The 120602-nt window shown below is 47.8% G+C and overlaps 1 protein-coding gene across 1 annotated transcript; it reads left to right on the top strand.

Annotated features, from left to right (window-relative positions):
* The first annotated feature begins 12109 nt into the window (after positions 1-12109).
* On the top strand, positions 12110-86728 carry MERTK (MER proto-oncogene, tyrosine kinase). Its single transcript, XM_006258087.4, has 19 exons — positions 12110-12255; positions 18089-18515; positions 21480-21580; positions 21923-22096; positions 35379-35465; positions 37900-38015; positions 52066-52249; positions 54136-54287; positions 65941-66094; positions 67093-67246; positions 70228-70313; positions 70924-71019; positions 72087-72167; positions 73870-73962; positions 75509-75627; positions 78063-78172; positions 79354-79513; positions 80009-80145; positions 85865-86728. The coding sequence occupies exons 1-19, from the start codon at positions 12192-12194 to the stop codon at positions 86361-86363; spliced, it is 2994 nt and encodes a 997-aa protein (XP_006258149.2). The 5' UTR covers positions 12110-12191; the 3' UTR covers positions 86364-86728.
* Positions 86729-120602: the final 33874 nt, after the last annotated feature.

Genomic DNA, 120602 nt, shown 5'->3' with positions numbered 1-120602 from the left:
GTTTCCAGGAGGGATGGGCATTGTGTTGCTGCATTGGACGTTCTGATGTTCTTTTAACTTGTTCCTCTTTTCTTCTTCTGCATGTCAACAAGCTGTTTCTAAGTGTTGAGGTCCCTCCCAAAGAGCCTTCCTCCATTTTGGTTGGTTCTGAGCAAGGGTCTCCCAAGTGTTGATGTTGATGTTACACCTCTTCATGTTTGTCTTCAGAGTGTCTTTGAAGCGCTTTCTTTGTCCTCTGCTACTTTGCTGACTTTCTTTCAGCTGTGAGAAAAAGATTTTCTTTGGAAGGCAGGAGCCAGGCATGTGAATAACATGACCTGTCCAGCGAAGTTGGTTTTGGATGATCATGGCCTCAATGCTTTTGGAATTTGCTTCAGCCAAGAGGCTGATGTTTGTGCATCTATCCTCGCAGCTAATGCAAAGGATCTTGTGAAGGCACCGTTGGTGATACTTTTCCAAGCTCTTGACATGTCTTCTGCATGTGGTCCAAGTTTCCAAGCCATACAGCAGAGCTGGAATGACAATGGCTCAATAAACCAAGAGCTTTGTTTCAGCAAGGATGTCATGATTTAAGAAGACTCTTACTCAAACGTCCAAAGGCTGCACTTGCACATTTCTAGCAGTGTTGTATTTCTGCATCCATGTCTGCCTTTGATGAAAGATGGCTTCCAAGATAGGCAAAGCAATCCACATTCTCCAGCAATTATCCGTTGATTTGAATGGAGGGGGAGTTTGTTTCTCCATTTGGAGCAGGTTGGTAAAGGACTTGCTTTTTCCTAATGTTTAGAGTTAGGCCAATACTCTTGTAGATTTCCAAGAATACATTAAGAATGGTTTGGAGGTCCATTTCAGATTGAGCAAGGACAGCATTGTCATCTGCATACTGGAGCTCCATTATGGATGTTGTTGTGGTCTTTGTGTTGGACTTGAGTCTGTGGAGGTTGAAGAGTCTTCCATCCATCCTATACACAATTTCAATTCCAGGTGGGAGCTTTCTGTTGACGAGGTGCATTATGGTGGAGATGAAGATGGAGAACAAAATTGGAGTGATGACATGACCTTGCTTTACTCCAATTTTCACCTTAAATGGGTCTGTTTGATTCCCATTGCTGAGAACCCTTGCTGACATGTTGTGGAGAAGTCTCAGAACACTGATGAACTTGTTTAGGCAGCCAATTTTGGACAAGATTTTCCATAGGGCTTCACGGTTTACAGAATCAAGGGCTTTAGAGAGGTTGATAAAGGCCAGATAGAGAGGTTGATTTTGCTCACAACACTTCTCCTGGATTTGATGTGCTGTAAAGATCATGTCCACAGTTCCTTGAGATGGTCTGAAGCTGCTTTGAGATTCTGGAAGAATTTCTTCTGCAAGTGGGAGAAGGCAGTTCGCAAGGATACAGGCAATGACTTTCCCAGCAGTGGCCAACAATGAGATGCCTTGGTAGTTTCTGCAATCATCTCTGTCCCCCTTCTTGAAGATGGTAACAATCAAGGCATCCCTTAGGGTGGCTGGGATTTCTTCCTTGTTCCAGATATTAAGGATGAGGACAAGAAGCTAACATGTAAATTGTTCTCCTCCTCCTTTGAAAATCTCTGCAGGTATTCCATCAACACCGGCTACCTTGCTATTCTTCATTTTCCCAATGGCACTCCTGACCTCTGCCAGGGTAGGCAGTCTTCTCTGATGGATTTTTGTGGAAAATTGTTGATCTTATCTTCATTGACAGTTGAGGCATGATTCAGAAAGTCCTGGAAATGTTCTTTCCAGCAAGCATTGATGGATTCACTGTCTTTCAAGAGTGTTGTTCCATCCTTTGATTTTACAGGATTAAAGCCTTGAGTGTTAGGGCCGTATACTTGGGGGGGGGGGGGGGGGCGGAGGATCCACATGTGTGGATATGTGGGGTGTGGGGGGGAGGGTGGCTGAGGTGTGTGAGGGGGTGTGAGTGCATGTGTATGATGGGGTGTGCTTGTGGGACTCACCTTATAAACACACACACACACACACACACACACACACACACACACACACACTCTGTGCCTCCCTCATTACACACACACACTTTCCTTGCCTCATTGCTCTCTCTGTTTCATTCTCCCCACTCCTCATTGCTCACACACACACACACACACACACGCACACACCCTTCTGCTCCTGGCCCCAGGGTACTGTACTGGTGCAGCCGTGTGTTCCCACGGTTCAGCCATGCAGCTCGGAGCCATGTGCTGCTACAGCAGGCATGCAGGGAAGCAGTTACAGCCGGGTCAGGAAGAGGCTTCTGGTTGCCATTGCAGGGGTGGGGGTGGGGCAGTGCTGGCCTTGCTCCTGAGTCCTTCCGGCTCCCCTGAATCCTACTGCCCCTGGCTCCTGTCACCTTTGACAGGCAGCCAGGAGCAGATAAATATTAATTTTCCAAACTTTTTAGATGCCCCACAGGCTGGATAGAATGGCCTGGTGGGCCATATTTTGCCCACCCCTGTTCTATCCCATCTACTAGTCATTTATATGGATTTAGGTGCTTAGTGTGATTCTGTTTTGCCCTGTTCAAGTCCTGGAAACACCATTCATGTATTTTTACTTCTGTAACACCTTATCATCTAACTTTTAAGTCTGAGTCACAAAAAAGCAACAGAGAGGAGGACCAACCCACTTTTTGAGGGACTCAAGCAAGATAGAATAGAATCACACATAAGTGCCTAAATCCATTTATACACCTAATAAGGGGAGATTATATTCCACCTAAGTTTAGGATCCTATACTAGGACCTCCACAGCTTTAGCTTCAACATAGCTGCAGGCATTGGCAACATGTGGGGGGAGGGGGGCACATGCCCTACCTCAGATATCTGTGCTAACGTGGCTGCAGCTTGGCTGGAGCCAGCACCTGGCAACAGCAGGGGCAGCAGCATGGAGTTGTACCCCCCACTGCCAGAACTTACCTATGGCTGTGGGGAAGAATCAGCACTTAGGCAGCTTTGGGCATGTCCGCTTCAACACTTATGAAGGTAAGCAGCAGCTGAACAGTGGCTTTGAACATGGCCTTGGTGCCTAAATTATGTATTTAGACACCTTAGTATTTTTGGCGATCTGGACCCAAATCCAATTTCATATCCAAGGCATGCAAGTGCAGTCCTATTCTTTCTTGCTTAGTCCCTGAAAAAATGGTAGCGCAAAAGGTGATGAATCCACCCTGCTCCTCATAGCCTTGATATCAAAGTCAAAAAAGCAAAGGCGAAGTCATGTTACAAAAATTTACATATTAATTTTTTTTTCAGGGACTTGGGAAAACAGGAATAGGATTGTATGTAGGCACCTTTGAGGTAGAATAAGATTTGGACCCTATCCCTCAGTGACATTTTTGTAGTCTGTGCTCAAGCATAATTTAACTGCCATATTCTCCCTGCTGCCTTCTGCCATCTTTCTGTAGTACACCTGCAGCTTGCTCAGTCCCATTCTGACACAATCCTCAACTAGGAGGTTCATCTGTACTTAAAGAGGTTCCTAGCCTTTGACAGTGTGTTCATGAAGCAGGAGGTAAACTGGCTGAAGCAGGCTGTTAGGGTCCCTTCCTGCGTGATCAGGTGGCCAAACAGTACCACCTCTCTGGACAGGGTCTTGATCCCTGTCACCATCATTAGGAGTATGATTACTCTTCTCCATACATTCCTGGCATACAGAGAGGTGGTCAATTGTTTCTTCCTTCCATTGGCAGGTTTGCCTGGGGCAGTTTGATGGGCTCTCTGCCCCTCTCTGTGTCTCGGTGCCTACATGGGAAGTGCCCAGTGTGCTACCTGCCAGTTTAAGTCCCTGTGCTCCTTCTACAGGTCCCTATGGAAGATTCTCTCCCACACAGCTTGACAACTGTTGCCAGATAGTAGGTCCACAGGCAACAGTCTGTCTCTTGTCCTTGCCATCTCCTGCATCTTATGGTGGTTTATCAGGGTCACTGGAACATCACTGTGCAGTTCATATTTGCTCCGGAAGCATTCCAAGATCTTGTAGAACCATGGTGGTGCCAAGGTCCATGAGCATGAGTTGAGTGGTATGTACACCCACCAGTATTGCAGCAGGTGCCTTCTAAAGTATCTTACAAAGCAGGCCTTTTTGGATTCTGATCTGGTTGCTAGTTTGCAGATCTGGCCTGTGTACTTGGCTCAGAGTAATAGCTGGTCTTCTGACATTCCTCAGCCCATGTCCATTTTGTCTTATACAGTGTCAGCCTTGCAACCTTCTCCCATTTGGAGCCCCAGCAGAAAATGCACATGGCTCTTTGGATTCTTTGAATGACCAGGTGCATTGGTCTGAGGTGGTGTGTACAGGAGCATTGGTAGCAACATCATCCTCATGAGTGCCATGCACCGCCTCCATTGACAGACAGCGCGTATTCCGCAGTCCAATCTCTGCTTGATTATGGTCTTGGTCTTGGTCTTTTACCACACCTTCTGTCCATTCAGCTCTGGGTCAAAGTCTTCCCAAAGCATCTTTATCCCCTTGCGAGTGACAGATACCCCCAAGGCTGACAGGCCCCCGAGTTCACCCAGTACCAAGCAGCTCACATTGAGATTGGCCCCTGCTACCACTCTGTATACCTGGGTGTATTGTAAAACTCTTTCCACCAACCACTTGTCACTGCACAGGATGTTGAGGTCATCCATGTAGGCCATGAACCTCATCTCTGCTTCCCTTCCCTTAGGGCTGTTTACTCCGTTGATACTGGGATCTTGTCTGAGTTGCTGGGCTAGCAGTTTCATCATGCAGATGAACAATTTATCATGCAGATGAACAGAGAGATTCGGCAGCCCTGCCAGACACCTGACTCCACTGTGATTGGGGTGGTCAGTATATAGCATCTTTATCCAGGCGATGACAATCAGGGTGTCCCCCATTTTTTTCAGTGTCTTGAACAGAAAGTGGTGGGACACTCAGCCATAGGCCTTGTCCAGGTCAGGGTTCAGCATGGCAATGTACTGCTCTCTCTCACATTGAAAGCACAGTGAGTCTTACAGCTGCAGCAGGGCTCTGAGGATCTGTTGCCCTGGCATCACGCACAATTGATCCTCATGGATCAAGGCACTTGACTTAAAGTGCTCAGCCAAGACTTTGGCCATCAGTTTATAGTCGAAATTCAGGAGCATTATGGCTGTCCAGTTCTTCAACTCCTCCCTTGGCCCCTTCTTCTAAAGAAGGGTTGAGGCCCTGAGCCATTCCGGCCCCCAGGTGGTCCTCTTGCAGCTACTCTATATACATCTCCAGCAGGTATTATTACCAGGTATTAAGCCTTCAGGCTTAATACCAGGAAAAATAATACCAGGAAAAACTCCTTCACAGTCAGGGTGTCCAGGCTGTGGAATAAAATCCCTCCAGAGGTGGTGCAGTCACCTACCCTGGAGGTTTTCAAGAGGAGACTACACGGTCACCTTGCTGGGGTCACCTAACCCCAGCTGTCTTCCTGCCTAGAGCGGGGAGTGGGGCTGGACCCAATGATCTGCAAGGTCCCTTCCAGCCCCTAATAATCTATGAATAAGAGAACACATCGCACCAAAACCAGAAGGGAAAAAGTCAGAGTGGCTGCAGCGGGCCGCAGGAGAACTGGCACGTGCACTCACACTAGGGGACTTGCCTCTGTTCCCAGGTCCGCGTAGTTGTTTAGACAAATCCAGGTTCCTTTAGGAGCTCCTCACTTCATAGCTGCCAGGGAGAGGCTGCCTGACCAGTTCAGGCTCTGGGCTTATACAGCTCTAGCCTGAGCCCTCTTCCCATCAGGTGAGTCCCTCATTAGCCCTCTTCACCACCTGAAAGCAGGCTGTTTGCTCCCTTAAAGGAGCATGCACACCCCAGTGCCCTGCTACAACTAGTTATAACATCCAAAGATAATTCACTTGCAACTCTACCAATGTCATATACAGGTTTCCCTTGCTTTATGCTGTACATGCGTTCCTGGAAAAGGGTGCATAATTCTAATTTGCATAAAGGGAACCCACTTTACAATGTAACAAATAGGAATATGTTCCAAGACCTCGACTGTACTGACCCCCAGACCCATTTCTACCACTTTTACAACACAATTTTTGTACTCACCAACAGTAGACGGTACACACAAGCACAGGGCACTATCATAATGGGGGTGGCAACTACAGAAACTCGTGTCGCAGACAACAAACGAGGAGCACAGATCTATACAGGAGACTATATTTTGGTGCACATCACTCCCACAATGCACTGCACAAAACAGCTGACTGCGGGCTTCCACCACACCGATCGCCTAAAAGTAAATTGACCTCGCATATAACAAATTTTTGGTATAAAAATGGTCATCGCATAGGAGTGAAGTTGCACATACAGAACCCGCATAAAGCGAGGGAAACCTGTACACCATCACTTGCTCACAATAGCCATCTGCTGTCTACTGTGGATGGACAGGGCAATCCCTACATAAAAGAATGAATGAACACCAACCTGACATTAGATGTGGAAAGACTCACAGACCCTGCCCCCCTCCTCCCCTCCCCTCTCCCCCCATGGTATCTCCAAAAATATGTTGCTTTGAATTTACCTTCTACTACTAAGGTGCAACAAAAACTCACATATCGTGTGAAGATAAACAAAAATATACCTGGAAAACCCTATCCCACACACCCCTGTGTCCTATATAATACTCTTTTGCCAAGCATTCCTGCCAAAATGACCAAAAGAAAATACACAACTGCCACTGGATCTTGCATACATACCACCCTTCACTGAAGCAGGAAAACACCCCCCAGTAGAGCAGTCATGACAAAATCAGTGTCTTATTACCCTCACCTTCCTCTCCAAAGATAGTTTTTGTGAACTCCAGAGTCCCAGTAATTATTTCACTTCACTGATCACTTTCTTTCACGCAGTTTGTCCCTCCAGTCCTGGGTGAAAAAACAAATAATCAACGAAAAAAAGTTTCCAGCATCCATTCCCCCTCTTTCATAATCTTGACCTCCAGTATATTTAAATCCCCTACATCTTCATACACTATGTGCATACTCTTTCCTACATTTAACTTAGCTCTAACAACCTGTCCATATTTATCAATATGTCTCAGCGCCCTTTCTAAGCACAGGTGATCTCGACAGGGGACATTAACATTGCCCATATGCCACACACTTGGCTTAGTACCCATCTCCCCCTAGTACAGACACTCCATTTATCACCCTATCAGTCCTTATCTTCTCCAACAGTGGTTCCATTACACATATAAATACAAAAAATGGGAAAAGGGCATCCTCATCACACTCCTAACTGCACCTGTTTGTTCAGTCAGGCAAGCATTGACCAGTACTCAACACTTTATGTCCAAATACAGCATCTGAATCCATCCTATGGATGTGCAGGAGGAAACCCATCCTTTTTAGAGTGGCCAGAATAGATGTGTGTCATGCAATCATGTTTCTTTTCTAAATTCAGCTTAAGTATGACTACATTCAGTTTCTGACATCTGAAAAGCCAAACCACATCTGTCAGCTGCACTAAGGCTTCATGGATTTGTCTTCCCAGTATCCCACAGACCTGATCCGCCATCCTCCTCCTGATCACTAGGGATTCAGGTTTTCTGTTCACCGCAGAAAAACATGGTGAAATGCAGATTTTCTCATTTTAAGGAGAAAAATGTGGGAAACAGCAAGTTTCCCCTTGCAGACTGGAAAAGTTCTAGCTTGCAAGGGGCTGGGGGGAGCAGGAGAAGGGCAATCAGGGAGGGGGCACCATGTGCATGTGCACACACGTACATGGCAGCCAGACAGCATCGAGAGCACATACCCCCCAGATTTGTGTATAGCGTGGGGATGGATGCAGGTTGGCAGCTGTGAGCTCAAGGCTCCCTGCCCTGCTGCCCTCTTCCCAGGGCCTCTATGGCTCAGCAGATGGGACTTGGCGTGGCAGGACAGAGTGGGTTGGGACGGGGAGGCTTGATGGGTGGGGAGTGAGTGGCACTGGCAGGGCTGGGGGGCTGTGGCTTGGGATTGAGGGGCAATGGCATGGGCAGAGCACTGCCATATCAGAGCTGCTCAGTGCCACAAAGTAGGGGGGAGGGGACAGCTGCAGCTGGATCCATGTCTTGGTGAGTGAAGGGGCAGGGGGAGCTCTGATTTTCCATGATAAAAAACCCCAAAATCAAACATCAAAATGTATATGTATATGTATCTAGAATTTATTTATTATAATGATTGAGGCACTGGTAGGCTTCCAAATTGCTTTAAAATTGTAAATATATCAATAAAACTTTGTGTTCAACTTATACCTAGATATATATAGTGCTGTTTCATTTTAATAGCAAAAAAATGTGGATTTGCGGTTTTATCAGAGAATTTACGTTCTTTCTTTCTTAACAGATCAGAGATTTTGTCATTTTTAAACAGAGAAAACCAGGATCCCTGTACATCAGGGCCATGGATGAGGCAGTGGGGGGACCACTGCTCAACAGTTATTATCAATGCAGCCATGCCTCCAGCTGACATCATGAGCACACCTTTGGAGAGGAGCTGAGAAAGCCTTTACATTTGTGACCTATCAGTGGTACTATCTGACGCCTCAGGAAGATAAGCGTGATAAACATGGTACTTGTAGTGCTGTCCATGAAAGGAGTTATATCAAAATTAACTGTGAACTCCTCAAGAGTACTGCAAAAGGACTGGATGATCCAACTTACTAAAAAAGTTGGGATCCTGTGTACAGCCAGATTTATAATTTTCTGTGAGCAAGCTAGGATGGCTTAATTGTTCATGGCCTACTATATTCTATATAGACATCAGTACATGCTACAAACTCAGTCCATAGTAAAAATGATGATAATAATAATAATTATCATTGTTATTTTAAGAACTTTCTTCTAAACTTGGGAAAAACTATATGTAGGTTTCCTTATAAAAGGGAAATTCATGGTACAGTTCAAATAATTTTTCTGCATAAGAAGGAAAATGATCTAAACATAATATTCCAGGCAATGTTCATGTCCTTGGACATTTTGTTAATTGCAAACATTTTGCAAATGTAAGCTCCTTTCCATTAAGCGATTTTTGAAAAGCTAACTATCTCAAGACAACTTTTTTCTAAATCAAGCTAAAATGAGAAGTCCTCTAGATCCACAAAATCAAATGCCCAAGTAACCAAACCCACAATGCATGTCAGTCTCTCATTGAAATAGAACATCTCTGTCCCATTGTGGCCTCCTTTTGTGGAGTGTTTTCCCATCTGATTTGCTTGGGTAAACCACACAAAAGAGAGTCAGATATGACTCATACTTTTTCAGACACACTACTACATCAATGGTTAGGGTGCTTACCTAGGATGTGGGAGACCCAGGTTCAAATCTCTCGCCCAAGTCAGAGTTTGTTGGGGTTTATGCTTGTGAAAAGTTTGCAACAAATAAGGTGCTGGGTACCTGCTCCCCTATGGTCTTCAGATTCCAGACTATTCAAGGCCCAGATGAGCTACCACCAATACAACAACAGCTATTTCATCTGATGCACCAGGAATCTCCAGAGCTACAGGCAGTGATAACATGTGCTGAGGCTCTGCATTTGTGGGGCCTGCAGACCACAGCCTGCTCCAGATTGACTAACTCTATTCTAGCACTAACACAGATTGCCTCCTGGCTTTTTTAAGACATGCAGGGGTAGACAACGCTGGCAAAAATGTTGATGGCTGGCACACACCTGCCCATCTACCTATGACAGAACAAATCATTGCACATTTTATTCCAACCAAGGGTGGTGGGGTTGGCAGGCTCCTCAACCTACCTACAGAGGTAGCTTCAGGAGCCTCACACAGGCTTGATGAACAAAGATGGGTCTTAGGCAGAGAAGCTTATGTTGCAAGATCCAGAAGACCTAGGTTTGATTCCTACTGATCCCAGAGGAATGTTTGCTCTGGTGCTAGCATAGTTGTAAAAGACTTTCCTACACTCCCACTGTGGATTTAACTGTAGTAACAAATGCAGCCTCTGTGCTCAGTGGTATAATTTACATTCATCTCCACCAACCCCAAAGGAACCTATTATCAGTTCAGAGAATACTGAATTCTCCATTACAGATAACAAAATGAAATAGATGTAGAAATAAGTAGAATAATGTCACAAGAAAGTGACATCACCTACTGTTGAATTACAGAAATGACAATGCTTCAGAAATAATGATATATCAGTTATGTATTGTTATGACTTTAAGTTATGCTTTTGTGGGGGTGGGCCTAATACCTTATGCTGCCAGAATCCCAGCTAAGGGACCCACCATGAGAGAAATGAATAGGATTTGGTATCTCACTCAGGACCACCAAACCAATTATCATTGGATGATTTTACTCCTAGAAATGACAGGGAGACATTTTCAATGTGCATGAAAATGTTGAAATGAAAACAGAGATAAGTCCTTAAAAATATGTGCAAAGAGAGCATTAAAGGAAAAGAAAGGTGTTTATAAATCTACATAGTGGACCTCCTTAATGTTTTCTTACCTTCGGTGGGAAGCTAGAGGATTTGGGATCAGACTCGTATCCCCTGACCACTGCCCCCTAAATGGTATAGAAATACAGTAAATTCAGGAAAAATCCTAAAATATAAAAGAACAAGATACGATATGCAGGGGGTCAAGTGTTTCAGTGGGTAAAGGTATAAATAACACAGTTCAAGAGCTGGGAAGTATCACTGATGACTGCTGTTGTCTGTCCCTGCTCTTGAGCACCGAAAGCTTGGCTTTTCTGTTTGAGACTATAACCTGGCATTCTGATTGCTGTGTGAGGATGACAGAGTAGGCAGTGAGTGCCAACTGCGTAATACAGCCATCAGGTTCTGCAGTTACAGGAGGTGGCAAAACTGGGTCTGTTTTCCATTGATCGCCAAGTCATTCATCCTGCTGACTGATGCATTCACCGGGTGCCTAAAGAACATGGGAGCCTTCATGAGAGTGATGAGGTTTAGCTAATAATGTAGATCAGTGGTTCTCAACCTTTTTTGTAACCCGGACCCATCTGTAAAGTTCAATGACCAGTCCTGACCCAGTGCCCCTCACTCCTGACCTGCTGCCCCCAAGTGTGTGGGACAGGAGGGGTGTGTGTGGGGCATGGAGCCCCCAAACAGCTCCCCATAGGCTGGAGCTCTGCCAGCCCTCAAGGGAAAAGCAACGGTTTCTCACGTTTTTCTCCTTTAAAGGAGAATCCATTTTTCAAGTTTGTTTGTGACCTATTGTTGCGACCCACTTTTGGGTCCTGACCCACAGGTTGAGAAATACTCCTGTAGATAATGTTGTGCCAGAAGCTTCAGGAGTGCGGACGGTTGGATGCACCCCAACAAAAACAACAAACACTGGTCCTTTTCCATGGACTCCTTGAAAACTAGGGAGCCGCTCTAGAAGAGAATGAAGATGTGGACACAAGCCCCAGGAAGAGCAGGAGTGGCAGGGCTTGACAAAGGCACACTGATGGAAGGCAGGGTAGATTTGCACCTCACGGGTTAACTAAATCGGAGATGCATAAACTTTCATGAGCTGTGGCTTATTTAATCGGATGCCGGTGAAGGGGCTTCTAACTAAAAAGCAGTAAGTAGAATAGGAGATTAGAATAGGAAGGGCAGTGAAAGGGGAGGAAGAAAGGAGGGGGCCCTGAAGGGGTAGGCACAATCTTCTCTCCCATGGGAACAGGACTGAAGGTTTTGGCAGAGTTCTCGGCTCTTCAGCGGCGCCGAGCTAGCCCCGTTTTCCGAAGCCGCGCCGAGCCTCATAGGAGACGAAAGCCTGTAGTTGAACAGGAACAGTTTTCCCAGGCACGTTTTGCAGCCAGCATTTTTTTCCAGAACCTGCAGCCCCCTCCCAATTCCGGAGCTACTCCCCATTTCTTTCGAGAACAAAACAGGGGCAGAAAGACTCGGGGCAGGGGGCTCCCCCCTGGAGGCGGTTCTGTGGGCAGCCTCCCGCAGGGGCTGAGTTGCGGGTCCCCCCACCTGCCCGGCTGCGGGGCGAGGGAGTGCCGGGCGAGCTCGGCCGCCACGCAGCAGCCCGGCGCCCCCGGGCACTGCCCTCCCGCCTCCACGGCGCCCGCGGGCGGAGCGCGGGGCGGGCCCGGGCCTGGGCAGGACACTGCGGCTCCGCCCCGCCCCGCCCCGTCCCGTCCCGTCCCGCTCGGGGCAGCAGTTTGCTGGGCGCACGGCTGCCCGAGGCGCTCCCCGGGCTCCCGCCATGGGTCGGTGCTGGGCAGAGCGCCCGCTGCTGCTGCTGCTGCTGCTGCCGGGCTGCGGAGCGGGTGAGTCCGGCTGCGCCCGTGGGCTGTGCTGCTTGGGCAGGGACCTGTGCCCGCGGGCGGGCGCGAGACCATCCCGGCCCCGGAGCTGCCCGCAGGCAGGGGCGGGAGATGTCCCGGGGGGCGAGCAGGAGCCTGCGCGCTCATCCAAGCCCCGGGCTTAGGGAGGGGTGGGGGGGAGTCCGGAGAAGGGGAAGTGTAACCCTTGCTGGCACTCTGGGACTGAGTCTGTCTCTCTCGCTGCCCTCACAGCAAGCTGTACCCCCCCATCCCCTTGCCTCTTCAGAGTGTAGGGCAGGGGCCGGACTGGCAAAGACATCCCAAGCTCACCCGCGCCTCGACGTGGGGTGTCCGGGCAGAGGGCGGGGGAGCCACAAGGGGCCCAGTCCTTGTTGCTGGGCTCGCATCCCCACAAACAGCCAGGGATGGGATGGGGTTGAGGTGCTCCAGCTTCTTCCCGACAGTGCATCCCAGAGGCATGTGCGAAGCCACGGAGCCCCAACCAGGGCTTGCAGCCTCCCTGCCACCTGCTGCAAGCAGCCTGGCCTCCGTGGTCCGTGCCAGCTGCCCAGAGCCCAGGCTGGCTGTGGCGTGGCGAGCAAAATGGCACGCCACAAAATAGCACGCGATATGCTCTGCTGGCACACGTGCCATTTTGTGGCGTGTGACCTCTGGGGTAGGTTCTTTGGGGCAGCGATGCTGCTGTGCTGGGCTTGAACCAGGTGTAGCAAAATGGGACCCCTTTTCTGTTGGCCCCTAGATATGCTGATGTGATCTAAGTGAAGATGATGGGAACACATCAGTCATTGGGTTCAGTCCCCTGCAACTGTAGATGACTGTAACACATTACAACACTGCAAGAGTCCATGGGAGTCCATTAGTGGTCCCTCCCACACACCACAGCTGACAGAAGAAAACCCACAAATATAAAAGCTCCAGTTCCTCCAAAACAACACTCTGCTATGGAGAGAGAGCAAGAGAAACCAAGGGTGTCACTGATCCCTTGGGCCCTTTCAGTGATCAGGAATTTGTTGGGTAAGGTGTGCCTGGGTGATCCTGGGAAGTGCCTTGCTTTACAGAGGAAAGCATAACAACCCCAGTGGTCCCTGCCAGTGTGACCTGGAGTAAAATTCCTTTGTGGTCCTGATTCTGGTGGCTGGATTAACCTTGAATAGCTGAACAACCCCCATCAGTCAGACCAATTTGGTATACATATGGGACTGTGCCACTCTTCCTGCCCCCCCCATCAGTCAGGTGCCTGAGTGTTTCCTAGTTCATTTCTCCCTTCTCAGCTATGGCCAATCTCTGATGCTCTGGAGGAAGGCAGGGGAGCAGACTTGTGCACTAAAACAGGTGGGATAAAAAAGCGTGGGATTAAAAACAGTAGGATGGTATATCAGTACACGTATTACAGTGCAGCAAATATAGTGAGCATGTGAAAAACTCTGGAGGAAGAAGGATGATCCTGAAAGGGCATCGTAACTGCCTAGCCTGCCCTGGCCTTCCTTATTAGCACACCCAAACCATAAAGTTCTTCACATTTTGAGCAAAAGCATCCCTTTGAAAAGAGCCCCATAAAACGGCAGGGGAACCCCAGTGCAAAACCACTAGTACTCAACCCAGACACCCGTGGGAAGCTGTCTCTCACTTTGAAACTACTTCCTCTCTCTTCAGCCATTCCCTCGACTCCGTCTGCACCATCAGCAAAGTCAGGAGCCCCCATGACCCCAACAACTTGCTGCACAGTGAGAAAGTGTCCTTTCTGCCCTCTCTTAGGGACAATTACAAAATGAACACCCAAAGCTCTGTATCACATGTCCCTGTTGCTCACTCTGAAATCACCCTATCTTAGCCTACTGTCCCTTCAAAGTTCTGCAATGGTCATTTCAGAGGCCCACGATGTGGGTGGGATTAGAAGGAAATGAATTCTGTCCCACGGTGGGCATGTAAGAGCTTTGTTTCTATGTGAGGGGAGCATGTCCAAATAGTCTTTTTATCAGGGTAAATATGTAAGTATTTGTTGTGACCACTTGAATATGCATGTTGGATACAGTCAGAGAAATCCTGAATTTATAATACTACAGAGAATGTGTGGAAATCTTCCTGGATTTACATAGTAATCCAGTAATATCTCATTAAAAAAATAATTGGACTCTGTAAGGTTTTCTGATGTAGGGCTCTCAGTTTAGATTCTTTCTTCCGTTCTCTGCACATTCCAAAAGTCATTAAGGGAATCTGTTGAGAAAGCAAGACTGCAGCTAGAGATAAGAACCCTTTGAGTGGGTGGGTGTGTGATGGGGGGGAGGAGAGAGTTTTTTTTCTTTTTTGCTTCAGTAGCTGGGTCTTTGTTACTAGATGGCTAGTTGGTCCCTTCAACTGCAGACTGGGTGAGGTGACTGTATTGCTGTCTTTAGAAAGTCTGAAATAATAATAAAACTAAAGTTCTAAATCAGGGGTCGGCAGAGTGCCAAAAACACCCACAACCTCAACTTGGAAGATGTTGGCATGCCAGGGGTGGGCAGCAGGAAAGCCGCGAGAGGCCTGATCCATGTTGTATCAGTGCAACCCCGACCCCTTCCCTTCCATCCACCCCAAGGTGCACGTGACAAGCTAAGTGCCTTTGCATGCCACTCTGGCACCCATGCTGGAGGTTGCCTACCCTTGTTTTAAAAAATAACATTTTAGCTTGTATTTCTGCTTCCCTTTCCCCCGCAAACAGTTTGCTGCTGGAATGAGGAGGTGGGTGGCAGGGAGGGAGGGAGGGGTGCTCCAAAGATGAGGGTGCTAGCCCAACCCTGTCAAGATCGGAATTCAGTGCCTACTGTGCCATAAGCTCTATGTCTTTAGGACACACTTCTCTGCCTATCAGTGGAGATAATTACATTTCTCTTCCTCTCGGTGGTGTTGTGAGGACAAATACCTACTATGTTGGTGGGGGTCGTATCAGTCCCCAGGAGAGAGTTCTAGATTAGAAAAGGACTCAAGTAGTAAAGGTGGTGGCACCTTTCTGAGTGCATGTATTAAAAGGAAAGGTATTGGATCCTTGAGCTACCAATACTTTTTCTCTGGGTAATAAATGCAGAAATACCGGCTAATATTTTGTTGTTTACGAGAGTAGATTTTTTCCTGCAAATAATTAAACCGACTTTAAAAAATAGATATTGCTGTCTCAGCTCAGCATGAGATTTCTAATTCAAAGGAGAAGGAGGGCTGCCTGGCTGGTCTGTGTCAGGAAATGAGGGTCTCAAGTTTCAGAGGTCCCTCGCAAGGCAAAAATCTGTCTTTATTGAGCCATTCAGCCATTTTGCATCTGGTCGCCTGGTTCCTAGCATGGTATAAGCAAGCAGCAGTAAGATGTTGAAGGTTCAGCTATACTCACCTGCTTTTTGTTTGTGTTATGATGGTTTAAGATATGAGGCACTCTTGAAGAGCTTAGTAGTTTTTGTAGGGGAGGATAGTCGTTTAGTAACTTAGACTGGGACAGCATTTCTGTTTACTCTAAGAGTAGTCAAAGCTGGGAGCAAACTGTTGTGACTGTTCAGGAATTTCTTTCGAAAAGTATCATTTTTCATGAGTAAAAATAGAGATCAGCTTAGTAAAGAAATGTATCCAGCCTCAAAATTAGGTCGCTGGTTCTATGTAATGTACACCAGACTTATTTGAGTGCTCAGTTATTCACAGTGGGAAATTTATTTTAATGACATAGCATTAAATCTTAGAGATGTTTCATTTTTCAGGACTACTTGCTGCCTAAAAAAGAGTCTCTTTTGAATACTTGTTGAGTAAAAATGTCCAAACCTTCTACTAATTTTTTTATTTAATTGTAACTACTTAATTCATTTTTTTTGAAGTGCAGAGTTAACTAGGATTGATCAAATTTACTTTTTGAAAAGGAAGCATAATTTTACTGATATCAACAAGGTGGATTGATCAGACCTTTAGTTTTGCTTGAGATATCCAGTAGAAGATTTTTTAAACTAAACTAGTAAAAATATTTATCTGGAAAGCATTCTGCAGAACTCTTCTCTTAAAATATGCTGCTTTATTTCTTAGAATTTTTTTATTGCTCCTCTTAAAGACTTGTACAGGCAAGAGTGGGAAATGCTAGAAAGCTAGGGGGAAAAAGTAAGTTGAATGCTTAACATTCTTCATCAGTGTTAAATAATATGTCACACTGTATTTTCAGAAGGCAATTTGTGTTAACTTCAGGCTGCTGCTGAGCAGGGAGTCAGCAGGAAAAACCTCCATAGTAATTGCCTCCCAGATAAAGCACTTTGTAATCATTGGTACCCTTGCAAAGAGAGGTAGCTATTTATGTTACCTTGAAGTCAAGCAGAAGCCAGAGTAGAAGTGTGCCTTATAGACTACCAGAATCAAAACATGCATAAGCTTTCATGAGCTACAGTTCACTTCATCAGATTCTGTATACAGTAATGTGCTCGGCTTCTGACGAAGTGAGCTGTGGTTCACAAAAGCGTATACATCTCTGATTCTGTTGGTCTTTAAGGTGTATCTCTACCCTGCCTTTTGCCATTAATATCCTATGCAAGGTAGTAGTCCCACTTCATCAATAAGGACAGCAAGGCACAGAGGCTAATGGACTTTGCCCACAGTCAAACAACCTGGTCCAGGGCAGAGAAAAGAAGAAACTTTGGATTTCAACCCTTGCTCCTGTGTACAAGTCCATCCTTTTGCTTGAGTACTCGCTTTGTTCTGCCAGACTTGGGGTGACCCTTGAGACTCCACAGCTCACATACTGGAAGTCCTTGGACAGCTCTCAGCTGTGAGTAGAAGTCTGCAGTCCAGGCTTGAACCCAGGTTAGAGAAGCACAGAGGCTCGAGTGTATGCTAGGTTTGCATGGTTGGGTGACTTTCCCACCCAGTTTTGTTTTGCTGTTGCTGAGTTCACAGTAACTTCAGCTCTGGCATTCTCCCAAGTTTAGCTTTTCCTAGAGGGTTTCTATCCCAAACCTTTTCTGCTTGGGGACCTTCAAATCCTCTTACATTCTAAAACAGGAGCCATTAGGAGGTTGCCTGACCTGACAGCAGCAATGATTTTGTGTCTCAAGATGGGGCGCACACGTCAATTTAGCAAGTCAACCAAAATACCTTGCATTGAACATGCCTGTTCTGTTTCAACACAGCCCACTGAACCAAGCAGAGCACTCTTTTTGCATCACTCCCTTATGCAAAATTGCAAATGGTCCAATTAGGTTTAGGTGTATGAATAGGAGGGGCTATGAGTTTAAATGCCGTGAAGCATTTTCTCCACTCTATAAGATGTTTTTATTAACACAACACAGCCACATGTTAATCATCTGTTTTTGGTGCCAACATCTCAGCTGAGTGCTCCAGCTCAAATGAGCGCTGGGAGGAGGGCCAGCTGGACTCCTCAAGCACAGTAATTCGTGCAGAGAGCACATCTTTGTGTGTCTGTCTCATTCTCTTTGTAACTTGGCTTCTCTGTTTATGTGGAATGCTTTTTATAGAGTTATTTCATACCACAGTAAAGGAGGCATGTGGGGAAACATCCTTGGCAGCACGCAGCCTAGAGTTTGTAGGTCTAGGGGTTGTGTGGGGAAGGGCCCCCAGAGATCCACAAAGGGAGGAGCCACCCTGTGTGGAAGCCAGTCTCTTCAAGCAGCTATGCCCCCAGCTCCCACCAGAGCTTGTAATATGGGTGTGCAGTAGGAGCCATGCCGCCACAGATGGAGGGAGTCCTGTAGCTGATGACCTGTAGCTGTGAGAGGGTCTCTGCGGGAGATACCCTCAAGTCAGGTGGAAATCTGCCTTCTGATATTGAAAGAGGTTATAAAGTGTGGGCGTTGTTTTACAGATAAGGATGAAGGAAGATCAGAAATAAGGAAGTCACACCTGGTTCCATCCAGAAAAGCAGCTTCATTGGACTCAGCCATTGCATCCCGATTTCCCCGGTCCCTTCTAATCAAGATGAACCATCCCACCCAGAGCAGTACACAAATGCAATCTGAGGAGCCAAGGACTGGCCGGGCAAATGGAAGACTTGTAAACCACTCTCTGCAATCAGTTAAATTTAATCCCACAGTACGACACATAGTAATTAATGAGGATACAGATGTCACTTTTAATTGCTCAATTAATGTACCTCGATTATTAATCAATCAAGATTCTTTTGTTATTGCCTTGTGGAAAGATGGGAAGGAACTGCATGTACCTGACCGCATAGCCAGCCGATATTACGAGGTTTTTGATGGGGAAGAAATAACATTGATCTCTACCTTCAGGTAATTTATAAAGATATCTGGAGTGGTGCTAACTGATTGCTGTTTCCATTTCAGAAATGTCTAGTGGCTGGTGGCTTAGATCAGTGGTTCCCAACCTTTTTCTATCCATGGGCCACTGCCACCCCTCCAGTGTTCATGCAGACCAGTGTTTCTCAACCTTTTAAGTGGCAAGTACCCCCTAACTTCCGAAAACTGTAGTAAGTACCCCAACACTCAATTTTCCAGGGGATTTTATATTTACCAACTAATGTGTGCCATATGTTGGAAGAAGGGCTGTGCATATAAGGCTGTGATATAACACGTCTGATTTGGTGTGGGTAGGGTTACCACCTTTTACACCTGGGGTGCACAACCCAAGTATATACCTGGGCTAGAGGTGATGTTGGCCAAAGCTAGGAGGGCTGAACCCAGTGCTGTGCAAAGTGTGGCACGCCAAATTATTACTTGGGAATTTAAAGGGCTGCGCAATGCGTGGCGTACCAAATCTTTTGCCATAGTTTTGAGAGGAGGAAGGGGCGAGAGAGAGAGGAAAAGAGGGTGAGAGAGAGAGAGGATGGGGTGGAAAAGAGAGCAAGAGAGAGAGAGACAGATAAGGAGGCAGCTGCTGCCAGACATGGAGCCCAGGCTATTCCCAGCAGGTGGCTGGGAGGCTGCAAGCCCTGCTGCAAGCAGCCCGAGTTCTGTGGCAGGCATCAGCTACCCAGAGCCTGGGCTGGCTGCAGCCAGGAGGCTGCAAAGAGCTGCTCTGGGCTCCGGCATCGTGCACCTTGGAGCAGATGGTGTGGGGAGCCCTGAGGCAGCGCAACCCAGAAAAGCCGGGCAGCTTTTCTGCGGACAATTTTCTGCCCAACATCTCTGGTAGAAGGGAAGGGGCATGGGGGAGGAAAGGGGCATGGGGGGGTGCAGATTGAGACCCCCCCCCCATGGTGAAGGAGGGAGTTGGGCAGGGGCTGGAGCTGGGGTGGAGGTGTTACCCAGTCAGGGTGGTGAATGGGACCCCGGGGCTGGGGCGGGGAGTGGGATGGAGCCACAGGCAGTTTGTCGTGGGGGCATGGGGGGGAAGTGGCTCCCTGCTGCTGCATGCACCACTCGGGGGTGGGGGAGGGGGGCATGTGCCCCCCCCAGATTTGTGTATGAGGCAGATGCAGGCTGCCCACTGTGTTGCTCAGGGCTCTTTGCCTTACTGCCTTTGCCCTGGAAACTTGGCAGCAGCTGCATGTCCCCTGTCCATCCAGCAGGAGTGGGGGCAGCGAGTTGTGTCTCCCACCTCTGGGCGAACAGAGGATATGGCACAGCCAGCACATGGCTCCCAGGGCAAAGGCAGCAGGGTGGAGAGCCCCAAGCCCACAGCAGGCAGCCCACCTCTTCCCTCACCCCACATAAGTGTCCCCATTTTTAAAAATGGTGGTGGCAGCGCTTGAACTAAAGCTCATTTGACCAGCTTTAGATCAAGCACGCCTGCTGCCATTTTAAAGTGCCAGGATGCTGATCCTCTGAATGAGCCGCCTGCAGCTGTCGGGCTCCCTGCCCTGGCACCAGGGTCCCATTCACTGCCCTGGCTGGGCAGTGCCCCCTGCCCCAGTCACTCCCTAACCATGGGGGCCTTTCCTCCCTTATGCCTCTTCACCTCCACAGACTTACCTGCAGGGCACTGCTCTCCACGCTGCCTGGCTGCATTCCTGAATATCAGTTATCAGATTGGTATCAGTCAAGAAAATCTCTATCGGTGCACCTCTATATTAGCTGCTCCGCCAGCCAACACAGCAGAGCCTCCAGCCCTGCCGATGACCTCAATGGGTCAGAATGATGCCAGATGATGAAGTTTCTGTTTGCTTGTTTTTTAAACCAGGGTACTTGCATACACAGAACTGCATGTCCAGGACATCCAGTTTGCTCAGTCAAGCACCCAAGATTTAAGAAATGCCTGAGTATTGGTTATCATCCGTCTTAATTTGTCTCCTTTGTGCATATGCATCACCAGGCAGTCCCTGTGTCCTGCATTGTGCAAGGTAGATGGTGTGCCAGGGCCAAATTAAGTTTATGCCTTTGTCTGCAGGAATACTGCCTCCTTTATTGCAGAAGCCAAAAGGTGTCCAGCAAGGAAGGTGGGGCACTGCAGAAACAGAACAGATGGTCTCATGGTTAATGCACTTGAATGTTTCCCTGGAGACTTGATTTCTGTCCCTGCCTCTGCCACTGAGCTCTCTTGTGATGCTGGGAAAATCACTTACACCATACTTTTCACACCTGGCCCCTAAATGCAATTCCCATTTTCTGGGTTCCCAGTTTAACAAATCTAGACTCTGATTTTGCAGAAATTCTGAGCACTCCCTGTAACTACTGAATCAGTGGGAGCTAGGCTTTGAACTTATGAGTCCTTTGTAAAGTTTAATTATGAAAAATCAGGTCTAACTGCCTCAAACAGCGCACTGAAAATTAGTGAACACTTTTGACTTTAATCTCTGTTTCTGCTCCCCACCTGTTAAACAGGTAATAATGTCTGATCACATCATATAGGTTTGTGAGAACAAACTAACATGTTTGAAGCACTTCAAAACTGTTGTGAGGAGCAAAAAACCTATGAAGAAATTACTCATTCTGTCTTTCAATAGCAAGCCAATTAATAAGGCTGGCAGCCAAACACTGACTGAACAACAGAGAAATCAAATGATGAAGACAAGATTGTAGAGTGAGCACTACTCAGTCTACACTGATGCAGCAGCAGCCTGTGTGGAGAAACTCCCTTGTGACTTGAGTCTGCACACTTACCTTTAGTCCTGGTGTTTCTGAACCTTGGAGTGCTTGACTTCAATTGTAAACATCATTTTTGCATTAACATTATTTAGACCAGTTTTGGAAGGATTATGGTATTTTTTTTCATGTGTACCAAGGAACAGAAGCTGTTTGGGGTCAGTCTAGAGGCAAATGACCAGACACCTGTAACTCTTTCCTTTCCCCCTGCAGCATAATCCGTGCACAGCGCTCCGATAATGGATCCTACAGCTGTAAGCTGAAAATCCACAATGATGAGATCGTGTCAGACCCAATATTTGTTCAGCTGGAAGGTATGCCTAGCTTGGAAAATGCCAATGGCAGAGGGCTGCAGGAGCACTGAGACCAGGGGAGTTCACACCAGAGTGCAGAATAGAACTGGGCCACTGGGACTGCACCTGGAGAGGTCCAGGAGCAGAGAGGGGTGGGAGGCAATGCTGAATTCAGGCCAGCAGGGACTGTGACACTTCTGCTGAGAGCAGGCATCACAGTAGACACAGGACTGAGGGAACTTCCAGCCTATTACCAGCACTGCTGCCAAATCCAGGCATGACCGATTATTAAGGCAGTTGCTGTAGTGAGCCCCTATCACAGCTGTTTCTGGAGCCCACTGTTTCTTGTGTCTGTCTGCACAGGGCTCCCACACTTCATCCAGCAGCCCCGGAGCCTGAATGTTACTAGGAACAGGCCTTTCAATCTCACCTGCCATGCGGTGGGGCCTCCAGAGCCTGTACAGATTCACTGGTTTTGGAACAGCAGCAAAGTGAATGAAAAACCTGACATTTCTCCCTCCATCCTAACTGTGCCAGGTGAGTATAATGGTGCCACTGAAGGAAAGGGGGTGGGAAGGGATGCACTGCCTGCCCATCACTTGAACAAGAGAATGCTGGACTCTGATTGTAAAGCACCTGGCTTTGTTTATTGTACTTGGTGGCAGGCAGTTAGGTGGCAGTACTCATCTCCTGTTTGCTAATCTAACGGAGGAACAGCTAAACTGCTAATGTGACCATCAGGTTCTAATATCACCTCGTGTGTGAAAGGTCAGGAAGCCTCTTCCCTGGGCAAGTCCTAGCCTGGGCACATGTCCTAGATAAGTCACAGCTCTTGGAAAAGCATTGAATTATATGCCAACCCATGCACTGCATCTCTGAAGGGCTTGTGTGCACAGGTAAGGGAATGTGTTCAGACCTTCAGCCATTGAATGTGTCCATCTGAGCAGTAAAGACAGGCAGTACAAAAGCTTATTTTGTGCAGAGGTCCTTTGCAATAGCAGGGGGACCTGCCAGACATGCAGGTACTTGCCATCCATTGCAGCACTCCATGCATTTCACTGTAGCATTCCCTTCATTCAGCACAGATTTTGCTTTAGGTGTTTAATTGAATACTATATCTGTGCAGGAATATGAAGAGGGTAGGCATTGGCTTAATAGATAAAGTGGTCTAACTGGGACATGGTTTCTTTCCTCAGTGTCACACTGCAATGTACGCCCTGGAGCTGGTTGTTGTAGAAGTTGCTCTTGGACGTTATTTGGCCAGTGGCCTACAAAGACTGCAAGCTTCTTTTGGTTTATTTATAGGCTTAGACATAATCCCACAGAATTTGTTAGGAATTTCTCCTGTAAATTAGGAAAATAAAACCACTTCATTTCAGCTAACCTGCCTACCAGAATGAGCTAGACCATTAATAAATTATAAGAACAAGGTTAGTAAGAGGATGAAAAACTAATAGACAACCCTTTTAGTAAAGCAGGTTTCTTTCCCATGTAAATTCACCACTGTTCTCAGATGACCTCCTCGAAGATATCGCCAATTTACTTGATTGTCCTCAGTGAGCATTCTGTGGGTCTGCTGTGAAAGGGTGTAGAGTCTGAATTTTGAATGGGAAGGTTTTTCATTGTCAAGCATAGGTCTACACCACAGTCACAGAGAACTCAGTCTTGCTCTCAGAGGAATAGGCCCCACCCACTCCTGTCGGTGTACATCAACACCAGGAATATGGGGTAGGGAGCTGAGGACATTCTGAGGAATGCCCCAAGCTGCTATTCTTAAGTACTTCAGAAACCCAGGTCTTGAGCGCAGCACTGGACAGCAGTGCTTTCTGCCTCCCTGGTGTAGACAGACCCTGAGAGCCCAGAGAAACTGATGGAAATGGACCCTGCAACAGATTGTTTGCTTTGTATCTGGGTCTTTCCAGACACATATAACTTAAAGTATACCTCTTGGCCCACCCCAGCCCCCTGACTGGAGGCCCATGGGCTTCTGTCAGTGTTCAGGGTCCCATGGCTGTCCTGTCCTGTCCTGCCCTTCCCAACATGGCTGCTACTGCACAGGGGGAAGGAATTGGTGGCCACCCAGACTTTAATGGAGAATGGGAAGCTGTGAAGAGGCACTGGGTTTCTGGGTGAACCCCATGCTTTTGATATCAGCAGGGGGTGGGATTCCAGGTGCCTGCGCAGAGGCACTGCTTCTCTCTTCATTATGGCATTCCCTTCTTTAGCCATGGCTTCCTTTCCTCTACGGCATGCTCTCCTGCTACTGATGCCATCTAGGGGCCCATGGGGGACGCTGAGGCTGAGGGCTAGCATGTCCTGCATTTTTCCCTTTGCTTTCCTCTGCCAGTGAAGCCACTCACTTTAGCATGCCCCTGTGGAGTTGTTCCTTCGCTATAACCTCTTGCATGGCTGCACAGTGTGTTATGCTCGATGTGAATACATGGAGAGTCTCTGAAGTGTGCCCTAAATCAGAACAGCTGACTTGGTCTTATTGTTTCTGTGGTGAAAGGCCCCAGATCATGTCCCGAAGACAGAGGTGACATTATTGCCATGTCCCAGAGACAAGCTTTTGTGTAGCAGCCAGTCACAGGGCTCAGTCCTGTCATCCTTTTGTGTTTATTGTCCTAAGGTAAGGTTGATAACGATAGTAGAACTGCAGGTTACAAGTGACCTGGGGGAACCTGAGATGAACACGCTTCCTCCATGGACACCACAGTGGGAGATTAAGTACCTTGCTCAAGGCCAGTGGCAGGGCAGGGCAGCACTGGGTCTCCCAGGTGCCAAATGAACACCCTGAGCCATCCTCCTTTCCTCTCCCAGTCAGGTCAGGGGTAGGTCCAGCTTCCATGGGGAAGTGCTGTGCCAACCCTGAGTCCTACCGTAGGCATCCAAGTCTAGATTTATTTTCTCAAGTGTGGCAAAAACAGGGAGCTACAGGGTTGGTGCCATCAAACTAGGACGTATGGCAAGCTTGGGGTATGCCCCCTACACAGGGCACAACCCAATCATACTTTGGATGAGCCAGGTGAATCTTTTGTCCCCTGAAGCAAAGTCACTGGAGTTCTGGCTTCTGTCCCATTCTTCAGAGGGACTAAAATTTCTTCTGAAAGGGAAGTCTGTGTCAAACTCTCTTCCTTCCTCAGCAGCCTATAAATAAATCTTTCCATCCCTTGACCAGGCTGACCGGTGCCCAGCAGTTCCCAGCAGCACCAGGGTTGCATCCACAGCAAGCTGCAAGCCCAAAGACTTTGCAGAAGGCTAGAAGTGACACTGGTGTAGGGAGCCCAAAACAGCAGAGTTGTTGGTGCTGGTTCTGGCCCTGCCACTGCTCCAAGTCAGTCTGACCATCAGCCCATGCAGCAGTTTCTTTCATCTTCAGTAATGTGGGAGGGTGACTTCCTGCATGGCAGCCATGTGTTCTACCCAGGGCAGGGAACACTATATTTCCTGTCCTCTAAGTGCTGGACCTGTGGGAATTCTGCCATTGGCTTCAGCAGGAACAGGAAGAGGCTGTCCAGGGAATTGGGCGCTCCCTGGCTTACATTCCCTGGGAGCTGGATGAGGTCCTGGTACACTGAGCAAAGCACTGGAACAGGAGGGGTAGAGATCGGAGAAGGTCCTGTGGTGAAATTCTCCCATGTGCTAGAGCAGTCTGTCTCTCTCTGGTATAGGCTGGCTTAGTTGGCCACAGGGGATTGCCCTGACATAGAGGAAGTTGCTCCTTCATTCCAGTGATCTCTGACCACTTGCAGCTCCTGTTGCCATTGAAGCCTGTTCAGGTTAGAGCAGCTATGGGACTGGCTGACTGGTGTGGGTGTATGTATGCACAGATGACTTAGTGCAACCCCCTCACACATCCCCGTTCCACTCACCTCCTAGGCTGGCACCAAGGATCAGGGCTTTTGTCTTTCTGTGGTGTAGTTCTACCTGCAGACTCATCTCCCTGGGTGCTTGTGTCTGTGTTAGTGCAAGCAGCGTGTCAGAGCAATGTGATTATAAGGTCTCCTATGAATGTGAGTGTAAGGGAGGTAACATCTGGTTACTGTCAGCTGCTGCTTCTAGCCTCAGAAGACAGAACAAATATAGATGTGGAAGAACCTTGAATACCCAAGGAGACAGGAAGGATTAGCAAAGATCAGGGAGGAGACAGAGCCCCTGGAAACCCAGGATGGATAGAGAAGTCCCTTCATTCCCATTATCACCATCCACAAGAGAAAAAGGAGGGGGGGATACTTGATTCACTCTTTAGAACAAAGTTCCCAGATAATTACCAGAGATGTTATGACTGGCATGTTGTGGATTCCAAAGATAGATTTAAAAGGCAGTGAAAGTTGGAACATGTGACTCATTCGTCCTGCATTTTCTGTGTCCCTGTTTGGCAAACTTTAGGTCGGATCCATGCAGTGGCCTTAGAAAGGTCAAAGCAACTGCAAATGTGAGTCAAGACTGTGTGGGGTGCAGGCATTTTCAGTGTGAGGCATTCACCTCAATGAACTGTCAAAAGTAGGGGCTTGAAAGTCAGTCCTTGCTTAGAGATCCACTGCCTGACAGGAAGATAGGTTTGGGAAAAAATATGGTGTTCTCTTTTTTTGAGTAAGGAGGAGCGAGTAAAATGGGAAACTTTTGAATACAAGAAGACAATAGTGTGTGTGTGTGTGTGTGTGTGTGTGTGTGAGAGAGAGAGAGAGAGAGAGAGAGAGAGAGAGACCCTGATCTCTGTGGAAGAGCTGTAGAGCATTGCAACAAGCCTTTAATATTGTAATTACAGAAAAACAGCTCAGTTGACTTGCCACTGAATAAGGCTTATTAATCCACTGTATCCTAGTCCAGTGGTTTTCAAACTGTGTTCTGTTGAACCTGTGGTTTCATGATAGTTCATCAGGGGTTCTGCAAAGAGATTGGAGATAATGGCAGAGCAGGCTGGGTGACAGTGTACCACCATTGTGGGGTTGGGTCATAGGCTCCGTGCTAGTCTTTAGGATAGGAGTAGGGGTTCTGCAGTAGAAGAAGTGATATGAAAAGGTTCTGTGACTTTAGGAAGTTCTAGTCATCCTGCACAGGAACAAATTCTGCTCCTGCTGAAGTTTGTGATAAAACTTCCACAGACTTGAGGGTGGTATTGACTCACAGCAAGCAGATTTATTTTGGTTTTGCACTAGACACTGGTAAGAGGCTGTTTAATCTCCCTCACCTGGATGTCTGTGACCAGATTACTGATCAACAGCCCTGCTATATCTGGGGTAGGACTCACTGGAATGCAGTGCTAGGGACCCAGCCACCCCAGATCAGAGGTCGGAGGTGCAGGCATGAAAACTTTCTCCCCCAGGTCTTATTTTGAGCAATGAAGGGTACAGCCTCCCATCTCTGCAGCCAGGCTCCCACCCTCCCACTCTGCAGGCACCAGGGCAAGTAAAAGTAGAATCTGAGCCCCTGAAATCCCCTGTGGTTCCCAGTAGTGGATGAAGACACAGCTGCTTAACAGCCCTGACTGAGGCATAGAATTGTCCAGTGGCAAAAAATTTCCTGTGTAGACAGCTGTGTGCAGCAGCAAAATTGCTGCTGGGCTCCCCCACTCCCATGACTGAGGAGGTCAGTAGTAGCTTTAGAGCTCTTTGTATCCTTTCTATTTGACATGTGGCACCTAAGTGTGGGAGCCACCAATTAATCCTCTGGAGAGCCCAAATCTCAGGTCCTTGCCTTCCTTCCAAGCCAAGGAGCCAGTGTCCCAAAGAGTATTGTGAAGGATCAGGCAGAGGAGGAGTGTGACACACAGGGCAGGACCTTTTGAACTCCATGTCAACAACAGCTGATAAAGCATCCTCCAGTGCAGTGTGTGAGACTACTTCCCCTTTCTTCTGGATTCTGGAAGTAAAGCCTGGTTTTGTGGCTTCTGTCCCTAACGGAAGACTGGTGTCTACGATGAGGCCATTGAAAGGTGGCTGCTGTGCACCAGTCTAGGATAGGATTCTGGATGGCTGTGTGTGTGTCTGATTCACTGCAGATCTTGGCACCAGATTGCAGAACATAGAATCATAGAAAACTAGTGTTGGAAGGGCCCTCAGGAGGTCATCTAGTTCAACCCCCTTCTCAAACCAGGACCATCCCCAACTAAATCAAGCTGAGCCTTAAAAACCTCCAAAGATGGAGACTCCACTACCTCTCTGGGTAACCTGCTCCAGTGCTTCATCACCCTCCTAGTGAGAGAGTTTTTCCTAATATCCATCCTAAACATCTCTTGCTGCAACTTGAGCCCATTGCTCCTTGTTCTGCCATCTGCCACCACTGAGAACAGTCTAGCTCTATCCTCTTTGGAACCACCCTTCATGTACTTAAAGGGTGCTGTCAAATCCCCCCTCACTCTTCCTTTTTGCAGACTAAATACATCCAGTTCCTTCAGTCTCTCCTCAGAAGTCATGTGTCCCAGCCACCCAACCATTTTCGTTGCCCTCTGCTGAACTCTCCAACTTGTCCACATCCTTTCTATAGTAGGGGACCCAAAACTGGACATGGTACTCTGATGTGGCCTCACCAGTGGAATAATTACTTCCCTCAATCTGCTGGCAATACTACTAATTCAGTTCAGCATGCTGTTAGACTTCTTGGCAACAAAGGCACACTGCTGACTCGTATCCATCTTATTCTAACATAAAATGGCTGTGTCCACACATGCAGGGATGTAAGTTTGCAGCAGCACAAATAGTGGCACAATTTTGTGTTGCTACTTTGTGCCACAGTGCATGCCCCTGCCCATGCACTTTGCAGCAGTACACATTGTCCCACTGCTCCATATGCTGTAGGGGAGGCTGGCTGGGGCACAGAGTGCCTCAGCACAGGGCTAGCTGGCAGGCAGGCAACCCCTGCCCTGAGGCATGCTGTGCCCCAGCAATCTGGGGAGCAGCACATGGAGATGGGGGAGCAGGCAGCCCTGGGCTGCCTGCTTTTCCATCTCCGTGTGTTGCGGAGCCCCCGCGCTGGGGCGCAGCGTACCTTGAGATGGGAGAGCAGGCAGCCCTCAGTTGCTGCTCCCCTGTCTCCACCTGCCTGAGTGCGGGTGTCTGTTGTGGAGCCCTGGGGCTGCCTGCTCCCCTGTCTCAAGACACACTACACCCCAGCTAGCTGCATTGTTCAATTACAGAGTTCCTCAGAAAGAGAGCCAGGGGAGTTGAGGGTACTATCAGTGCCTGGACCCCAGCAGTGAATGGTAGGGGATTTGTTACGTATAGTCTCCTCAGGGCATCCTTTCTGCAAAGCCCTTTCTTCTGAGCTCAGCCAGCCTCTACACCAGGGGTCAGCAATGTTTTGGGGCAGAGTGCCAAAAACACCCACAACTTTGATTTGTAAGATGTTGGCATGCCAGGGCATGCAGTTAGGGAGGTATAAGGGGCCTGATCCTTGTTGTGGCAATGCAACCCCAGCGCCTTTCTGACTGTCTGCTGTCAGACATGTCTGCCAAGCAAAATGCCGTAATGTGCTATGCTCTAGCACCCATGCTGGGGGTTGCTTACCCCTGCTGTACACAAACATCCCAACTCCCAGGCCCAGATACCTGTTCTCAGTTGGGCTCCACCTGAAGAGAGTCCTTCCTGGTTTCCCAGCTGTACAGGGGCAGACACCCTGTTTCACACAACATCCAGGTTTCTCTGCTGGCTAAACTCAGCTCTCATTTACATGCACGTCGCTGCCTTGACCATGTTCTGGGAGTAGAACTAGGCCTTTCAAATTGACCTGTACTGATTGTGCTGTGTGCTTTCAGCACTTTAAAGTAATCTCACTAGATCAAAACAAACCAAAACTGCAGGAGGGGCCTGTAAACAGTGGAGAGCTGAAGAACCAAAGAGGCACAGGCCCCATTCCTTCAAACACCCGCATGTGAGCCCAGTTAAGCATGTGCATTACTTGGCAGGACTGGAGCCATGTGGTTTAGGGAGTGAACGTGCCTTGGAAAACAGCCAGGAACACTACAAGAAAGCCTGAGTATTGCATAAAACAAAGCCAGCTTTAGAGAAGGTGGGCCAGATTCTCCTCTTTATTTCCTCATGTGACAGATCTGTGGAGATGCAGGAACAGGACAGTATGTCACGTATTGTTAAGTTTTAATTACATAATTTTAGGACCTAGTTGAATGAAACAGTTGCCAGTAGAAATACTGACCATCACATGATCATGGTCTAAAGCTACTGGGAAAAGCAATGGCATGTTCTGTAAGCAGTGTTTCTGTCCTGTTAGCACCCACCTTCCCCCAACCATTTTGGTCCCAAAGTGAACGGCCTAAACACAACTAGTGGTTCTCAGCCTCTGACCTGTTTGTACTGTGGATGATTATTTGCCCTGGGCATGAAGATTAAATGGAAAGCATGTCTTGTTTGCTGCTTGAAGAATTCTGTATAGGTCTGAGTTTCTGTACTGTGCTTTGCAATCCATGCTTGGGCACTGGGTTTGATTGACAGGGAGATAAGTAGAAAACTGATTGCTTCCAATCTGACTAAAATAGTCTTATAGAATTTAACATTCCTTGGGGGCAGCAAAAGGGCATTCAGGGGAGTGAGAGTGTCACTTGGAAGAACTGGATGCCTTTAAGTCGGCAGGCCCGGATGAGCTCCATCTGAGGGTGCTGAAGGCACTGGCCAACATCATTGAAGAGCCACTGGCGGGAATATTTGAACGCTTGTGGCACACGGGCCAAGTCCCGGAGGACTGGAAAAGGGCCAATGTGGTCCCCATTTTCAAGAAGGGGAGGAAGAAGGACCCGGGCAACTATAGACCAGTCAGTCTCACCTCCATCCTTGGCAAAATCTTTGAAAAAATTATCAAGGCTCATTTGCGAGAGCCCGGCAGGACAAATTATGCTGAGGGGAAATCAGCACGGGTTCGTAGCAGGCAGATCGTGCCTGACTAATTTAGTCTCCTTTTATGACCAGGTTACGAAACGCCTGGACACAGGAGGAGGGGTGGATGTCGTATACTTAGACTTCAGGAAGGCCTTCGATATGGTATCCCACCCCATACTGGTGAACAAGTTAAGAGGCTGTGACTTGGATGACTACACAGTCCGGTGGGTGGTGAATTGGCTAGAGGGTTGCACCCAGAGAGTGGTGGTGGATGAGTTGGTTTCGACCTGGAAGGGTGTGGGCACTGGGGTCCTGCAGGGCTCGGTCCTTGGACCGATACTCTTTAATGTCTTCATGAGCGACTTGGACGAGGGAGTGAAATGTACTCTGTCCAAGTTTGCGGATGACACAAAGCTATGGGGAGAAGTGGACACGCCGGAGGGCAGGGAACAGCTGCAAGCAGACCTGGACAGGTTGGACAAGTGGGCAGAAAACAACAGAATGCAGTTCAACAAGGAGAAATGCAAAGTGCTGCACCTAGGGAGGAAAAATGTCCGGCACACCTACAGCCTAGGGAGTGACCTGCTGGGTGGCACGGAAGTGGAAAGGGATTTTGGAGTCCTAGTGGACTCCAAGATGAACATGAGTCAGCAGTGTGACGAAGCCATCAGAAAAGCTAATGGCACTTTATCGTGCATCAGCAGATGCATGACGAATAGATCCAAGGAGGTGATACTTCCCCTCTATTGGGCGCTGGTCAGACCGCAGTTGGAGTACTGCGTGCAATTCTGGGCGCCGCACTTCAAGAGGGATGCGGATAACCTGGAGAAAGTCCAGAGAAGGGCCACTCATATGGTTAAGGGCTTGAAGACCAAGCCCTACGAGGAGAGACTAGAGAACCTGGACCTTTTCAGCCTCCGCAAGAGAAGGTTGAGAGGCAACCTTGTGGCTGCCTATAAGTTCATCACGGGGCACAGAAGGGAATTGGTGAGGTTTTATTCACCAAGGCGCCCCCGGGGGTTACAAGAAATAATGGCCTCAAGCTAGCAGAGAGCAGATTTAGATTGGACATTAGGAAGAACTTCTTCACAGTTCGAGTGGCCAGGGTCTGGAATGGGCTCCCAAGGGAGGTGGTGCTCTCCCCTACCCTGGGGGTCTTCAAGAGGAGGTTAGATAAGCATCTAGCTGGGGTCATCTAGACCCAGCACTCTTTCCTGCCTAGGCAGGGGGTCGGACTCAATGATCTGTTGAGGTCCCTTCCGACCCTAACGTCTATGAATCTATGAGGTAATTGACAAAAGCAGAGGAGCCAGTGTGCCTCAGCAAGGCCATTGACTCCATGTCATTTCATACCAACTGAGCATCTCAGCCATAGTGTGTGTGTTTATGTCTCAGGAATGACAAAACTAACAGACCCTGGTGGAGGTGGACTTAATCATAGGGCTGTGCGAAGCTTCGGTAGCCGATTTGATTTGGAGGAGATTCGGTCCAATTCAGCAGCCAAACTTCCGAATCCATACCGAAGTGGGAGACCCCTTAAAAGGTCCAAATTGAATCGGAAGCTTCTGAATTGATTTAGAGAGATTCAGAGATTCGGAAGGCTTGAAGCAAACAAACTGAGAAGAGGGAAGGAGATGGGGTGACCGTAGGCATGAACAGGGGCTTGAATGGGAGTGGGCATGAGTGGGAGCGGTTGATCAGGTTGTATTCAGTCTTAAGAACTGGTCTCCGGCATTAACTCAAACCGGAGACTTTGTTGCACTGACAATCATGGGTGACTGGTGCCACCGTAGTCGGGGGGGGGGGGCACATCCCCCCCCCCCCCCATCGCGACCAGTCAGCGACCAGGCGGGTCCCCCCATGGCCAATCTTGCTGACTGGGGTGGGGTTCTCCCAGTGGCTGATCATGCTGACTGGGAAGTGGCCACGGCGCTCCTGGAAGCGTCTGAGGTGCTTCATCCGGTGCTCCCACTCCCCGACCAGTGCTCACAGGGGTGGCACTGACACTCCCACTTGCCACCCCTGCCTGTCACCTAAATGGGGGGGTCCAGCCTTTCAGGGGTCCACCAGTGCTCTCAGGGAGCGTACGTGCATCCCTGTACACTGCCTAGGTATCACCACTGCTGACAAAAGAGTTAAAGGAGCTCCCGGCCCTGGTATTGATTTCTTCCTTTTTGCTGTCTGCAGGTGTTAATCACTGCTTGTTATCTTGTTATCGCAGCCCACTATGCCTATTACTGTCATTTGTTCATTCACCCCATTCCTATTCATTTAGAGATCAGCCCGACACAGAGGAATGGCAGTTTGATTCCTCGCTTACAACAATGGTTTCTAATATTGTTACAGGATACAACTTACTTCTGAAGTAAAATACATTCAGTAAAAGTTTAGAAGTATAAAATATGAAATATAAAAGGTAAAATGCCATGGCACAGTGAGATAGATAATGGGAGAAATATAAGAATACAATAATACATTATACTTATACAAATGCCTGTTAAGTGTAATTTCATAAAGATACAATTTCATACCCTATAAAATACCTATATAATTTTATATCCTTATGCTTATGTCTTATAAAATACTTATTAGAATGTAATTTCATTACCTATGTTTTATGATGGAGGGAGAGAAGAAGAGGGGGAGAGGAGGAAGGAAGAAAAGGTGGAAGGAGAAAAGATGAAAAGAGATGCATCAAAGGGGGGAGGGTGCAGGCAAAGGGCGTCTTGTTACAGCTTCATGCCCACACGAGCAGCTACCATCCCTGCTGTTTTCATCCCACTTTGCCTTAACGCACACAAGTGATACGAGTTTTAACAGTTTGAGGAGCACTTTCATAGAAACCCCTGCACCTATCTCCGTGAAACTTGGCAGGCTTCGCGCCCTCAGAAGGGGCTACCTTCCCTGCTGTTTTCATCTGAATCTGCAAAAAAATGACAAGAGTTATGGCTATGTAAATCATTCCCCATTCTAGTCTATGGCCGAATCTCTGACTTGGTGCTCAATCTCCAAATCTGAATCAGCCAGATTGAATCAGGACAGTGATTCAAATCACTGAATTAAATCACTGTCCCTCCAAATCGGCTGAATCCAAATCCAAATTGAATACTTGTTGCTTCGTATAGGCCTAGTAGACATATCCCAGACAGTTTTAAATGAGCTAACTTGGGGTCCTCTGGGTAGTGCAGCCAGAGCAGCACAGAGTGCAGTGTGGGCTGCAGAACTCCCCGCAATGCCACCCACCCCTGGAAGCCAATTAGTACTTAGGTGGTTCATCTGCCCTGAGCTCCAGTCTGCTTCAGCTGTATTGCCATGACCCCCTGGCCCAGCTAAGTGTAATGCTGGCTGTGGCATGTGTCTGAGTTGTGTGAAGACATTTCCCCAGAAGTCACACCCAGAGAGGAGCATCATACTCACCTGCCATGCTGGAATGGGAGTCGCACCCAGAGGACCAGCAGAGGGGCAGCCCCCTGCTTCAGAGGACAAAGCGTGCTCTATGTGTAGGAGAAGTACAAGAGAGTGGTGTTCATAAAGTATCTCTTTGGGCTCTTATAGAAGTCCCTGAACTTCCTGTTTGTTGCAGATGTAGGAGGGTGCAGAAGCATGGAAAAGCTTCAGCTGAGTGTGACCTGAGCCCCACATAGCCTAGGGTCCCCAGGCTACTGTAACTGGAGGCAACAGCAGTCAGGTTGGGGTTTTCAACCTCTCGGGTGACTTCACCTTGAGAATTTAGTCCAGCAGTGGCTTTCCAGGGTGCCCCCTTTCAGATGGTAGGTCCTGAACTTTGTATGAGGCATCCCCATGGCCATCCTATGTATTACAAGTCCGGACCCTGGCAAAGACTAAAGAGGCTAGGCCTATTCAGTTTAGAAAAGAGATACTTGAAGGGGGGGCATGAGAAAAGTTTAAAAACTACTAAGTGGTGAAGAAAAAGTAAATAGGGATTTCTTTACTCTGTTTCTCTCAATATAAGAAGTAGGGATCAGAAAATGAAACTAGTAGGTAGTAAGTTTAAAACTAATAAAAGGAAGTTCTTTTTCATGCAGTATAAAATTAAAGTGTGGAACTCATTGCCACTAGATGTTGTGGAAATTAAAAGTTCAAAAAGGGATTGGACACATTCTTGGAGGAAAGAGGCATCAATAGCTATTGAGCATGGGAGTTAGAGAGACAGTCTCTGAATTAGAACTTCCTAGACCTTAAATTCTGGAAGCTGCAAGTGAGAGACAAACAGTGGGGAAAAAGCCCTATTGATACCTGGTTTCATTCTTCCTTTCAGCATCTCAGCCACTCTCAGCCACTGTGTGACACAGGATACTGGGTAAGGTGGACCTATGGTCTAACCCAGTCAGTGGCAATTCTTATGTTCTTAGTAATTCTGCCAGTTCACAGAGTTGCTTGGCTTGAGCAACCTTCAAAGAATAACCCAAATTGTCTTGGATCCTCCCTTGAATTTCCTCTCTTGGAAATGTGCCCTGGTATCAGAGATGGAGCACTGTCCACATCCAGGTTTGCTTTTAATCGGAGAACTGAGACAGGCTGTAAGACCTGCAGGACTGGATCTACCCCTTGCTTCTCATTCTCTTATGCTTTCTGGTTCTCTTTTAGAGGCTTTCAGTGCCATAAGTGGGATCAGGATGTTGACCTTTCAGTCTAGGTCCCAATGCCCTGCTGAAGCAGAAATGTAGCCTGAGGCAAAATGGATGTGGTTAGTGCAAAGAGAACTTGGTTGTGTTTCTGGGAAAAGAAAGAAGCATTAAAATCAGGAGAAGCTTTGCTTTTTCTATTGAATTACCCTCCTGGTGCCTGGAGGAGTGCTCCTGGGCATGCATGGGCCATTGGAATGACACCTGGAAATCTGTTCCTTCATGTGATCTGAGACTCTGAGTCAAGAGCAGGATGAAACTGAAAGTAAAATAGGGTAGAAAAATCATGTTTTTGTTACCATGCTGTGATTCTTCACTCATGGTGTCCATATTATCTGATTGCAGGGCTTAATGAACCAGCAATCTTCAGCTGTGAAGCTCACAACAGAAAAGGACTGAGTACATCAATTGAAGGGCAGATTAACATAAAAGGTAAGGAGTGAAGAGGCAGCCCATCTCACTGCTGATACTACCATCTCTGAAGAATGCCTGGCTTCTTCCCTACTGCCATGTGTGGCTAGGGAGACTGTGGAATGAGAATATTTTCCTGGACGCTGTGCTCCAAATACCCATGTCAGTCCTTCTCACCTAGTATATATCTGTGTTAGGGCCAGAGATGACACCAGTCACCTCCCCAGACATTTCTTTGGTCTGTTTTCCTCAGGGAGAGAAGGTGCTTCCATCCCCTCCTCGAGAGGAGAGAGGCCAAACCACAAGTGTTCCAAGAACTGGAGGATGTCCTTTCAATGGAAGGGTCCAGGGAAGTGGGTAGTGTCACAGTGCATCACACTGTGGCCTGAGATCCTCACCTCCACAGTAGAGCATGTCACCTTAATTTACCTCCCTGACCATTGTGACAAGAGCAAAGAAAGCAAATGCCTAACATTTTTACCGGCTCAAAGAGGGTCTTCTAGTGGCAGCATGAAGGGTCACCCATTCAGCATTGTCTGCCAGAAGAAACCCCAAGTGAGCTGGCAAAGGAAAAAAAACATGTCGTAGAGAGCCAAGAGCATGGGGCCTACTGTGACAGTACCCGTGCCCTGCCCCCTCAGTGCCAGTGGTGCACACCAGATCTGACACTCGGAGAGGAAGTGCCTGGAAGTTCATTTGAAAAGAGAACTGTCAACTGAAAGTCTGTTTCGGAAGGGCTGTATCACTCTCTTCCTTCCTTTGTATGCCTTACCTCACCTCAGAGTTTCCATAGGAAATGATGGAAATTCTTGAAATGCTTTTGTAGGAGTCACCTTGGGCAGTCACAGGGAAGTTTTCTCTGAAATGTAACATTGACTTCCCATCGAGGCTGAACTCTATTTTCAGTTCACAAACATAGGGCGCTCACAAATTGCCCCAGAAATAGTCCTCTTCCACTCAGCAGCTTCTCTACCCTGCTGTCAGCATTTCAGAATAGCACTGCTCCAACACAGAGGGCTGGAAACACTGCTCTCGATGGTGTAAGAACATACATGCACTTCTCTAGGGCTTCTGCAGCAGGCCAACAGAGCTCTGGGACAGAAGCTATCATGTGCTTGAAGCCAGGCCAGGCTGGCTTGCAACATTTTTCCAGGGAAACTAATTGGATGACCTCTTTTTAAAATGGTTTATCCTGCAAGTTGGGGCACCTCACAATACCAATGCATGTGTATTCACCTGGCCTCATGGCAGCAGCACATTCAAGCAGAGTGGGCAGTGAGTCTAGGGACAACTCCAAACCCAGATGGCCACAGCACTGTGGTGGCAGGCAGCTGGGTCCAGGAGGGATGGGATGGGATGGAGCAGTGTCAGGACTGGATGCCCTGTGCAAAGGGAGACAGATTATTCTGGCTCATGAGAGAAGTTCAGAGCATGGTAAGAGCTACTCCCAGCTCTCTCCAGTGTCAGTACCAGGGATACAGCCCAAGATAATAGGAAATCAAGGCCCTTCTTTGTTAAATTACTGTCTTGGCAAGTGTATTGCCTTTTACCCTGTCCTTTTCCCCCAGAGGGGAACATTTCCTGGCTGTTGGGCCCAGCACAGGACTGCTGGTGAGAAGAGTTGCCAGTGGGCCCAAGAGATGGCACCTGTTCAAGTGACAGCCCCCCTGCCACTTCCTGCAGCTTTCTCTGTGTCTTCAAACCCACCATTTGGCATCTTTGCTGCCATGCTCTATTATAACACCTTCCATATCTTCAGCCAGCCTATCTGCCCCCTCCCTGAGTCAAGCAATTCATCCCCTACCTCTGAGTGGTGTGTCCATGAGGATAAATATATTTCAGACTGTCAGACACTGAATCCAACCAAGTTTCTGTGTTGCTTGTGCAGTTCTGACCTGGCATGTGCAGTAGATCAGTGATACCCAGCCAGAAATGCTGCTTTTCAAGGGTCTGGAGGGAATACAGCTTTCCGAACACATTTAATTGTGTGACACTCACATCATGAGGATGTACAGTTTCTAAATTGCCTGGATGCCCATGAGCTTGCATAAAGCACCTCTGCTGCAGAGAATGAGCATTTGCAGGACATCCACCATGCCTGGAGCTGCCAGGGGAGACCTTGGGGTGATGTGGTTCTCCACCTCTCTGCATGGCTTGGGTATTGTTACTTGAATCTGCCTTCTGGACTCTGCTGGTTGTGAGTATCTCCCTTGTACCACAAAGCAGCCAGTTGGCACCATGAAGAAGGCTGAGCCTATTCCTGTGTAGTGAGGCAAGAGTCTCCTGCAGGCCTCCTCTTTACTGAATTAGTGGTATTCCCTGCCCACACAAATGGCTAAATCCCTTTTTTTGAACTGCAGCCTGATGCCTGCCTCCTACCTGAGATAAGCATTGTGTTCATCAAGGATAGCATTTAGGTACACCAGATCTGAACCTACCTGGCTTTTTCCTGTAGGAATACCATCTCCACCCATGAATGTGCATGCCCTGAACAGATCAGCCCATGACATTTTGATTGCCTGGATCCCAGGCTTTGATGGCTACTCTCCTTTCAACAGCTGCAGTGTACAGGTAAGCACTTATACCCTGTCTTCATTCTTTATATGGTGCATTGCAGGAGTCGTCAGAGAGAGGCTGCACACAGGAAATCAATCCTTTTTGGGCCTGCCTGTCTGCTTCTGGGCATCTGGGGAGAGCCCTTGGGCAAGGCTGGCTTGACTGCAGGGAGCATATGTTTAACAAATCAGAACATGGGGTCCTCTTCCACCTGGGGCAAGGACTGTGATTGGCTCAGGCATGGGATATGTGTTTTGTCTGTGTGGGGCACCTGGCAAGCCAGGTATCTCTCCTCTTGATGGGAAGAGCCTCCGCAAGAGAAGGTTGAGAGGCGACCTTGTGGCTGCCTATAAGTTCATCACGGGGGCACAGAAGGGAATTGGTGAGGATTTATTCACCAAGGCGCCCCCGGGGGTTACAAGAAACAATGGCCACAAGCTAGCAGAGAGCAGATTTAGACTGGACCTTAGGAAGAACTTCACAGTTCGAGTGGCCAAGGTCTGGAACGGGCTCCCAAGGGAGGTGGTGCTCTCCCCTACCCTGGGGGTCTTCAAGAGGAGGTTAGACGAGTATCTAGCTGGGGTCATTTAGACCCAGCACTCTTTCCTGCTTATGCAGGGGGTCGGACTTGATGATCTATTGAGGTCCCTTCCGACCCTAACATCTATGAATCTATGAATCTATGAAGGTGGCTTGAGGTGACACAAGGGTCCTAGCCCTGATGATTTTATGGAGTTGATGCCAGAAGGTCCCTGGTGATCAGATATTTGATGCTCAGTGGTGTGCAGTACACAATCTCATCAAGTATGTCATAGCGATTGTGAGGTTGTGGTGATCAGGACAGGCCAGTGTTGCCCCAGGGGAGGCTCATGGATTGGGGACAGTAAAAGAAGGAAAGGTGATGCTTCATTAGAGATCCCTAGAAGGCCCCATTTCATAGATTTCATAGACATTAGGGCTGGAAGGGACCTCGGAAGATCATCGAGTCCAGCCCCCTGCCCAAAGGGCAGGAAGTCAGCTGGGGTCATAGGATCCCAGCAAGATAAGCATCCAGTTTCATCTTGAAGGTGTTCAATGAAGGCACTTGAACCACCTCCGGTGGCAGGCTGTTCCAGACCTTGGGGGCTCGGACAGTAAAGAAATTCTTCCTTATGTCCAGCCTGAAACGATCTTGAAGTAGTTTGTGACCATTCGACCTCGTCATCCCTTGGGGCGCTCTGGTGAACAAACGTTCCCCCAGATACTGGTGGTCAACCCTGATAAACTTGTAGGTGGCCATCAGATCACCCCTGAGCCTGCGCTTTTTCAGGCTAAAGAGCCCCAGGGCTCTCAGCCTGTCATCGTAGGGTCTGCTTCCCTGATCTCTGATCATGCGCGTGGTTCTTCTCTGGACTCTCTCAAGCTTCTCCACATCCTTTTTGAATTGTGGAGCCCAAAACTGGACACAGTACTCCAGCTGTGGCCTCACTAAGGCCCAGTACAGGGGGAGAATGACGTCCCGGGATTTGCTTGAGAAGCATCTATGGATGCAAGCCAGCGTTTTGGTCGCTTTACTAGCCGCCGCATCGCATTGCAGGCTCATGTTCATCTTGTGGTCAATGATGACCCTCAAGTCTCTTTCTTCCATAGTGCTAGCCAACATAGCACTGCCGAGCCTATAAGGATGCTGCGGGTTTTTTTTCCCCAAGGTGGAGAACCTTGCATTTATCGGCGTTGAACACCATCAGATTCTCGTCCGCCCACTTGCTGAGCCTGTCCAGGTCAGCCTGGATCACCCGCCTGTCTTCTGGTGTGGATGCTTTGCCCCAAAGTTTGGTGTCATCGGCAAACTTGGCCAGTCCGCTTCTGACTCCAGTGTCCACATCATTAATGAAGATGTTGAACAGTATGGGTCCAAGGACAGAGCCTTGGGGGACCCCACTGGTCACAGGACACCACGATGAGTGACTTCCATCAATTACTACCCTCTGGGTCCAACCCCGGAGCCAGTTTTCCAGCCAGTGGATCGTGGAGGACCCAAGGCGACAATTGGCCAGTTTCTCCAAGAGACGATCATGGAACACCAGATCGAAAGCTTTTTTGAATTCAAGTTATATGACATCAATCTCTTCTCCCTTGTCCAGGTGATAGGTCACCTGGTCGTAGAAGGAAATGAGATTGGTCAAGCAAGACCTACCTGCAACAAACCCGTGCTGGCTATCCCTTAAGATGTTGACGTCGGCCAGTCCATTAAGGATAGCCTCTTTAATAAACTTTTCTAAGATCTTCCCCGGGATAGAAGTCAGGCTGATGGGCCTATAGTTAGCCGGATCCACCTTCCTCCCTTTCTTGAAGATAGGCACCACATTGGCCTTCTTCCAGTCTTTGGGCACTACACCAGAGTGCCAAGAGTTTTCAAAGATCCGTGCTAGAGGCTGGGCTATGATGCTCGCCAGCTCCTTGAGTACCCTGGGGTGAAGATTGTCAGGGCCGGCTGACTTGAAGGTATCCAGCTTCTCAAGATGTTCCTCAGAAAGTCAGCATTAATGGAGGGCAGGGGATCACCCTCACTCGGACTTCCCGGCCCTGTAGCGGGCATGGGCGTCCCATGGGGCTGATGAAAGACTGACACAAAGTACCTATTTAATAGGTTGGCTTTTTCCTGGGTGTCAGTTGCCCCATCTGGTTCAGCAGGGGTCCAATGTTGCCCCTGCTTTTCCTCCGGCTCCCCACATATTGGAAAAAGGACTTTTTATTGTCCTTGATGCTCAAAGCTAGCTGGAGTTCAGTTGCAGCCTTGGCTTTCCTGGTCTGCTCCCTACAGGACCGGACCAGTGCAGAATAATCCTCCTTGGAGGTGACTCCCATCCTCCATCCTTTGTAGGCCTTTCTTTTTAGCCTCAGGAGGTCTGCTAGGTCCCTGGAGAGCCAGGGGGGTTGCTGTGGCCTCTTGCTGCCTTTCCTCTGAGATGGAATAGACTTAGTTTGTGCATTGAGGATCGCTCCCTTGAGGAGCAACCACTCTTCTTGAACTCCCCTCTCCCTGTGGTCACGGTCCCTTAGGGCCTCACTGACAAGCCTCCTGAGCTTGTCAAAGTCGGCTTTCCTGAAGTCAAGGACTTGCGTGTTGCTGACCGACTTGCCAGCTTTTTGGCGGATGGTGAAGGTGATCAGCTCGTGGTCGCTGTCATCCAGCTTCCCATCGATCACTAGGTCGCTGACTAGGTCATCCCCAGTAGCCAGTACCAGGTCGAGCAGCGCTTTGCCTCTCGTTGGCCCATAGACTTCTTGAGTCAGGTAGAGGTCATCCATGCACGAGAGGAAGCTCTGCGACCGCTCAGATTTTGCTGAGTGGTCCTCCCACAAGATGTCCAGGTAATTGAAGTCACCCATGACAACCATGGTCCTGGAGCAAGCTGCCTCAGCCAGTTCCTGGGCAAACTCCTGGTCAAGCTCAGGACTTTGAGTGGGAGGTCTGTAATAGACTCCCACCATTGTGTCCCCTGTGCCGTGTTCCCCACAGATTTTAATCCAGAGGGTCTCCAGCCGTCCACCCTGGTCGCCAATATCGGCTTGCAGGGATGTGTAGCTTTCCTTAACATAGAGAGCTACACCCCTGCCCCTTTTCTCTACACGATCCCTCCTGTACAGGGTATAGCCATCTATACCCGTGGTCCAGTCATGGGTGGAGTCCTACCAGGTCTCCGTTATCCCTATGACATCATAATTGTTTGCACTGAGCAGGAGGATGAGCTCCTCCTGCTTATTCCCCAAGCTCCTGGCATTAGTGTACAGGCAGGCAAGTGCCCCCTGGGGGGCTCCTTCCTTGCCCACAGATTTTACCAGGGCTGGGGCAGGGGTGGGCTCCCTGAAGCACCGTGATCCGCTGGCTTTGCAAGGATTGCTCAGTGGGCCAGCAGTGGCGGTAGTCCCCCCATCCCCCAGCGGGCTTAGTTTAAAGCCCGGTGGAGCAGGTCAGCCAGTCTGGCTGAGAAGAGCCTCCTCCCTAGGGGAGAGAGGTGGAGGCCATCTCTTCCCAGCAGCTCGCTGCCTCTCTCGCCAAAGAGTGGGCTGTGGTCATGAAAGCCAAAGCCTTCCTGACGACACCAGCGCCGCAGTCTTTGGTTGACCACATAGATCCTCCTGTCCCTTCTCAGCCCATAGCCTGAGACTGGGAGGATCGATGAGAACACCACCTGTGCCCCCAGACCCTTAAGCCCCATTCCCAAATCCCTGTAGCGCCTCATGACCTGGCTGGGAATGCTCCGAGCAGTGTCATTGGTGCCCACATGAATAAGGAGCATGGGATAGTGCTCTGTGGGTTTAAGGAGCTTTGGGATCCTCTCCGTAATGTCCCGGATGCGGGCCCCTGGGAAGCAGCAGACTTGCCGGGCTAAGGTGTCGGGGTGGCAAATTGGCCCCTCCGTCCCCCTCAGGAGGGAGTCTCCCACAACAAACACCTTATGTTTCACCCCCAAACCAGGTTGGGTTTGTTGTTGTTGTGTTTTTTGTTGTTGTTTTTTTGGGGGGGGGGTGGGGGGGGAGGTTAGCACATGCTTTAATGACAATTTGCTAAAGCCATTGTGAAATCCATGCAAACTATTTTATACAGCTCATGGTCCCTGTATTTGTAATCTGTGTAGCTTCTAGTCAGCCTTGTGTTGTAATGGCATGGGGTAGAGCAGGGATGTGATAGGAATGCACTCCTGTGTTCACGAGAGGGGTGGGTTGCACTTTTACTGAAATGGAAGACTCATCCTTGTATCGAGGGACTACCAACAATGTGAGCGGGTTGCATCCAGAGGTGTTCACCAGCAGTGTGCCTGGCCTGCATAGCAGGCATATTACTGAGCCCTCTGTCCGAAATATCTGAGGGAACAAGGAAAGGGGACAGACCCCAGACAGGCATCATTTAGGCTCCAGCTCTGTGTGCAACATGGAGCAGGGTCTGTGAGGGATTGACAGCCTGTTTCCTGTAGCTGGGGCAGTAGCTGGGTATAGGAGCAAAAGGATGGGCCTGGGGCCAGCAGATGCCTCTTCTTCCAGTAGAGCATAGTTGAAGATCTGGAATCTACAGGTATTGTTCACCAGGAAATACCCAGTAATTATGCTGCAGTTGATTGTTTCACACTTGAGCCATCTGTGTGTCATCCATGTCATTCAGGCTGTAGCTGCTCAGTGTCTTGAAAAGCTGCTCATTGTAGAGAAAGTCCATGTGCTAACATACATCTAGATGATGACTAACTGAACAGGAGTGGCATATGAGCATGAATCTTGACACCACAAGACTCCTAGAAGCTAAGTGGCCATGGCAATTTTCCAGGGAGGGGAGAGCAGGTTGGAGGGGTGTAGCAAGCTGTCCTGCTGAGATCGGTGGGAAATACTTTTAGCTTGAAAGGGACCTTTGCCCAAGTCTCATCAAGGGCGAATGCACCCTTTCAGCTGGAGCCTGATGTTAGGGAGGCTGTCAGTGACCCAGAGACGTACAGAGGGGTTGTGGTAGGAACTGCCAAAAAGGCAGGTGTGGTGACATTGTGTGTCCCAGTGGAGTGAAGACCAGGGCTGAGAGGGTGGCTGAGAAAGCCCCATGCTGCCTGGCAGTGTGAGTTGGAGAAACCCTGCTCCCACTTCAACCCAGTGCAGTGAGGAAAACAGGCTGAAAACTGCAGTAAATCCCTTATTTTCAAGGGCTGGTGGAAGCCTCCAGCAACTGTGCCTGAGTCACAATATGATAGTACAGCTGTGCAGTGGGAGAGCAGTGCACCAGGACAGCAGCCAACAGAAAGGGCAGTCAGTGCCTCATCTGTGGCTCTGAGGAGCTTGGTTTGTGAAGCATGAGACCCCTGCTACATGGTGTCACTTTCTCCAGTGAGGCATCAGAGCTGGTGTGTAGCAATTCTCCACATCTGAGCACTCAGAGAAAAGCTGTCTTGCATTTGTGCATTGCGTATCACAGTGGGAGGCATGAAAAGTTTAGAAAGGGCAAGACATTAAAAGGGTTATATGAGGTCAGATGCAGGGTGGTGGCAGCTCCCACATCAGCGCTCACGTAATTACCACTTAATTTAGTTAAGAGATGCCAGTGGTTTGGCATCTTGCCAGTGGGCAGAGATCAGCAGCTGCTCTCTCTGAGCTGATGCAAACCCAGGGAGTTCACTTTAAAAGCAGGAGGTACCTGTGGAGGAATCCTATGCTGGGGCACTAACTCCAGTGTCCAAGATAGTAATCATATTATCTGGGAATCCTGGGTGCTGAAGAATATGGCTCCCTGGGCTGCTGTCTTTAGCTTGCTTGAGAAATGGAGCTCTGCTCTGTGCTCTAGCCCACTGGGGCCAGTTCACTGGAAGAGTATGAGAAGATTATAGTTTTGTGATAACAGTCTTCAAATACCTGAAGGCTGATTTCAGAGAGGATGGAGATGAGCTTTTTTCTGTGACCATAGGGAGCAGGACTAGGACCAATGGCTTCAAGTTTCAGCAGGGGGAATTTAGGTTAGAGATTAGGAGGAACTTTCTGGCTATGAGGGTGATCAGGCATTGGAACAGGCTACCTAGATAAATCGTGGAATCTCCATCCTTGGAAGTTTTTAAGGGCAGTTGAGACAGACACTTGCCAGGGATGGTTTAGTCAGGGTTGATCCTGTCCTGACCAGGTGCCTGGACTGTATATTCTTGTGAGGTCCCTCCCAGCCCTACTGTTCTATGATCCTATGATTCCTAAGACAATGTGAGTTAATAGTCATACTGCTCTATGGCTGGCCTCAGCTTGTGTTAATGTTTAATCAGTGCATTGTGATCACCCCACTATAGGCTCACATTTTACCTGGAGCAGCTGAACGCAGGTTGTGAACCAGTGAGTCCTGCCCCAGCCCTGTAGCCACAGCAGCTTTGCTAGCAGCTGTAGCACTGCAGATCTGTCACATGGGGGTGGGTAGATACTTTGCATGACAGTTTTCAGCTGCATTTGGGGTCCTGGTGAGCCAAGACACAGGCCCAGGGTACTGAACAGTATACATACCTGTCTCCACCTCTATCCTTGGGAAAGGACAGTGAGGACATGTCTGCAGGGCAGGTACCTTTCTGCCAGGCCTCAAGCACAGCTCCCTCCTCATCGCTCCTTATTCCATAGCTGTGAGGACAAGGGACAGTAGCACCTGTATGCTTGTGCCACAGCCATTCTGTTACTATGCCAGCACCCAGTCTGACCTTTTGGGTAGGCACAGGGCAGAAAGAACAGGAAGTGAGTGTCAGGCTGTGGAGGATCCTGAGACACAAGTGCCTGAATCCTATTTCACTTTACACAACCAAGTGGCAGTTTTCCAGCTGCATAAGTGGCATTTTTGGCCCTTGAACACAGTGTGTGATTCTGTTCTCTATGCACTGCAAACATTTAAGTGTCCACACAGCTTCTGAGCATGCTCAGTAGGCCATGTACTGTCAGGACAGGCACTTGGTTACATTTTTTTTTTATTGACTATCCCCTGATAGGAGGATGATGTCTGCTGGGGGGATGGGGGAATTACTGGTGAGTTTTAAGGTGTCTGAGGAGTCCAATCTGTGCTCTGCAAGTTGTTCCACAGACATGACAAGTGGTGCCTTAGTGGGGGCACCACTGTTGGACAGGATACTGTGCATTTTTCTTCCTCCTCTGTCATTTCTTGGCTTCCTGAGCAAGACAGTTCTCTTCGAATTGGGCTTGATGTATGGTGCAGCACCACTGAGACCTGTTACCAGCCAGCACTTCCCAATTTGTAGGGTTGATGCCATGCTTCTTAAGGTATGCTTTCAGGGTGTCCTTGTAGCTCTTCTTCTCTTCCACGGGTCCTCTTACCATGATTGAGTTGAGAGAAGAGGACTTGCTTTGGGAGATGAGTGTCAGCCATCTGCACACAGTGGCCAGCCAAGCAGAGTTGATGCTTCATGTTCTTTGCCTCAATGCTGGTTTTGTTAGCTGCAGAGAACATGCTGGCATTGGTGTAGTGGTCTTCCCATCTAATATGAAGAATTTTCTTGAAGCAACACTGATGGAACCATTCCAGGCACTTAAGATGTCTTCAGTATGTCAGCCACATCTCACACCCGTAGAGAAGCATGGGAATAACTACTGCACTGTAGACCAGGATCTTAGTTTCCATTTGCAGATCTCGGTCAGCAAAGAGATGGTGAAGCAGCTTTTCACAGGATACCCTGTTTCTACATCAAGACTGACTGACTGGGAGAGGTGACTGCCAAGGTATGGGAAATGCTCAATGTTTGCCAGGGGTTCTCCACCAACGGTAATTTGTGGGAGAGGGGGAAGCTTGTGCTGGGGCAGGCTGATGGAGTACCTTGGTCTTTCCAATGTTAAGGGAGAGTCCCAGGCTGTGATAGACACCTGATAAAAGGTCAAGAGTGGACTGTAGATTGGTCTCAGTGTGTGCAAGGATAATACAGTTGTCAGTGTACTGAAAGTCAGTGATGCCAGTCTTGGTAACTTTCATTTTGCTGTGAAGGTGCTGCAGGTTGAAAAGCTGACCGTCCATTCGATACTCAAGCCCAATTCCAGGAGAAAGGTGGTCATAGATGAGAATCAAAATCACAGCAAGATAGATGGAAAAAAGGGTTGGGGCGATGACACAGCCCTACTTGACACCAGTACAGATAGTAAATGGTTCTGTCTCTGATCCACTGCAAAGGACTGTGGCAGTCATCCTGTCATGGAGTCCACTGAACTTCAGTGAAAAAACAATCCTAGCCATCACCTTCTGCAAGGCTTCACAATTGATGGTGTCAAAGGTCTTGGGTAGGTCAACAAATGCCATAAACAGCTTCTGGTGTTGTGCTCTACACTTCTTCTGGATCTGTCGTAGAACAAAAATCATGTCAGTGGTACCCCAAGATGGTCTAAAGCCACGCTGGGATTCTGAAAGGACATCTTTGGCAAGGGATAGGAGGTAATTCAGAAGGATGCGAGTAAGAATCTTCCCAGCAAGAGGGGAGGACAGTGCCTTGGTAGTTCCCACACTCTGACTTTTCCCCTTTCTTAAAGATGGTCACAATGGGCTTCTGTATGTGTGCAGGGAGCCTGCTCCAACACACTGGAAATCCAGCATGTTGGAGTACACTCAATTAATCAAGTCAGCTGGAGCACTGAAATTAACATGCTCCAGCAGACTCTAGTACCTTGTGTATCAGCATCCCCACACTGAAAAATGGCAGTGGAGCACTTTGAATTACAGCTCATCAAATGAGCTTTAGTTCAAAGTGCCCCACACAATGATTGGGCACTTTTAATTAGCACAGCTCAGTAATTAAAGTGCCTCCCCATGCTTCCTGGAGCACATGTAAAAATGCCCAATGTTGGCATTTTTTAAGTCAGGTGGAACTTCCTCATTAACCCATATTTTGATGAGAAGTTGGTGAAATTTTTGTGCTAGTGCTTTTCCACCAGCTTTGAAGACATCTGCAAGGATGCCATCTGGGCCTGGTTCCTTACTGTTCTTGGTCTGAGTGATGGCATGCCAGACTTCCTTGAAGGATGGGGGATCAGCAAGAGGTTCTATTATTGGGTATTGAGGGATGGACTGAATGGTGGCAGCTGAGACTCAGATTCATGGTTGAGTAGAGTCTTGAAATGCTCCTTCTAGCATTGCTTGATGGTTACATTGTCCAAGAGGAGGTTGGAGCCATCCTGGGATCGCCAAGGGGTTGGGCCATTGGAACATGGTCCGTGGATAGCTTTTATTGCTTGAAAGAAGCTTCTCATGTCATGTTGATCAGCAAAACTCTGGATCTCCATGGCCTTCATTTGCCACCACTGGTTCTTAATGTCCTTCTAATGTGACTTCTTCATCAAGCGTGGGGGCATATACACTGACCACTGTAGCATACTGGTTGTTATTGAGCTTGAGGTAGAGAGTCATAAGGTGTTCATTAATGCTGACAGGGAGTTCTGAAAGCTGGCTGACAATCTTGTTCTTGAGGCATGGCCAACCCTGTGAATGTGCCTCTTTTCAAATGACTTCCCTTTGCAGAAAAATGTTAAGCCACTTCCTTCTTCTTTCAGCTGGCCTTCATCTGCCCAGTAGGTCTCGTTTAGGGCAGCAATATCAGTGTCATATTTTGCAAGTTCTCTAGCCACTATGGTAGTTCTTCTTTCAGGATGCTCACTATCTGGGGAGTCCATGAGAGTGCAGACATTCCATGTGGCAAACTTCAGTATACACATGTATACTTGGCATAGATAAGTTACAGATTTCCACCTGGCAAAAAACCCACAATTGGTGGGTATGATAAGGAGGGCTCACTTGTGTTTGAATCCTGATAGCTGAGTAACTATAGTACTTTCCCAGGAAGCAGGATAGATAGCTTGTATGACCTCTCATCCCTCTCCCAAAGGGTTTTTGAACCTGCATTTCTCTGGCTTTCCAGCACAGCACTCTAATGGAGGTCAGGCATTTCTCAGTTCCCTCTCTAGCCCTCCTTTTGAAGCTGGCCCCCTGGGCACCAAGAGAGGGAGCTGTGTGGAGCAAGGGGTTTGGTGGTCTAATGGGATGGCTGCTACCTTGGAAGGAAGGAGGACCCTGCATTCTAGTCTGGGCCTTTGTTCCTAATGGGAAAGAAACTTCCTCATTGCACTGTTATGCATGCATTTTATCCAGAGACTATTAAATGCAAGGAGAAGTGATCGGACAGAGGTCTGGATAGTGGTCTGGGGACTAGACATTCTGTGCTGGGAAGTCAGAAAGATAAAGGTCCTACCCAGGACTTAATGTACATAAGTAACTGCATACCTGTGTAGTCTTCTGCACACGTCCACACTGAAGTTGTAAAGAATCACAAACTGTGTGTAAGGGTAAAAAACATTACTTACGTGGCTTGGATAAGTGTCGTTTAGGTACAAAAAGGACTATAGAATTCTTCCTCAAATATCTGCTTGATACATTCACAGATTAGCACTGTAGCAAATCTTCCATTAAAGTAACATATTGCTACTATTGTAATTGGAAAAAGAAAGCTTTTAATGCTCTGTAACATGCCCTCAACACATCTGGCTCATGAAGAGAATTCAAGGTAGCAGGTACAACTTTTTCACTGTTGCTTTCAAGATGCATTTCTTCCTTTTTTGTGCATGATCAAACACCCCAAAGTGAACTAGTTTTCAAAGCCAATGGAACTCCCTCCTGGATTCCCAGTTTCTATTGTGGGATTTAACAGTGGAGGCATTTCATACCTTTCCTGCCCTGAGGACGATGGAAAGAAGTACAGTAAATGGAGGTTTGTTCCTGATGACTGATTGGCCGAGTATAGACAATCATTTATTTTGATCCTGTCTTTGAAGTTAAAGAGAGTTCCAAATCCAAGTCTATGTTTTACTGTTTTTTAAATAAGCTATCTTATAATTGATTAATTTAACTAGCAGTGGGGAAAGAAATGGTAGGAGGCAAGTGGCAGAGGAATCGGGCAGCCTTGCCCCCCCCTGCACCTTGTCCCCTAAAACTTGCTCTTCCCACCACTTTCCCCCACTGCTGCATCCCCTGGCCACCCCCCACCCCCACAATTGCCAGGCAGCTCTCCCACTGCAGTGCTTGTGCTCCCTGAAGCCTGCCCCCCTGATCCTGCATTCTCCTGTGCCTGCCTGCTCCCTCACTATGCTTACTTCTTGGCCTGGAAGGGCCTGGAGCACCCATGTTCTCCAAGCCCTGGGCTAAGTTGTGGCCAGATGCAGAGCTGCAACTCAGGGTAAGGAGCAGTGGTGGCAGGGACACAAGGCAGGACAGCACAGAGCAGAGGCAGCCAGGGTGGTGTCAGGGTGGAGATGATGCAGGGCAGAAGTGTTGGAGGGGGTGCAGAAGCTGTGGCAGGGGGGCAGAGCAATGGTTGCAACTTACTCCTACCCTTGTGCTCAAATCCAAGATGAGGTAGTTTTTTCCCCATGTTGAATGAGGGGGAAATGGGCGGGGGGATGACTTATCTTGGAAATCAAGCAATTACAGTAACTTTTCTGTTGCCTTTTATTAGGAATGTTAAAATTTATAAATCCTATATTTTTGAAACTTCTTAGTTAGGGAACATTTATCTTAGGAAATAGGTTTTCAAGTTGCACATTTTAACAAAAAGTGTTGTTTGGTTAGAACTTACATTGTGCAGAATGTTATTTTTAAAAAGCCAATGCTATGCCACAGAGAGAACCTTTGGTTCTAGGTGGCATTGTTGGGAATGCCTAGTACTTAGATATTCAGGACTGGTTAAGTCAAATGTTCAGTCTTCCATTGCCTGCCCATGAGTCACAGCTCTTTTAGCACCTGCTGATGAATGTGAGTTTTGAACAGGATATACCATGAAATGAATGAGTGAGACACATTGCCTCTTTCCATTTCCTCTCAGTTATCTCCCCTTTACCTATATTTAAATGATACTTTCTCTGATACCATCTTGGAGACACTGTGTGTTAAGTATAATGAAAGTGAAAGGGGGTATGGAAGCATCCTGTGGAGAAAGATAATAAGTCTCATATAAGTCTTATAACAATATTTAATAGCATATCCAGTGGTACTTTCCTACTGAAGCTCAGGAAATGGGCTGGAAGGTCAAAGGATTTCCTATGACTTACTTATCATGACCTGCATTTAGAAAATGGCTTTTTAAATCAGAAAACAAGACGTGATTCCTGGCAGAAACGCTGCTGTGACTAAGCCGTTTTCCTCCTGCCCCCTGAAATATTCATGATGGCTTAGCTGAGCACTGTCTTGTCAACAGTGTAGCTAATTCTTTAACAGGCCAGTGATTAAATAGGATGCTCTCATTGTGACATCCCTCGAAAGTGGAGTTACCTGTTCTTTTTCTGAAGGATCCAGGTACAACCATCTTCTTGGGAAGGAAACATTTAGAGTTGAGATAACACAGATGCATGTAGAATTCACAATGAAGACCAGTCTCAGCTGTGTCTTGAGCATCCATTTGTATGTTCTTTTGGTCACTGATCAAACATTCTAGATCTACTTTGGATATTCTCATTGAGTGTTTTATTGATATGAGCTTCCTTTTCATTTTGTAAGCCAAATTGAACACTGACATATGCTACCATATGCAGCCATCTTCCATTTACTTTTATCAAAGTTATGGGCATTGGTTCAAATACAGCATTTGACTCCATTTTTATTTAGTATAAGCTCACTGGTATTCTGTATGTAGTAATGTAAATTATATCAGTCAAATTCCCTTTACTTGCAGTTCACCTTGAAAGTGCACGAGAGATCATAGATTGGTAGCAATGAGCTAGAGAGATTCCCTGTGAGCAGGATGTTGGTAGGCTGGCTCATGCCATCACTTTAAGGATAGGCATGTGAGCAAAATCTTTGTGTGACAGGGCCTGTTGACACTGCAGGGTGCCAGTGAGTAGAACACTTGTAAGTTCAAGAGAAGAATCCTGATCCTTCTGGGTTTCTGTCTGACCCCACTGTGTGTGCTTTGTGTTATGGCTGATCTCATCAGGACTTCTCCCCCAGTTAATTGAACAGTCTGAAAGATGCCTTTCATCTTATTTTTTTGGCAAGGAACTCAGTGCAGGGAACGTGATCTTTTACACAGATCTGCCTAGTATGTTCTGTGATTTGCGCGGAAGTCAGCAGTATGCTGCTTTTTTCACATCCATAAAATATTGGGATCATTAATAGCAAACAACTTTCTCTGACTCATGGTGAACTTGGGAGCCTCTTACTGACATTTGAGAGTGGGTGTTCAGTGCCAACTGTGATCATCTTAAAGTTGCTGCTTTATTATGTTTTATGTGTCTTCCTTTGTTAACATGGGTGCATACAAAATATGTATTATTTTTGCTGTTCATCTGTGAGCCTCCAAGATGAACATGCAAGGTTAGAGTCTGAGGCCTGGTTGTCATTAGTGTCTTCCTCCCCAAATCTCTCTTCCATGTGGGCTGAGGCAGCATCAAGAAAAGAACAGCTGCCTCCATGCTTATTGTTCTGAGAAAGGGGAGAAAGAGAGTCAGACTTCTGAATCCTGTTTACAGGCTTAAAATTCCCACCATGCTTCTGATACAGCAGGTTGTTGCTGACTAATCCCTGTTTATGAACTGATTTTCTATGTAGGTCAAGGAAGCTGTTCCACAAAGTGATGGCTCACTGATGATCTACAACATCTCTGCACCGCCTCATCTGTATCACATCCAGCAGCTGTTGCCCATGGTGGATTATAGTGTTCGTGTTTCCTGTATGAACGAGGTTGGCTGGTCTGCATTTAGCCCCTGGATTCCAGCCAGCACAACTGAAGGAGGTAGGAAAAGAGCAGCTGATATGTAGAGAAGGAAATCTGTGCAATGTAGGGTGCTTTCCAGCTCTCCATAAGTAGGGCGCTACTGAATTCATGGCAGAAATGGGCTGCACTGTGGCTCCTTTAATTTTGCGGGTTCCCCCACATGCCCTCCCCATTAGCAGGAAAGCGAAAACCACAGTTTTAAACATAGCTCCATTTTTGCCTTCCCACATGTTGGCAGCAAGCAGCAGGGCCACTTGGACCCCTTGGCCAATCAGCAATGGGGTGGCAAAAATGGCGTCATGTTTAAAATCATGGTTTTCGCTTCCCTGCAATCAGGAGTGAGCCACAAGCAGGGCTCTTCCACAAATCAGCATTGCGGGGAGGGGGGCATGCGGGAGAACCTGCAAGATTAAAGGAGCTGCAGCGCAGCCCACTTCTGCCATGAATCCACTAGGGTCCTATCCATAAGGCATTACATTGGTTTATGGGGCACTGACAGCTCGCCCAGCAGCACAAGAGGCAGCTCTAGTTTGTAGTTTGCATTGGGAATGTGTGGGCTGAACCAATTCCCCTTCCTGCAGCACTGAGATTTGAAGTGGAGGTCTATGTGGTCCCAGTGGGAGCAGGAGCAGGGCCAGGGCTGGATCCAGTGGGAACATGCAGTGATGTAGCTGCACCCTGCTTTGATTCCTGCTTCACCAAAGTTTAAAACCCACTATCTGGGAGGGGCATCAGCATTTCTATTCAGGCAGCAGTGAGGGAGTCACTTGACTTAGTGGCTCATTATAATCAACCTGATTCCTGTTAATCTCTCTTCACTCCACAGGTGTTAATGACCCTCTCTCTTTATTAATGGTCTCGGTGTTCCATTAATCAAGTCTTCCTTTCTTCTGCAATTTTGCTGTATATTAACCGGTCCTGGTAATATGTCTTATTTCACAGCCCTGCGGCACAGTTAGATTGTTTGCTTAATTGAGTATTGCTGTAGTTTTTGGCTAATTTCAATGTTAGAAACAGCAGGGAACCTCTTTCTCCACTCCAGGAGGAGTGACTCCTATGCTGCTGTGGGCAGCTAGGGCCCAGTCCTATCCTTCCTGTTCAGAGGGGCAGGGAGGAGAACAGGATTCCTACTCAGCTACATTTCAGTTGAGCAGCTTGAGAAAGGTATTTGAGCACTGTTCACCAGTTCCCCCTGGGAAGTGATTTACTCCATTGGGGAGTCAGTGTGAACTCTCCTCTGTAATCCAGGTGTAATCCATTTATGCTCCTGTTGAGTTCTGATGTGGGTATCAGTAATCCCACAATGGGTGTGGTAAATTCAGTCCTTGGTCAGACAGACTCTACTGTTATTTTAAGGCCCACTTCTGCTCCATGGATGTCAGTTGTTTGGCTGTCAGATTGAATCTTTTAAAGAGACAGCATATGCTCAGCTCAGCACATGCTGCACAGAGCAAAAAATATGGGAATCCCTTCCATTCTGTGCATCGTGGTGCTTAGGGTGGTAAAAGGCTAGTAGGTGTAGTGTCTGGCCAGCCCACTGACCTCTCGGTGCAGTTCCAAACCCTGATGCATCTAAGGTGCAGTCTTGTAAGAGTGAAGGGAGAGGGCAGGATCTGGCCCTTGTTGAACAAAGTTCTGGCACCCTTAGTAGGGAGAAGGGCTTGGAAAGGAAGCTAACTCCAGATGGAGCACTACCCTGTTGTGAGCCCCTGGAGAAGTACTGCTGCCCTTCAGTGGAACATGCTGTAGGATCAGGCCCCCATACGAGACATGCAGATCCCTGACACTGAGCTTCCCAGGTCTGGTTCTTTGACCTGGGAGCCCGTCACACCCTTGCAACTAGTGATGGACCTGCTTGCCTGGTGTTCTCCCCTCTAACTCTGGGATCTCTCTGTTTCTTATAGCCCCATCTGTTCCACCTCTGAATGTAACAGTGTCATTCAATGAGTCCAGCTCCTCCCTGGAAATCAGATGGGTCAGGCCACCCACTGGGCCAGTGCATGGTGAGCTGCAGGGCTACAAGATTTTGCATCAGTGGCAGAACTCCAAGTTAACTGTAAGTATGAAAAACATAGCAGTAGCAATTGAACATATAGTTAAAGTATAATGTAGTGCTGACAGGAGTCCCAACTCTGATTAAGCAGCCAGGGTGCTGTGACTGCTACCCTTCTTGCTGGCTTGCTGTTCCCAGTGCTCCCATCATGAAGTGGTCTCTTTCCTATGTATTTGTACAGTGTCTAGCTCAGCAGAGCCTGGTTCTTGGCTCTACCTTTGTAAGTAACAGCAGTTACAATAATAGTTTGGGTTATTCTTGTCTTAAAAGAGAACTGCAAACCTGGGAAACTTGTTTGACCACAACTATTTCTATCTCATCTCTAGCATAGCATCAAGGCACTGCGTGTCATGTGTTTGCCTATGTTGGAAGGCTTGGGCAAGAGCTTTGAAGGAGGAGTTTGGATTTAGTAGGCTTTTTGCACCTATTTTGTGAATGAAAATGATGATGAGGCATGTGGCAAGGGAGTCAAATCAAAGTCAAATCTTCCTGGTATGGATGAACTCCAGGCCAGTTCCATAGGCTTGCCCCTGATTTAGGCTGAAGGGGGTTCTTCAGCTGCACAGTCTCTTAGAGCAGGGGTCCACAACTTATGGCCTGCATAGCCTTTGGGCCTGGCCTGTAAAACTGTGGCTTCAGCAGCATTTGGCGGCAGGGGGCTCTGCCCATGCTGTACCACAGCTGGGCACCAAGGGCTTCAGTAGAGAGGGATCTGTCTCTGAGCTATGCTGCAGTTGAGTGCCCAAGACTTCAGCAGAGGGAGCTCTCCTTGCACCATGCCACAGCTGAGTGACAAAGAGAAGCGGTGGAGATGGTTAGGTCCCATAAGTTTTAGACCTGATGTGGGTCATTCTAGCCTCTGTTGGAAAATACTGCTGAGCCTTGTCTTTGTGTATGCCAAGAGTGCTGTTTGGCATCATAACTCAGCAGCTTAAGTTCAGGGAGTGGTTTGAAGGGAAACTTTTGGATCTTGAATTTAAAATACAGAAGTTTGCTGTGTGTCATATTTTGCTTTTACTGTGCTACCAAAACATTGGTTATTGAGGAGGACAGTGGGCAGAACTGCACTTGAGACTGAAGGTGTTGCACTGTTGGAAGTGCCCTGCATGTGACATGTGGACAGACCAAATCACTATAGCTGAGACAAAAGGAAGCGGGCTAATTTTGTCCAGACAGATGTTTTTGTCCAGATGTTGCCTGCTTGTTTGCGTGGTTTGCTGTGCTCTTTTCTTGTCACCTTTATCAGCCCAAAGTTTAAATCATATAAAGGCACTGGATGCAGTCAGTCTTGAAATTCTTTGTGGAAGAAGTGATTCATGCTCTTTCTGTAAGACACTGCATTTTCTGTTCCCCTTTTATGCCTCCCAGAAGCCTATATGGATCAAGTATGATAAAGTCAGGAAAACAACATTATGATCTTGTGACTTGCATGAAAAAGAAATGCTGACACTTTAACTGCCTCACGAGCAGCAAGTTAAGGATGGAGAGGCCTTCATTTCCCAGGAACATAACATCTGAGTGTACAAAATAAGACTGTTACACAACAGAAAGGTTCCTTTTCAGTCTCCAGTTCCCAGAGCAACCCTTCAGCAGGGCTCTTTAATGTTCCCAAGTGACCTGTGCTTATTGTGGAAAAGCTGCTAATCTTCCATAGCGTCTAGCAAACCCTACCCATGAAGAGGAGGTGTTGTTAGGAACTCAAGAGTGGAGCCTCAGTGAACAGGACAAGACCCTTTGCAGAATAGGCCAATGCCTATTTTTATTAATGAATCATGCATCAATTTATGCCAGAGGCAGGCAATTATTTTTGGTGGAGGGCCGCTTATTGAGTTTTAGCAAGCCATTGAGGGCTGCATGACAGGCAGCCAGGGGCAAATAAATATTCATTTTCTAAATTTTTTAGGGGCCCCATGGGCCAGATAGAATGGCCTGGCGGGCTGCATCCAGCCTGCAGGCCACATTTTGGCCACCCCTGATTTATGCCATCCATTAAGACTAGGGACAGGCATTGCACATAAACTGGTTTAAGTGCTCAGAAACTGGTTTAAACCTGTAACAGAACAGATATTCAGTGCACATAAACAGTTTGAAAATGGCTGAAACCGGTTTGATATAAACCTGGTTGAATGTAGTATCAGACTTAGCTGATTTGGCTCAAACTGGTTTATACAATGTCTGTCCCAGACCCTTTGCTGGTTTAAGCTAAACTAGACACCCCCAGCATCCCAGCATGCTCTCTGGGTTGGGCAGGGCTCTCTGCTCAACAGAGCTCGCCCCTCCCCTCTTGCTCCCTGGCTGCAGCTCTGGCAAAGACTTTCAGGCACAGCAGGGTCTGCTGGCTTCCCTGTACCTCCTTCCCCCCTCTCACCACTCACTGCTAAAGTAGAGATCCCTTCCTCCTCTCTCCCATAGCACAGACTATAGTCAGCATGTGGTATGCTAGCTAATGCTGTGTAAGGCAGATAGGACAGTGTCCACTTAAGGTTTTTTGGAGGCAATCAACAGCTCAGATGGTAATGTCCCTGCATTCTTTCCTTTGGAAAAGCTGTTTAAGAAGAGCTTGTAATGAGCAATGCTTTGTTTTCTGACGGGGTGTTAAATGCTGATAACAGAGCTGATAAATGCTCTGTTATCAAGGGGTGGGACCCCTCCCTAATCGCAGCATCCTGTCCAGGCCTGGCCACAGTCCGCTCAACTCAGCCCTGAGGAAGGGAAGGGAAGGGAAGGGAAGGGAAGGGAAGGGAAGGGAAGGGAAGGGAGGGCTGCTCTAGCGCCCCCTGGCTTCTAGCCTGAGCCACTGCAGGCACGTGCCTGCATTTCTGTAATGACAAGGGAATGTCTATCCACCTCCAAATCAGTTCAAGCCTTGTAGGTTAGATCAGTGCTTTTCAACTGGTGTGCCATGGCACATTGGTGTGCCTTGAAGAGCTCCCTGGTGTGCCACGAGAATTTTGGGAAAATGAGAAGAAAGTTCTCCAGCAGCCTAGCACTAACGAATAAGCCATGTCAATGAGACATTTACAGAAGACTCAGTCATGTGTTGGCTGTTGGGGAGAGAGAGGACCAGCCAAGCAGAAGGAAATTCATCTACTGTGCATGTGATAGTGGTAGGACACACACAGTTCATGAACCTCTAAACAGCTGTGCCACGGAATTGTGCCATGGCAGTGACCTACAATGAGCTCATAAGTAAGGAAACGGGGAATGACTTAATAGGCATGCCATGGAAAATTTTTATTAATGTAAGTGTGCCTTGGGCTGGAAAAGGTTGGGAAATACTGGATTAGACTAGCATGCAAAGATTGAATCAATTCAAGCTCAGGCTTTTTGAATGTCTGTTCCTAGCCAGAGAGTGATGGTCTGAGCCCAGCATTCCTTTGGGAAGCCTCATGCTGGCCTCACAAAGCTCATTACAGCCAACATCTCAGCCTTCACAGACTAGTGTGTGCATCCTAGAGGCTGTTGCAAAAAATAATCTTATTTTCAGGGTTAGCAGAACTGGGTCATTGCTTGATTTGCCCCTTAGCTCCTACCCAAAGCAGCCAGTTCGCTGGATAACCAGATTGTATTGTTGTGGGGTGCATATGGCCTGGAAGGTGCAGCCTGTCCTCTAGCAAGGGCAGAGCTATGGAAGACCTCCTTTGCTGTCACATCTGGAAAACCACACTTAGAAGGGCTTGCTAATGATTCCCTTCTTGCATTGAAGGGGATGTTTACCTCTGTAACTGGACCTCTTTGAAGGAAATGCTCACGATTAAGTTTTGAGACAAGTTGTATTGGGCATGGATATATACATCCTTAATGCACATAAGGAAATGTGCTGGTATGAGAAGTCCCATTGCCTCCAGCGGTAGTGTTTATACCATATGGGTCCTTTGTGGTGATATGTATTTAAAATGTTCACACAAGATAATTCTTGGATGAGGCGGGTAAGGGATGATATGATACCATCCAGGAAGTGGTTGTTTAGTAGCTCTGTATTCTAAACTCAAACTAGAATTCACCACTAGAGCCAGCAGCAGTGGAGGCTGTAATGCAAACAGGATTGGGGCCGTGTTAACCTTATGTTATCTATCCCTACAAATGTGGCTATAGAGGAAAGAGAGGCTGAATTTAAAAAGCGGTACTCTTTCTGCTAAAATTAATTCTTTCATGCTAAGAAAAAACCCTGTTTTTTTGATTTCCTGTTACTTCTGATTATCAAAAATGAAAAATTCCAAATCCTTGCTTATGTGCTGGGCTTTTTGCTGTGGGACCAGAATCTTAAAGAGACCCTGCTAGTGTAGTCGAACCCAAGCATTCACAAATTGATTCATATCCCCAAAATAGCATGAGGTTGGCCTAAAACTATAAATAATTTCTTAATATCATATTGTTCTGATTTTGTTAGTCCTGCATATAAACTGACTCCATAGTATCATTTTCAATTTTGCAAAAAAGTAGCTTTTTTTCTGACTATATGTCAGTTACTGCAAATAAAAGCCTTGAACTCCTATTACCCTTACGAAGTTCAATTGTATAAATTGAACAAATAACCAAGGAAAAGATCTAAAACATTAATTGTATTTCTTTCTTTTTTCATGTCCTTATGACAAGGTATTTAGCAGAATTTCAGATTCGTTGAAATCTGACAGGGCTGTGCCATGAATTTTTCTGTTATGGCCTTGAACTTGTGACCTGTCAGCATTGTGACTTAGTGCCTACACCACCTCAGCCTTCATTAATTGTGCTACAGATACTAAAATAGAAAATAACGTTTTGGATTTGCTATTTTTATTGTATACACAATACTTCTTGGGCAAATTTAAGACTGCAAGGTGCTGAATTATAAGTTAAACTCACGTATAAGTTAAGTACAATATTTAGGGTTCTTTTGGAGAAAAGAAAAGATAGAATTACTGGTATTATCAGAACAATACAGTATTGTGAGATTTTTGTATAAATTACATTTTGGCTTATGGTTTTGAACTATTAGGGTCACATGCAGCTCTTATTTGCAAGATTTTCCCTGCAACCATGAGAATTAGAAACCTGCTTTTTTAAACATGAAATTCTCACATAATCACAGGACTCCTGAAGCTGGAGCTTTGAGAAATGCATCAAATCTCACAAAAGAAAAGATTTGGCCACACTACATTGCAAAAATGATTAATGGTATTGTTCGTACTGTTGAGTGATAATTAGGGCTTAGCTGTATCAGAAAAGAAAGAGGGGTTGGGGGTGTGGGCAGATGTTACCATTATACTGATAACCCTGTTTCATTCACAGTAAAAATTTCAGCATTTTAGCTCACTTTTACCACTAGAGGAGCACTCAGGCATAACAGTTAAATCATAACAGCTGATGTGCACTCCTCAAACTGCAGCTCCCCCTCCCCTTTTAAAGCACTTGAAAGTCTGTCCACAGCCTGACAGATACAACAAACAGTGTTTTTGTGATCTTTGCAAAATAATCAGTTAGAGCAGGCTGTTGTTTCCTTTGTTCTCTATGAAGTTGTGTTTTAGTTCTTTAGTATCAAGAGAGTTGGAGGGACAGATGGATTTAAACAGTACAGCATCCACTTGAAGCTTGTCAACTTTTGTGTTTATGGTCTTCAAAAGCTGGAATGTTTTCCCATGGTTGCCTTCTGCCCTAAATACTAATGCTGCACCATGGGAAGCATACTGAAGAACAAAGACACAGCAGTCTGAAGTGATGCAGGCGGGTAACTCCTCTTCTGGGAGATGTAGTAGCTGCGTTCAGTGTAGAGGACATTTGTATAGCCCCATGGGTATGCAACGTACGTGGTGACAACCGCAGAATAACAGTGATTGTAAAGTGTGTCCTGTGCTGGGCCAAACATGACACTGCAGAGTTCCATGAAAACACTGCCCCTGAAGCCTGCTGTCTTGTGTCTGCTCTCCCATCCCTCTGCTTTGGCTCCAGCTCTGCACTGTCTCGTCTGGTTATGGACCGTGACTACCAGTTTAGATGGCTAAGCAGAGGAATCCAGGCCCCTAATTTCACTCTGAACCCAGTGTGAAAACATATAAAGATCAAACAGAACTTTCCCACAGCATGAGCTACTGCTATTAGTTTCTTTCCTTGTTGGGGGGTTGGAGGTGGGGGTGGGGAGGCAGGAATGCAGGCTCCATCAGCCATTTCATAGTGTCACTAGGGGTGCACTGATAGAGATTTTGGGGGCTGATACCAATAACTGATTTTTAAGGAGGCATATTAGCCAATACCAATCCAATTTCCGATACCAGCCCGGCAGCTTGGAGAGCTGTGTGCAGCTGGCAACTCTGGTGTGGTGGAAGCAGGGGAGCGGGGCAGATCAAGGCCCCTGCAGTGAGGGAGGAGTGGGGCTAGGGCAAGCACTGCCCAGCCAAGGTGAGGCAGGAACAGGACAGAGCCATAGCTCGTCCGGGGGGTGCGGGTGGCTCCCGCCATTGTGTATTGCTCATCTGGGAGCCACTGCTCCAGTGCCGGCCACTCGTCTGGTGGCTCCCACCGTTTGTTCAGGAGGGCATGGTGGGGGGAGGGCATGTGTCCCTGGATCTGCACAGGGAAGGGTGCGCTGGAGCCTGGACTGCGTGGGGCTCTTTCCAGCCTGCCCTACTCCACGCAGATCCGGGGGCATACGCCCCACCCATGCCTTCCTGGAGCACCGGCAGGAGCTGCCAGACAAACAGGCAAGTGCTGAACCAGAAGCTCCCAGATAAGCAGTGCGCAGCAGGGGGAGCCACCCACTCCCCCTGCCCCGTGCCCCCCTGATAAGTTACAGCCCCATCTCACACCTGCCTTGCCCTGGCTGGGTAGTCCTTGCCCCAGTCCCACTCTTCCCTCACCATGGAGGCCTTGACCTGCCCCCTCCACACCTATTCCCTCCCCCATCCCCTTCACCAGAATTACTAGCTTCACAGAGTTGCTGGGCTGTGCTCCTTGCTGCCTACATGCTGCACTGCAGCTGTGTGCACACACAGGCATTTATTGGTCAAATTATCGGCCACATCAGGCCAATTTACGATATGATCCATTTTCTTTATATTGGTGATGATCTGATATTGGACCCATGTATTGGTGCACCTCTAAGGCTAGAGACAGACATTCAAAAAGCCTGAGACTGAATTGATTCAATTTTTGCAGGTTAGTCTAACCTGACTAGGCTGAACTGGTTTGAAACTGGACAGACGTTCTTTCTGGACTGAAGAAATTCAGGCGCATGCCTGCAGTGGCTCAGGCTAGAGCGGGGGGGGGGGGGGGGGGGGGGGGGGGGCGCTAGAGCAGCCCTCCCCTCCCTTCTGCAGGGAGCTGAGCTGAGTGGGGTGTGGCCAGGCCCTGGCAGAACTCTCTTATTAGGGATGTCTGCCTGTATGGTCCCAGGCCTTTCCCCGCTGGCTTCTCAAGGGGCGGGAGTGTTGCGAGCCCCCAGCCCTGGGTTAGCACTGTGAGGCAAGGGTTGGGGAGGGCGCAGTGCATGCATCTGTTGATGATACGGAGATCTTCAACCTCCATTCCTGCTTTGTCATACTGTCTACAGCAAACTGACAGGCGAGCAAGCCAGCCTGGTGGGGGAGGGGCTGATAACAGTCCTTATCACCTGATTAGCAAAACAATGGCCTCTCTCCATATTACTTCAAACTTCTTAAACAGTTTACCAGATGACCTGTTGATTAACTCCTGCCTATTCCAGTGAAATTGGAGACAGACACACATACACAGACACCTCTCAGCATTAACTAGCATACCACATGCTGGCTATGGTCCATGCTGTGGCAGAGAGTGGTGCACGGGGTGGGGGGAGGGGAGGGAAGAAGGGAAGGCAATGGGAAAAGAACTCTAAATATATATTTTTCTGAATTTCAATTTCATGATTAATGAAGACCCCAAAATACTGGTGTTTGCAAGCTTAAAGTTGACAATATGATCTGCTGTCTGAAGAGCAGACATCAGCATGTTTCTGGTACTTGTGTGCAGTTGGTTATGCAAAGTGATCATAAGGGTATAATAAGTTGTTATCTGGTCCTAGTGAGGGACAAGACTCTATTGTGTTGGTCCCTGAATGTACATCTATGAAAAGACATTATGTATGCTGCATGGCATTGCTTGATCTGCCAGTCACAGGCAGCTGGTCACAGGAAGCAGCATTGACTCACATAGCACCTTGAAAGGAGTGGAAGGACCTGCTTTATTCTGAGGTGAACTAGAAATGCACTACGGCACCATAGCATCCGGTGGCAAAAACCATGATGCCACTGCTTCATCGTTATAGCGACACGCTCCCTCATTATAGTACATTACTACGGCGACGTAGCAGCCAAAAATAACCATGCGCAACCGGCATGGTTCAGTATGGCCTGTCATCGTGCCATCTTTTAGCACTTCTTTTAATGCTACTTTAGTACTTAATCAAATATGCTGACACATGGACTTGGAGACCTATTGTGGGAGTGGTTGGCTACCCACAGGCTAGCAAGGTCACTTCAGCAGAAGCAGGAGTAGCTCGCTAGTGTACACATTTTACTGTGACATGGCAGTTTGGGGTGGCATTTTTAGCAATTAAATCCACTGGGGCAGATCCTTGAGCCAGGCCATTTCCTGACCCTGAGGCAGCGGCTCTAAATTATGCCAGCAGTAATTTGCTCCCTAGGGATCACTTAGTCAACCATGGGTAACTGTGAAGTTAAGGTTGCACCTCTCTCTTCACCAGCACCTTTCTGGAGTGCAGGGACAAAAGGAGGGCTTCATAGTATTAGTTAAGCCAGCTTTATGCCATATGGCACCTCCTCTGTCCTAAGGGACTCCCCAGCTTTTCCATTAAAGTCACCTGATGGGACAGGTGATCTAATCCAGTCCCTTTTCATTTGACACTAGAGTCAACACTCCTCTGGCATAATACTATGCACCATCTGTTTACTGTTTATACAAGCTAAGTCTTCAGATGATACAGTAGAGTCACACAGAAACTTGAAGTTTTTAAATGACTTTGGGGGTTGGTTAATAAACAGCAATGTGAAAACAGTATTGGAGGTATTTGTTTGCCCAAGGGCATCAGGAAAACAAAGCAGGAAGGAATTGAGAACATAGGAAAAGAGAAGCAGTGAGTTATTTCCTTCACTTGCCGAACATAGTTTCATAGTTGTTGGGGGCTGGAAGGGATCTTGTAGATCATCATTCTTTAGCAGTGCTCTCCAGAACACAGTTGTTTTACTGGCACCTATGTAAACATGGCTAATATATGGCCATGTTTTATTTCCATTTTTATAGTTCTTTTGGTAAATTGGATTTGGCTGTGAAAGATTTCCTTCTATTTTTACCCCAACTTTCCTCTGTTACTGCTTTCTCTTGGCTGCATTGTGTTAGGAAATGGTAGGCAACTGAGCTAAAGTTGTTCTCTGCACACTAGTCTGCCAGATGTGTTATAAGAACAGTTGTTTTGGAGTAGTAAGTTACTGTAAAGTAATGCCAGTTGCTTTTTCAGCTGGTATGCTGACTCAAGAAATTCAGGAAATAACAGTGAATTTGTGGGAAAGGGAATTGCTTGTATTTCTGTCCAGAGAAATAATCTGTCATAACATTACACAAATCCAACATCATGACGGTGACAGGAAAGAAATTTGCCCTAAAAACTGAAGGATCGGGAGTTCGACACAAAAAACCACATCACTATTAAACTACCTGTTACAACATGAGTCTTATTCCTTTAATTACAGAACACAAGGTCATTCTGACTTAATATCCAAAGAGGTACTCTGCTCAGGAAGTGGGTGGGCGTCACACTGTCTGCTGGTCCAAACAATGCTCCTTGACTTCAGCAGGGTTTGCTGACATACCCCATTGGATAGTTTGGCCTTGAATTTGGCAGCAACGATAAGACCTAAAGCTAAAATAAACATGAGAAGAGGATCTACAAGAGAGATCCATCTGTGTTGTACAGTGCATTCAAATGGCAAGACAGCCCAATAGCTCTGCACTAGGGAAAGAGAAACCTCTCAGAGTAAGAGAGCAGCACACACAAAACCAGTCCTAACAGACAGTTACATGTACAACATGTAAGCACCGGGCAGTATTCTCTGGTCACTTCTCTGGCTAGTGTTTGTCAGGGTAGATTTACATTTTATAGCCTAGCTAAATCAGAGATGTATAAATAAGCTTTCATTAGCCCAACCTCACTTCATCAGCTGGGGAAACACTTTAAAGAGGCTTAAACCAAAGAAGACTTGCCCTGACTAGCTCCTGATTTAGAGCTCAGCTGGGCACTAAATAGAGAAGGCTACCCCCTCCTTTTGTAGTTTCACCATCAGAGGAGTCATGGCATCAATGGGGAGATGTCCTGCCAAGAGGGCGTGCCCTCCCAGCATATCTCCAAAGAGGTATGTGGCTGTTTCACTCCCACCTTTAGCAAAATGTGTTTTTCACAGGCTGGGCTCCACAGTTGACTAACCTCCTCACTGGTTCCCTGCAGCCAAACTTCTCATCCACCCAGGTCCCAGGTCAAGGACACGGGATGTGACAAACCCAACACAGAGGTTCCTGCAGGGAACTTAAAATTCGTCAGGGTTCCCACCTCCCCAGGTCTTGTCTAGTCTAGGAGAAAGAACCTTCCCTCTGCCCGGGAGAATCTAGGGCAAACAGCATCCAGCCAGTGACACTTGCCATAGCAGAACCAGTCCTGTTCATGCAGGGTAGGCTGCTCTTAACCATTAGGGTGGCTCATGTTAAAAGTGTATACTAGTCCTTTCAGTTATGCTAACTAGCACACCTGTAAATCCTCATCTCTGTAAGGCCTCAGTGGTTCTTCTTGTGCTCTCAGCACCATCAGTCCTTGTTTTCACTGTAAATTCTTTCCAGCCAAAGGGATCAAGAGGGAGTATGGTTTGAAGGTATGCCAGGGCATGTGTTACTCCAGGCTGCAGTCTGTAGTGACTTCAGCAGGCTCAGTAGCTCCAGCAGAGGTGGAGGAAATAGGACAAGAAATAACAACATGCAGAGTTCATAAACTGCCCTCACTGCCCCAAACTGCAAATTATTAGCATTCTGCTGCCCAGCCACTTCAGATTTATTTTCCTGGTCCAGCCAGCAGCTTGTTTCCCTGCTGACATGGTCAACCTGTTGCCCTGTTGGGGAGGCCATGAACTGGTGCCTCCTGAGACGGGTGGGGGCCACCATTTGTAGTTGGCGGCAAGTAGAGACTGCCTGCAAACGCTGGTGGTGGCAGCGACGGGGGGACAGGTGGTGAGCGGCAACCGCCTGCAGAAGCTGGTGGTGGCTTCAGCAGCGGCCAATCTTAGGGGAGGCACATGCTCCACCCCCGTCCTCCCTCAATGCATCACCTATGAGGGAGGCTATGTATCAATCGTTTTGAAACCTGATTTGGGCAATGAAGCAGTTAAGAGGAAATGCTGTTCAGCGATTTTATTATTTTCATCTAGTTCTTGAAGAACTATTATTCTCTATAAATAGCTTTTTGTGGTATTACACATGGTCATGATTCCTGCAGGCTGTAAGGGCAAGTAACCATAGTACTTAATAAAGGGAAAATGTCAGGATAAAAATGTCCTAGATTTTCAGTCCTCATTCACTGTTTGACATTGCCAGGAAAAATAAACTTTTCCCTTCCGTTTGCTCCCACAGCATCAGTATTTGACTTGTTCTCTCCCTTGTCTGTGCTCAGCAGAATCTTTCTTCTGAAGTCAAGCAGAATGCCAGCTCTGCCATCATCCCTGTGGTTGCTACCAATTCCACATGTTCTGTGCGAGTTGCTGCCTTCACAAAGGGAGGAGTTGGGCCCTTCAGTGACCCTGTGGAAGTCTTCATTCCGGGGAACGGTGAGAAAAAAACAAGCATGTTTGTGGAATTAAGACTGCATCATCGTGTATATCTATAACGGGGTTGAATTACAGTTGCCCTGGCAGCTTCCATTGTGGCATTTCCTAACTTTGTTGTGCTTAACTTCGGAGTTTTAACAACCTTCTTTTAATGAAGATATTGTTTGCAGACTCACCCCACCTCCTTTCTCATAGACCCCCCAGCCCTAGCATTTAGCCCACCTACCTGGGAGGGGAAGAACATGGCAGTTACTTGCTGGTTGCTGCTATCAGCCTGTTCCTCCTTCTTGGACGTGATCATATTTACCTGTTGGGTGTTGCCTGGGATATTTGGATTGCAAGCTCCTAAAGGCAGGGCCTGTCTATTATTACATGTACAGCACTAAGCACTGACACTCAAGGCAATTTTACATATTCAAGCACTACAGTACCAGGCACTTTGAAAAGAGCTCAGTGATCAATGGTTGCAATTGTATAAGTGGCAAAATGCGAGTCAGTGCTGAGAAAATGGCAGTGGTGCACTTTTGAACTAAAACACCTTGGAGGTGCTTTAGTTCAAAAGTGCACCATTGCTATTTTCTGCATGCTGATGTGCATTTTGCCACTTATACAGCTGCATGTGGCACGGTGGAGTTTGCCTCAGCTTATCTGCTAATCAAATCTGCTCTGAAGCGGTGGATCTCTGGTGCACTGCAGGGAAAAGAAGTATGTGTATAAATGCCCAAAGGTGCTGCCCTGTTATAAGGAGTAAGCAGTTTCACAAGAAGAACCAGTTCCCCTAAACACCCGCAGGCCTTGATAGTTGTTTAAGTAAACCAGCATATCAAGTAATTCCACTGACATGCAGTATTTTCTTTGGGCTTATATATTCCTTTTATATCTTTTATTTTTTATTTTAAAGGTATTGTTTAGTTTCAGTTGTTAACAGCCCCATTCTACACTCCAAGCAATACAGACTGATTCCCTTATATGGTCTCTATTTTGGGATGTTTTATCAGGTTTAATAACCTTGGCACCTTCTTCGACGCCAGCATCTGGAAATACAGAGCCCTTTGTCATAGTCCTTGGCGTTTTCTGTGGGCTTGCTTCTGTTGGGCTGATCCTATATCTCTCTGTGATTATCAAGAAAAGGTTGACAGAAACAAAATTTGGGTAAGTCAGAGTAAACCTAACATGGGTGTTCAGAACTGTATAAATGCCACAATGAGCAGCTTGGGCTGAACTATGCTGTGGCATTCAGACAGCAGCTCATGTTGGGGCAGGATGAGAGGGCCCCCAGTGTGAAAGATATCCTCACCTGTCACCTTTGCTACAGTTGCCACATGCTAACCTACAACATGCACAGTCCCACCTGTGCAGGGCATTTCCCAGCCTCTCTGCTGTAAGGTATTTAATGCATGCTCTGTTTGGGACCTTCCTCTGATCTCTTGGCCTCCAGTGCTTTCTCACCCATCACACCTCACTGCATATGATTTCGTTTTGTGGTCCCCAGTGCCATGGTATCTGATCCTTGTAAACGCTGACCAGTTCATCTCTGTAACATTCCAGTGAGGTCAAGTGGTTGCATTTTACAGATGGAAACCAGGCACAGAGAGGTTTAGGGACTGATAGTTGCAGGTAGATACCAGGAGCTTTTGGCAGACTCACTTCTGAAATCCTGCTAGGTGCCACCTGCATCTTTAGGCACATAAATACTCCCAAAATTTGCCCAGACAGATCAGGGCATCCTTCACACACATGTGCACTACCTGCCTTCCTGAACCAAGGAGCCTGTTGGAGTCCATAGTAACTCATGCACATGTGTTTGCAGGCTTCAGGCACAAGTGATCTGCCCACTCAGACAATGAGTCTGGGGCAAAACCTGTTACTGACCTAGTGTTCCCAGGCTCCCAGGGCCAGTCCCTTAAGCACACCCCCCCACCATTACTTGCTGTTTAACTCATGTACCAAATAAGATTTTTCTACTATTTACCCAGATCAACTGAAAAAGATGGACCACAAACAAATAAAGGCCAAATGCTCTCAGTCAGTTACCCAGCTGTAATGCCATGGAAGGCAGGGAATTCCTTTCAGACTGCTATAGTCTTTACACAGCCAAAATTCCCATTGAAGGACCTGGGACTGTTTCCTGCATGCAACCTGAAGGGCCAGGGTATATTTTTACTGTGACACTGCAAGTTTCATTTCTTTCCTCTGAGCATTGCATTTCGCTTTTCATTCTGTATTCTTCCTTACACTGGAGCAGTCTAGAAGGAATCAGCATTGAGGAACTGAGTAGGATGTAGTCTTTCACCTTTCTTTTCTGGGAGGCAGTAGCAAGAGAGAGTAAATGCAACATATTCAAGTTAGTAGCTGAAGAGTGAAACCCCCTGGGTCATTTTCTATTGAGCCCTTTGTGACAATGCTTTAATTATTGCACAGAATAGCTATCTTCAAAGAGCAGTTGTCAACCAGGGTTCATTTTCCTGGCTATTTTTAGTGCATCACCAGTATTGGAAATATGATCAAACTAGCCTTATGTATAACATGTCCGTGAAGAAAGGTTTTGCAATTGCCCGCTTTTAAAAAAGATCAGGGAAATCGTTTTGTTCAACTCTAAAAACCATCTGAACTTTAGCACAGTAGCAGGCAAGTACCGAATGGAGTGGAACAGTGTTTTTTTGCTGCATTGCAAATAGTCATACTCTGAGAGAGGACTTTAACCCTTGTGGAGGCAGAGGGGTTGATCTGAGCCAGAGCACTGTGATGAAGCAAAGTCCACACAGTTCTGAGCCTTGAGTGAGGACATGCTGTGCAGGCTCTCCTGTACAACACTACTAGAAAACTTGAGTGTTTCTGTCAGGGCATTGTTCTAATCCTTTGCCGCCTCAAAACCAAGACACTGCCAGTACTGCTGCACATTTTGGTGTTTTTCCAATGGTGGGGACAAAGGTCCATTATGGACAATATTAAGTCAACAACACTCATTCTCCCTTGTGACTTTCTAAGAAGGATTTCAAAATAGGTCAACCCCTGCGATTTAGTGGGAAAACAATTTGATTCTTTACAGTTTAAATGCTAAATAGCCCATTATGTGCATGTAATAGCATATCTTCAGGAGGTTGGCCCACCAGGAATCCTGATGTAGAGCTTTGCTCAGTTATTTGTAAGGCTTTATGACTTCCCGCAAATGTAGCTGTGGCCCAAAAGACTACTTCCAGTCCTAAGTCCTTATTCTCATGCCTTTGAATTTCTGGAGTAGTATGAGAAGCTTTCCTTAAAATGGTCACATTCCATACCATGACACTTTTCAAAGTCAAAATAAAGCGGTCTGTCATTTGGGAGTATAGCATTGCCAAAAAGAGCTTATCAAGCTGCATAAATGAGTCCTAGGTGCTGGATTTCCAAGGGAGTTGTACTGGATCCCAGTCTGGCAACTGATGGTGTCTCTGGGTCCCTTCCTCCATCTGGCTGGCTTTCCTGAAAATGACCATTCCCTTGTATGACTTGATTAGCACTTGTTGATCTGCACCTCTTTATTTTCCCTAATGCTGCCTTGCTGCAAAAGAACCTGAAAGTTTCAGTGTCTCAGCAGCATCACACCGGGCAGATTGCTCAACACTGTCCAGCATCCTGCATGGAGATCTGGTTTCACTAACCATTTTGCTGTAATTTCTTTTTGTTTGTAAAATATTCCTGTGTTAATGTTGAGAATTAGCATTGCAACTCTTCTCATGAGAGAAAGGAGCTCTCAGTTTCTCTGTGAGACATTATAGTTGCACAAACTATAGGGGAAAACTGAAGGAAGTAATTGAGCATAGCACCATATGACTATCAATAGAGCCTTTGCTTTATGATTAGGATATGAGTAACAAGTGTAGATGAGGTGGTTTTTCCCTCCAATAATTTCCCTCTGTGGCATCCTTTCTTATAAATCGGTTTAGTTTATCAAGCAGCTGTTTTGACAAGACATTGTAAACAAGGACATGGTGTAAGGCAGCAGGAGGGAAATAAAATACATTTGGGAAAATGATTGTTTTCTTTTCACTATTAGTTGTTTCAGTAGTGTGAATGTCAGAGCCTCTTGCAGCTGCAGCCCCACTCTTTTTGATTAGATAAGAAAATTGTTACCTGTTATGGTTCTCTCCTGCTAGGAATGCTTTCAGCCCCAGTGATTCAGACCTGGCAGTAAACTTCACAGTGAAGAAATCCTACTGTCGGAGAGCTGTTGAACTTACGTGTAAGCTATACTGACTGTCATTTAAACAGCAGAGGAATAAGTGAAGATTTGGTGTGGTGTCTGACCAGGGAACATTAGTGAAGGAGAGAAACCTCTGCATGCATTTATGCAAGCCATTTAATAACTATGGGCAGACTCTGGTCCCTTCTGGGGCCTTCTCTTGCTGGCCTGTCAGGCAGAGTGTCAGGAAGCTGGCTGAGTTGCTTGCCTGAGTGTCCTCATCAAGCTTCTCAGGGCTCCCTTCCTCCAGCATGCTCCACAGAGCGCATGGGTTGCACAGTACTCAATGCAAGATGGATATGACAACACTTACTGTCAGATATCACAAGCTTGAATGGAAGCTGATGAAGATGTGTGGTCCCTGGGAACCAGGCCACAGTTAACTTGCATAGCACCTGCCACTGGGGACATGATGCAGGGACTAGTACATTAAGGAAGCAGCTTCCTTCTTACCTGTCTACTGAGTGCCAGGTAGAGAGGGCTTCTGTTTCAAGCACCAATGCTGGACTTAGCCCTGAACAGGTTGATGATGTAGAATAGTCTGTGGGAGTTTGAGAGCAAATAGAACATGTACTGTTCATCCCAATTCACCCACCGGCCTGTCTTACAGTAGGCAGCCTGGGCGTCAGCGAGGAACTGCAGCAGAAGCTCCAGGACGTTGTAATTGATAGAAATTCCCTCACCCTGGGGAAGATTCTGGGAGAAGGTAAGAGGCAGAGAACAGGCCCAAAGGGCCTGGACAGACTGGGAGGGTTTAGGCATGGAACTGAATCTACTTGATGGGAGCTGTATGGGAGCTGTAGCAGTGGCCTGTGGCAAGATACATCATCTAGAACTCATCACACTGGGGAGCGACAGAGAGTGCCTGGGGACCAGCCCACGGCCTGAGGGTGAAGGGACTTGGGTTTATTCCTAGTTTTGCTGCTGACTTATTTGTGCACCCATGGGCTGGTCAGTTTGCTGCCATGTGCTTCATTCCCTCCTCCTACACCTTGTCTGTTGATGCTGTATGCTTTGCAAGGCAAGGGCTGTCCCTGTGCATCCACACAGCATACAGTGGAGTAGAGCCTGGATTTCTATTTAAGCATCTGGGGCCATTGTAGTAGCAATGAAAGCTGCAAGGACCCATCCGTAGGGCAAAGCCATGTCCCTATCAGGCCTTTGAAGAAGAAGGAGGAAACTGGGTGCCTGCCTCAGGTCCCCATTGCATTGGGAGTGGCCTGCAAGTCCACAGCATGCTCCTTGGCATGGGGTACAGCCCTGTCTATTTTCCATCCCTTTTTTGGATAGTGTTGGTCCCAGGAGAGTTGAGTGGAACAGTTTAGTACTGGAGGGGTGTAGCTGTGCTTGTCCCTCATGAGGCAGTACAAGCAGTGTGGATGGCTGCATCTGCTCCAGCTAAGCCTCCTGGGCAAGGCCTTATGATTGATATGCCTTGGGAGAGGTTCTGCCTTTTCATGTGCCCTGGCCTTCCTTCCCTTGGGCTGTTGACCTGGCTTGCATGTCCTCCATCTCATGCTAGAATGGGTGGCAAGCTGGCCTTGAGACACAGCAGTGCATCATCTCTCCGCTTGTGCATGAGCAATGGCACTGTAGTGAGTCAGGCACCAGCCAGATCAGCCCTGTGTGTTCCACCTGCTGCTTGCTCAAACAGCAGCATCTCACAGATCCCATGTCCCTGCTGCAGGTGTGCAGCCTTTGGCTTCTTCTGCTGAGGGTGCTAGGCTGTATGTGGAGGAAAACACGGATTCTTTCTTCTTGTCCCTGGTGCAGGAGAGTTTGGGTCGGTGATGGAGGGGCATCTGAGCTTGCCCGATGGGAGGACTCAGAAAGTAGCTGTAAAGACCATGAAGTGTAAGTACCAGGGACTGCTGCGAAATGCATTGTTAGTTGCTTCCCCAACATGAGTGCTAGCACGCCTCCGACCCCTGTTTAATGCTGGTTTGCCTTATACCATGCACTAGGCTTCTAGACAGTGGAACTCATTACTCATTTTCCTGACAGACACTGTTGTGTTTTAGAGATTAATGAAGGAAGAAATGGGGGGCATCAATGCAGCTGTGTTTAGTCCTTTAGAACACACTTTGCAAGGGCTAGTACTGGAAGAAGTAATTGAAATAAATTGAAATATAGAGGACATGTGCAGAGCAATGTCCATAATTGTGATCAGTATGTATCTAGGGAACAGCGTCTTATACTCCAGCATGCTTCTGGGAAGCTACCACAACACACAGCCCAAGACAGTGGAAACAGGACATTCTACCTACTTAATGAAGCAAAGGGACCAGGTCCTCCATCTGCAAGGAATTGGATTGAGGACTGGACTGTGCTGAAGCTTTTCCATCTTACTGAATGAAAGGATGGTTCCCTCTTCACCTCATTCTGTTCAGAATGCTTGAATGTTATTTGTGTTATTGCAGTAGGCCACATTTCCCTCTCTTATTCTCAGCGTTCTCAGACATCCGTCAGTGTCCTTGGGGCCCTGGAGGCATTGTTTCCCAGCAGAATTTCAGGTAGTTGTTTCAAAGCCTGTGGAACAATGGAAAGGGCTTGTCTTTGGAAAGTGCTTATCTTTGGCCAAAGTAAAAGTGGGCCACCTGCTAAAGAGTTTCTTATGGGCTTTGTGGGCAAGAATCATTATTGTGCATGCCTCAAGAGGGTACTTCTCTCTGCCCATTCTTCCTCCCCACCTCCAATCCCGTGGTTCACAAGGCCCTGCCAGATTAAGTGTCTTCCCCAAACAGCTCCCCAAGTCAAATTTTGGTGTGTTGCCAGACAGGTATTAACCCAGCTCTGGGAAGGAGGAGGGGGGGATAGTGGGTTCCATGGGGCTGGTGGTAAGCCACTGGACTGGGACCATATCTGCATTGCACAGCTGCTGGGACAGGATTAGAAAGACAAACAGAGTGTAGAAGGAAAGTGTTGCTGCAGTATGCAACAGTAGAGTCAGTACAGAAACGGAGCTCCCACATGGCAGCCCAGGCAGGCATTTCCTCTGGTGGGTTCAGGCCAGGTTCCCTCCTGATAGAAATAAGTGGAGACAGAGCCCTGCCACTTCTAATGGGTGCAACCTCACACACAATGCATGCTCAGGATCCTGACAGTTTTCATTCCTTTCCCCCCACACCCAGCCAGCTGTGCAAGTGCTGAACACAGTACCCTGCTTACTTGTGAGCTCCTAATTTTTTCCTCTTCCTGTAACCCTTTGGTCCTCTGTCCCTCTCAAACCAGCCTTCCCAGCAGGCATTCCAAACAATTCCCTGCTTTTCTTAGGGCCCTGTTGCCCTGTCTGATGTCTCTCTAGGAGAAGAACTGGGTCCTGGTACCCTCTCCCACACTGTAGTCGGTCTTAGCTCCTCTTCAAGAAAGCTGACAGCCTGGGCCCCTGTTACACCAGCTAGGAATGGGCTGGGCAGGGGATGCCTTTCTATCATGCTACAGCTTCCTCCCTGCAGATGCTGGAACTGATATAAATCCCATTGCCATAGAGTGGTCCCAAGGGTGAGCATTCAAGTGTGTTGGTTAATGAGGACTCCTTTGTTTGGTGTGTTTTCAGTGGATAGCTTTTCCCAACGAGAGATTGAAGAGTTCCTCAGTGAAGCAGCCTGCATGAAGGACTTTGACCACCCAAACGTCATCAGACTCCTAGGTAAGCAGAAGGGTAGTTGGCTATGGGCAGGAGAAGACTTTTGGGTCACTGAATGATTCTGTCATTATCAAAGCCAGAGGGTCCTGCTCTGCTCTAAGTCCCACCTGGACCATCTCAGCTCTGATACTTTCTCTTCAGAGTGTACAAATCTTTTGGCCTTTTATAGACAAAGATGATGTATAGTCCTTGAAGGCTCAGATCAAGCATAATGGCTTCTTAACCTGGCAGGGAAAATACCAGATTATAATCTGTGTCCATGACGGCAGTTTTCCTTAACCACATTGCAGAAGAATGGCTCTTCTGGTGTAGTTCAGTACCCACTGAGGTGCAGCAGCTTTAAGCCCAGTTTATGGAAATGGGAGTCTCCTCCCTTGCTTGCTCCAAGGGCCTTATGGCTGAGGGCAAGCAAAACTCAGGGGCATCTGAACCCCAAGCCTCTGGTCTCGGGCCTTAAAGTAGGATGCCTGCCAAAGGTTTTGGAAACATCTGAAGCCCCAGGTGTGGGTGGAAGATGTTTGCCAGTACTAGGGCCATTTATGGTTCTGGACTCTTGGATTTGGAATTAGTTTTGGCTAATTTGGCCTCGGATACAAATTAAAAAAAACAAAAACTCAGCTCTGATACTTTGCTATCCAAACATCCACAGGGTTCTCCACAGAAATGCTGGTACCTGTCAGCTTTGTCAGGCCAAGCATGACAGTGAAATCCAACTGGAAAGTGAACACCTGCTGGGGAGGGTGCAGCGCACCAAAGCCCAGATCCAGTGCCCTCTGCCCATGGGGCATAGCACACTACATGGAGTCTGCAATGAAGGAACAGATCTCCATGAGTACTGTTTGCACAACACCTTACACTTGGTGACTGCTCTGGGAGGCAGCTACCCTGCAGCTGAGGCAGAATGTAGTTCAAGAGAGCAGGGGACACTGTCACTACATGGAGACTTGAGCATTGTTCTTTCTGTAGTGAAAAGTCCTTCATAATAAAGGTTGTTTGTGATTAGATAAGCCTCGCAAATAGGTCATAGGAGTGGAGCTAAGATGGGCTAGTCAAGAATTGCCATCCTCCACCTATATCAGGGGAAGGGTGGAAAAACGAGAGGGTGCTGAGGATCCAGCTGTGCCAGCTTTAGGAGACCTTCCCATCTCCCTTGCAAGGGCAGTCCCCAGCTTTCTGCATTAGTCAGACCCAGTCAGGCAGCACTTGGATGTGACCAATGTGACTGTATAGTCATGGGGTCCTCCTTGAGCACAGCTTTTGGATGTACAGGGTTGCATCCACAGTCCCAGGCTCCCTATTACCCATCTCCTCCACATGCCACAGAGCCACATGGATTTTGGGCTTCATGTTGCTGTGGACGGTAAATACAAGATTTGCCCTACTGATAGTTTCATCTATATGCATAAGAGGGGTTCAGCTAGCAGATCTCTGGCATTAGCCACAAGGGCTGCAGCTCATGCATGCATAGATCTGTTAAGGGCAGCCAAAGCATTTTACTATTAACCCACACCTGCCAGAGGTTTGACACTGACTCTTGTTCTTTTTCCAGGTGTCTGTATAGAGCTGAGCTCTCACCAGGTCCCCAAGCCCATGGTTATTCTCCCATTCATGCAGTATGGGGACCTGCACAGCTTCCTGCTTCGCTCAAGGCTTGAAACAGGTCCTCAGGTAACTGACTGTGATTAACAAACTGAGCAACAGGGAAGAACCAAAATGCAAAGCACACAGGGCTACTTGGGGACAATGGGACAACAGATTGTATTCTGTACTAAACCAGCTACTCAGAGCAAGATATTTTACTCTTCCTCAGAATGCTAAGAGAACCCTGGCTTTATTTTCCTAAAGAATAAAAAGACGCTTATTGTAATAGCGCTTCCTGCCTCTGTAAGACACCTGGGATGAAATTCTGGTTCCATGGAAATCACTGGGAGTTTTGCCACTGAGTTCACATCTGGGGGCCTACACACAAAGATGACAAAATAATTTTATTATCTGCTTACACAGCTGAGAATCAAAAGTCTGCAGGGGCCACATGACGTGGTAGGCATCATGTTTGAACCTCAGAGGTTTGAGGAAAGTTGATAGGAAAAGTGAAATCTAACTGCATACTTACATGGGCAGAACCAAGGGGGAGGGCTGGGGGTGTGACCACACCTCCCTTTGGCTGAGTGGAGCATGAGCAATGAACTCTCTGAGCTTATCGGTGTGACTCCAGAACCCTAGGGGTGAATGCTCCTGCTGCTCCCTGCCCACCTCTTTTCCCCTGCTGCTAAATTTGCCAATGGGCAAGAGGTTGAGGGGGAAGTGGCTGCAGTGTTACCCCCAGGGTTCTAGAGCCTCACTCAATGCATGCACTGCACAGCCAAAGGGAGGTACAGCCACATGACCCTGGACCCACCCTTGCACGCTTACGGACAAGAGGAGGAGGCATGAAGGAAGAAACAACCTGCTATTGCAGTGCTAAGCTTTCCATCAAGCACAAAGGCCTTGACTCTGCAGTAGTTTTGCCGTTGGCCTAAATGAGTGCATAAAGCCCTAAGAGCAGCAGAGCATGGCCAGGCAATTTCCCTACAACTCTGTTAATATAGACTTCAGGCAGTGCTCAGAGACCCATTGCCTCCAAGGTCACATTGTAGTACTAGGATTGGTTGCTGTTTTCACTCATTAGGCCAGACTGGAATAACCTATAATGAGGTTAGACTGGATTCGGAAATGTTATTGCATGGCAGATAGTTCTTTTCAGTATTTCTAAGACAGTGGGTTTGGCTCAGATACTTTTCCTACATGTCTGACTAAACAAATACTGTCCTTAGCTGCCTAAAGCTCCTCTGTGGAGCATGGAATCATAGGGCTGGAAGGGACCCTGAAGGATCATCCGGTCCAGCCCCCTGTATGAGCAAGAAAGACATCTGGGGTCAGACAACCCCAGCCAGGTGACCATCCAGTCTTCTCTTGAAGACCTCTAGGGTAGATGATTGCACCACCTCTGGGGGGAGCTTGTTCCATAGTTTGGACACCCAAGTTGTAAAGAACTTTTCCCTAATGTTCAGCCTGAAACTATCTTCCAGGAGTTTGTGGCCGTTGTTTCTAGTTTTCCGCCAGGGTGCCCTGGTGAACAGTTGTTCACAGAGCCCCGGATGTACACCTCTGATGTAGCGGTAAGCTGCAATCAGGTCCCCTCTCAGCCTTCTTTTCTTTAGGCTGAAAAGTCTGAGATCCCTCAGCCTTTCCTCATATGGCTTGACATGCAATGCCCATATCTGGACCCTCTCGAGGGTGACCCTTCTCTGGACCCTCTCAAGCTTTAGCATGTCCTTGTTGAAGTGTGGCGCCTAGAACTGGATGCAATACTCCAGCTGTGGCCGAACCAAAGTTGAGTAAAGCAGGAGAATCACTTATTTAGATTTACTGGAGATGCATCAATTGATGCATGCCAGATTTTTACTGTCCCTAGCAGCTACTGCATCGCATTGGTAGCTCATATTCATGCTGGGGTCTATTGTTACCCCTAGATCCCTTTCATTTGTAGTGCTGGTCACTTTAGCAATGCCCAGCCTGTAGGCGTGCTGGGGGTTCTTCCTTCCCAGATGCAGCACTTTGTGTTTCTCTACGTTGAACCTCATCTGGTTCCGTTCTGCCCAACATGCCAGCCTGTCTAGATCTGCTTGTATTTAGCTGTGTTAAGTGCCACACAGTGTAGCAGAGTTGTTTGTGTTGTTCCTGTTACATTGTTTCATTTGACTCCTTGTCAATACCAGTGAGGTATTTCAGCCTTCCTTCTCTGGATAGGTTTGCATGTTCTGTAAACCAAGGGAAAGCTAATTGGTGTTGTACCATGAACTTCTGCAGTAATCAGAGAGCCTTGTCCATTGTCCACTGTGTGGACATGGAAAATGGGCTTCCCTTTCTCCCTCTAGAAATGGGGAGTGTATCATTCCTATTCAGGGCCAAATCCTGTGTACCACTGAGTACTTTTTCCAACATTTTAAATTGCCTTCCTCTTACTGATTTAAATGGGAGATGAGGGTGTAATGCCTGGACCCTGTAATGCTGCCTCCCTTACATACTGCTTACATGTGTTAATCCCCTTCTTCTCTTCCCAGTATGTACCACTGCAGACTTTGCTGAAGTTTATGGTTGATATTGCACTAGGAATGGAGTACCTGAGTAGCAAGCATTTTCTTCACAGAGACTTAGCTGCTCGAAACTGCATGTAAGTTTGGTTTTCTCTGTCTCACTATGGGTAGCTAGACCCTAGCCTGAAAAATCTCTGTTGGAGTGAAAATAAACCTTCCTCAGCATACTACTACCCCACAGGTGAGGCATTTTCATGACCCTTTTCTGAAAGTCCATTTCAAGTTGTCCCCCTGGGCAGCCACAAAAGAAGAATATGTGGGGTCAGGAGGAAGAGAATAAGCCAGAGGGTATGCGGCTCAATGAGATAGCTGCTGTCCTAGAAGAGCATGTCCTGGATTTTAGCCTTGAGCCTTGTTCCTAGTGACATAGAGTCCTTGCCCTGGCCCTGTCCTCCAGCCATCTTTTCCAATAATTAGTAAATTCAAGGGAAAGTGGCTCAGTTTCAGAAGTGCTGGAGAGGATATTGTCTAGCCTGTGACATGGTAGATGGAGCACTGTTGGGAAGTCAGAAATACATGTTCAAAGCCCCTCCTGGATTAGGTCCAGGGTTTGAAATCCAGGGGGGGCCTCATGGGGGCTGAGCCCCTCTGTAAGAGACCAGAGCGCCTTCATAAGCCCCACCATAAGAGACAAGAACTCCCCCATAAGAGACAAGAGCCCCCAGCCTACCCTGTGCCTTTCTAAGTAGCTCAGGTGGTGGTGGCAGCTCCTTTCAGCTGCCACCACCATAGACCCCCTCTTCCCCCTCCCCCCGCCCCGCAGCCCAAGTGTAATTTGAGCCCTGGTGAGGTCTAGAATCTGGGGTTTCCAGCTTCCCACAAGATTGCCATAACCGCTCCACAGAGGAGCTTTGGACTCAACCACTGTTGGGGCTAAAATTGAAGAGTGCCCTCCCCCTCCATTATTTTGTTTCTGGGACTTGTATCCAGGTGCACATGTACACAGTTATCTACATGTGCAGGATAAGTCATCTGGGAATAGAATGGGTACCTACATGCAAAAATGTCTCTTAGATAATGAAAAGGAAATAGACTTCTACCCAAACTGCAATAGAAATGGGGGGAAAAGAGAACATAAAATATCACTTCTACCTCTCTCATTTGAACTGCCCATTCACCCTAGTCAAAACAGTTGGGAGGTGCTTGAAGGGCCCTGGTTCCAGTAGCCAGTATGTGTACAGGTAACATTATACCTGGGAATGAATAAACATTGCCTGTATAAGCATTTATGTTATTATTTTCTTTCTAATGCTGACAGGTTACGGAACGACATGACTGTGTGCGTAGCAGATTTTGGTTTATCGAAGAAGATTTATAGTGGAGATTATTACCGTCAGGGGCGTATTGCAAAAATGCCTGTAAAATGGATTGCAATAGAGAGCCTTGCAGATCGGGTGTACACAACCAAGAGTGATGTGGTATGTAAACAGGGCACTGACCTCCACCACCCCACCATTAGAAATCCAGTCTTCAGTAATGCAGCCAATGGTGCTAAAGGCTGGTCACTAAGGATATTTTAATATTCTGCATTTTTAGAACCTATGTTATTAACAGTGCGTGAGGGTTTGTGTGTGTGTGGGTGCGTTTCTGTTCATTTCTTGTAAATATGAAAGCCAAATAAGAGAAAAAATTATGACACTTCCTAACAGTCATCACAAGCAATATTTTTGAGTAGTGCATTGCTCTTTCCCTGCCTATATAATGTCCTGGAAAAAAGATTTATTCAGTGGGCTCTGAGCTATTATCTGACGTTTCATGTTGTTTCCAGCTAAGACCGTGCTACTGTGGATATAGCTAACAACATTGTACAAGATCCTGATGGACTTTAGGAAATGACCTTTCCTAATGAAACGATTCATTCATTCCTTCTGGAAATGTCAGCTTAATATGCTTTTTTTCTTTGTTCTTTTTAGTGGGCGTTTGGTGTCACAATGTGGGAGATAGCAACCCGTGGAATGACTCCCTACCCAGGAGTGCAGAACCATGAAATCTATGACTACCTTTTTCATGGTCACAGGTTGAAACAGCCAGAAGGTTGCTTAGATGAGATGTGAGTGCTTGTGTGCATCCCTTGAGTTTTTAAGTGTGGCATGTGGACAACCGCATTGCACACTAACATGCTTGTCCTTGTCAGTCATGGCTGTTTAAATAATTCATGTAGTGTTTGTGTTTGACCTCATTTGCTGCATAGTTCTTGCTGCATATTATTTATCACACTGTTCTCATATTTATGTGGTTCTTGGTAACTAAGTGGTGTTTTGTGAACGCAGCAGCTAACCCCAGGTGTTCTTAAGAATATTGTCATATCAGTAGCATGATTCTAACAATCCCTTTAATTTACTGGTAAAACCAAAATCAGGGGAAAAATGGTTCTGTTTTATCTGGAGGTGCACCAATACATTGGTCTGATATCGGATCAGTACCGATATAAAGAAAACTGGCTGTATTAGAAATCGACCCAATGCAGCCGATAATTTGGCCAATAAATGTTTGTGCGTGTGTGCAGCCACAGTGCAGCATGCAGGCAGCAAGGAACAGAGCACAGCAGCATGGAGAGCTGCCTCCAGCTGGTAAGTCCTTTGTGGTGGAAGGGGAGGGGAGGGGCAAGAGGTGGAGGCAGATCAATGACCCCGCGGTGAGGGAGGGGCAGGTGCTGCCAAGCTGGGGTGGGGTGGGGTGGGGTGCAGGACGGAGTTGTGGCTCGTCAGATGGGTGGCTTCCGCTGCTGTGCGCACCCTGGGAGGGCATTTGGGGAGGGGAGGGGGTCATGTGCCCCCAGATCTGCATGAGGTGGGGTGGGCGGGCTGCAGCCAAGCTCTTCTTTGTGGGGGCTGGGCTTGAGGCGGGAGCTATGGAGGGAGCTGCAGCCACCCCAAATTTCACTATAGCCCTGCTCCCAGCACCGCCACCTGCCTGGTGCAGCCCTGGGTCTTCCCAGTGCATGGGTGGAGGCAGGGCATTGAGCAGGGAAGAGCTGGGGCTGCATGAGGCAGGTGGTGGTGGCAGTGCTGGGAGTGGGGCTATGGCAAAATCTGGGGTGGCTGCAGCCCCTTCTGCAGCCCCCGCCCCGAGTCCAGCCCCCGCTAAGAAGAGCCCAGTGCAGCCTCAGCTTCAGCCTGCAGCTGCAGCCCACTTGCCCCACCCCACACAGATCCAAGGGCACATGCCCCCCCTCCCCCTGTGCCCTCCCAGGGTGTATGCAGCAGCAGAAGCTGCCCCCTTCCCCCCACAAGCCATGGCTCCATCCCACGTGCCGCCTCTCCCTGGCTGGGCAGTGCCTGCCCCTGTCCCTGCCCTCTTCCTCACCATGGGGAGCATTGATCTGCCCCCACACGCTCCTTCCCTCCCCTCTCCCCTTCCACCATGATGGACTTATCAGTTGCACAAAGCTGTATCAGAAATTGGATTGGTATTAGTCAATATGCCTCCTTAAAAATCGGCTATCGGTATCAGCCCCTAAGACCTCTATCGGTGAACCTCTAGTTTTATCCAAAACAACAATCAGTTGCATTTTTTGACTGTTAAACCCCTTTTTATTTCTTCAATATTAAAAGGAATTTAGTGTGAAGCAAAGTTTTCTTGGTGATATCTTTTATTGAACTAACTATATATTTGGGAGAGATTTTAAACAAGCTTTTGGGCACCAAGTACCTCTCTTCAGGTGCTCCAAAATGTGTGTAACATCTCCCAACTATGCTGTTGTTCCAATAAAAAATATCACCAAAAAACCCATGCTTCTCTTATATTTTCTAGTCCATTGTGGCTACAAAAGCACTCACCCTGTACTAAAAATTTAAAACATTTTCAGATTAAATGATCATTTTAAAAGAAAAAGTCAAATAATTAAGACTTTTTGTGATGTATTTTTTAATTTTTTGGCTGGAACTAATTTTTTAAACAATCCTGCGGACTGGCCCTGCACCACTCATTTGGCCTTTAGGGCCAAAAGGCTGAGGATCACTGCCTAAACAATATTGCTGTCTTTGCTGAAAAGCACTCCAGACCTGTGCAACTGCCACCTGCAGCACCTCCCTAGAATTGGAAAAGGAGCTGCACCTGCTTCTGCAGATCAAGATATCTCCAGAATATACATAAGCGTGGGGTGACTGGCTGGTTTTTAATATGAAAAATCCTTTTAGTTTCAATGGAGGTACAGATAAGAAAGGGCCAAGCTAGTTTCATCGTCTTATGTGCTTAACTCATCCTGATAGAGTTTGACCCAAGGAGTCAAACACATTGTTTTGGTTCCAAAGGAGCTGTTGGGTTGAGATAATAAGAGCAGCCTATGTATTTTCACTGACACTGGTCAGAACAACATTATTAGTAGTCTGTTGGCTCTAGGCAGCTTGGTAGGACCAAAGAGTAGGCTTCTCTCCCCTAGATGTTATGGGCTTTGTTGTATTTGTGTGCAAGCTTGGGATTCTATAGGTGTCCAGCATCAAACCTCCACCATTATGCTGCACAACATGCTGTTTAAAGGAAATACAAATAGACCAGTCTGCTTGCAATAATTTTTTCAGTAGGACATATAAAGCACATGCAGATCTCTTTTCAGAAGAGAGCCCAGGTTACTAATTAGCTGGTAAGAGCCACTCAGCTGTTTCATTGATGTGGCACACTACTTTGTAGGATCTTCCAGATCTGCTGTGTTTTCACCTTTGCTTTGAACACTCTTCTACCAGCATCCTCCTTAGATCAATGCAAAGTCTTTTTCCTAAGTTTCAGTGAACTATTGGTGAGGATTCATTACCTTTTAACAGAGAAGATCCACAAAAATGATCTCAGGAATAGAAAAATGACTTACAGACTCAAACGGTCTGCAGTATGAAACAGAAGACTGAGAAGTGACCTAATTAGTTACTTGGGGTTTCTTCAGTGAGCAAAAGGACCAGGTTCTCAGGATCTCACTGACAGTGTAGAATGCAGAAGGCGCTAATTTTTAATAGAGGGCGATTAACCACTGGTTCTAACTACCAAGAGGAGTGCTGTATTTTCCATCTCTTGGTGTCTTCAAATCAAGACTGGGTGCCTTTCCAGAAGATGTGGTTCAGTCAAACAAAGGATATTAGGCTCAGCACAGGGGTAGCTGCAGGTTTTATAAGTCACATGAGATGTGCTGGCCGCCTTCTACAGGTAGGTCCCCATCAGATCTGATCAGCAGTAGCCTGATTTCCTAGGCTCTGGAGCAGAGTCCTGCTCAGTGGGTGTGGACTACTGTGGGTAAGAGGATTGCCACCTTTTCTCTTTAGTCAGAATTTGAACCTGTGCTACAGAGAGAGAAGGATTCTGCTACCCACAGATGGTCCCCCAATTTTGATTGCTGGTTTTTACAAGATAAGAGAACCACTACTGCTTTCCTGGGGGTGCTATAAAATACCTCAGAAAGCAACCTGCTCCAAACATATAAATATTCCCTTATGTATGTGTGAGGTTTTGACAGTGAATTTGCCCAGGCACTGATTGCAAAGCAAAGCTGCAGCGGGCTGATGACCTGACCCTGCAAGCTCCTTTGTGGTAGTTCTGTTATTCCCCTGAGTAGGCCCATCAGAGCTGGTGGGATTAGTGTATGCAAAAACTTGCAGGATCAGGCCCTAATCTGATTTTGCTATCTCAACAGAGAGCCTTGTCATTAGGATGGCTGGCCATCAGAGCCCCAGTGGAGGCACAGGGGCAGTGCAGAGACATCCCCAGCCTCCCACTGATCTCCCAGGACCTGCCAGGGTCTCTGCTCTTCCAGCACAGCTGGCTCTTCACTGCATCAGGGACACAAGGCCAGGTTTGAAGGCAGTTGAGGTGCTAACCCACTGTCTCCTCTGCCCCAGGTTTATTGAGAGTTCCTGGGCCACCACACAGGACTTAGTGCAGGGAAGTGCAAGGAGTGGGAAGGGTGTTCAGGAGCAGCAATTCAGCCCTTTCAACTAAGTGAAGAGAGACATGATCACAGGATATAAATACAGCTGTGTAGACAAGATTGACTCTTTGATCTGTCAAACAAAGGGAGAGCCAAGCACAATGGCTGGAAGTTGAAGTCAGGAGAGTTCAAATGGGGAATGAAGTTCAGTTTTTTAACATTAAAGCTAATTAACCATAGGACTGGGCTAGCTGGGATTCTCTCCAGATTGCCTATGGCTTCCAAAAGATGTGCTTTGGCTCCACCAGACTTATGGGTAGGGTGCAGGGTTCTTCGAGTGCTGGTGTCTGGCTCCTAGTGGTGCACTGTGAGAGGTCAACAGAGGTAATTATAGTGGACCCTCCTGCCCATAATATCTATAAATCTGTGAGGAAAGAGATGTTGTTACATTACAGAGAGCAATAGGAGTTTTATGTTTCTGGACAGATCACAGAGGGTTTGTATTAAAAGTTGGCTAAGCCACCTTTGTCTGCAAGGGTTTGTTGTTTGTAATTACAGCTGAAAATATTTAAAAAACCCCCAGTGGTCAGGAGCAGGAAATCATTTAAACAAACAAGCCACTGGAAGTTACATTACAACCCTGCTAAAAAGGGACCTACTCAAAGATAGTCGCCAAGAGCTCTAAGCAAAGATTCCGTTGGCAAAAGTTTCTGCCTCTTGACTTCACTAAACTTTTCAGGTAATTTTTTCTCTACCTGCTCTGTGAAAAGAGTGGCACAGCTGTGAGTTGAGCAGAACATATTTCTTGAGCACATTCTCCCCAGTGCTCTGTGTGCAGCTCATTTGGATTTAACATGGGAACAGGTCATAGAGCTCCCTTTCCACTCCCCCCACACCCACCCCTCCATCAGCGCAGCTGTAACAATCAATTGTTTGGCAAAGGAACTGCATGGAAAGCCTGACTTTCTCAGTGGGAGTCCTGCCCAGTTACCATTGTCATGACTCTTATTCCAGCTCTGAGGTTGTGGGCTTACTATTTTAAATGCTTTTCCCCAAAACAAATAGTCAGAAGTTGGTTCACCCTCTTGGCTGGCAAATTATATTGCATATCCAGTGATTCAATGTTTTTAAGCTGATAGTGGGACAGATTCAGGGGAGAGGTGCAGTGGTGTAGCTGCACTGCCTTTTAGATTGGATCACACTAAGGGAATCTTTGGGGGCTTTTCAAAGTCCCCAAGACATGTAAGAATCCCTCTCTTTCCCCCCTGTGCTCAGAGGCAGGTCCCATCTCCTCCCTTTCTCCTGCCTTCCAGGCCCCAGGACCATGGGGAAAGCAGTAGCAGTAGGCAGGCTGGGGAGAGGGGAAGGGGATGTGCCTCTGGGCATGGAGGAAAGGAGCAATCACCTAATTTGGAGACTAAAAAAGTCCCCTGAGGCTCCAGTGGCACAGTCTACCCACACTGCTGGAAGTGGGGTGAAACCACTCCTGCAGCACAAGTGGCTGCTTCTGTACCATTCTGTGCCAAATCTTGGCTCTGCCCCTGAACTCAGGTGTGGTAATATTAGCTCAGGTGTAGAAATGACTTGACAGTGAAGTATTGGAGGCACTGGCAAGATGCTAAAGAAGGCTAAATTTTGTTTTATGAATCTGAGATATACATTTAACTATAATGACTACAGGACTAGTGACACAATATTGTGTGACTATTTTTTGCCTAGTTTATTGTGTTTTTTAAAACTTTATATGTCTCTAGCAAATTAATGCACATTCCAATAGTTATATATCCTCTTGGGTCCATTTCTTTTGTTCTGAATAATGTTCTTCTATCTGCATGCATGGTATAACTCAGCACTACTGAGCTAACAGTTCAGTCTCCTGAGGAGCTAGTCATTTGTAACACCTTCCTTGTGCTTGCAGGTATAAGATAATGTACTCCTGCTGGAAAGCAGATCCTATGGACCGACCTACATTCTCACAGTTAAAAATCCAGCTAAAGAAGCTGCTGGAAAGCTTGCCTGAGGTGAAGGGGTCTGAAGATGTCATTTACATCAACACAAGCCTGCTAGAGGAAGAGGAGGAGTTGACAAAAGATTCAGGATTCCCTGAGATAGACACAGATCTCAATCCCAATGATATCATTGAGTCCTGCTCCCAAGAATTGCATGCAGCCATTGTCAAGGTTGATGTCCATGAAAGTGAGCAGCAGGAGGAAAGGTATATTTTAGAACAGATTACTGAAAACCCAGTGGCTGGTGCCAGGACAGTGGAGCAGGTGAACACTCCTTTGCTGCAGCATGATGTTTCTCCAAATGGAACTTCTTGGCCTGAGGCAGACACACAGCCCTTGAGCAGCCTGCTAGGAGACACGTTGTTGTATGCAGATGATTCATTTGAGGATTCTGAAGTTCTGCTGTGAAACAAGAACTGGGCTCTCAGACTCTGAAAATTGGAGAACTGAGCTGTTCTGTGGCTCAAAATGCACAGCAAAGATTTCACTTGGTATATTTGTGTGTTACAGAATGAGCATTATAGGAAAATGTGCTGTTCAAATATGGTCTAACTGGTGGCCACAGAACCATGAACTCTTTGAACTTGTATAAAGCGTTATCTATAGCAATCTATATATAGAAAGAGAGATGAGATTATATTTTAATAAATGACAGCCTGTCTATTTTGGTCTATTTTATTTCTTCTGTTATTACTATTTTTGTATCAGAGTTTTTTCCCTTTCCTGGAGGATTTTCCTTTGTATATATGTCAATATTAAAATGATGTTTCTCATGCTGTTCTTTTTATTATTAAATGGAGTAAATGCTAGTATAGTTTTGAAACATTTCTGATGCTTAAAACCTGCTTGAACAGGGCCCTGGGATTTATAATGTGAGAGGCACAATTATATCATCTACTATGGAATTGCACCTCTCAATACGACAGATAGGTAAAACTGATCTCCATATATTTTCCCTGGTATTTTGGAAGGCTTGCCGTATTGGGAAATAGTAAAAAGTAGGGACTGCTGTGTTACAGCTCCTGATGACACTTTACACTGACAGCAAATCAATCGCTTGTGCACATGTGCACACACATGCATGTGCACACACACAGTTGCTCCCTGCACAAACACCATGAAATCCCATGTATGCATATGGCTCTACAAAGAACTGTGCCTCTTTGGTAGCTCTGCAAGAACTGTTCACAGTTCTTTCTCAGAGCAGCTCCCCTACTGTGGGCCTGAGCTGACACCTTCTCTGAATAATATCATCAGCACCCTAAAGGGGGTTGCACAGAAATCTTGGGCCTATGTGTGTGTGCGTGCAATTACAAAATCATCACTTCGCTGGAAAATCAGGCAGCCCCTTATAGCTGCAAGCTGGACATGGGAGAACATTCTATGAGGGACTCCGTCAGTATCAATCTTGAGTCTGATCTTGTTCAGGATCTTGATTTAATGTCTAGGGTATACTAATGTGCTAATGAAATTTATTGGTGAGGCAGAGTTAGGAGGCATTTCAGCTATAAGTGGGAGCTCATCAGTTGGAAATAGCTGAGGAGGATCCCAGGGTATCAGATGTGTGTGAGACACTAGCATGATGCAGCTATGAAAGATGTGATACTAGAATGCACCCAGAAAAGTATTTCCAGCCAAGGGAGCAACTTCAGTGCCATTGTACAGGACCCTGATGAGATGTCCCCTGGAATTATACATGCTGTCTGGCTACCTAACAAAGAAAAGATGGTTTTTAATCAGAGCAGCCTCCCAGTTGAAGCAGTCTGGGCTGGTACCCCTGCCTCGTTTCAAGTTGTAGCTCACTTAGGTTATAAAAGGAATTATGTGACTTGCCAGCAGGGCCCTAAACTCAGTCCAAGAGGTTCCTTCCAGTCCTATGTAACTATGTTTTCTTTAAGTTCAGTTGGCAGCTGTCTCAGGGCTAGTGTTAGGCACTGCAGCTCAGAGCCAGCTGCAAACTTTATACAGCTTTTGGCTCAACAGCATAGTATAATTGGAAAGCTGGGAGGAAGCTATTTTTGCTGTATGAACAGCTTTACCTGTCTGCAAGAAGCTGAGGAAGCACCCGACAGTAACAGGGACCAATTGTCAACTATATTTAAAGAAAACAGGTCTGTTCTATAGGAAGCTGTGCAAATCATCAGAAAATTTGCTGTTCAGAAGCTGCACCTGAAAGTGCATTATCTGGTCAACCCCAAACTACATTTTTTTCCAAGATTTTTTTTCCTTTGCCCAAATAAATAACAAATGTATTTCTGACCAACTGGGATGTTTTATTGGACCCAAACTTTTCTGTGTCACTTCAGTTAACATATTTTTATGTGCACAGTTGTATCAAATCCCAAACAGACGTTCTGAAATAAGTCACAACATTATATTTTTAAAAAGTTAAAATTCACATTTTCAATTTTTTGTTTCCTTTCTGGGTTAGTCAACAAACTCAGCCCCAGAAATCACTTGGTTTTGGATGAAGTTCCTTATTTGCTAAGCTTTCTTCCGGCTCTACTTCTGTGCCCAGTGGGAAAGGCCTCTTCTAGCTCATCACATTTGCAAAACACTTCTAGCAGTTAATTCCACAATGCAACAAAGTAGAGGAAAATGCAATCAGCACTCATAGATTTCATAGATTTTCAGGGTTGGAAGGGACCTCAGTAAATCACTGAATCCCACCCCTTGCCCTGGGCAGGAAAGAGTGCTGGGGTTAGAAGACCCCAGCCAGGTGAATATCCAGTCTCTTCAAGACCTCCAAGGTAGGGGAGAGCACTACCTCCCTTGGAAGCCCATTCCAGATTCTGGTAACCGTTACCATAAAGAAATTCTTCCTTATGTCTAGTCTAAATCTGCTTTCTCTCAGTTTGTGGCCATTGTTTCTAGTTACTCCAAGGGGCACCTCGGTAAACAGAGTATCTCCTGTTTCTTGCTGCACCCCACTTGACAAATTTGTAGATGGCCACCAGATCCCCTCTCAGCCTTCTTTTACGGAGGTTGAAGAGATCCAGGTCCCTCAACCTTTCCTTATAGGACCTCATGCAGGCCCCTAAGCATACAAGTGACCCTCCGCTGGACCCTCTCAAGGTTATCCACGTCTCTCTTGAAGTGTGGCACCCAAAACTGAATGCAGTACTCCAGCTGCAGCCTTGCAAGTGCCACATAGAGAGGAAGTATCACCTCCTTAGACTTGTTTGTGATGCATCTGTTAATGCATGATAGAGCGTGGTTAGCTCCATTGATCATTTCGTCACATTGTCGACTCATGTTCATCTTTGAGTCAACTATGACTGAGATCCTTTCCTGCTTCTGTGCTGCTTAGAAAGTCATCTCCCAATCTGTATGTGTGCTGGTGATTTCTTCTCCCTAGGTGCAGTACTCTACACTTATCCTTATTAAACTGCATCCTATTTTGTTCTGCCCACTTTTCCAGCCTGTCCAACTCCACCTGAATCTGTTCCCTGCCCTCCAGCTTGTCTACTTTGCCCCACAATTTAGTGTCATCCATGAATTTGAATAGTGCTCACCATGCCTTGTTCAAATCACTGATGAAGATGTTGACTAGCACTGGCCTGAGGACTGAGCCTTGGGGGACACCACTGCCCACATCTTTCCAGGTCAATAGCAACCCATTCACCACCACCCTCTGGGTATATCCCATTAGCCAATTTGCCACCCCCCTGACTGTGTCTAAGTCACAGCAGCTCAGTTTTTTTATGAGAATGGGATGTGATACCATATCAAAGGCTTTTTTAAAATCCAAGTATATGACATCCACAATGACTCCTGCATCTAAGCGGTTTGTAACTTGTGGTAGAGGTGATATCTTTTATTAGACCAACTAGATTTTTGCAAAAAAAAATTCTTTAATTGCATGCTTTTGGGCACAAGCACCCTTCTTTGGGCATAAGAGAAAAGATTATAAAAGTTCTCCTGGGTAGAAATGAAAGTTCATATTTTACAAGAGAGTTGAAGGTGTTCACAGACAGGACGCAAGAGCCAGCTAAGAGGTGGGGACCTTGGAGCCACAGCTTGCTGGGTCTCCCAGCTCCCTGGGAGGAAGAAACCCAGGCTTTGAGTACCTAGCAAGAGCTGGGGCACCTTCCCCTGCAGCAGGAAACCTGTATGCCCTGTGTCCCATGGGAGGGGGCGGGGTGGGACTGCCTTGGACCCACAGACCCTGCACCACAGCAAGTGTCTATTGCCCCCTGCCTGTGTGTTGTCAAGAGTTTGTTTTAACCATGAAGCTTCTGCAGACTGTTCTGGTTTTTGGTAAACTGGCTTTTTTCAACAAAAACCTGCCTTTTCAAGCAGTTCAAGAGCATCCCTAGAGCTGAGAGCATTCTTGTACTCCCAGCTTTCTTGGTGAAGTGCCACAACCCTATAGAAGCAGGAGCAGGGTTTCCTTTAGGCTTTGGAGAGCAGATCAACCAGCTGGCTTTGTGAACCAGCCAACCTGGGGGTATGAAAGGACCTCCAGACTTTGACAGCCACAGCTAAATCACACTGTGTAGCTCCCTGATGACTGTCAACAAGCCACAGTCCTTCTTTCCTGTCCCTCTGCCCAGCAGGCTTGTGGTGAAAATATGCAACTAATCCAATGATTTTAGTTCAGCTCAGCATGTCAGATGAATCTTTTTCTTTTGCTTGTTTTCTTTTGCTTGTTTCTTGGCACCAGGCCAAGGAAGGATCCTTGCGATGTTCTAGTTCCAGCTCATGCACCTCTGGAAGGTTACTCTTTTCCAGCAGGTTCTGGGGGGGCATGCTACCCATGATGCCACAGGAGCTGGGAGCATGTGCCCTATCTTGGCTGTCACAGCAATGTAAATGTTCAGATTTTAATGGCAATTCCAGTAGATTGTGTGGCAGAATGCCATCTCTGTCTCACCCCAAACTCTGCAATCAGGCGGATGACCAATCTGACAATTTGGTTACCACGGTCACTGCAGAGGGCAGACACCCCTGGCCCCATCGGTTTCAGGTAACCCTGAGTTGTAACCTGAGCTGGATACATTCCTGAAGGAGGGGGAAACCTGTTCCCTCTGCCTACATGACTGGCCTCACACACCTGGGTGGGGGCTTAAACTCCCTATTGTTCTAAGCAATGTCTTCATGACTGGGAGAGAGCTAGAGACTCTGCCAATCTACCTGGCAGCCAGTGAGCATTTCAAAGTGGTTGGCTAGCAGCCAACAGTTGCTGGCCTTCTTTGGATCAGGTAAATGAGGTCATAAGGTCTGTATAAGTTAAGGACTGCCCAGGAGGGGGTCAGCAGCCATGATGAAAGCTCTCAGAGAAGAGCTGGACCATCTGAAACTTGCTGTCTCTCTTGAAACTCATGGTCAATGAGCTGCTTGCCTCCAGAAATCTCCACCTGCCTCTGGATGATACTTGAGAGTAAGCTACTTGAGATCTAACCAGATATATACTATAGCTTGCAGTAACACAGATGCATAATCAAAAGCTACCATGCCACTGTTTGCTCTAAGGGATTTCTCTGATATTGCTCTACTCTGTACTCTATTCCAAACCTTCTCCTTGTAACCAATAAAGTTCTCCTTTGTACCTAGCATGGGAGACTTATTGGGAGAGGGCCTAGATTATGCCTTGGGGTCCCTTTGGTTCAGCTGACTAAGGGAGACCACTATTTGTGCTTCCAACTGAGAGAAACACTCCAAGTTCTTGTAGTGGTTCAAGTACCCTCAAGGACTACTAGGCCTGTGTTTCCAGGGGTCACAGGGCCAAGATCAGTCCAGACCCTGGGTGGTAGTGGCATTACCCCCAGGCTTGTGGGTGTGCTCCAGGAAGGGGGTTGGATGGACATGAGGTGCCCCCAGGGAGGCACTTGAACCCCCTACTGGCCTGCCACAGACCATTCTCTGGGAATGTGGAAAAGCCCTGATTTATAAATCTGCACAGATTTTTTTCTGCAAGCCACCCTAGTCAAACACTGCAACAGTTCCCTAAACACAGAACAATCAGGGCTTCAGAAACCCCCTCCTTGCCTTTATGAGGTTTCAATATGACCAGGCTGCAATATTACGAAGTTGTCAGTGCAGCCTCAGCATAGTTACATTCAAGGAAACATTCCACTATGAGGGGTCAGAAAGCAATGGTGGATTCTCTTTTCTACTGTTCTATAAAAAGATCACACTGCACATCAGGCCAAACACAGAGCAGGAGCTAGTTCTAGTTAAAGAGGAGACATTTTAAAGTTGTCAGACAACGTGTGGGTCTCATTCCTTGCTGGTTGGCTCTACAAACTGTGTCCCTGCTGGTGTCAGCAATTTTACAGTTAGTAGGTCTCTGCTAATGTTTAACATGTGGATTGGGAAAGGTACATGCAAAGACTGAGCTCTTGATCTAGCAAGATCTCTTTGTGTATCTAACTGAGAAGTCCCACTGACATCTGTAAGACTTTTCACCTGCTTTTGTGTCTTGTTGGGTCCAATGCATTGTTGTCTGCCTCTTCTGTGACTGCCATCTGGCCAGATCACATTCAGGGTCACCCAGGGGCAGGTCCAGGTGGGTGCAGTAATCTGGTCATACCCCACTTTGGCTGTGCCCTGCATGTACCATGAGGTCTCTAAGTTCACCAGCTAATCATCATGGGCTCTAGCCAAAGCCCAGGGGATGAGCACCACTACTCCCACTAGTCTCCTCTTTTCTTTTGCTTCTGAATTAAATGGGGTGGGGGAAAGGGAGGAGGGCAAACAGGAGCTGCACTCACCTCCTGGGCTCCAGAGCCATAAGAAAGCTCTAGATCCCATGCCAAACAGCCGGTGAGCTCAAAGAGGTCACAGGACATGTGGAGCCACACCCCTCTTGCTGTAGATCCACTCATGGGGTAATCCCTTTGGGGAAACCAATGACCCATGCAATTCCAAAGCATAAGTGAAGCCCCTAGCAAACAGTCCTGCCCAGCACTATGTCTTCAGACTTCCTTGGTTCTTTTCTTCTTTCAGAGTCCCTTACAGAAATGGAACAGGAGGCATTGAGCAAGGGAACACACACCATTCCAGAATACCCCATATTCAGCAGCATAGATGCTGCCCTAGAAATGAGCAGGGTTCAAGCCCCCACAACAGATCGAGCTAAGGCAATAGAGGGATTTGAACCTGGTGCTTCTAAGTCCTCAGTAAGTGAGCTAATCACTCAGTTATCAGGGATTGCATTTCTTCCAACTTGTGCTTGGTGTAAGGCTCACCTGGCAGCCACAGTCTGAGAATGGTTATGAGATTGTCAAGAAGGTGGTGGAGCAACCACACTGTGAGTCCTGCATGGCTTTAAGCAGTGGGCAATGCAGCACTGTTGGGACTTGCATGGCTGGGCGCATACCTACCGAATGCCCCACATGGGGCTAGGCAGAGAATGCTCCAAAGAGGAAAAAGTTATTCTTTGAGAGTCTTATGTCTCCTGACCCCTGCTTCAAGGGAACCCTTGCATTTAGTGGCAGGAACTGAGGCACCTGAGGTTCCATGACCCTTTTGTATGTTTGGGTGCAAATGCCTACTGTTAAGGGAGGGTGTTCATGTGGGGGCAATGGGCAGTACATTTCTGGGGCTCAGCAGCACTGGGTTCAAACCTCACTGATGGGATCCAGCAGACATCACACCTTCACTCTGGTCTTGGAAGTAGGCATTTCATACTTAGTTCATAGGCTAGTGACTTGGATTTGTGATGTTTCCTATAACCAGGGCACAGTGCCAGTAGCACAAAAGTTAAAATAAGGAAAGAGAAGTGGTGATCATAAATAGCAGGTTCTTTTGTTTTCAGTGAGAAGAAATTGGACAGCTCAGTTATAAGAAACAGAGATTGGATCTGGGGAGGGAGAGAAGGAGATGAGTGTCCCAGGCTCTCAGTTCCCCTATTTCTATAGCTGAGCCCAGTTTGGCCTTTTCAATGCCTTTTATCAAAGCTCTAGCAAGCACCTCGGGAACTGTTGGCTCCCAGCCACTTGTTCATGACATATTTCACCTTCTGAGCTGGCGATTCATAGATTGTAGAGTCAGAAGGGACCACGAAGGATCATCATGTCTGACTGCCTGCCCCAGGCAGAAAAGAGGACTGAGGTCAGACAACCCCAGCTAGGTGCCTATCTAGCCTCCTCTTGAAAACAGGTTTAGTGATAGTACCACCTCTCTAGGCAGCCTGTTCCAGATTCTGGTGACCCTTACTGTGAAAAATGTCTTCCTAATGTCTAACCTAAATCAACTCTCAACTAGTTTGTACATATTATTCCTAGTTACTCCTAGTGGTACCCTGGTAAATAGCACCTCTCCAATTCTCTGTTGTCCTCCCTTGATAAACTTATAGGTGGCTACAAGGTCTCCCCTCAGACATCTCTTGTGAAGGCTGAAGAGATCCAGATCCCTCAACCTCTCCTCGTAGGGTCTTGTATGGAGGCCACTAATCATACAAGTGGCCCTCCTCTGAGCCCTCTCCAGATTCTCCACATCCTTCTTGAAGTGTGGTGCCCAAAACTGGATGCAGTACTCCAACTGCGGCCTAACCAGTGCCGCATAGAGGGGGAGCATCCCCTCCCTCAATCTGTTGGTCATGCATCTGCTAATGCACAATAAGGTGCGATTGGCTTTGTTGATGGCTTTGTTACGCTGCCAGCTGATGTTCATCTTGGAGTCAACTATGACTCCAAGATCCCTTTCAGTTGCTGAGCTGCTGAGGTGGTCATCCCCCAACCTATAGGTGTGCTGGGAATTCCTCCTCCCTAGGTGTAGTACCTTGCATTTGTCTTTGTTGAATTGCATCCTGTTTCATTCTGCCCATTGATCCAACCTATCTAGATTGGCCTGTATCCGCTCCCTGCCCTCCAGTGTGTTAACTTTGCCCCATAACTTGGTGTCATCTGTGAACTTGGACAGGGTGCTCTCCACACCCCCATCCAAATTGCTGATGAAGATATTAAATAACACTGGTCCAAGGACCAAACCCTGCAGGACACCACTTCCCACCTCCTTACAGGCCAAAGACGATCCATCCACCACCACTCTCTGGGTGCGGTCCCTAAGCCAGTTAGCCACTCACCTGGCTGTGTAATCATCCACTCCACAGCCCATTAGCTTCCTTATGAGAATAGGATGTGAAACTGTATCGAAGGCCTTCTTAAAGTCCAGGTAGATGACATCTGCCTCAGCTCCTATGTCAAGGCAGTGTGTGACCTGGTTGTAAAAGGCTATAAAGTTTGTCAGGCAGGATCTACCTGTGATGAATCCATGCTGGTTTCCTTTCCCCTGTTGGGCTTTCACAAATGCACTCTTTAATGATTTTTTCCAGTGTTTTCCCAAAGATAGAGGTAAGACTGACTGGCCTAAAGTTACCCGGCTCATCCCTTCTCCCCTTCTTAAAAATGGACACCATGCTGGCCCTTTTCCAGTCCTCTGGGACCTGACCGGAGCACCATGAGTGCTCAAACAGCTGTGCCAGCGGCTCAGCTATGACACTGGCCAATTCCTTCAGCACCCATGGATGGACGTCATCCAAGCCAGCTGACTTGTACCCATCCAGCCCCTCCAAGTGCTCCTTAACTAAGTCAGCACTAATTGGTGGTCTAGAGCCTCCCGGACATCTATCTATGTTCAACTTGCGGGAATTGTCTTGGCCAGTACTTAGGAATACCAAAGCAAAGAACTCATTGAAGAGATCTGCCTTTTTCCCTGTGTCAGCCACCAACTGTCCTGATTTGTCCTGCAGGGGCACTATGTTACTCTGCGCCTTCCTTTTGCTCGCTATGTATCTGTAGAAGGACTTTTTATTGTCCTTGATTGTTGTAGCCAGCCTAAGCTCCAGTCCTGCCTTGGCCTGCCTAACTGATTCCCTGCAATAACATGCCTCCTTGGTGGCTGCCCCCCGCTTCCACTGCCTATAAATCTCTTTCTTTACCCCCAGTCTTTTCTGGAGTTCCCTGTTCAGCCAAGGGGGATTTTTTGTCCCCTTGTCCCCTTTCCTGCGTAATGGAATAGTCTCCTTTTGTACCCTAAGGATCACTCCCTTGAGAAACCGCCAACCCTCCTGGACCCCCATTTGCTTGATGCTCTTGAGTTCAGCCACCTCACTAACTAGCCTTCTAACTTTACTAAAATTGGCCCTTCTGAAGTCTAACACTTTAGTCTCACTGGTTATTTTTCCCAGCCTTCGCTGGATTGTGAATTTGGCCAAATGATGGTCACTATCTCCCAGGTTACTGTGTACTTGCAGGTTACCCAAGAGATCATCCCCTGTTGCTAAGACCAGGTCTAGCAAGGCCTTACCCCTGGTGGGACTGTTGGCTACAAATGTCCAACTCAGGATCCTTAAAATTCTGGTTTATTAGGTGGATTGAAACACTGTAATGAGTTAAATCATAAACCTTGGGGCTGGTCCTTCCACACACACACACACACACACACACACACACACACACACACACACACAGTAGCAAGCTACAAGAGTCAGGTATACCTGTCCCACAGGCGCTGGAGTCTGTCGTTGAAGCTTCTTTCAGCGTGGTGTTATCTTCCAGAAGGGGGGCGCCGGCTGGTCCTTCTGGCTGGACAGGTCGGGTGCTGGTCAAGTTGGAGATCAAGAGGGCGCCGCTGAGGGTCACTTTTCACTGCTTTTTATCTGTCCTTGGCAGACTTTGGTGACTCCCCAGTTTTCAGGTTTGCCCAATCCAGGGGTCATTGACCCTCGTGGGACTTCCCCCCTCGGTGGCTACTGGATGGCATCTGTCAGCCCCAGGGGTCATCCGCATGTACGTGCAGGTTTGGGAGTCCATTGATGAATTTTGAATAGGGCTCTGGGAGCGGTCAATTTGGAGATATTCAGCCCAAAAGTTGGTCCCTGGCGTTGATTAACTCAGACCAGGGCTTCGAGCCCTTGATCAGTGACTTTTAGAGATTTCCCAGTTGTTACATTGTCTTCTACTGAGTTCTTCCATTGGTTGATCTGCAGTTTTCTTAGGTGTTAATTGCTGCCTACTACCGTGTTACACATTCAGTCACTGATTCACTCACTCTTTCAGGGGCCAGCCTGACACAGGGAAGGACAGTTTGATTCCTGCTCTTGTTAACATTGTTACAATGTATAACTTAGTTATGAAACTAAACACATTTAGTTGAAAGGTGAGGAGTATAAAATATAAGCTACAAAAGTAATGCCAAGGCATGCAAATAGATAAAAATACCAAAATACAAGGGGAGATACAAAATGCACACACACAAATTTCAAAACACAATTCCTTATCTTAAAGTGAAAGAAAGAGGAAGGAAGAAAAGGTAGAAGAGGGAAAACATATCCAAGGAGGGGAGAGCAACTGCAGGCAAGAGGAAAAGGGGCTTTCTGCTACAGGACTGGACAACTCCTGGGTTAGGTGGAGGTCCTACACGAAGTTTAAGAACCTACGTGAGCAGTTTGTTTTGGCTGTCTGCTCCTCCCAGCAGATGTCCGGGTAATTTAGGTCCCCCATGACCGTCGCCTCTCTTGCCTGAATGGCCTCTGAAAGCTGCCTGTAGAATACCAGGTCTAGCTCATCATCCTGATGAGGAAGTCTGTAGTAGGCCTCCACTACCAAGTCCTTTTCCCCTGGACCCCCCTGTATCCTAACCCACAATACCTCAGTATTCCCCTCCTCTACCCCTGCCTTGAAGATGGAAGATGTGGGTTTCCACAACAGCTTTCCCATGCTTGTTCAGTCTTGATAAGCCTGCATAGTTCTCAACACAAAGTCATTGCACAGTAATTCTGGACACCAATGGAAAGGAGCACGATTGCCAGCCCCTGCTCTGACAGGTGCCAAAAGCACTGGGGAGCAAAGAACCCAGTTTCATCTTCATTAATGACTAGGGCACAAAAAAGTAGAAGTGTACTAGTAAAATTTGCAGATGAGATGAAGATGGGAGGCATCATCCATACAGAGGAGGATCAGAATATCCTGCAGGAAAGCTGAATGACTCTGATCACAATGTAGCAGCATTAAAAATGGACCCACCTGAAGGAATAGGAAGGGCTGCCCTGCAGAGGGACAGAATGTAAAGAGACAGAGTTTGTCTCAGTAAAGACACGGTTTGCCCTGCAGGTAAGTGAAACTGCTTTGGAGGCAGCCCTCTTTGAAGTGGGAGAGTTTGAAGGAGAGATGTTAGCAAAAGTCCGGGAAGAGTCTGGGCCTGGGATTGTCTGAGAGGCTTGTTTAAATGAGGGAAGCAGTTTTCCTGGGGAGGAGAACAAAGGGGGGGGAGGGGTGAAAGACAGGCTGGAGACCAGGGAAAGGATCTCCCCACAGCTGCTCCTCTGAGAGCCCCTGGCAGAGCCCTGCAGAAGTGGCAGTGAGAGGCTGCACCGAGAGTGCTGCACTGTGTCCATTCTCTCTCCTTTCTCCCTCAAAGCCCTGTGGGGCAGGCACAAGAGAGGAGCTGCCTGTGAGGAGACTCCAAGCCTGGGAAGACCCTCCTGCAAGCCCCTGTATGGCTGAGCACAGCAAGGGAGGGGAATGCGGGTCCAGGGGGAGACGGCTGGAGACTGCCCTGGTGTTTCCCCGTGGGTGAGAAGGCCACAGGGCTGGGCAGGCTCAGGTGCTGGAGGAAGCCCTGGGCTAGAGGGGCAGGGACTGCTCCAGCCACCAGAGGCCCCAGGGTAGGCAGGATCCAGGGAGGGGCTACATTTGCCCGGTACTGTGAGGCTGTGCTGGGCAGGGGACCATGGTACAACCGCAGCCCAGACACTGCTCCCTGCTGAGCCAGGAATGGGGGTCTGGGCAGGATTAAGCTCTCTTGCAGGGACTGCAGGGGAGGAGCCACCGCCTGCTGCACTGAGACCCCTTGAGCTTGGAGAGGGATGCCAGCAGCAGGGACTACCCATGCCCCTTGTGCAGGGACACAAATACAGTCCCTCTCTCTGAGAGACCCTGCCAGGGACAGTGCACACAGGGTCCTCAGTACACAGTGTACACATTATAGACTGTGTAAATAAGTTCTTGATGGTTAATTAGCTGGAGAATCAATGTATTTAGTTATTGGTTCCTGATTTATTGTGGGTAATTTGTATACCTTCCCCTAGTGTAATGTGTATCCAAGAAGCATTAACCCGTAAGCCACCATCGACAGATCATGCAGTGTAACATTTGTTTTATTGCATTGGTTATATGTTACCTTGTAAATAATTAAATCCTGTAAATAGTTTTATAACGGTCTGCAAGGTTGATTGATTGTAAGGGGAGGCTCTTTGCTCGGGGACCCTGCAGCAGCTATCCAGGGAGCTGAGCAGGGCCACCAGCTACCGGTACCCCAGGATCCCACTATTCAGGTGAGGGCATGGGTAGCATCACGCCCAGGGTTACAACTAGATTAATGAACATGTCATAAATTTAAGAGTAAAAACAACACTGTTCTGTGCCACAATTAAAATGACCAGCAACACATGGTTGGAGAAGGAGCCACCAGTTGGCCCAGAGCCCGGAGGCCATGGGCTCAAAATGGGTCCAAAAGCTGGAGCAGAGGCAGGATGCATCTGGGCCCTGAGACTGGAGGTGGATGCTCTCCCCACCGTTGGAAGAGGCCCAGCACTTCCCAGCATGCTCAGGGGGAACAGCATAACCATGTGCGTGCTAGAAGGGAGATTGCCAGGGAAGACCCAGACACCTTCCTGATGACCAGCTGGAGGCCAGCCATGTTTCCCAGGTCTAAAAAGCCCGAGTGAATGCCAAAGGAATCCTTCAACCCCGGAGCCTGGAGGACAGAAGAGGATGCCAGCCTGCCCAACCCAACTGATGCGTGGCTTGGCATGAAGGTGGGCCCGCCTGCCACTAGTGACAGAAAAACACCTGAGAACAGGCATCCCAGTGGGTCCTGTGGGTCTGAACTGGATTGGACTTGATGGGAGGCCGAACAGAACCTGCACACTCTGCTAGGGTGGCAGAGAACCCAAAGTGTGCCGACAGGAGACCAGTGGGGTGCCAGGTCCCATACAAGCACTGTGTGGGATGCCACAGGGCTGTAGCACACCTGATCTGGTCACCGGATGGGGAAAACCACTAATAGAAAGTCGGCCTGCCAGGAAGTCAATTTAGCCCACGGTGGGGAAGAAATTGAGGAGTGCAGTAGGCACCCACCTGCCCACCCCCTCACACTCAGGAGTGAGCTGCTCAGTGCAGGGGCAACATTGCCCTGCCCACCATCTAGGCCAGGTTCTTTTTGGTTAAGTTTTCTCTTTTGTGTTGCCATTCTCTGTAAACAAATGAATAACAGCAAGTAACCAGCAGTGTCTCTTTTCACTGGCGCTCCCTGCTGAGGAAGAAACCCATGATTGTGCCAAGGTGCTGCCAGAATACATTGTAACACCTGAGTGGAAAGGGGTGGAGAAGCCCCATAGAAGAGATGCCAAGGGAATTGCCCCTGGGCCTCAAAGGAACCACTGAGCAACACCTCCAGAGGTATACTAGTAACAATATGTTGTGGCAGGTGAATAGGTTCAAGTACAACATAGCCCAAGGCAGTAGGACATGCCCTCCCATTTGGAGGGTGTGGGCCTCCCACCCCTGTGGGCTGCTGCTGTCTTCTGCGGGCGGTCGCTGCCTGTACCCGCCTCTCCTCACAGGCGGTGGCTGGGAGCGGATCCCGCTTGCCACTCACCCGCCACTGCCAACACTGCCAGCAGCAGCTACGGGCAGTCACTGCTCACCACTGCCAACACCAACACCGGTGGCTGTGGACAGTCCCTGCTTGCTGCCATAATGTGCCCCCAGTCTTGGGAGGCACCAGTCATTCATGCCTAAACTGATAGATGATCAGATCAGCTGAGGGTCTGAGGCCATAGCAACCTCCAGGCAATGCGACAGATTCCCCAGAATTGCAATATTTGTGATCTGGAATCATCACACTTTAGAAGCCAGGCAAGAACCAACATTATGAGCCCACATGGCTGGATTGGCCTCCATAGTCCTAGTACCATGGGCCTTGGCCTGTGCCTGGGGCTCCTGGTTGCAGTGTCAATGTATGGCACAGTAAAGAACAACAGCTTGTTTACAGAGAAAGCAAAAGCTGCTTACCACCAGATTTCCTGTCATCAGACACTCAAGAGAAGTGCAAAAAAGTGCTCCAAAGTTCCTGTTCTGGACATGGCGTAATGTGTGAAACTGTCACTTCATTCCTAATGAGACATGACAGCTTATCCATATCCTCTCAAAGACTGGATTGCTGTGAAGCCAAAAGTGTCTTCTGCTTTGATACTTCAGGTTTTTCCATGGTGATTCATGGGAAAGAAGGAAGTGGATCTTCTAGACTCTGAAACATCAGAGGAAAGGTCATGTAGGTGTATATCGGGACAGCTTGTCAGCTAAGGTAAATCTATGATGCCTTAGAGCAAAGCCCATCCATGCCAAATCTATGATGCCTTAGAGCAAAGCCCATCCATGCCAGCATGGTGTCTGGCTCACTGCCTACAGAGGAGCATGGGCTGAAAGCAGAGCTTGGCCTCATCTTTTGTTTACTGATTCTTGTTTTGTGTCACGATCTGCAGTTTGTTCTGTTTTCACCATGTGATGTTGCAAACAGAACGGGTTTCACAGAACCCTGTGACTGAACTACAATTAGGAGAAAATGTGATTTCCCAGAAGGAGGGACAAGGAGAGCCTGCTTCCCTTCCTCACGTGGCTGTGCTGAGTTTCTGGAACTGGGCCCCCACCAAGTTAGCAAGAAGGGACTGGAGAGCTTTCCAAGGAAGAGCAGGAGAGTCCATTGCTAGGTTTGCCCCCTAAAAAGCAGTTTGTGAAAGTAAGGACAGGAGAAGTCTGTGGTTTCTACGAGCATCCCAAGCTAGTGGGGATAATAATATCAAGATTTTGGGAGGGCTAGATTATACACTACTGCTGCCTGAGGGGTTCTTGTGCTTCTCTTTACCACCACTGGTGGTGGCCATTGTTCGATCCTGGAGTAGACGGACCTTGGGTTTGAGCAGCTCTGGCAGTGCCTGCATTTTTGTATAAACAAAGCCCAGGCCAGATGATTTCTCTGGAGCATGCTTTTCTCCATACTACCTTCTCAAAAGCCTGGACTTGGGACTGCTTTTCTCAAGGAAAACTACTTTTCTCAAGGCTTCAATACACAAAAGCACTCTGGTTCTGGAAAATTTGACAGCTGCCCAGTGTGGGAAAGGAGATGGCAAAGGACCATGTACTGGGGCTATTTAAAGCCTCAGGAAGTCATTGCTCACACATGTGCTGGCTCCCTAGAGCTCTTGGGAATATTCGGAGTTAGCTTGGGGCTTCGGGAGGGTAGAGCATCAGTTGTAACCCTGCTAGCCAAATCAGGGGGTGGGCACATAGTTGTTTTCCTCTGTATTTTCCAACTTTGTCTTTGATGAAACTCTGTGTTTTTGTTTTTCTTGTTCCTAACAAGTTAATTTTGTGAAATCTTCCCCTATGGCCAGGGACCAAGGGTTTATGACTGAGACTTGAGGGATTTTGTGCGGTTGCTGGATGAGATGCTCATGTCACAACGCAAGGCTTTCAGACTGGGAGTGCACTGTCTTCGAGATGGATGCTTCTGGAGGTTGAGTTATGAGCCCTGAACGCCACCTGCTGGTAGCTGCTCACTGCTGGTTGGTTAATGCTATGCTATGCAGCAAAATGCCTGGCTTCCTTTCCATTTTCTTCCTTTCCCTCCTCAGTATATAGGGTAAAGCAGGGCTATTCCTACCTTGTGGGCATGCCACTGGTTGTGCTGTGCTGCAAAATCATTGGTATGTGCTTTGCTCTCTAACACCTGTTGGTTGGTTCCCAGTAGATGTGCTGCTTACAGCCCCCTGCTCACCCAGGGCAATTTGAAGGCCATTTGCTCTGCCCACAGCTGGCCCAAGAGCTTAGGGTCAAAGTAGGGCCCAAGGAACAGTGGCCCTTCTGTGTCACTTGTCCAGGAGCTACAGCTGGCTGGAAACCTTAAAGCAGTTTTTGGTTAAAACTTATGACTCCCAGGCTCAAGGTACTTTGTAAAACCACCTTACATTTGAGTTTTCATTGACTCATCTGCAGTTTCCCCACAGAATCCTGCCCAGCTGCCCCAAGGCCAGAGACATGAGGCTTGTAGTGTCTGTGTCTTTGGGCATACAGTCATGTTGACTACCCTGGGATGGGGGATCCAAGGTTCCATAATCCCGGAGTAGCCTCACTAGTCCAGAGCTCCCAGGCTCCCTGAAGCCCCAACTCTAAGCAGACCTTGGTTCCACCCTGGAGCAGAAAGCCTGGAAGCCCTGAGAACATTAGCTCGAGCCACGGCTCCTAACTTCCCCGCAGAGCCACTCTCCAAGGGCAGTTCTCAGAGTTTGCCCAACTTCATAGCAGGAAACCTGAAAGCCCTACATCAAACTCCATGGCTCTATCTCAGGCTCTTAGATGGCCAAGATCCTGCACAGCCAGCTCAAAGACCCAGCTGGCTTTGAAGCCTGGAAGCCAGGTAGTGCCCATCCTTACCCCATTCTGGTCCCATGAGCCACCTTGCTCTTAACAGAGCTCAAGTGCTTCTACCTCTCAAATCATCAGCCCAACACTGCTGCCTGCAACCCAGAGGCTGGGTCCTGCAGCCCATTTAACTGCTACTCATGCCTGGTGCCCCTTGTAGCTAGGTTCCCTGCCTGCAGCACTTGCTTTGCTGGCTCTGTCCTGCATGCCTGGCACTTGCATGGTGTCAGAACTGTTCAAGCCCCAGCACTGACTCCTGCCCTTTGAGCAGCACCAAGACTCCCCATGACCATGCAAGAGGGAGGGGTCATTCTCCCATGGCTTCAGGCATCCTGGAAAGTCCTAGGATGATTTGAACAGCATAGGCCACTGCTCCCCACCCCTTGCAGGGTCCTAGGTCTTCACAGGACTGTGCAAGGGGTGGCAGAATACCAGCGGAGGGGCAGGGGGAGGAGAGCAGTTCTCCTCGCCCTTGTCACTTCTACAGGGCAGGGAACTGATATTGGCAGCTACTGCTTTTCAGTGAGGCCAACCAGTAATTGACACCCTGCCCCTTTTCCAGGCTGGGGGGACAGATGAGCTGTCAACAATCTGGCTCCCTTGGGATTTTGAGAAGTCAAGCGGACCAAGGAGCAGCCCTCTATTGCCCCCTGCCGCTGTGTACCTTTCCAACCACAGGGCTGGAGTGCCTGTATGCACCCTTCTCTCCACATTTTCATGTTGCTGGAAATTTTGGCACTCCAACAGAAGCCTGTCCACACCCTGGCACTTTAGGTCTTTGGGAACCAGCTTTCTGTCTGGAACTCTCATGTTATCCTGTCATCCAGTAGATGGTGCCAGAACTCAGCAGAAATGTTCTTTAGTTTAAGTTTCTTCTGTGAAAACAGGTTGATTGGTATATTCTTTTCTAGCTCTAGGATTACATGGAATAAATATACTGGTAATTCTTTTATCTGACTGAGAAAATAGTCTTGTAATATAAAAACAGGGACCTGTCTAACATTTAACCATGGACAGTGTTGGGGCACAAAACTTGCACTCAAGTCAATGGGTGGAACTGTATTTCTTCTTAGTGGTCTAAGTAGCAGTTTTCTAGTTGTCTACATGACTTTTTAAGCAGTTAAATGCAGATAGCCATTCTACTCCTGGAGGCATCACCCTGTACGCTAGATGACTATACACACGTACATTTCAGTAGTAACAAAATGGAGGATGAAGAGAGGGCTTCCATGTTTCGGTCTCAATAGCTGATTGTTTAGGGCACTCACCTGGGAAACTTGAGATCCAAGGTCTAGGCCCTGCTTGTCCAGTGGAAGTTTGTACCTGGCTCTCTCAGACTTCTTAGTACTTCTTCAAACCACCACACCACAAGTCGGGCAATAGCTAGGGACCTCTCTGATGTTCGTTTTGAGGCTGAGCCTCTGTCCCTTGCATTTAATATAGTCAATGGAAAAACTGGATGGAGAGTAGTACAAGGGGAAGTCTCTGTCTCACTGGGAGCAAGGCTCCAGGCTAGGATTTAGGCTCTCCTCCATTCCAGTCTGGCAGCCACTTCCTTGAGCTGCACACCCTCTGCCTGCTCTCTTCTTCCTGGCCCTACATATATCTGTCTTGTGGCTGCCCATGGGCCCAGTTCAAAAAGATGACCAGAAAAGGGTTTGGGTAATGCCTGACCTTGGCATGATTACCACAGCATTGTGCTAGAGAGCCAGAGAGATGTGTGGTTAAAACTCATGTGACTTGGAGAGCTAGAAGCTTGGCGAATAGCTTCCTAGACAAGTATCCCGGCCACTAGGTAGCAAGACCTAAAACACAGGCATGTCCCCCACTTCTCTGGGACACACTTGGGAGTTGTGGTTTTCACCAGTTGCATTTTCAGGCTAAGAATGCCCATAACTGTCTACAAGGGGTGCACCCACATTGCTGAAGGGCACATCCTCAGTACATATCTGTAACAGGGCCCCTACCCCATTACTAGGGCCACTGGGTGGTTTAGGGTTTGCTCTCACTGCTGCCTCTCCCACCCCCTTCCTTGCCACAATCATTCTCCACCCTCTCTCCAGTTAGTGCCAGTGTGGCCCTTCTCATTTGTCTCCCCAGATTGGCACTTCCCCCCTTTCTCAATCTGTGCCCATCTTTCTCTATCTACACACACACACTCCTTCAGTTTGCCTATATTATGGGGTCTGAGTTGGTGGGCTTCCAGGTGCTGCCACAGTTTGCACACAGGCTGAGGATGTGAAACAAAGTGGCCAGCAAGTGCAGGTGCTGACAGAACCTGATGACCCAGGAAGTAGAAGTGGAAGTGAAGGCTCAGGTGGCCCAGAGCCTGCTACATTAACCCAAGCCATAGGCTAGGGAGGGGCAGTTTGGCTGAGGGAGCTGATGTGGACAAAGTGTACCCCCTTTTCCCCCGGGAGGCACAAGGGCAGAAGCACAGACTGTGGCAAGCAGGGCTTGGGAAGCAGTCAGAGTGAAGAGAGGCTGTGGACCTGCACAGGAAACAAGCTGAGTACCTTGTGCATTTTCCTGTTTTGTTTTCTTTCTACTTGATCCTTTCCACACAGGGGGTGAGCTGAACCCTTGTGGAACATTACTGTGCCCAGGGATGGGTGTTGGCATTGTGGTGCTTTTCATTTTGTTCCCTGGAGGATCAGATTGCCACTGAAAGGGGTGATTCGGACACCCCAAACTCAAAACTCAGGCAAGCAGGAAGAGCACAAAGACTGGGTACAATCTGGGACCACCAGTATACAACGTGGTGGATATCATGAGTTTTGGAACCAGGGGTCATGATGCATGAAGCTGAGCTGAGGGCCAGCGACCCTGAACAGTGAGCCTAGAAGTCTTAGCTAAAGTAGGTGGTGTGCGGGCTGGGCCCTGATCCCGCCGCCAAGTGCGAGTCGGGGGGGGGCGATCTGCGGCCCGTCTTTTGCGCACGCGGGCTGTGGCCAGCAGCCCGGGCACGCGGGGTCGGAGAAAACCGGTGGCGAGCTAGAATTAGTCACAAACGCGTAGTGGTTGATTGAAAAGATTGTTTACTTACACCCAAAGATGGTAGTGGTGTAGGCTGGACAGATTTCCAGGTGCAGATCCGCTTAAATCCTTGCTAGAGGACTACGACAAATTCGGTTGCTCCCACGGAGTTGTTTAAGCTCCGCAGGTTCGGTTCGGTTCCCTGGTCCCCCGGAGTTGTTTAGGCTCCGTGGGTTCGAAAATTGGGTTTACAGGAAAGGGATACGTCTGGGATTGCGATCAGCGACGGGGAGAGGCTAGAAGAGAAAGCTCCGCGGGTTCAGTTATTAAGCTTGAGAGAGGCGCGTTGGGTCCGCAAGGGTCCGCAGCGCTTGGAGATCTTCACACAGCACGAAGTCTCCTCCTCCTGGCGAGTTCTATCTCTCTCCAGTTTTCTCTCTCTCTCTCTCTCCCCCTCTCCGACTTGGGCAGAAACTACCCAAGCCTTTTGTACGGCTAGCAAGCCAATAGCTAGCCGCCACGTGTGCCTACATTTGGAACTGGCCAATAATGTGGCGCGAATCCAAATACAAATGGCGGGAACTCCTTTGCAACGTGCATTACCAGTATGCAAAAGAAATGCACCTTGCAAAGAAGCTGTTATTTGGCGGGAAATCCCCTGTTGCACCAGAGTTCTCTCCCGCAGCAGAGAACTCTACCGTGCAAAGAAAGCTACAATCAGAGGGAAAAGAATTTAGCAGTGCCGAAGCGCACACAAACAAAAAAACCCACAACTTTGGATTGTGACAGGTGGGATGGGGCCAGGGAGCTCCAGACCAGACAAGAGCCCATTTCTTTAAAAACATACCTTACCCTCTGGGCAGCCTCCCCTACTAAATTTACATCAAGATATAGCAGGTAAGAATACTGGAAGGGAGGTGAGGGCAGAAAGTACAGACACTGGGAAGCCTCTAAAGGCAGGAATGCGATAGTGACACTTGTGGGGCATCTACAATACCCAGTTTATGTGCATGTGTTCACTAGGCATCCATGCTGCTGAGAAATAAAATGCCTACCTTTGTATAATTGCCAAAAGGGCAAGGTAAATGATTGAAAAGGGGCGACTTAGACAACCAGAAAGAAATAGAATATCACCCAGGGGGTCTACTCATGTGACTAAGGCTTGCAAGATCAAGTCCATGACCAGGGGTATGTATCTAGGCAATTTTTAAACCGTATTTGCTTTAACTGTTGAAATTATACAGATCGTAATTGATCATCATATTTATAGCAGGGTCAGTGTATGGGCCATTCCATGGAGATATAAAGGACCTCTTCTGACAAGGAGCATGAAGGCAATAGAAATGGTCAGCTGGGGGAGTATAAAACAAATGCAGCTATCAGAATTTCTATTAGTGGCACACTCTAGAATGTGATTTAGATGTTCTTAATTAGCCTGAGTTTGGATGAGAACACAGAACTCAGATCTTGTCTACCTGTCCTACCTTGTGACTCCTGTGGGATGTGAATAAAGATATTTATTAAATAGTAAGTCCCACATGAACGTCTCATAAACAGATTGGAGAAATGTGGGCTCAACAAAACTGCTATAAGGTGGATAGACAACTGGCTTGATAGCAGCAAGCAAAGGGTAATTGTAAGTGGATCCATGTCAAAATGGCAGTTTTCAAGTGGCATCCCACAGGGGTCTATCCTGGGTTCAATGCTGTTCAACATGTTTATTAATGGAATTGAGCACTTCTTGAGCAGATCTGCAGATGACACAAAACTGGGGAGGACTGTGAACACGCTGGAGGACAGAAGTGCAATTCAGAAGGATCTCAAGAGACTGGAAAGCTGGCTGCAGCTAAGTGGATGAAGTGCACTGCAGACTAATGCAAGGTGCTACACCTTAGGAAGAATCATCAGAAACACAAATACAAAAGGTGTAGGGGAAAATCCAGAGGATGTTCAGCAACATGGTTGCATCGTGCTTTGGCTGTGTGCCATATGCACAGTGAGATCTTAGAGCTCAGAAATTTCAGGGCAGCTCCTGCTGAGAGCTCCAAATGTGCTGTGAGCTACATGAGCTCACTGATGCAGGGTCAGCCTCGAGTCCCTTCTTTCAAGTAGCTCTGGAGCCTGCTATTATTCCCTTTTTCCCTCCCTGTGCCCCAGCAGGAGCTCTGAGGGTTCATTGGCATCCAGGATCACAGCAAGGGACTAGTCACTCCTACTTCAGCTGTGTGGCGCATTCTCAATGAGCTCTGTATTGCAATTGCAACAGTCCTGGATGTGCCCATGAAAATGAGTAATACCTAGCTGAATAGCAGCACTGTGAAAAGGATCTAGGGTTCTTGTTGGATTACAGACCCAATATGACTCTGCAGTGTGACGCAGCTGCACAAAGATTTGGGGCTACATTATTGGTGACGTATAGGGGATGCAAAAAGGTGCCACTGACACTGCTGGTGGTGCCTGCGGGTGGTCGCTACTTGCCACCCCTCTTCCCCCCTTGCCGCTGACACCACCAGTGGAGTCTGTGGGCAGTCCAAAATTGCCGCTGGCTGCTGCTGCTGCAACCACTGCACATGGCATCTGCAGGTAGTTGTCAACCGCTGGCCGGTGCTCACCCCCCAGCCCCACCACCGCCACTAGCACCATAGATGCCTGCAGGAGCTCACTGCTTGCCACTGCCATGTTCCCACCTCCGACAGTGCCGCCACCACCTGTGGAAGCTTGCTGTGCCCCACCAACCTCCGGGGGCACACATGCGGCGTTCATGAGCTACATCAAAAAGAGCATTAGGTGGAAGACGTGGGAGGTGATAGTGCCTCTTCAAACAGCACTGGTTAGGCCACATCTAGAGTACTGTGTGCAGTTTTGGGCTCCACATTTCAAAAAGGACATGGAAAAGTCAGAGAGGGTCCAGAAGCAGGAGACAAAAATGATAAAGGGCTTGGAAGGAAAGTCATATGAGGAGAGGTTGAAGGAAATGGGTACATTCAGCTTGTGGAAAAAGCACTTAAGAGGGGACATGACAGCAGTGTTCAAATATCTGAAAAGCTGCCATAAAGAAGAGGGAGAACACTGTTTTTACATTGCTGCAAAGAACGTATGTGTAGCAATGGCTTCGGTTACAGCAAAGCAGGTTTAGATTGCATATCAGAAAAAAACTTCTTCACTGTTACAACAGTGATGCAGTGGAATAGACTGCCTGCAGGGGGGGGAGGTGGGGGGGCGGGAGGGGACCGGTTTGTCGAATCTCAGTCACTGCAGTTAGGGACAGACATTACACATAAACCAGTTTAAGTGATCAGAAACTGGTTTAAACCTGTAATAGAACAGATGCTCAGTGCACATAAACCAGTTTCTAAATGACTGAAACCAGTTTGAGATACTACATTCAACCAGGTTTATCAGACTTAACTGATTTGGCTCAAACCAGTTTATGTCATGTCTGTCCCAGACCCCTTGCTGATTTAAGGTAAACCAGACTCCCCGGCATCCCGGTATGCTCTCTGGGTTGGGTGGGGCTCTCTGGTCCACAGCAGGGCTCCCCTCTGATCCCTGGCTGCAGCTCTGGCAGAGACTGCAGGTACAGCAGGGTCTGCCTGGCCTCCCCCTGCCCTCCTCCCCGCCCCCCACTGCTCAAGCAGGAATCCCCTCTCCCTCCCTCCTATCTCAGCACAGACCCCAGCCCCACAGACCCTAGGCATGTGGTATGCTAGCTAATGCCGAGAGGTGTCCGAGTGCATGTCTCCAATTTCACTGGGACAGGCAGACACAACAGTGACCACTTAGGGCTTTTTGGAGCTAATCAACAGGTCAGCTGGTAAGCTGTTTAAGAGGAGTTTGAACTAATGGAGAGAGGCTATTGTTTTGCTAATGGGGTAATAAACCCTGTTATCAGCCTCCTGCTGGTCTCATCACCTGTCAATTTACTGAAGACAATATAAAGAAGCAGGGAGGGAAATCAACAGATTCATGCACTGCACCCTGCCACCCCCCTTCCCTCAGAGTGCTAGCAGGGCGCTGGGCCTGGCAACACTCCCACCCCTTGAGCAGCCAGCAGAGAAAAGCCTGGGATGGTGTAGGCAGACCTCCCTAATCAGAAGTCCTGCTGCAGCCTGGTCACACACCCCTCAGCTCAGCACTGCAAGGGAAGGGAGGGCTGCTCTAGTGTACCCTGACTTGTACCCTGAGCCACTGCAGGCATGTGCCTGAATTTCCTCAGCCCAGAGAGAACGTCTGTCCAGTTACAAATTGGTTCAGCCTAGCCAGGTTAGACTAACCTGCAAAGATTGAATCAATTCAGGCTCAGGCTTTTTGAATGTCTGTTCCTAGCCTGCAGGTGTTTAAGAAGAGGTTGGATAAGCATTGGTCAGAGATGATCTAGGAATAGCTATGTCTGTACTATGCTATGGGTATTCCCCATGCTTCCGGGTCTGGCTGGTTATCATATGGGGCTGGAAATTATCCCCCCATGTTGCTACACTTGTCAGGGGTCTTTTTTTTTTCCCCCTCCTCCTAAGCATTGGGTTTTGGCAATAGCCAAGGCTGGGAGTTTTGACTAGGGTGCGTCAGTGTTCCTGCTGGGATGATTCAGACCCAAAGGTTCCTGAGTAAAGGATCTTACCCCTGCTGTTCAGGGTCAAACTGATTGCTACATTTGGGGTCAGGAAGGAATTATACCCCACAGATTGATACGGACTGGGGGAGGTTGGGGGGGAATCTTCCTTGGATCTCTCTGGTGTATTTTAACAACCCTCACAACAGCAGGGCACTGGCCACTATTGTCCACCTGGTTTACTTGTAGCAGGTTAGGGCACTCTGCCTTGTAGTTCTGTGACAGGTTTGATTGTGCAGTTTTGATAATAGGTTAGACCAGGATTTGTATGGGATGGTTTAGATAAGGATGATCCTGCCTCAGGCAGAAGGTTAGATTAGATGACTCCTCTAGCCCTACTTTTCTATGATTCTATAATTAAATATTACTTTCATGCCCAGGGGCCCCAGTTTTGGACCAAGGCCCCGCTGTGCTAGATGCTGTACAAACATAAAAGCAGTCCCAGCCCTGGTTGGTGACCATATACCTGAGATTTTCTTTTTACATTTACAGTTTTGTACTTTTGCTGAAGCAAGAGTCAGAACCTTCCACTTAAATGATATCAAAATGAGGCCCCCAGTTTTTCCCTGTCATTGAGATTTGCATTCTAGTGTTCCATGGTTGTGTGGTGATGACCAAAACGTGTCCACAGTATTTCATAGCATTGCTGTGATAAATGAAATGAAAAAGGGCAGTCGAAACAACCACGAAAGCAAACTGCATCCAAACAGCACACATGTCCAACTGTTTCTAGCTGGGAGGTCAGAAAGGGTGTCAGAGGTCAAACCATGTATGTCTCTGTCTATTTCTAGCTGGGATGGGGCAGAAGGCCCAAGGAAGTGGCTATTATAACATGATTAGGAGTGCCATGCTGCTTTCCCCAACCTGCCCCCACCTTGCTAGAAAGGGGTCAGGGATGGCAAAGGAGGTTGCTAGTGATGACCCAGCTAGTTCCTGAAGAATTCATGCTTTTGTTTCAAATACAGTGGCCCCAGTGCTGGACCCCAAACTCCTATTCTTCATGTTTTCAGCTCCAAAGGAAATGTCGGCCTGTCCTGCCTTCTGCCAAATATGCCCAGCTACATAGATGAGTTGGTTGTCTCCGAGAGTTGTAAACTGTCACTTTCCACCATAACAGGGAACTAACCTGCACTCTGCTTCTGTCCTGGGACAGTAACTATTTCACTGCTGCTCTTACTCAAACTGCTTTGCTTTTAGTGCTTCTCTACCTGTTTAGACAGGAGGCACTCTTCAATAACTCTTCTGAATTAGCAGCACTCAATTTTGCAAACTAATTTATTTCTTACAGTGCTTACTTCCTCTCACAACAGCCCAGGGTGCTACAGCACTACAGTTGGGTTTTTTTTTGGTTTTTTGTTTGTTTGTTTTGGGGGGGGGGGAGGGACAGGGACAGGGACAGTGTTGTGTGTGTGTTTTTTTTTTAAAGGAAAATTTTTCGTGTCCCCAGTCAAAGCAGCCAAATCAATTCCAAATCCATATGAATCATTCAAGAACCATATGCGAGTGGCCCTGCTGCTGGCAAGCATCCTCTATCCCTGCCTGGGGCTTCAGATACTTCCAAATCCTTTGGCAGGTATCCTTTGTGCAGGCCCGAGCCTGGAGGCTTGGGGTTCAGATGCCCCTTAGTTCTGCTTGCCCTTAGCTGCACAGCCGCAGAAGCAAGCTAAGGAGGAGTCTCCCATTCCTATAAAGTCGGCATACAGCTGAGATCCTCCTCTGGAAGTCAAAGTGGGAGGCTAACTATGAGACTCTCATAGGGAGTCCCGTCTGCAAGCAGACAAGAGTTCAACTCTCCACTACACAGTGCCATTTTAATTGGCTTTCCTCAGTCAGGGTACTGCCCCCTGCCACGTTCGTGGTTCTCCCGTGCCAGCAGGAAAATCACCTTGGTGGTCATGGTATTTTCCCCTGAAACACATCACATGTCACCATGGGTGGATTTAGAATTTTGTGAAGCAGGGTACAGGAGTAGCAACCAGCACTGCAGGGGTAGCTGTCCCCCTGCTCCCAGCTCTCCACTCCTACCCAGGCAGGGTATACCATGGCAGCAGCAGAGGGAACGTTTTTTTAAGTCCCCAAATCACTTCAGAAACCCATCTCCTTGTCCCCACCCTGCTGTCAGGACCCCCTCCTTTCCCTCTGTCCTCAGCAGCATGTCCCCTCCCTAGGGTTGCCAACTCTGCTCAAATCTATTCCAGGAGGTTTCATCACATGACATAATGACATTAATAACTGATCTACTTTACCCTAAAACTCATTCACTATGGAACCATCATTTTGCCTTCAATGGAAGTGAGGAGCATTGTATTTCTCATAATTTCTCATTTTAAGCATACTACATAAATAAACAATACTGAAAAAAAATCTCAAGTTGTAATGCAAATCTTATTTTTTAAAAAGCGAGATCCAGTTAGGGATGCTTTACTTGTAAATACAAAATGCATTCTGCTGTAAATTCATGAACTTTGCAAAGCCAGTTTTTACAGTCATTGGCTTTGTTTTGAAAGGCCCTCACAACCAGCTATTTCTGGGGTTTGTTTAGGGGTTGTTTTTTTTTGAAAGCATGAGGCAGTTGTATTGGAGAGTAGTTAGTAGACTAAAGAGACAACACCAATGTGCCCACAGCACAACACTAACGTGTCCACTAGAGACAGTGCCAATGTGCTCATGACACACAGCAACATGCCCACATGCTTGCATATATCAGTTACAGATTATGGTGCGTAGACTTTACATCAATAAGGCAAATACACATTACTGTTACGTTTAAAAAACCCACTGGACTACTGTATAAGTCACGTTCAACATTTAATATGTACTTTAATGAATGCCCTATCACATATTTGACCTGGAGGGACGTGGGCAGTGGGGTCCCCCAGGGCTCGGTCCTCGGGCCCCCACTGTTCAATATCTTCATCGGCGACTTGGATGAGGGGGTGAAAAGCACCTTGTTCAGGTTCGCAGGTGACACTAAGATGTGAGAAGTGAGCACACTAGAAGAGAGAGACAGGCTACAACTAGATCTGGACAGGTTACAGAGGTGGGCAGATGAGAACAGGATGGGTTTCAATACGGACAAGTGCACGGTGTTGCACCTGGGGAGGAAGAACCAGCAGCGCACCTACAGGCTGGGGAACTCCCTTCTCGTCAGCACAGAGGCAAAGAAGGATCTTGGAGTCACTATTGATTCCAAGATGAACATGGGCTGCCAACATAGGGATGCAGTCAGGAAGGCTAACCACACCTTGTCATGCATCCATAGATACATTGAAAGCAGGTCTAAGGAGGTGATCCTCCCCCTCTATGCAGCACTGGTCAGGCTGCAGTTGGAGTACTGCATCCAGTTCTGGGCGCCGCACTTCAGGAGGGATGTGGACAATATGGAGAGGGTCCAGAGGAGGGCCACCTGCATGATCAGGGGGCAGCAGGGCAGGCCCTATGAGGAGAGACTATGGGACCTAAACCTGTTCAGCCTTCACAAAAAAAGGCTGAGAGGCGATCTGGTGGCCACCTACAAACTTGCCAAGGGAGACCAGCAGGCAATGGGAGAGTCCCTCTTCCCCTGAGCACTATTGGGAGTTACAAGGAATAACGGCCATAAGTTGACTGAGAGTAGATTCAGGCTAGATATCAGGAGGCACTACTTCATAGTCAGGGCAGCTAGGATCTGGAACCAACTTCCAAGGGAAGTGGTGCTCACCCCTACCCTGGGGGTCTTCAAAAGGAGGCTGGACGATCACCTAGCTGGCGTTGTTTGACGCCAGCATTCTTTTCTGCCTGTGGCAGGGGGTCGGACTTGATGATCTGCTCAGGTCCCTTCCAACCCTACCATCTATGAAACTATATCTCCCAGGTGATTCTCAGTAGTCTCCCAGAGATTTACATCTAATTCCTGGAGGGTTGGTAACCTTGTCCCTCCCCTCCCATTTGTCCCCTCCCCTGTCTGCTACTGCTGCTGTTCCCGCTGTCCCCAGCTGATTGGTGGGGAGAGGGGCAGGCATCCAGAGCTGCTCCTGTCCTCTCTAGCAGGGCTCAGCAGGTCACAGCAATAGTGGCAGTAGGCAGGTTCCTCCTCCTTACCTGTCCCTGCCTCCTCCTGGAACAGGCATGGGGCAGGGGAACCCACCCACTGCTGCTACTGTCTCTTGTTGAGCCCAGCCGCTGTGGCTGCTCCCCCTTGAGAAATGAGAGTTCTGGTTTGAGAGTGGGAGGGGGTGGGAGGACTACAGGATTCTTACCTGATTTGGGGACTTTTTAAAAAGTCCCTGCTTCTCCTGTGGCATGCCATTGCACCCCCTCTGGTTCCATGCACTTCAATCACTAAGAATTTGCTAAAATAGTTAAGATTATCATTAATTGGATCTTAGATAGTGAAGAAGAAATAATACACTATACGTAGTGTACACTAGTATTTTGGAGGAATAATGAAGTCCCTTGCAGGGTATGTGATGAAATTCTGGTGGCACTGAAGCCAATGGCAAAACTCCTACTGACTTCACCCAGGGTATCTGCATGTTCTGTATGGATATGAAGTTAAGAAATGTCTGGCATCTTGGGGTTTCCCTGCTCTTAAGGATCATCAGCTATCTCTCTATATGAAGATGATGTCTTTTGCGGGGTAGGATTACTGGTGAGTTTTAAGGTGGCTGAGGAGTTTAGACCATACTCTGCAAGTTTTTCCACAGATATGACATGTGCTGCCTTGGCGGGGTGGGGCACAACTGTTGCCCAGGATGTTGTGCGCTTTCCTTCCTCTCTGCTGTTTCTCAGCTTTCTGAGCAAGACAGTTCTATTCAAAGTGGGCTGTAGCTTGATGTATGGTGCAGTGCCACTGAGACCTGTTACCAGCCAGCACTTTCCAATTTGTAGGGTTGATGCCGTGCTTCTTAAGGTATGCTTTCAGGGTGTCTTTGTAGCACTTCCTCTGTGGGTCATCCTCTTACCATGACTAAGTTGAGAGAAGAGGACTTGCTTTGGAAGACAGTCATTCGCATGCAGTGGCCTGCCCAGCAGAGTTGATGTTTCATGATCTTTGCCTTAATACTGGTTATGTTAGCTGCAGAGAGGATGCTGGCATTGGTGCAGTGGTCTTCCCATCTAATGCGAACAATCTTCCTGAGGCAATGCTGATAGAACCATTCCAGGCACTTAATGTGACTTCAATATGTCACCCACGTCTCACAACCATAGAGGAGTATGGGGATAACCACTGCATTGTAGACCGAGATCTTAGCTTCCATCTGCAGATCTCAGTCAGAAAAGACACACTGAAGCAGCTTTCTGAAGGATACGCTGGCACAGAGAATCCTATGTTTGATTTCTACATCAAGACTGACTGACAGTGAGAGGCGACTGCCAAGGAATAGGAAATGTTCGATGTTTGCCAGGGGTTCTCCACCAATGGTAATTTGTGGGAGAGGGGGGCAGCTTGTGCTGGGGCAGGCTGATAGAGCACCTTGGTCTTCCCAATGTTAAGGGAGAGTCCCAGGCTGTGATAGACACCTGAGAAAAGGTCAGGGGTAGAAAGACTGCAGAGAGATTTCACTGAGCACAAGGATAACTTAAGGCTATCCATTAGATGTTATCATTATTGGCCAATAGTAGTCTCCTTTATATCATTTTTGCTGGGTTGATTCTGCATTACATGTAGTTGCTTACAATGCTGTAATGTAACAGTCTGCTGCACAACAAGATCACCTACTGGTACCAGTCCTACCTGGACTTCACAGGAATCCCATTCATTTTTAGACCCACTTCAGAGTTTTGGGAATCAGCCAGAAAGATCCTATATAATATGAACTCTGGCTCCTGAGGAACCACCTCTCTCAAGTCAATGCCACTATAGGCCAGGATATGTTTAACACAGGATCCTCAACTCCAGAACTCACTCCATGCCCCCACTCTTCGTGCTATCTGCCCCCTCCCCACCACCAGTCTGTACCTGGAGCAGTAAGCAGTATCCCTACCACCAGGGGCTGCTCCTCTGGAGATTTGCCAGTGACTGGAGCACCTATCCCTGTGGCTGGGCCCTCCTGCCTCCTCCAGAAGCACACAAGGACCAGGTGGACAAGTTGGGTTGAAAAGCAGTGTTGCAACCGCCCTCCCTCCCTCCCTCCCTCCCACCCCCTGCAGCAGAGCACATTGCTCAGAGCACTTTGCAGGGGGAAGGATGGGGGTGAGGGAGCAGCAAGGAGAGTCCTTAGAGAAGCCCTGCAAGCTCCACTTGACTGTAGACACTGGAGTAGGTGCAGAGCACCAGGTAGGGGAGAAGCAAGCACTTATCTCTTCACAGAGGGGTCAGTACTGCAGCACCCTTAAGAGGACATTGTAGTGACCCAGGGTGCCACATCACCCTGGCTGAGAATCATTGGTCTAGCTCCTGGGTTAACACCCCTGGTGTAGGATGCAGCAGAAGGCAGAGATGGAAAACTCCCGTTTGGGATCAAGCTTTCATTCCTGCCCTGGAGGATTGTTCCTTACAATCTATGTTGGGGTGGGCAACTATTTTGGCTGGCGGGCTACTTAACAAGTTTTGGTGAGCTGTCGAGAGCTGCACATACAAAATCATTCAGAAGATATCATTTTAACAAATTATAGATAAAAAAAATCTATACATGTATCAAATGAAGTGTATGTCTGTATGTTTGCTTATAACTCAAGAATGGCTGGTCCCATCTACTCTAAACCTTCCAAAGTCACTGAATACTATCCAAAGAAAACTATAGGTGGGTTATTTTTCACTTGACCCTTTTTGGTACTTCCATTGACTGGGATTATTTCACTTCTCAGATTACAAAATGGTACCATTTTGGATATGGTGAATTAAATTCAATTGTCATTATTATATTGGTGCTTGCCTTTTTTTGCTCCACATTAAATACGTTGTACTATGCTCTTTAAAAATAAACAATATTTTTTACCTAAATATGTTGTAGTAAGTTCTTTGAAAAATAAACAAACACACAATTACAAAAAAAAACAAAACAACAACAACTTCAGCTAGTCATATACTAAAAATCAAACATCTTGTAACAGGGGGCCTGCTCAGGGCCGATCTTGCCGTGGCCCGCCCACCTGTTCCTGTGCTAACTGCCCATCTTCTCTCCCACCATGCCTTGTTGTTATTATTAAATCAGTAGATGTTAATAAGCGCGAGGCTACCCATTTACTGCCCCAATGCCAGGGGGCGCTATCTGCAGCTCCATTCATCCCCTACACCACAGCCCAAGCCTCGCAGATAGCATCTAGATGTTCTCATCATCACCGGCCCCCACACTGGGTCCCAGAATCCTCCAAATTGAACCCCACCTGAATTCCTCCCCTCAGGCAGCCTCTTTCACCATCATACCAGGCAGCATAGCTCCCTGAACTGATCCCCCTTTGGGTGTGGTCCCCCCACGAAGACCTTCAGCTCACCTAGCCCTGGCCCACCTCCAGGCCAGTCGGGACCCCAGGCCCTCAGCTCTGGGCATTCCTCGCGGTGGGCCCCCGGCCCTTCGACCGTTCCGGTCCTGGCCCCAGCATGGGCCATTCAGGGGAAACTCAGACAGGCCTGAGTCTATGGCCCTTCTCTCACTCTCCGAGGGTCCACACTCTGGGCCCTCCAAACTAAGGGGTCACCCACCCAATCGTGGGGGCTAGGGGTTAAGGCACCCCAACCCACCTTTCACCGGGGTGGTAACTGGCCTGGCATTTCCTGGGGGCTCCTGCACTACTGAGATCCCCACCAGGCCACCCACTCCCAGCAGGGTGCAGTTTTAGGTCATGCCCAGGACCAGGAGCCTCCAAGCCATCCCCTACAGCCCCTCCCTTACCTCCAGATGATAGCAGCATCTCTGCAGCCAGGCAATATTGTTGCCTACCCCCAGCAGCAAAATGCCCTGTTTATATGGGCAGCCCCAGATCCAAAATGGCTGCCCTCATCAGGCACCAGGCAGCTGCCAGCTCCAGGCCCTTAAAGTGGCAGGCACACACAGTGTCCTGCCACACATCTACTGTAACACATTTTAATTTTATTTCTAAAAATATTTTTTGTCCCAATTTACATTTGTTGTTGAGTAGTGTATATAGATGTGATTGCATAATAGGTCATAATAAAATCTAACTCTTGTAGATTGTGGGGTGTTTGTTGGGGGGTGTGCATGGTCCTGCTGTGCCACTCCAGGCAGGGGGGAAACCACAGCCCCTGGCGGCTCCTGCCCCAGCTCATGGGGCTCCAGCTCCATCTCCTGGCTGCCTTCCACTTGCTTCACCCACCTGGCATAATGAACAGTCATGTGCGGGTGGCTGAGTGGGGACCAGGACTGGGACCGGAATGGGGACCAGGACCATCCTGCAGGTGTGAGTGGGAGCACAGTGCTGGCTGCCATGGGTGGGAGTGGGTGGGGTTTGGCCCCATGCAGTGCCGTGGGAAGAGCTGCAGGCCAGATCCAATCAATTGGCAGACGCCCACCCGTGAGCCAGATCCAATCAGTTGGTAGTCCAGATCTGGCCCACGGGCCTTATTTTGCCTGATCCTAGTCTATGTGACACTGTTTTGCCAAGTCTAGACTGCCTCCAGTTCTCTAGGGAGATGACAAATTCCTTTCCCTGCAATTTTTTTTTCATCTCTAGGTTCTCCCCAGGGCTGTACAGAAGGGAGAGGGGTCATCAGGGGCCAGGGGCACAGAGACTAGATAGTGAAGCATGCAAAGCAGGCTATAGCTGCTCTGCCTCCCAGCTCGCCTGCTGCCCTCTTGGGACATGTAAGATGCAGCATGGGCGAGCTGGTGGGAGAGAAAAAATTCTCTGTTATTGGTTGTGGTGTTAATGATCTTGTTGAATCTGAGAGCTTTAAGGTTCATGTGTTTATTTGTCAGGGGCTGTTTCTGGGCTGCCATTAGTCTAAAATCGGGAGCTGTGGCTGGTGAGAAAGTCCCTTGCCAGTACCATGGCAACAAAGTTTGGCACCGGAGCAAAGCCTACACCGGCAGCCCACCCTCGCCCTGTGCACAGATCCAGGGGGGCACATGCCTCCCACATGCTTGCCTGGGAGTGCCTGCAGCAGTGGGAGCCACCCTTCGCCCGTCCGTCCCCCCAAAACGAGCTGCTCGTGGCTCCATCCCATGCCCAACTGGGCTGGGCAGTCCCTGTTGGTGCCCGTTCACTTCAGCACCCAGGGTGGTCGCCCCACTTGACTGCCCCCCACTATGGCACCGCCCCTTGCATCCACTTCCAGGAATGTTTTTAAAGTTCAGCTGCTGGTTTCTGTGTGAGAGAAGCCAATACACTCAGGAGAGGAGTGCCCTAGCAGAATGTACCATAGCACCACTTCTGTGCCTGCTTTTCACTATATAAATGTGAGTTTTCCAAGAACCCTGCTCCACCTTGGCTTGTCACTCACATATGGGTCCCAAAGGCTTCACTAGGAACTACACATGAGCATCCAAAGGCCAACATTGCCCCTTCCATGAATACTGCGCTTAGCTGAAAGCTGGGTTCCAAATACAAGGGAATTGTGACATGCACCAAACTCATCCCTTCTGCAGTGCAGTGCAGAGAGGGGTTCTGCCCTCAGGGCCATACTGCCAGTTACCTGTGCAGTTCTTCTTCATCAGAGAAGGATAAAGGCATAATGCAAATCTGTTGCACAGC

Source organism: Alligator mississippiensis, chromosome 1 (genome assembly GCF_030867095.1).
Source record: "Alligator mississippiensis isolate rAllMis1 chromosome 1, rAllMis1, whole genome shotgun sequence".
Taxonomy (NCBI): domain Eukaryota; kingdom Metazoa; phylum Chordata; order Crocodylia; family Alligatoridae; genus Alligator; species Alligator mississippiensis.
Note: the sequence above shows the minus strand (reverse complement) of the source record. Positions and strands in the feature narration are given on the sequence as shown.

Coding starts and splice junctions, on each gene's coding strand:
- MERTK (XM_006258087.4), top strand. CDS start 12,192: ATGGGTCGGTGCTGGGCAGAGCGCCCGCTGCTGCTGCTGCTGCTGCTG. Junction 72,168..73,869: donor AGCTGTAAAGACCATGAAGT/GTAAGTACCAGG, acceptor GTGTGTTTTCAG/TGGATAGCTTTTCCCAACGA. Junction 80,146..85,864: donor GAAGGTTGCTTAGATGAGAT/GTGAGTGCTTGT, acceptor TTGTGCTTGCAG/GTATAAGATAATGTACTCCT.